General features: G+C 31.9%; 1 protein-coding gene across 1 annotated transcript; it reads left to right on the top strand.

The window, feature by feature from the left end:
- Positions 1–23,458: 23,458 nt before the first annotated feature.
- TECRL (trans-2,3-enoyl-CoA reductase like) lies at positions 23,459–121,376 on the top strand (the record flags this gene model as incomplete). Its single annotated transcript, XM_082602039.1, has 12 exons — positions 23,459–23,692; positions 50,057–50,108; positions 77,018–77,062; positions 82,135–82,238; positions 89,332–89,447; positions 93,758–93,863; positions 95,111–95,183; positions 101,008–101,051; positions 111,470–111,527; positions 119,695–119,780; positions 120,320–120,365; positions 121,249–121,376. 12 exons carry the CDS (start codon positions 23,459–23,461, stop codon positions 121,374–121,376), a joined length of 1,092 nt encoding a protein of 363 aa, XP_082458165.1.
- Positions 121,377–144,179: the final 22,803 nt, after the last annotated feature.

The following is a 144,179-nucleotide window of genomic DNA, read 5'->3' as shown; positions in this document are numbered from 1 at the left end:
AAAAAGTGGCATTATTTTAAAGGTACAGAGGATGAGAAAGGGTCACTAAAGCCTGCAGAAATAGATTTTATATAGGACCACATCTAGCATGTCTGTGGAAATTAATAATTAAGAACAGTCAGTCAAGGCACTTCCCCACTCCTGTGCATCACCACTACCAATGGATGTCGTTGCCCTTGCTAGACACCTTTGAATATTACAGTTTCCTCTCTCTTTTCAATGGAGTCATTCAATCAAGGAACTAAGTTGTTGGCAAGAAAGACTACTTACATAAGCCTAGGCTACCAATATCTTGTCGGGCATAAAATGAAAATAAGAAGGACATTCCCCTTTCAGATTACCATGTCCAAGGGGCATAATGAGAATTCCCAAAACTTGTAAGAGGATTCAAATGTCCTAAGGGCAAGAAATTACAAATGTCAGTACCCCTATTTATTAAACAGACTAAAAATATGGACAGTGAATAATAAAAAAAGAATAAAAGAGGAAGTAGGAGGAAGTCAAATCTTGTGGTATTTTGACTCAAGTATTTTAAATTAAGTTTGTTTGTTCTAATTAAAAGCACTTTAAATCAATATTGAGATGCACTTTTGCTCATAAAATTTACAGCAATTAAAAATAGCAATATTAGTAGTTTAGAGTGTGAAGGCAAATAGTTACATGCACTGTTCAAATGCATAAATTAGTAAAAATCACACTGGAAAATTATTTGACAGTAGGTAGAAAAATATTTAAAATGTACACATATTTTTATATACATTTTATGTTCAGGGACTTATAAATAAAAGAGTAGAAATATTCACAATATTTACCTATAAATACGACCTCCTGATAGTCTCTGCCCCTCTCCTAACATATCTCCTTCTGCAGTCTTAGTTGTTTATAACAAATCTACCAGCAACTCCCGTTTGTGTCTTGTTCCAGATTTTGATCTGGGGACCAAATTATCCCCACTACTGCCTCTCCAGTGTATGTCCATCATCTTTGGCCTAGAACATTAAAGCAACCTCCTAACTGGTCTCACTGTTTCTGTTGTCCACTCTTTAGTCTATCCTCAACAAAGTAGTCAAAATGATACTCTTAATTCAGGTCATACCACTTCTCTCCTCAGAATCCCCAAAGACCTCTCATTTCTTTCCCAGTAAAAGGTAGATCCTCACCACGACCCCTAAAATCCAGCATGACCTGACCCTCTGGTACCATCTGATGTCATCCCATGCTCTCCAATGTCTCTTTCAATCCAGCATTCTGGCTTCCTACTCATGGCATGTTGCCACATTGAGACTTTGTACTTGCTGTTTTCTCTTCCTAGCATGATCTTCCAGATATCTGTATGACTGGTTTCTTATTCATATGTTAATCAAAACACTTTCTCAGAGAAACCTTTCCTGGACATGCTAATATTTCACACAGCAAGCCCTAATAATCTGTATCCACCTTTCCCACTTCATATGTTTTTTTCCTCAACATTCATCACATTTTAAAAAAATACTATATACTTACTACTATGTTATTTAATGCTTGTTTTCACCAAGTAGATTGCAAGGTTTCTGCAGACAAAGATTTTTCTACATTTATTTCACTATCATATCCTAATAACTGAGCATAAGAATAGAGAGATGGGAACAACTTAAATATTTGAAAGCTAGATGATTGTTTAAATTGGTTTATATATATAATACCATAGAGTCACCAAACTTATGTTGTAGAAGAATATTAATTATCTTGAGAAATAGTCTATGAAACTCATTTATATTAAATTTTCTATGTATATTTTTTATATTTTAGTAAAACAAAATCAAAATAGTTGCTTATACTAAGATGTTATCATTTCTTGGAGTTGTGTTTAAAAGTGTTTTTTTGTAACTTTTCATATACCACAAATTTGCTAAAATGAACCTGAACTATAATTGTAAATAAAAATTCACACTATTTTCAAAAAAGCTAAACCAGGGCTTCCCTGGTGGCGCAGTGGTTGAGAATCTGCCTGCCAATGCAGGGGACACGGGTTCGAGCCCTGGTCTGGGAGGATCCCACATGCCGCGGAGCAACTAGGCCTGTGAGCCACAGCTACTGAGCCTGCGCATCTGGAGCCTGTGCTCCGCAACAAGAGAGGCCGCGATAGTGAGAGGCCCGCGCACCGCGATGAAGAGTGGCCCCCGCTTGCCACAACCAGAGAAAACCCTCGCACAGAAACGAAGACCCAACACAGCAAAAATAAATCAATAAAGGATTTCATTTCTAAAAAAAAAAAAAAAAAAGCTAAACCTAAAGTGAATTATTGAAGACAAAATGACCAAGACATACATAATTGAATGACACCAATTCTCACACTCTGTTAACCTAGTGACTCCAAAGGATGATAAGTAAAAAGAAATTCCCAGACAGATATATTTTAGTGAAATCAGAACCAAAGATAAAGAGGGTATCTTTAGAGCATCCTGAAAGGGAAAAAGAGAAGTTGGATGGGATAGATAGATTACTTAGAAAAAAATGAAAATAGAGGTCCAGTTGATATCTTAGTAGTAACAATGGTTGCATAAACAACAAAATAATATCTTCAAACAACTGATATTAATTGCACACTTAATGAAACTCTCTCTTGAGAAGAAAAGGGGGAAATATTTCCAGATATACAGTATCATACTGGGTTAGTTCCAACAGAGCATGTCTGTAGAATACTGAAGGATGAGATTCAAGGAAAAAGAAAAATCATCTAAGAAATCTGAGGGAAAAAAATGGTAATCAAAGGAAATAGTAAATGTTTGGAAAATCTAGACAATCATTATTTACAGCAATACTGCATAATAATACCAAATATATGGGATAAATAAATCAATATAAAATAAACATGCTGAATAAAAATAGCATGTGTTAATCACACAAAATAATCTAAAGTTCATTATTTCACTTCAGAACTGAGAAAATCTATCAAATAGGATTCACATTCTTAAGTTGAATGTGAGTACCAAAATTTTCAGATAAACCATTAACGAATATAAATATGTGTAAAATTCTCCCAAAAAACGGAATAGGAAAAAATAGTGTAACAAAAAGGAAAACAAAGAATGCATTAGAAAACAATCTAAGAAAGTGGTTAAAGACAGAATAGGCAAGAAACATAAAAAAATAGAAATGAATCCATATTCATCATATTGCATATGAGAAATATATGATAAATGTAAATGGTCTTAATACTCCAGTTAAAGAAAACTATTATCAGAGTTGATTTTGAAAATCAGATTTCAGTTTCCTTGTTCAAAATACAATACAACAGTCTGTGGCAGGCTAATCCTTACACTGAGAACAATAACTAAAACAATTTAAAATATAAAAGTGATTTGTTCAGTCCAGGAAGAGGACTACTGCTAGTGGAAAAAGAAAACAACAGAGCTTTTGGTGGTTGCATGGGGCTGCAGTGACAAATTTGGACACTTGAGAGTCCTGAACAAACAATGGGTCAAAGAAGACATCAAAAGAGAAATCAAAGAGTGTCTCGAGACAAGCAAAAATAGAAATGCAACAGCCCAAAACTTTTAGGATGCAGTAACAGCAGTTCTATGAGTGAAGCTTATGGCAATAAATGTCTATGTTAAGAAAAAAAGAAAGATTTCCAATAAACAAGCTAACTAAGAACTAGAAAAAGGAACAAACTAAGGAAACAGAAAAAGAACAAACTAAGCCCAAAGTTAGTAGAATGAAGAAATAACAAAGATGAGCAAAAATAAATGAAATTGAAAGTAGAAAGGCAATAGAAAAACATCAACAAACTGAGTTTCTTTTTTTGAAAAGTTAAACAAAATTGTCAAGATTTTAGCTAGACTAAGAAAACCAATGAGCAAACACTGAAATAAATAAATCAGAAATGAAAGAGGAGACATTATAACTGATACAACAGATATATGAAGAATCACAAGAGATTACTATGAATAATTATATACCAACTAACCTAGAAGAAAGAAATTCCTGGAAACATATAACCCTCCAATAATGAGTCATGATAAAATAGAAAATCTGAACAGACAAGTAAAGAGATCGAAGTAGCACTAGAAAAATTTCCAAAAAAAAAAGTCCAGAAACAAATAGCTTCACTGGAAAATTCTACCAAACTTTTAAAGAAAAATTAATGTCAATCCTTCTCAAATTCTTCCAAAGAATTAAATAGAGCAGAACTTTTCTCAACTTATTTTACAAGGCCAGCATTTCCTTGATATCAAAGTCAGATGAGGACACTACAAGAAAAGAAAACTATAGGCCAATATTTCTGATGAATATAGATGGAAAAGTCCTCAATCTGGTCTGAGATTCTGGCCCCTCTAAAGTCTTTGTGTTTTTCCAAATCCCTACCTCTCTTCTTAGCAGCCCCCAGGAGATTAGAATATGTCAAGTCCAGTCAGTGACCCAAAGGTGGGGAAATTTCCACATTCCCATTCACATTCCCAGAGGACTTCTAATAGCCTGCACTGTCAGCTCCCAGATAGGGGCTGATTGGAAGCCTTTCAGGCAGCAGCTGTGAAAGCTGGGATGTTCTATAGGCAGTCTAGCTCTTCTCAGGCAGAAACTGGGAACTGGTTATTCTGTCTACTAGCTGTTTGCTGAGCCAGAGGGAATAACCACTGGGGTGCTTGTGCATCCATATAAAACTGCCCTTTGTCTTTGTCTTCTGGTGGACTTGAAATTGTAGAACTCCATCAGCTCCTAGAACTAGGTGATTTAGGAGCCAGTCTCTTGAGTGGCAGCCTTAGAAATTGGGGCACAAGATGGTGGATACTTTCTTCTGGGAAGAAACTGGAGACTGTTTTATTGTTGGAGAAAGCTGGGAGGAGAAGACAGGGCAAGTGCCAAAAGCCTTTTCAAGCTCCCAGAGGATCCCAGTCAGCTCCCAGATGCAAGCTGATTAGAAGTTTGACCCTCAGCTGGGAAAGTGTGCAGTGAAACCCCATTCAGGGAAAAACTGGGAGCCTTGAGTTTTCACCCGCTCCTTCTGAGCTGGTCAGGGTTGGGTTGGGGGTGAAACAAAGCTGCCTCTTTGTTTCACATGGTCCGGGAGACTTGCAAATGCTGAGCCTCATCAGCTCTCAGAGGTGGGTAATTTGGGAGCCAGTTTCTCAAATAGCAGCCTTAAAAGTTGGGGTGCTAAATGTGCATCTCTGGGAGAAGCTGAGAGTTGAGGGTTCCATCCTGAATAGAAAACTCTGTACCAGGGGCTGTGTTGTATGGTATGAGTGTTTCTCAGATTTCCTACTCTTTTCAGTGTGGGTATTTTCTCAGTCACTGAATGTATAGGAGTCAGTCAATTAATTTTTGTATTTCTCTCAGAGGGAATTTATCCCTGTGTAGTAGTGTATTCAGTGTACCTGTAAGAGGAGAGAAAATCAGAAGTCTCTTATTTCATCATTCTTGCTGACATCTTGTCATCATTTCTTTTTAAAAATGAGTTACAAGTCCTAACCAGCAGAATAAGAAAAAAAGACAATGTAAAGATTCAAAATATTGTTATTTGCAGACAATTCAGAGAAAAAATATAAATCATACAAAATTATTAAAGGTAATAAAATATTAGTTTCTCCAAATTGTAATCACAGTCAAAATCTACACAATTTTCCAAGGAATGTGATAACATATATCTAAAATTAATATAAAAGAGAAAGAATCCAAACATATACAAGATACACCAGCTGAACAACCAAATGGGAGGATTTGTCCTAGTTCATATTATGGCTCCTTACAGTAATAAAAATACTGTAGTAATGGTACAGGAATGGGCAATTTCACCAGTTGCACCAAATAGAGACCCTGGAATCAGATTTATACGGAAACTTCATATAGAGAGAGCTGGTGTTGCAAATTAGCAAGGCAATAGTGGCCCATTAAATCAATGGTGCTGTGTCCGTTTGTTATTCATGTGGGAAAAAATATGAACCCTTCATTATAACATAAATTTTCAGTTCTAATGAATTATGTAGTTATATTTGGAAGGAAAATTTTGAAACTTTTAGAAGAAAATATAGAGGGAAACTTTACCATTTTAGTAAATAGAAAGTTTTCTTAAAGATCCAAAAGCAGTTAGGCAAAGAAAAAAACCAACAAATTATACTACCTTGAAATTAAGAATTTGTGTTTATTAAATACACTACAGAGAGGGAGAAATAACAATTCAAAAATTTGTATATTAAAAATATACATAAGCAATAAAATTTAAATACAGGAACTGTAAAAAGCCTATACAAATTATTTGAATGAGCAAACAATTTAATATATAAATAAATATATAAACAAAAATCTTGAGTTGGCTGTATTGAGCAAGGAAAAGCATATCATCCAAAAATCTACGATGACATGTTTAACCATATGAGTAATCTAGAAAATGGAAATTAAAATTGCAGTCAAAAAACATTTTATACATATTGTGTTGGAAAAAAATGAGGTCGGTGATAATATCAAGTGCAGAAAAGCTTGTAGGGTAATGGAAATTTTATGCACTCTACTGAAAGTTTATGCAACAACTTTGGAAAACAATTTTTATTTCCCAATACAATGGAACATGTATGCACATGTACCTCTGGGTGTACAGCACAGCTAATGTGTGTACTAAAGTCATGTTCTTACATTTTTGTTGCAGAATTGTTTGCAAAATAAAAAATTGCAAACAAAAACCCTGACAAACATATAATAAAAATATTATGTACAATCACAATTAAATAAATTTTACTATATGCCAAAACATGGAACGATATGATCTGACCATGTCATGTCTAATGATTGGTGACTATATTCTTCTATTAGAATCCCCTCTCACTGCATGCATGAATATATCTAAGTTTCAAAGAAAGTATATTTGGGAGAAAATGCAAATCACAGAAGAATGAGCACTGCTTATAGAGATATCAAAAATTTGTTCTCAAAACCCCAAACAATACTATGCTTTTTAGGAATAAATAATCCAAAATTAAGGAAAGGGTTAACTGAAAGAGAAACCAAGACGCTTTTGTGGAGGGGCATAAAAAGAACTTTAAATATTATTTTTTAATTCTATGCCATGATACTTCAGTTTTGTTTTATTAATAGACTTTAAACTTTAAAGCTATATTATGTGGAGCATTTTGTATTCACAATACATTTCAGAAATAAAATGATTGAAACTCAAATGTACAATCACGTTTATGTATATTTTCTTTTATATAGACACAGTACCCACTACACTTATATAAACATGCACAAACACAAAGCTTGGAGCCTGTTAGGGTTAAAGTTTTAATATATGTCTCCGTCATACAAGGAAACCTCCATTTTGCTTATAAATATTTTCGCTTCTCTTCATATTTTCTCCTGAACAAACTTTTGGGTTGAAATACTTTGTATCAGACAGTCATTTAAATTTTCCTCAGAAGACTTGGAGTCAAGCCCAGATGTGCCCTTTTTATAAATTTGTCAAATTGCTTAACCACCAGTTAAGGCTTTGCTACCCAGTTCTATTTAATGAAGACTAAAAAACCTTTAAAAACACACACACACAAAAAAAAACCCTATCACACATGATTGTTTTGAGGAGCAGCTAAGATTATTAGAAAGTGTATGAGTGGCATTACACAAAATGTGATAATTTATTTGTTGTTTGTTTTCCAAAATCAACCTGTATGCTTTTCTGAAGTACAAACTGAAATAGTATTAATGTAATTTGAATCAAGAATATAGTTAATTCTTCTCTGTCCTTCTATAATAAAAGCAAACATTATCTCATAGCAAATTACTTATTTGCTAAATTAATGATGACACAATTCAAATAACTCAGTGTGCCAGGAGCTATTCCACACAATGGAGTTTTCAACATCCAACATGACCTGCCACAAACAGTATAAGATTATGACTAATGATAGTGCCAGAGAACTATTAAAAATGTCAATTTATTTGTTTCATGTTGGCATTGGATCTTCAATTAAAGTATGTAATTGTTAAGTAGAAAATCAAACAAAATTATTTTTCAGTTTTTCAAAAATATACATTCAGTGAAATGAATGTACAATCAAATATAATGATTAAACTGTATTTTAAAATGAGCTTAGTTTTTTCTTAATCAGATTTGAACTAGAAGAGTAAGATCCTATAACTTTGAAGTGTCTTTCCTTAAATCTCTTCAGACATAGAATTTACAAATTTATTACAAACAGTATAAATGGATATTAATTGCTTTAGTAACCTAAAGAGCATATCTTAAAAATTAGCCAGACTTTATAACAAGTTGAAATGAAAAGTGGTATAGAATGAATATGTGAGTCTGAGCAGCATGCATGTGTGATAAATATGTTGTTTTACTGATGTAAAACTTTAACACTTTATGTAATGTAACACTAGTATGGACCATAATCCCATTACAGGCTGAGCACATAAGGGAAAGCAACATTTAAGAGAAAACCCCAAATCTGAATCTACTGAAGCAGCCATCAGTACACATTAGTTTTTACCCTAAAAATATATTGTCGCTCTGCAAAAGGTAAGCCGTCTTCTTTTTAGTGCTGTGGGAAAAGTTTCATATCCCCATGTGTTCCTTATTATGCCAGGTAGTGTATTTATTTTCCGTTCTCTATTGATTCTAAATTTTCAAGTCAATATTCTATTCAATATTATTCTTTATCAGAGTAACTGGATTAATAGATCATTTAGTTTTGCCAAACTAGTAAGCATCGATGTGGACAATATGAAATACTGAATGACACAGGTTGATTTTTATGAGAAAAATGTATATTTAGAAATTTGACAAAAAATACTTTGTATAATTATGATGTGGATTGGGGGAAATGAGAGGTTGTGAGATAATGCATTAAATAAAATATACATAACTTTGTTTAAAGAACAATTTCATGATTACTAAAAACATTTTTTAAAGAATTGTGACATATAAGCACTTTTAAAAGATTTAAACTGTTGCTGAACACATTAGTTAGCCAGTGTTTGTGTCTGTTCTCAAAACTGGGATGGTCTACATCCACACTTTTTCTCAATTACTACATGGAAAATTCAAGATTTCTATTTAGATTGGCAGCTAAGAAATATTACTTATTCTATAGTATACTTGCATAATGTAGTCTACCTGAAGAAACAAGAAAAGAAATCCTGGAAATTCTTTTAAGAAAAGCTTCTGGTGTAAACATTTTTCTAAATGCAGAAGCAAATACATGTATATTTACATATACATACATTATTGTGTATCTTGTCCATTTTGGTTTTGAGAGCTACAAAACTACTAAATCTTAAGATTACTTTCAGTTACAATGATCTACAGTACATTTAGACTGTCTGCTTTGTTTCATGTTTAACTTATTCAAGATACATTTAATAAATATTTTTCTTATACCTACTATATGCCTGACAATTATTCTTGGTGTTGAACATACAATGGTAAACAAATAGATTACTTTCTACTCTGTGGAGCTTATATTCTAGTGGAAGTAGGAGGAGGATGTTTAAAATACATTCTTAATGTGTCAAATGATGATATGTGCTCAGAAGAAATGAAGGAGGATAAGGACCCAGGCTTGTGGCCAATAGAGACAGAATGGTTAAGAACATCCTCTTTAAAATTATGATATTTAAGCAGAGACCTGGAAAAAAAATTTTAAGTGGTCTTCAAAATTCTCTGAGTAATTGGACTCCAAGGAGAGTGAAGACAAGTTGCAAATCTCAGGGGAGAGATGTTTGATGTTTTCCAGAAACAGCTGAACCAGAGTGATGGAGCAGAGTGAGCAAAGAGAACAGTGGGAAAGACAAGAGATTGGGGCTCCAGCAGTACAAGACTCTGCAGTGTACATTATCTTTGTGTTTACTTTTTAAGGAGATGATAAGATAGATTTGGTTTACTCAGGGCTTGGCTTTTGAGAAACAAGATTAGAAGAAGGAATAGGAGCTTGAAGCCTATTGCCATATTCAAAATGAGAGATGATGATGTCTTGAGCGATATGACGTCTTCACAGCATTTTCTGTGAAGGTTGTGAAAATGCTCAGACTCCAGTTATTTTTAAACAATAAACTCAACAGCATTTGCTGTTGGACTGGCTATGGGCTGTGAGAAAGGAGAGAGAGAAGGTTGATACATGAATGCTAGTCAGAAGAATTAGAATTGACATTTACTGAAATGTAAATGACTGCAAGGAAAATGTTTCTTGGAGGAAATCAAGATTTTCAAATTTTGTTTTGTTTTTAGATATGCCATACTTGAGATGTCTCTTAGGTTATTTATCCACATGAGATATAAGTAAGTAATTGGACATGGGAGTGTGGTGTTTATGGTACAGACCAGAGCTGGAGCTGTGATTTTTTCCCCCATGCATAGGCTGCATTTATAAGTATATGACTTCCTGAGAATCCATTGCTCACTATTCCACTTTCTTCATGCCTTTGCTCAAATACCACCTACCCAACTTTTCTTAACACTGATTTATTTTTCTCCTTAATATTTACCACCTTCTACTACACTGTATAATTTGCTGTATATTACAGGTCTCTCTACCCAACAGAATGTGCACTCCAGGAGGCACGCTGCTTGTTTAGTTTGTTCATTGATATATCTCTACCAGTTGAAGCAGGCCATCAAAAAGATGTGACCACCAATTGACCTGTGAGCTGGACCTGAGCAATTGGAGGCTCCCCACCCCCTCCCTGTCCTTTGAATATGCTTTCAGCTTGCCTTCCCTGCTCCCAGAAGCTGCTCCAAGCATGCAGCCTTGAAATAGAAATGTGAAGCTATCCGTACTGGTATGTGACTGTGACTGAACCCAGTTAGGCTCTAAATAAACTTTTAAGGTTCTGGTGGGCAGGTGAAGAAATCTACTTGTCTTTTGGCTGCCCAAGACAAACCTCATAAGTAAATTCCCTTGCTCTTTAAAAGTTACCCCTGCCAATCTGGAGTGGCTACCTTTTTCTTAGGATTCTCCCTACCCTCTGTGTAAGGGGGCCAGTTTCAGACAATACCCAGAAAGATCTGAGGAGTTTTTGAAGTAACACTATCACCTAGCATAGTGTCTGGAACATAGCAGGTGTTAAGTGAATATTTTGTTGATTAAAGAAAAAGCCATAAAACAGGATAGTATTATTTAGAGAGTGATTGTTATGTGGAGAAAGCAAGAGTTTTTGGACTAACTCAAGGGAAGAACAGCAGCATTTAGGGGTTCAGGAGGAATTCTAGAAAGAAATCCTTGGGAGACCATGCAAGTGATAAAGAAAGAATGAGGGGAGATGGAGTCTCAGAGGTCAAAGAATGAAAATGTTTTAGAGATTGTGACTTACTCGGTTAAATACTGCAGACTGGTTTGAAAATTGAAGACAGAATTGAAAATTTGATTTGTAAGAAGAGGAAAGGAAATGGGACAAGGATTTCAGATAAAATTTGTAAGGGTTTCTATATAGAGAGGAACATAGAAATAAAGGGGAGCTAGATGGAAGAAGACATGGAGTAAAGAGAAGTTGCTTATTTTTTAATATCAGTGATATTATGACATTTATAAGCTAATATTAATGATACTGTAAGAAGAATTAAAAATGATGATACAGAAAACAAAGGACTAATTGCTGGAACAATGTTCTTAACCAGCAAAAGGAAATGGGAATTTGTGTACAATTGGAGGCTCTGTCCTTAGGTGGAAGAAGGTCAGTCTTGCAATATGAGTGTAAAGAAATAGGAATATATGGGCACAGAGGCAGGTTTATTGACAGATGTGGAACTTGTCTTACCACTGCTTATATTTTCTTATTGGTATGTGAAGAAAATTCAACAGCTGAGAGAGAGAAGAGTGGGGTAAAAATATTAGAAGAATAAGAAAAACGAGAAAGTTCCAGACACTCAGATATGTCCAGTTAAATACAGTTGGGTCGGGAGTGGGTGGCAAAATGTACGGATTAGTCCTTTCCAAACAGAGTCTTACTATACATATTGGGCAGACGAGAAATGATTTTATAACACATAATCTTCTGTTAACTTTTATTATTAAGAACTCATTTTATACATAGTTTGATATATATGAATATTATCACATTTACATATATACACATATGCATTTTCCTTTTTCATTAGCATTTAACATTCAAAAATTTTAGTTTAATTTTCAGTAATTTATTCAGTTTAAGTGCTTTTAAGGTCGACAGGCATAATAATAAGATTTATTAACAAGAAAGTTAATAGACATAATACTTGTTTGTTACATAAACTTGAATAGATGTAAAATAATGTTAACAGACACATACTTGTTTATAGAAAGATTTTAAATTGTGTTATATCAATCAGGAGTGAAATAATAAGCACATTAATATTCATCACTTAGCTGATGACCTATGTGATATTTAGAGCCAACTTTAGAGTGTTTATAAAATCATCCTGCAGATTTACTATTTACAGACAGAAGAAAAGAGTCAAGAGAAATAACTCTAAATTAGAAGAAAAACAATTTATGGCATTTTTCACAGTTCCTGGTATAAGGTATTGGTGCAATGTAAATTTCATAGTCATTTTATGGTAATTATTCATTTCTATAATTTATTCTAAAGTGCCCTTTATGTGTAGACTCCACTAAAATATAAATGATGTAATGTCATAACAGTGAAACTCATTGCTCTGAAAACAAGTCAGGATACAAAGCTACTAATACACTTACTAGGAGGTTAAAAATTGCAAGATGCCATGGATACCTGGAGGAAAACTCCAGATCCCTACTATTTTTTTTCCATTTAATCTCATTGCAAATGAGAAATACGTTTTAAATTAAAAGCTTATATAGCCTTATATATTTATTCTTCATCTCTTTTGAGTCATATAGTTTGAGCCTTTTTCATTTATACCAGAAGTACTTCTTATTTTTAAGTAGTTACAAGGTTAAAGAGTAACAATAATAATATAAAGAACATCCTTAACCAAGATTTACCATTTTTTGACTTGTATAAATACATTTTATTTTCCTAAAACTATTTGAGATTTAGTTCCAAACATCAAGGCACTTTCTTTCTAAATAATTCAGCATTTATTTCCCAAGTACACTTTTTTACATAATTATGTTAAAAATTATTCAACTTAGAACATTAACTATTTTTACAAAGATACTATTTAATATACAGTTCAATGTGTCTTCATTTATCTCAGATTCATCCTTTATAGCATTACACTAATTTCTACCTTATCCTGCATCCAATTGAGAAGTAAATATTAATTAGTTTTCATGTTTCTTTAGTCTTTCTTCATCTGAAACAGCTATTTAGTAATTATTTTACATTGTAATTTTGAGGAATTTAGTTCAGATGTCTTATTTATTTTTATCTGATATTTCCTTATGATTAAAGTGAACAATTATTTACCAAAAGGATACTGCAGAGTTAATATAGTCTTCTCAGTATGTCATATCAGGATATACAAGATATCAGTTTATGGTATTTTGTTGATGTTAATATAGATCACTTATGGTGATGGCTCCCAGATTTCTTCAATGAAACATTACCACTTTCCCTCTTTAATCTGTGATTATTTGATAGACACGTTGAAACTATGTAAATATCATGTTTTATTGTCCATTGAATATTCTTGCCAGAAAAATTTTAATATGATGATAGCAAAATGGTGTTTTTGTGGTTCTCTTATTACTTGATATTCTACTGTAAAGAATTGCCATTCTTCACTATTTATGTAATTGCATAGACAAATAAGAGAGGAGATACAATAAAAATCCTGAATTTTATATCTTTCTGATATATGATATTTCTTAATTCATCTATTGTCAGTACATTCTACCAGGAGACAGAAATGGCAGAGTTTGAGTATGACTCTTCTGTTTTCTTTTCTTTATTTATTTATTTTATTTTTTTTACTGGAGTATAGTTGATTTACAATATTGTGTTAGTTTCTGCTGTACAGCAAAGTGAATCAGCTATACATATACATATATCCCCTCTTTTTTGGATTTCCTTCCTACTTAGGTCACCACAGAGCATTGAGTAGAGTTCCCTGTGCTATACAGTTAGTTCTCATTAGTTATCTATTTTACACATAGTAGTGTATATATGTCAATCCCAATCTCCCAATCCATCCCACCTCCTCCTTCCCCCCTTGGTATCCATACATTTGTTCTCTACAGAGTATGACTATTCTTGACTAGATGTTTCTTTGCTAATATAATCAAAGGAATATTCTGGTCCCACATATAATCTAACCCAATATTGATATTCACTGTACTTATTAACATAAAACTATATCTTACCCATTGTTTTATACCATCTTAAGCATAATTTTTATATTGCCATTCATTTGTACATTCATTAATTTTTTAGCACCTTCCATACTACACACTAGGTATTGTGCTGTATTCTTTCAAAAAAGGGTTAAGATAAATACTGATATTTAAAGAAAATACAATTCCTTTAGATAAACTGCATAACATACCAAATCAAAAGACAAAATAACATGGTTCTGAGTATAGTGCAGTTTAATTTCCTTATATAGTAAACAGAAGGATCCTGTGATGGCCTATTTTAGTCCTTAAGAAAATTGTGTAACTCTAGGTATCACTATGGCCCAAGTAAATTCCAGAATGGCTAGCATGTAGGAATGGCAGGAAAATTGACTCATGGGGCAAATTTAGAGTGAACGGAAGTCAGAGAAGCATAAGCCTATATATATGTCAAGGGACATTATGTTTGTTATTTTGTTAAGAGCAAGCTCCCCAAAGAGCAGCACCAATTGTTCTAAGATATCACACACAAACACACACACACACACACATGCATTTGTAAGCACAGATATACTCACACATAGATGATATTGTGTGTTTGCCCTTGCAAAATGTGTGTTTATCATTTTGCAGCCACATTTATATTTTGATAGTGTATACATGTAGCTTGTTGAATGACTTTAACTATGCAATGACAAATAATAGATCCCTACATATGTATTTAGCTCTGTATGTGTATGTATGTGGCCATAAAAGGTGATGCTGGAAAGTGATTAAGAACTTGGACTGGTTTGTGACTATGACATTTTTTGACCATTCACTTTGGTGAAGTTACTTAAATTCTCTGTGCCTCTTTCTGCATCTATAATAAAAACTATATTATACAGTTGCTATGTGGATAAGCACTGAGTATATTGCCTGAACCATAATAAGCCTCACATGGTCACTGACTATTATTCTGTGAATACCAAATACTTCACTACAAGCATAACTTCTGCTGTTTTCTAAATAGATTAAACTATGCAAATCTTGTGACATAAAATGTATAAAAATGAAAACAACATTACAACCCCAGAGAATCACCAGACAAGATAATGTTTCAAATAGTGCTATTAAACCTCTCTCCTTCAAGGTGAAAATGCACCTCAAACATCTCAGGTCATGCTACTTAAATTATTTGAAATGTGCATGAAAAACCTAAATAAAAATAATATTACTGACTTTTAAATTATGAGGATGAAGAGTTAATACCCTCACTCTGTTTGTACTGTCTCATTCTTATCTTTCTGATGTTTTTTAAGTTTTCTTGAATATCTATGAAACCAAAAAATGTGCTGGACTCAATCCCCCAAGCCCAATGAAGAAAGAAGCTGTACATAATAAAAAATGAACACAGTGAGTTCTTATTTCTCAAATGGAAAACTTTTTGTTTGACCATGATTTCCTCACAACTTACCAAAGTAGAGATAAAACTGCCTAGAAAGTGTATGCATTTGTTTCTAAATATATAGACCCCGAGTATTTGGATTTTTTTTCAAGTTTTTCTTTCAACATTGAGAAAGGAACTCTATAGTCCACACAGTTCATGGCAACAAATCCCTTACAGAGGAGGAACAGGCATGGCCTCAGCTCCCAAAATAAAGGGCAGCACTTGCCAACACACATCAAAGAACAACTGCAATCGCGTGGCAGACTCTGGGAAGGGCAAGCCTGAATGTCTGGAAACTCTCCAGGGATGAATCAGAGAACACAGGAGAGGGCATATCCAACTGCCTTAATGAAAACATAATGTGCAATCAAGGAAAAATGAAGAAGGCAGAGCTGAACTAAAGACTGAGATTAAATGGTTTGTGGTGAGTTTGTAATTTATGTAAATGGCCCAAAGAAAACATTTTGGTAAATACTGAACTCAAAATTTAAAAAAAAAATAGAGACAAGTTAAATAGAAATACATGGTCTGCTTGAAACTGAATATGAAGTACGTTCCACCTCCTTTTTACTTTTACTTTTCTACAGATATTTTAATTTTACAAGAAATTTGAACCTTGTACACACAAGATGAGACTATGTTTCACTCAATTTAAAAAAATGATTAAATCTCCGTTCAATTGCTTCACTTTTCAGGAAACCATTTAGTTTCACCATAGTCTTAGTGAAATACAGAGACTTCCATTCCAGTCTAATTTATTAATTACTAATAATGTATAGGATTTCATGGTTCATTTTCACAAACATTATTTTAATGGTACAATAACCTTGTGAGGGAAAGACTACTAAGCAGATCTTATTTCTATTTGTTTTTTTTATTACAGCTGATTTTAAACAGGAAACAAACTTTTAAATATTACTTGGATATTATAGTTAGAAGGATCATTAGATATCATTCTGAGCATGCGTTCATTTTATGAATGATACAACCAGTATTAAGAGAGGTTTCCCAGTTTATCCAGAATCACACAGCAGACATTGGCAGAGTTAGACCAAGAATCTACAGCTCTGAATTTAACTCGAGTTCTTTCCCCTACGTTTCAGCTACAGTCTTTTTTAGTAGAACAACTATTATTTATCTACAATCTGAATTAATTTATTCATCATTATTTCTTATTGATTACTGTTTTAGATCAACTATCCTAATCTGTTGGTCAAAAATGTAAAACTGAAGCTTTGTCATGGTAAGAACACCTGTTTTTCTCTCTTAATCCTTTCCTTTATTACAAGTAATTTATTTCATATAACCAAAATAAATACTCAATTATTATATAAAATGTTTCAATCATTATCTATTAGTTCAAATGTTAACATCAGTGGTTTTAACCACTTAGTAGTTTCAGGACTTTAATAAGTTTGTGTAATAAATCAGGATATAAAATATTCTTTTGGGAAAACTCATATCCTCTGGAGACTCAGAAAATAATTTATTTTCATATTACTGAAGTTCTTTCTATCTGCCTTTAGCCTGCCTATTCAGAGCCCATTTCATAGTTCATTGGTATCACTAAAATTGAGAAAATTAGAGAAAAAATAAGACTATATAAACTTTATAGAGGAAGAGGATGATAAATATATTTGCAGATATTTTAAGGAGTCAATTGAACTAGGTTAGAAATCTGTCGGCCCATCAGTGTGGTAATTATGAGTAAATTTCACTTTCCAGTGACTGTAACCATTTAGATTTAGAAAAGTAGAGAAGAGGAATAATCTGAATGCTTGAGTAGGGTGATTGGAAAGAAAAGCATAGATCTGATTTTGGGAGGTATAAATCTGATTTTGGAGACCAAAACTGAGAATGCATGTTGTATGTGTATATTGAATGCCCTCCATTTTTCAGAAACTTCTCTATTTACTTTATATGCATTGTCTGACTATATATCATAAGAGTCTTGTGAAATGCATAATGTTATCAAAATGTGACTGATAATGGAAAGCTTGATATCACATAGTTATTTAACTATTACAAGGAACTTCTTGAACCCATACTATTTCCACTAAAAATGTTATTTGCTAGACACATATTACTTGCTTATATATTTGCCTAAGTCCAAGTATAATATGACTTGATATTTATTTTAATATTCTGCTCCCACCTTAACTTCCTAAAATCTAATTCTTTGTACCTTATATATAAAATTTTCTTATAAACATTGACCAAAAAATATCCATGACAAGTGTTTGGTCTTTTGCTTCCTATTTCTTTCTCTTTCACCCAGCTAACTCCAGGTTTAGTGTCTTTGAGGATTTACTCAGGAGACAGTACAGATTAAAGACATAGGTCTTATCATGAAGTTCTTTCTATTATCAAAGGAGTCCAGTGACTACCTTATTGTGATGTCATTGATTAGTAGCTCAACTTAAAGGGGAAAATTTATTCACATGATGATTTATTCGTTCAACAAACAATGTTGAGTACTTAGTATATGCCAGGAATTATACTATGCCTTGAAGATAGAGTGATGGACAAAATTAGATCTGATTTTTGCCTCATGAATTTTATGCTGTGGTGGTTAAATATCACAAATATGTTTGGGTAATTACAATTTCCATTACTTGACTAAAGTATCAACAAAAAATGTAAATACAGAGAAATGAACTACTCTCTAGAAAAATGGCTGAGAACAATTTATCCAATGATGGGCATAATGTCCTTTCTTTTTACATCTTTGCCATTGATTCAGAGCAAAAGTGTATCAATTCTGTAAATTCCCAATATTATAATTTTATAAGAATATTCATTGTTAACATGGAGATGTTCAAATTTAAGAGACTATGAGTTAGAAAATCCACAATGCAATTTTGGAAATACATGGAGTATCTATCATAAAAACTGAACTAAGAAACAGAAGACCCTCAATATTGAAGAAGAAGAACAAAGTCAGATGGCCAACATTACCAGGCATTAAGACTTATTATGAAGTTACCATAATAAGGATGATGTGGTGTTGGCAAAAGAATAGACAGATAGATCAGTGGAACAGAATAGACAGCCTAGAAATAGACCCACACAAGTATAATCAAGCAATTATAGGCAGGCCAATGGAGAAAGGATAGTCTTTCCAACAAATGGTACTGGAACAGCTCGAAACCCACATGCAAAAAGAAAATGAATCTATTCACAGACCTTATATCTTTCACATACATTAACTCAAAATGGATCATAGACATAAATGTAAAATGCAAAACAATAGAATTTATAGAAAACAACACACCAAAAGCCCTGTCCATGAATGAGAAAAAGTGGTAAGTTGGACTTCATTAAAATTTAAAACCCTTGCTCTGCAAAAGATACTCTTCAGAGAATTAGAAAACAAGACAAACAGGTAGAATGTATGTGGAAAACAATATATGATAAAGGACTTATATCCAAAATACAAAGAAACTCTCAAAAATCAACAGTAGGGAAAAAAAAAAAGCAATTACAATATGGACAAGATATCTGGACAGACACCTCACCAAAGTTGTACAGATGGCAAATAAGCATAAGAAAAGATGCTCTACATCATTTGTCATTAGAGAATTGAATATTTAAACAATGAGATACCACAACACACCTATTAGAATGGCCAAATTCCAGCAACAGTGATAATACCAAACACTGTAGAGGATGTGGTGCAACAGGAACTCTCATTCACTCCTGGTAGGTATGCAAAATGGTACAACCATTTTGGAAGGCAGTCTGACAGTTTCATACAAAGCTAAACATAGGCTTACCATTCAATTAAGCAATCACACTCTTACTTCTTTACCCAAATAAATTGAAATTATACTCATACATAAACCTGAACACAAATGTTCATGGCAACAACGAAGATGTCCTTCAATAGATGAATGAATAAGTAAACTGTGGTACATTCATATAATGGGGTATTATTCAGTGATTTTTAAAAAGCTCTAATTTTAAATGCATATTGTTAAGTGAAAGAAGCCAGTCTGAAAACCTTACATACTGTATGATTCCAACTAACGATATTCTGGAAAAGGCAAAACTACAAAGACAGTAAAAATATCAGTGTTTGCCATGAATTCAGGAGGAGTGCAGAGAGGGATGGAAAGGTAGAGCACAGGACATTCTCAGGTCAGTGAAACTATTCTGTATGATATTATCATGGTGGATACATGAATTTATCCATTTGTCAAAAGTCATAGAACTTTAGTTTAGTTTAGTCCTAAAACACCAAGACTAAACTCTAAAATAAAGTATGGACTTTAATTCATAAATATCTATCAATACTGGTTCATCAATTGTAACGAATATTTCACACTAACACAAGGTATTAATAATAGGATGCATAGTGTATTGGGAGGGAAGAGAATAAATATATGGGAACTCTGCACTTTTTTTTTTTTTTTTTTTTTGCGCGGGCCTCTCACTGTTTTGGCCTCTCCCGCTGCGGAGCACAGGCTCGGGACGCACAGGCCCAGCCGCTCCGCGGTATGTGGGATCTTCCTGGACCAGGGCACGAACCCACGTCCCCTGCATCGGCAGGCGGACTCTCAACCACTGCGCCACCAGGGAAGCCCAACTCTGCACTTTTAATTGCCCAATTTTTGTTTGAACTAAAACTGCTCTAAAAATGTCTATTAATTATTTTAAATGATCTCATAAGAAGTAGCACTTCAAATGGAAAATAAATTGAAATTATATGCTTTCTGTCAAAAAGAAATGAAAAATATGAGGATAAAGAAAAATGATATTGTAAGCCCCCCTCTTCACACATTACTGTAAGTAAATGCAAATGGAATAAAGATTCCTGTTTTATACTGCATTGTTTTATAATAGTTTTCTATTATAAATATATTTAAACTGCAATCTAGTTTAAAGTGGTATGCCAGGTCTAGTATTAAACAAATAGTAATTCATGGTATTAATTTCATTATGATGTATTTAGCAATAATCTTAAAAGAACACCTTAGCATATATAAAACATTTTATTTTTAAAGCTACTTCAAAATACTAAATGAAACAATAAATAGCATAATATCTGAAATGTTTTTTATTCTCTTCCAAAATTTTTTACTTATGTGACCAGCATAGACAAAAATCTACAATTTTCTCCTTTTAAATAATGCCATTTTGCACCCATTTTTTCCCCATTCCTTTTTTTTTTGCATGTGTCAGTATATGTTTACTTCATATCTTTTACTTTAGAATAATTTTACAAAAACATTGAAAAGAAGGTTTTTGTGTAGTTTTTACTCAGTTTCCCCTACCTTAACATCTTGCATAACCTTGGTCAAAACTCAGAAATTAATATTGGTATAATACTATTAATTAAACTTCAGATGTTATTCTTATTTTACTGGATTTTCTATTCACTTATTTTCTCTTCCAGAAACCAATCAGGATACCACACTGCATTTTTATTCATGTCTTTACATAGTCTCTTTTGATCTGCCACAGTATCTCAATTTTTCCTCATTTTTTATATTCTTGACAGTTTGAGAAAATATTAGGTATTTTTGTAGAACATCCCTCAGTTTGTGTTTGTCTGATATTTTCTCATGGTTAGACTGAGGTAATGAACTTTTGGAAGGATACCCCAGAAGTGAAGTGCCCTCATCTCATGATATCAGTTGGTACATGATATCAGCATGACTCTTCATGGTGATATTAGACTTGGCCTCTAGGTTAAAATGCTGTTTGCCTGCCAGGTTTTTCCACCATAAAGCTTCTATTTTCCACTTCCATTCATTGTGTTACTCAAATGAAACCCACATTCAAGGGGAGATTTTTATAATTTGCAATTCTTGTATATGAAAATTTCACCCCTTGTCTCAATTTATTTATCTATTATTTATCAATCACTTATTTATAACAGTATGGACTCACAGATATTTACACTGTTCTTTGAGTTAGAATATATTATCATCAGTATTTATGTTCTTACTTGAATTATTCTAGTGTTGGCAATGGGAGCTCTTGCAGTTTGGCACCTGTGTCCTTCAACTATTCTCTCTTTTTTTTTTTTTTAATAGAAACTATCTCTGAAGATTATATTATATGGGTTGCACAGTTATGTTACCTTGCTATAATGTGCTAGTAGTTTACCTCAGCATGCAATTAATTTACATCATTCTGCCTACACCGTTAAGATACATTTATTGATCAATTATTTATTAGTTGATTATTTGTTTAATACATATGTATTAGGCACCTGCTGTGTGCCAGACACTGTTCTGAGCACTGTGGACAGATTAGGGGATGAGATCAGAGATATAAAAAAATGCTGATGATGCAGAGCCTTGTATATCTCTTCAGATAAATTTGGTTTTTTCGTTACATAAAATAGGAATCACCAAACAGTGTGTTAAGCAGATAATTGCATTACCTGTTTTAATATAAGGATTGATCACTAGCTGCTGCCTTAAAAAGAGACTATAAATTGAACAATATTGACAAAGGGAGACCAGTTTGGAAAAGCAATACAGGTGAGACTGATGCTTTGAAGTTAACTATGGAGATGGTGACAAGATTGTGTTCTGGATTTCTGATGGATTAGATCTGAGGTGTGGGAGAAAGGGAAATGTTAAGGGTAACCCCAAGTTTAAAGTCCTGAACAACTGGTGTGATAAAATTGACAATGTGTGTGTGTGTGTGCACAAATATATATACACATACATCCCTGTCTTCTATTTTTAATAATAAATATTGAGTGTGCTGGTGGTCTAGAGTATGAAAATGATAACTGAACAATGTGTAAGTGAATCTCCAGCACATAATGTGTAGTCCAAATTTTTAAAACTACATCACTTTATTTAATTATAAAAGTAAAGATTAGTTTCATGTAGATATTTATATTTCCCCATCTACTATTGTAGCCATTTTCCTTCTCATGTTTTCATTGAAAATAACATCCCAGAATATTTTCCTGTAATATTCCTTTGAATCAGTGACACTATAGTTTGGATTTTTGTCAGTTCTTCCTTCACCAGATTTACAGGTCTCAGAGTACCTGGAATCTTTCACAAACCCTTCTTTCCAGTTTGTTTATCACTTTTCAGTGTTCATTCTGAGATTATTTGAATTTGCTATAACCTAGTTTTGTGATAAATGTGATGTTTAGTACTGATTTTGTATATAAACTTAATGATCTCCTTATGATATAATATGCATAAAAATGTTAAAATAAGGTTTACTTCCTTTTCGTTAAATTATAAAGTTCCTCTCTATATATTCCAATCTCATAGATGATTTGCCATTTTTCTACTCCCTGTATGGAATGAAGAACTTGTCTGTTTTCTATCAGATGTATATGTGTGTATTCAAAACATGGCACAAATATTTATCCTAGGCAGCATTTACCAAAAAATGTGGTTATGTAATAATGTACTAGGTATTTTAAAATCTAACTATAAGATAGCAATAAACTAATTTTAAATACATCTACATGTGAATGTGTTAACAATAATATATATGTTTAAAGAGAAGTGTGTCCAGAATTCAGAGATAAAACTCTTGTATTCTTTTCTTACTTTGGAATTTCAGATACTACTGGCCATATTAAGAAGCAGAGATAAAAGGAGAAAGCTAGAAATAATTCGAATGCTGGTCAAGTAATCTACATTGCAGCAATTCACAATAGTGTGTTATATATAGAAAGAGATCAGTCATTGTTTTCAAGCCTGCTAAATAAAACTGAACTCTTGGAATTGCATGCCACTTGACCTTTCCAGGTTTCACCAGCAGTATTTAACTTGTTTGAAGGGAACACACTTGCAAGTGTCTCCCGTTGACAAGACAGATCCTCCTGGTAGTTCACACAATGTTCAAAAGGCACAAGTTCCTTGCTTCAGCACGCAAGAGAGAATTAATTTCCCCAGGAGCTACACGGTCCATACTGAAGAATGACCTGAGAAATTTTCACTCTTTGTCGCAATTTATACTCTCAGCAGGCCCTCTAAAATCAACTCCAGCAGTTAAACATTCAAAAACTACTCACTTTGAGATTGAAATACTTGATGCTCAAACCAGAAAGCAGATATGTATTGTGGACAAGGTGAGTTTCATTTATTTATTTAAACTTCTCTTTTTTGCCCCAAAGATTATTGATCACTTGCTTAATGCTGATAAGACAATACCAAAATGTATCTCTGGATTTTAATATTAATTTTAAGATGAGTGGGATGGATACTTCATAATATACTTTAAAGTACACTTTATATACTTTGTTTCAGTAGAAAATATTCACTGAATTTTCATACTCAATTTAAATGGTAGCCAATAATTATTAGGTTTTGGTTTTCCTCCTAACATTGGCCATTGGCAGGAGGTAAAATTTTAGTGCTCACCTTCTCAGCCTACATGACAAAATGTCTTTCTCTTCATGCACTTCCTTGCATATTCAAATTTTCATAGAGTCTTAATAGTGTTTGTAGAAAACATCAAGCAAAAGGCCCCAAAGTTATTAAAAGTAATATTTAGCATATGTGATAAAATCTAGTCATTTGAAAATTATTTATAATTGATTTAACTGTCTTGAAATATAACCATTTCACTTTTTATGAAAAGTTAACTCATTTCAAAACTACAGTGTTTAAGTTCCTAAAAAGAATGTCTTGCTTAATATGCTATTCCTCTATATTCATATCACATATCAATGTTTCACTAAGGAAAGATAAGATATATACTTCCTAGGTTACAAAATTTAAAAAAACAAATATATGTGTGTATTGTAGATATACATGTGTATGTACAATATTCCAGTCATTTTCAGTTTTTCTAAAGTTTGAAAAAGCATTAGTATTTCAATTTATTATGAGAAAGATTGACATTTTTAATAAGACATATCTTTATTTTGCTTTACAGACAGGTTGAATAAGTTTTTTTCTGTTCTAAAATTAAAATTCAATCACTGATTCCATTTATCTATGCTCTAGCTGTGTTTCTAGATAAGAGGAAAAGAGAAGAAATTGTTTACTTGCTTTTAATTGCCAAGAAGATAATATATACTTTCTTATTTAGTAATTATAACACTATGACCAGCCTATTACTCATGTAATATTAACTTTTATTTACATATGAAAATGAAAAATACAGACCTTTTACAAGTTCATGCAGGTCGTATGTGGAAAATATGAAATTCAAAACCACTTCTTTGTAACTCTAAATCATATTCTTTTCTATAGTACCACTGGGGTCAGGTATAAATGATAAATATGAATTATGTATAATAGACCTTTAAATTACAAACTTCAGGCATGTTACCATTTAAGTATCTCAGTAAAATGTATTTTTTATATTATACAGGAATAAGGCAATTTTTTTAATTGAAGTATAGTTGATTTACAATGTTGTGTTAGTTTCAGGTGTACAGCAATGTGAATCAGTTATACATATACATATATCCACTCTTTTTTATTTAGATTATTTTCCCATATAGGCCATTACAGAGTATTGAATAGAGTTCCCTGTGCTACAAGGCAGGTTCTTATTAGTTATCTATTTTATAAATAGTAGTGTGTATATGTCAATTCCAATCTCCCTATTTATCCCCCCCCCCTTATCCCCTAGTAGCCATAAGTTTATTTTCTACATCTGGAGAATTTTAAAAATAAAATTATCATCCAGAGGTTGTTGATATTTGCAGTTTCTCACTACTGAAAATTTAAAACTTACAAGGAAAATACAATGAAATGAAGGGGAATAAAACAATAAGTGGAATAGATATTATACTGGTCAAGGATTTCCAAAGACCAAAATTCTAAAATGTGGCTGGTTGTGTCTTTTCTGATATGTGTATAAATGTTGACACAAAATCTACTTTAAAGTAATGAGAAAATGTTGGGCTACTAATTATTTTCCTAGTACATTTAACATTTCTGTTTTTGAGATTTTATTTGAAGCTAAGACATGGAGCTTTACATTTTTAGGTATTAATTAAACTGCACAAAATTTAAGCATGCAGAAAGTCATCATTCTTTCGAGGTAAGGATTTGGTTACACTTGAAGAGTCCTGGTACTTGCATCTCTAGTGGCAAACCTTTAGGGAAACTCAGTAGGCTAACTAGAGGATTAATTTTGGACTCCTCACAGCCTTTATTGCACAATCAACACCATCTGATGTGCAACTTACTGCATCCAAATCTCTGACTTGTCAGCAGCACAAATTTTGTTTTGTCTTGTTTTAGCTTTGTAATTTGGTAAACTATCTCATAATAATGGCAAGACATTTAAAAGAAAAAAAATATCTGGATTAGTTTACTTTTTTTTTTTTGCTTAATGATTGTAAACATGAGAAACATTTTGTTTGTTGTCCAATATATTGTTTTGTTCTTGGACAAATTAACAGCTATATTAAGAGTAAGGTCATGTTAATTGCCTCTCATTAGACTTGGTTCTACCCAGTATACAAAAGAAGTGTTGCTTATAACTTAGTCCCTGTCTTTCAGTAACTATAATGTTATAATGTAGTCAAAGTTGAAGGTCATATATTTTGGAACTAAGTATACCTGGACTGAATCCCTGCTACATCAGTCATATTTATCAAAGGCTTGGGAAAGTCGCTGAATTGCTGATCCCCAGGACTCTTATTTAGAACATAGGTTAATAAAATCTATTTTGTAAGCCTATAGTTAAGAGTAAGATATGTAACACATTTAGCATAGTGTCTTGAACGTAATAGGGAAAATAATTTTTTTAATTTAATAATCACTTGGAAAGAGAAATTTAATTTGCATACTAATCCAAGAAAAAATAAGTGATGAAACTCGTGATACTGGCACAGTCTGTAAATTTGACTTCTTGACAATTACCTATTGACATGATCTGGTATAATACTTATGTTAGATATGAATTTTCAAATATGAGTAGGATGTATGTATTTTAGTAATATATGCTGATCTCAGAAATTTTGTTTTCATCTACATATTATAACTTTAACTTCAGAATGGACAAAGTATTTACTCAAGATATTTATAAGATAAAAACATTAAATGAATTCCTTGGATTAAAGAAAACATATTGAATCATGTTCTTTTACTTACACACACACACAAACACACACCCCAAAGAACCACAAATCCTTCTATTGCTTTCATTATATTCTCCAGCTTCTATCCCATTTCTCTCCTTACTTTCATTGCGTTCATGTTGTCTGTACACATTTTCCTCTTCTCATTCTATACTGAACCCACTGTATTCAGGCATTTGCCTCTATCATTCTCAGAATATGAACTTGCTGAGGTCACCAAGGGGCAGTAATAAATACCTTGCTAAATCCAAAGGTCAGTTCTCATGCTTCACGTACTTAGTATATGGGCAACATTTGCCACTGCTAAACACATCCTTCTACTGAAAACATGTTTGCTCTTTGAGTTCCAGAATAACACACACATTTTTTTTAAAAACCCACATCATTGGCTTCTCCCTTTTCTCTTGCTGCTTCTTCATTATCTGACTTCTTACGTGTGGACTGTCACCAACTCAGTCATCAGGACTTTCCCACATCTTTAGTCATTTACTTTATGGAGTCCTATAGCTTTAAATATCATCTGCATATTGATGACTCATAAATATAAAACTACAACTTATTCTTTTCCCCTGAAATACAAATCCATTTATCTATGTATGTATCTATCTGTGTATTTATCTATGTATCTGTGTATTCATCCATCTATCTATCCATCTACTTGTATGTTTACTAGGCATTTCAAACTTGGTGTATCTAAAACTGAGCGCTTGGTCTTCCCAAAAAAATTTTCCACAGGGTTTTCCAAATCAACAAGTAACAACTACATCTTTCAAATAGCTCAAACCAAACACTTAGAGGCACCATGACTCATCTCTTAATCTCACAACCCACATACAATCCATCTTCATGGTGATACTTTCAAATATATCCAGACTGAAAAATTTTCACCACCTCTAATGCCCACATTCCTAAATCTCCTCTGCTCTGTCCTTAGCGCATTCAATATATTCTCTACATAGCAACCAGAACTAGCCTGTTAAAATCATGTCAGATAATATCATTCCCTACTCAGAACTAGTCAGTGTCTTCCTTTAGGTCTTTACTTACCTGTCACTTTTTCCTTGGGGCTCTTCCTTACTACCTGTGTAAAATTGCAAAATCTGCCAGTATCCTCTATGACTCTTCTCTGTTCTACTTCTTTACTAACACTTATCACTATTTAACATACTGCTTATTTTCCTTTTTTTCATTTTGGTTATTATTTGGCCTAACCCTATTATGCCAGTTTCACAAAATCAGGGCTTTGGGTATTTTCACTCCTGTATTTCCAACATTTAAAACAGTGCTTGGCCCAAAGAAAGTGTTTAACCAATATTTACTGAATAAATCGATGCCTGTTCAAGGGATATATGGATTTGACAATGCACTCATGTTTAGCAGCGACAGTTTTTGGATGGAGGAGTATGATATTTGAAAGTACTTTTTACTATTTTCTAAATCTAATTATCCATCAAATAAATGTAAATATATTCACAGAAAAGGACATTTAATTAAATCATTCCACTGAATGCCCAAATTCCTCTTGGCTTGCTCCCAACAAAAATGTATAGAATTCAACTTTGTACTGTGTATAATTTACTAACAAATATTAATGTTCTGATTACAAAGGCTAACAAGCCCTTCATAAAGAAGGAAATGCAGATGGGAATATTTAACTGATGTAGTTATTTCCCATGAATAATTAAAATAATATAACTATAAAGAATGATGAAAATGGAGAGCAGATTTTTTTAAATATTGTTAAATATCACCTTAATTATTTTTTGGAACATCAAAAATGTATATGAAAAATACATTTTAAAAATTTAACAGTGTAAAATGGAATAATTTCCAGTTGCTAACTATTCCTGTCTCACTTCTACTTTTTAAAATGTCAGAAGCTTATCTAGTGACAAGTGGATGATTCAAGAGCAAGGAAAGAACTCTAAAATGTTAGGGTTGATAAACATTTCCAATATCATCACATTCTTTTTTCGTTAACCTTTTCTTCAAGGAACTTGACCTCAAGAGCTCTCTATCACCTATATATTCTAAGTAAAAATTCTCAAAAGTTTTTTAAAGGCTTCTTATGAATAAAATAAAGTACTCAATAATTCTCCTATCCTTTTAATGATAAAAATACCAATGTTCACCAGAAACCTGTAGAGAGAATAATAGGGTAGTGAGATTTCATAAAAACTGTACTTTTAATACTTCAGTTAGAAAATTTGAGAATTCTTAATGTCTGAGTTTGCCACTTTTAATATTTCACCTTGTGCATGTGAGTTAGCATATTTATGCCTTAATTTGCTCATCTGTAAAATGAGAATAGCACCTGCCTTAAAATGGCCTAATGGCAGTTTTCAGAATTTCATGTATAAGCAAGTAACAATATCTTCTTTCTCTTCCATTACTCCTCTTCTTCTTCCTTCTAATCTGTTTTTTATTCCTCTTTTCCCCCTCTATTTTGTTACTCTCTTCTTCCCATTCCTGTCCCCTTTTTTCTCCTCTCCATCCCCATCCCCGTCATCCTATTTCTTATGATGCAGCATGATATAATTGAAATTTATGGCCTTTGGATTTACATAGACTACAATTTTAATATGTCTGGCCTGCTTTTTCTTTTTCCTTGGATATGGCCCAATACCTCTGCCCCTTATTATCTTTTAGAAAAAGATAGAATAAATCTTTTATAGAATAAAAGGATTTAGATATTATTATTCTTCCCCTGTGTAGATGCAGAAAAGGTGGCACAGAGACTTGAAAAGAAGAACTTTGTGTGTGTTAGAACCAAGCTTTGAACCTGGCTAATACACATTCTGTGCCTTGCTCTTAACTATTATACACTATAATGTGAAAGATTAATGACCTCCATTAGCCAAAATTCTCATGTTCTATTTAATTTCATGATTAGGGCATCTGACTTCCAATACAATGTGTTTCAGGACAGAGGTAGGAAGGATCTTAAGCATTCTATTTTATATATATACATATAAAATAGCATTATTTAATACTCAAACTTAGAAATTAAAAATATTTTAAATTCCTTTTAATAATAAAGACAAAATGTGCTCAAATTTTTACATCATTAAAAATTAAGAAATTAAAATAAATAGTTCCTCCCAAAAGAGGTAATTAATGTAATCATTTTCTATGAACCCAGAGTATCCCCAATGTGAACCTCTCTTTTATATATACTTGAGAATTTCATAATACAGCATGTGGTTCTAATTTCAAAAAAAACAGTGTTTAATATTATCTGCTCTGACTTATATTTCTCTCAGAAAAGGTAGACCTATTATATATATTTGGTCACGATATATAGTCCAAATATATAATATGATGAGAGACAATGTGGTCAAATTGTTTATGCTCTGAAGTCAGATATATTTGTGTCTGTATTTGAGCTTTGCAAATCATTAATATCTTATCACCTTAACATAATACTTAACTACTCTGAGTCTTGGTTTTCCAAGTAGGGTAAATCACAAATCAAAGTAGGGTAAATATCTATCTTCCAGGAGTATCTAAGGATTTTATATTTATATGCAAAATGTAGCACCTTGTCTGCCACATGGTTATTTTTCTGCTAATGAACATTGTATTTTAGATAGTGGCAATATATTTTAAAATATGATTATTCCATTAAAGTGGGAAGATAACTGAATTGATACTTTTCTGTTATGACTATAAAAATTTAGGCATTTTAAAATGATAGTTATTATTATCCCTTTCTGAAATGATTAGGAAGCATTAGAATTAGAAAGCATAGTCACAGGGACCCATCTTTGTAGCATCAGTTTCTAGAATTCTATAACCAACTCTCATACTCCAAATAATATGCATTGGTTACTTATACTATGTTATACCATGAAAGATACCAATGGATAGACAAACATTGCATGTCAATTTAATAGTAAAGAAAAAAATAAATATACTCTAGCAAACTATTCATGAGTGTAATTTATAAAACTAATATATAATATTACATATAAACAACTAAATTATGTCTATATTTTTCTATTTTCCAATTGTATCACCATCTAAGAAAACTGTTTTTGTTTACAGTTAAGCTAAGAAGATGTACTTGCATCTTACTTTCTGCTGTAAAATCTATGTAAAGCTATGTTATTTGCATGGCTACATGATATGAGCTCAAAGGTTTGGAGGCAATCATTGTTTGAAGTGATATTACCCTTAAAAAGTTTACAATTGACTATTATCAAGTACCTACAAGAATATTTTGCAGGGGCATAATCCTAGAACAGCACCTGCCTTCCATTTCTCTCTTCCCCTCCTTCCTACTTTCCTTTATCCCTGTTTTTCTTCATATATGTTGAAGAATACCAGCCTTCCAGTTGGTAGGCCCTTTAATAGACACTAGGAACATCAGCATAGAAACCAATCCAAACCACACAAAATCTTTTCCCTCTTCTTCCAATGTTCACCATACTGTAATGGATAATTACATGTAAATAGTCCAACACAAGATAATATAACCTAAGCTAAAGTAGAGATAAGAACAAGGTGCTGAGCACAGATGGATGATTTTTTTTTCTTCTATTGAAGAAAGCGGCTTTAGAAATCTCTTCCAGTTATAAGGAGTCCCAGCACACTGAAGGATCATCCTGGGGATGGCTCTAACAGTAAAGGGAAATCTCCTAAAGTAGAAATTATCTCCTCTAAATGCCTTAACATCCTCGGCCTTTCAGGCTTTAACTGAAAGCATATTGCTATAAGCACACCTCTGGATAATTTAGGAAGGAAGGCAAAGATGAACTCCCTACCTACTTAAGAACTTCAAATGTGCACACTTTTCAGGCTCTATACCATTAGTATACTATATTTTATTAGTGATTTTTTAAACTGACAGTCATTAAATAATTTTCAATCCCTGTTGATCTACTGGGATTCAACTAAGTAAACTGAACCCACCAGTCTGTCACCATATAAAGCCTATGAATGTCACACACATTTTTCTTATGAGAAGTTACTTCTCTTTTACACAGATTTATTTTGAACTGCCTACTACATCTAGCTAACATATATTTTATATCAGAATTGATCTTACTCTTAAACCAAGGAATGCTGTATTTCTGCCTTCTTATAAACTCATCATTCTAACATCATATTGTAAAAAGACCAAATTAATTATTACCTCTCCTTTTTTTCTTATTGCAGTTTGTTTTCTCATTACACATTTTTACTGCCTTCCAAATAACCATGTAATATTACTTCATGTTGGGTGTCTCTGAATTGTAATTATTGGTTATTTGATTTTTTAAAAAAATTAAAATGTAATGTAGTTAGTAATATCTTTTTGCAAGACATTTGATGAATTACTGCCTAACTGAGCCCCTTACTTGTCAGTACTGATCTGTGTGCCAGTAAATATATATTTATTATCTGCTTCTCATAAACTTTATTTAATAAAATCCTGTAATAGTCTGAATTTAATTTAATCGTAACTTTAACATAGAATCCTGAGGCAATCATTCAGATATAGGCTACTACATTTTTATAGATAGAAAAGTTTCAAAAAGCTCTCACTCTAAAATCCCTGAGAAACTACTTTTATCTAAAGAGCTATTTTATGTAGAATTCTTTTAACTTTTGACATGATAAGAACACAAACAGCAAGAATAGCCACAAATGCTGAGGTGTTGATTGCTAAAATAAAACTGGCTTTATTTCAAACTGGGAAGAAAGAAATCAAATAGGTTTTTTTGTAATTATAAATAAATAGATCCATAAATTTACTTGTTTGCTTTTACTTTTCAATTGGCATTTCTGGCATTGTATAGACATAATGTCTTCCTAGGCATTTGTTGATAATAGAATTCAATAACTTAATGCTCCATGTCATAGTTTAAGTATGTAAGTACAATTTGGCTAAAATACCTAATTTTCTAGTTAACTGATATTGAGGCTATTCTGTATTATACTAGAAAAAAATCTGGACTCAAAGGTTAGCTTTGCTTCTGTACAGAAACAGACTCATTTCCTCTTTGCCTGATTATGGCTCTTCAATTTACACATACTACTTATCACTAAAATGATGTATAATGCGTATGTGATGGGATGTGCAGTTTTTCCATATCTTTTTATTGCCTCAAAGTTATTCATTTGGGAGGTTGAAGAGGCCAACAATCAGCAAATGACTGCAACATGATCAAAGTGTCCCCATCAATAGAGAATTCACCTATGAATATAATTATTTAATGAACTGATGGAGAAAGCCTCACCTTAGCCAGTTTATCAAGCTGCTGACTCTCTAGAAGCTCTCCTTGTTTTTACTACATGCAATCAATCAGTAAATCACTTCATTCTATACACAATATATCTCCTTACTGAACTGTACCCATCCTAGTTTAAATTACCATCATCAATAACATACAGACTGATCTACACTCTACATGATTCTTCACTGAACACCCACAGTATATGTAGCAAAACAGAGTAAATATATTATATATACTAAAAATATACTATTTCTATCAGATGTAGTTACAGCCCACAGAGTTTCCACAATATTGCTAGGTGAAATAGAATTTGGCATTTGTTATTGCAGGTGAAATAGTTTTGTTATTGCATTATCACTTTGTCACCTAGAGTCTGTTCAATTTACAGAAGCCAGAAAACATACGTCCAGAGGTAGAATTCCTTACCTGTAAAATACTTCTTATTCTTGTGTTGTGGTGCATTTAATGAAAACATTTTACATTTAAAACTGTCATTTGGGACTACGAATTCTGTGCTTGCCTTTTCTACATTTAAGCCTGTGAAATGAGTGTACTCTAGAAGCCTATGCCCTGCATAACTATTGAAGACTAATTTTTCTAGTTTCAAAAGAAACTAATAGTTTCAAAAAAAATGTTAACTGTACAACAATGAGGAGAATGATAACGTTACCGTGCCTAATAGCTACCACTTCTGGACCATGAGGAACAGAGACTAAACTGCCTGGCATATGCAGTGGGGAAGGAATTTTGATTATTATTCGCTATCATGATTTTGTGGACATTATATATAAGATCACACTGGTGATAGAGGTAACTTTGTAATTCATGTAACAAAATAGTTGATCTTATATTTAGTTCATAGCTGATGAGCTGACTATATTTTATTTCTGTCATGTGCCTAGGAAACTAATGTATTTCTTGGTCAATGATGGAAAGCCTATGTCTTATGTAAAGCAGGGAAAATGAATTATATTTCATATTCTGTCTCCCCAACCTGAAAAAAACTAAATTTTCTGGCCTCCCTCTCTTCTCTCCTCCCTCCCTCTCTCTTCTCTCTCTCTCTCTCTCTCTCTCTCTAGCATGTATAAAATAATGTTTGAAATATATATGCAACATTATATCTATATACCTATATCTATCTATCATGAGAGTAAAATAACATGCATTGTGTATTCTTACTTAAGACACACAGAGAAACAATGGAAATAGTGCCTGGTCTTCTAGAATATTCTAGATAATAAAATTTTAATCATTTGGGCACTGACTTTAGAAGCATTAAAAGCATTTTTGGTTTCTCAACATCCATGGGTAGGAAGTGGGCTCTAGGAGAGCAGGTACCTTGTCTTTTAGTTCATAGGTCTCTGAGTTGCATAAGTATATAATCCCTCACATCGTTCAGACATCTTGGACATTGAGATTGATACCATAATTGAAAATAATTTTTCATTGCTTCTGTGAGGACATGGTGTTGTATTTTGAGTAAATGATAGGGATGAGTAAAGGATACTCATGAGTAAAGGATAGGGGACCAACTATTTGATCAGAAGGTAAATATTAAACTCTGGTAAATATTAGTATTGTTTATTAAGATTTTTTCTTGTTCTCACACAGAAACATGGTAGAATTAAACTTCCAACCTCTTCAAAGTAACGGATTTTGTTCTGTGAAATGAGAGTGAAAGAAATGTATTTATTTCCTGAGGGAAGCTTTGAAAGCCTAATCTAATTTCACTACCATTTTTCCCCCTAAATTTTGCCTTGGAAACAAGCAATTTTCCATATGTTGTCTGCTATGTCAATATAGATCCCAGACTAAGGAAAATGCAGAGTAGTTGCATCAGTCAACCTGTGGTATACATGTAGTGCATGTGAAAACATAGCATATGTTGTTTCAAACCAATGAGATTTGCAACACAACCTAAACTATTCTGACAGGTGCATTCAATGAACTTTGAATTAAAGATGAGATTCATGATTTTGTCATTTCAATATTAGCGATCCTTTCATCATTAGAAAAATATAACAAAGAGAAAGAGAGAGAGGAAAAACAGTTATACATATATATATATGTGTGTGTGTGTATATATATATGTGTGTGTGTGTGTAATGTTTCCTCTTCCATTTAAAAGTGTAGGATTACAGTAAGGCAGGACTACTCAAACTAAAACTTCTTCATGGTAAAGAAAACTATCAATAAAATGTAAAGAAAACCTATGAAATGGGAGAAAAATTTGCAAACCATATATCCAATGAGGGGTTAATATCCAAAATATATAAGAAATTCATATACCGCAATAGCAAAAGAATAAATAACCCAACTTTAAAATAAATTAAGGATCTAAATAGACTTTTTTTTCCAAAGACATACAGATGGCCAACAGGTACATGAAAAGATTTCAAAATCACCAGTCATCAGGAAAATGAAAATCAAAACCACAATATCACCTCAAACCTGTTACAATGGCTATCATCACAACAACAAGAGATAATATGTGTTGGCCAGGATGTGAAGAAAAGGGAACCCTTGTGCACTAGTTGGTGGGAATGCAAATTGGCACAGACACTATGGAAAATAGTATGGATATTCCTCAAGAACTCAAAAATAGAACTACCATATAATCCAATAACAGAACTTTTGTGTATATATCCAATGGAAGTGAAGTCATTATCTCAGAGATATCTGTACTCCCATGATTATAGCAGTATTATTTACTGAAGCCAAGTATTATTTACAAAACAGTATTATTTACAAAGTATTATTTCCAGTATTATGGAAACAACCTAAGTGTCTATCTACAGATGAATGGATAAAGAAAATATGTATATATATTGTGTATATATATATTCATTGTATATATATTCAATGAAATATTATTCAGCCTTTAAAAAGAAGGAAATTCTGTCATTTGCAACAATATGAATGAAACTAAAGGGCACTATGCTAAGAGAAATGTCAGACAGAGAAAAATAAATACTGCATAGTATCACTTATATGTGGATTTTGTTTTTAAGTTAAACTCACAGAATCAGAGAGTAGAAAAGTGATTGCTGTTGGCTGGGGGGTGGAGGAGACAAAGAGAGGTTGTTAAAAGGGCATGAAATTTCAGTTATAAGATGAATAAGGCCAGAAGATCTATTGTATAACATGATGACTATAGCTGATACCACTGTATTGTATAATTGAAATTTGCTGAGAGTACAGCTTAAATATTCTCACCAAAACCAAAAAAGTAAATATGTATGGTGATGGATGTGTTAATTGACTCACTGGGGGAGTCCTTTAATAATGTATATGTATATCAAGTCATCATGTTGGACATTTTAAGTATCTTATCATTTAATTTTTAATTTTACCTCAATAAAGTGAAACAAATTTTAAATAAAATATTTTAATAAATACATACAGAAAACTGTAAAGCAGGTTAATAAAATATCTTATTATACAAAGAAGATAATTCAATAAATTGACTATATTAGATACTCCACCTATTCACTGGATATTAATTTCTTCAATGAATGTTTAATGAGTACTTAGTGTATTTCTAGTAGGAGATATTGAATAAAATAGGCAGCAGAAGGGGGATGATTCTAAATATAGAAGGTTGGATCAATAGAACTCTGAAATTTCTCAGATAATGAAGTTGAAAATTCATGGTTTATAAAAAAGATTCTAATTTGAAAAACTCTTTGAATATTAGTGTCATTAATAGAATAGAAACAGTTCTTGGCTTAACCTACATAGCATTCAGTTCTGGATGTTTAAATTTGTGATCACTGTCAGATATCCATGTAAATGTATTAAATATCCAGTTGTATATATAAGTGTGCAGCTATGAAAACAAGTTAGTGCTGGAGATATACACCTGAGGGTATGAAAATACATGGCATTCAAAGTCAAGAGAATGCATTAGATCAGCTTTACAGATAAAGCATGTCTTATTTTTACCCAGGATGTAATGTAAAATGATGTAATGAAGGTACTGAAGCTTCATGGTTCACTTAATCATCAAACATTTTTTAGATTTTCAGGCATATTAAATAATAAATTTTTCATTGTTCTAAGATGAAATATACTCAGAATTTGTTTAAATGTTGATGAATTTGTCCATGAACATGCAATACACAGTGAAATTTGAAAAGTAATGCAATCACTTTCAGTGGCTGGCACTCTGTAGTAGCATTTATGAGGGCAGTGAGCCAGTGATGCAAAAATAATTGTAGCATCTATCTTTGTGGTTTGATGTCAAACAATTAATAATATAAACTTTCTAAAGTTGGTTTTCCTCCCTAATTATTTTTGCTTGAAACTCATTTCACGTTCTCTACATTATAAAAACTGTAACATAAATCTTGAAGTAACTAAAAAGAAGTTTATGACCATCACTTCAAAATTTGGAGTGATCTCTGATGTTTTGACAGTCATTTTAAATCTATCAAGGTTATAAGATATGGAGTCCTTCCACATCAATAGGTTTAATCTAGTTATCTAAAAAAATTCCCACGAATTTTTTAACAAGTAAAATTTATTTTATAAAACAAGTAAGAGTGACTTTCAGTCTAGATTAAGCAATGACTCCAAATAATCAATGATGGAAAATAACAAAGGTTTACTTCTCACTCGTGACATGCCAGTGTGGATGAGCTGTGGCTGTGCTCTGAGCTCTCTGTTCTGTAACCAGGTTGAAGAAGTAGCTCTTGTCATTGTCATTATCATGTCAGTTTCCAAGTAGAGTGAACAGAGAGAAAGCATCTTAGTTTCGGCTGCTATAAAAAGTGACATAGACGGGGTGGCTTTTAAACAACAGAAATTTACTTCTCAGTTCTGGAGGCTCGAAGTCCAAGATCAGGGTGCCAGCATGGTCAGGTTCTGGTTAGGATTCCCTTTTGGGTTGCAGACTTCCATTCTCTTATTTTATTTAGAAGACTAAACGCTCTCTGGAGTTTCTTTCATAAGGGTACTAACTCCATGATGAAAGCTCCACCCTCATGACATAATTACCTCCCAAAGACCCCCAGCTCCTAATAACATAACATTGTGGTTTAGGATTTCAGCATTTGGATTTTGGGACACACAAACATTCAGTCCATGGCAGTTGGTGAGCCACACTCTGGCTTGTAAAGCTTCTGCTTGGACATTAAACATTTGTTTTCCTCTCATATTTCACTGGTCAATCTGTGGCAGAGCTGAGTTCAACATGGTAGAGATACCAATTATTCCCTCTAAAAGGCCTGCCCTGGGAAGGACAACAAGTATTTTGAGCAATTATAAATCTACCAGAGTAAGCAGACTCTTTGCAATGAAGTTATTTATTCCAAAATTCATATTCCAAACTTCATTCACTTTAATCATACATGGAGACCCAATTTCTCATTCACATTCTACTCACTGGGCTTCCCTGGTGGCACAGTGGTTGAGAGTCCGCCTGCCAATGCAGGGGACACAGGTTCGTGCCCCAGTCCGGGAAGATCCCACATGCTGCGGAGTGGCGGGGCCCGTGAGCCATGGCTGCTGAGCCTGCGCGTCTGGAGCCTCTCACAACAGTGAGAGGCCTGCATACCGCAAAAAAAAAAAAAAAAAAAAAAAATTCTACTCACTGATTTACTTAGTTGAAACAATATTGGATGCCTGGTTTATAAGCAAAAAAGAGAAGTTACACTGTAGCAAGAGAATGAAGGGAAAAGTTAAGAAATGAGAGCCAGCTTCCAGAACATGTACTTGTCATGGCAGAATTCAGTAGCTCCCAGATGGTCATATGAAAGCTCATAATGCCTTTTAGGACCTAAGGCTTGAAACTGACATTGCCTCATCTGTCCACATTCCATTGTACAAAGCAAGCCAAAGAGCCAAGTCCAACACAACCAGCATCACTTTCTAGAGAAGTGAAAATGAATAGAACAAATATTTGCTAAAATAACTAATATGCCACAGATATTCAGTTTCTAAGAACCATTAAAATTATCCTTCTTTTGGTAGGGCAAGAAAATTATTCAAAGTGGATGGATTTAAATATTTGATGCATAAAGAGGTAGGTAAAATCCTACATTTCTAGAAAACTGGCCACTCATAATAACTCTTTTCCCAAGAGATACTATGAATATTAAACTGTGGATTTCCTTGAATCACCAGGAGGAAAAAAACCTCACGTTTTAAGATCTTATGCAGTATAAAATTTTGGTTATATTTTTTGTTACTGTTTTTTGTTTTGTGTTGTTTTGGTTTTTGATGAAATTCAGTTTAACTTCATTGTGCATCTTTCAAAAGCAAATACTAGGTATCTTGAATATTAAGGTTAAATATTTATGGAGTCATGAATAGTTTCAGATTTATTATAAAACAAAACATATGACATATTTCACAGTGGTACCATGTTAGTTTCATTTTTGCATATAGAATTTGACATCTGAGTGTATTTTTTAAAAGTTAATTGACATATCTCTTTAACATCATCAGTAGAAAAAAGCCAAAAATTAATTACACAACAGAGTTAACATCGCAGGTGATTTACAAACCTGATGTACATTTTCAAAAAGTAAACATCACCCTTCTGAATATGTTTGTAATCTGTACAATGAAATGATTGAGGGATAAATTTCTTTTCCTTGTCCTCCTTACATGATTAATGTTTTTAATAGTTCTTTACCACTTGAGAGAAAATACTCAAAAACTTAGCAACTTAAAATAAAGGCCATCTATTTATCTCATTATTCTGTTATTTGGTGATTTAGCTTATAGTTGTTCAGGAGATCTGCTGATGTCTGCTGGGCTCAAGCCCGCTGCCAGGTAGCTGGGTGATTGATCAGGGAGTGAGCTCTAGGAAAGTGTGCAACAGGGCCATGTGACTGTCATCACTGGGGAAGCTAACTCGAGCTTCTTTATGTGAGGGTGTTAGCAGAAATAATAGAAATACATGGCCAGTCGAGTCTTAGATTCATGACTTGCACAGCCTCACTTTCAACACATGCTCTTGGTTAAATCAAATCATAAGGCTAGCTTAAATATAACGTCCAGGGAAATAAACTCTACTTCTTGATGGGAGGATCTGCAAAATATTGTGGCCAATTTTACAATCACCACAATAGTATAGAATAACATATACTTTTATTACTAATAAATAGTATATACACATGTACATATATACAAAACAGATTGATAGATACTACTAATACTAAGTCCATTATTACTTATCAGTTTCATTGATATTTTCACTATATTTGAGCCTTTATTCAAAATACATTTCATGGCACTTATAATTGAAGCATTCATAAACATCACCTTTTCCATTTACAACTAAAAGCAAAGCAACTTTGGTAAATGTTCTTGTCATTGTCACTGCAAATCAATAAATAGAAACCAATTATGTTTTAAGCAATAATTTTTCAATGGACTATAAATACTTGCTTCTTCCAAGACTTTTTATTCTATTATCATTAGGCAATTATATCATTTAAATATGGCCCTGAAACATTTTAAAAACTGCAATTAAGAAAATTCAAACTAGATTTAAAATATATCACATGGGCTTTTTATTTCCCCTTTATCTGCATTATATTTTGATGAACAGTATTATTGATGTAGAATTTTTTTACTTATGGAAAAATCACCTTTTTCAAAGAAATGAATACAAATTAATTTGGATTATGCATAGATACATTAAGCCTCTTCCCTATGATTATGAAGCTGAATGATTAATCAATAGGTAGTAGAATATCATTCATTTGTTAACTATTTTCTTCATATAGTTAACTTTCATGTAATAATATGTGTGACTATTTGGAAAGGAATATGATTGTCATCTGATCACTACAGGTTTTGTTTTTTTATTTTTAACATAACAAAAGACACCTTTATTACTCTTATCACTTAGGAAGTTCCAAGGGTTTTAGGAGCCAGAAACAAGAGGAAGACAAAATGTATATTTCTTAATATAAATCACAATTTCACACAAACCAAAAGAGTTTATAAGAACACTTGAAATAACCCCCACTGCTACACACACCTTTTATACCTTCTTAGTGGCAATTTCACTGACACAAAGACCTACTTCATGACATATAAAAATAAGAAGCAAAGCTAGATATACACTACACCTCATGACCAATGTTTGAGCCTCCTATATTACTTAGAAATTATCCAGATATCTAAAATTATACTTACCATTCATACTAGATTTTAAAGTTAACTAAGGGTCTTGGGAATTATATTTAAGCTGACATATTACAGAATTTAATTACTGTTGCTATCAAAAAGTTTGTCAGAATTATACTTCAGTTTAAATAAACATATAATTTTTTTCTTACTAGTTATCTATTTTATACATAGTAGTGTATCTGTGTCAATCCCAGTCTCCCAATTCATCACACCACCACCACCACCACCACCGCTTTCCACCCTTGGTGTCCATATGTTTGTTCTCTACATCTGTGTTCTATTTCTGCCCTGCAAACTGGTTCATCTGTACAATTTTTCTAGGTTCCACATATATGTGTTAATATACAATATTTGTTTTTCTCTTTCTGACAAACGTCACTCTGTATGACAGTCTCTAGATCCATCCACATTTCTACAAATGACCCAATTTCATTCCTTTTTATGGCTGAGTAATATTCCATTGTATATATGTATGACATCTTCTTTATCCATTCATCTGTCGATGGGCATTTAAGTTGTTTCCATGTTCTGGCTATTGTAAATGATGCTTCAATGACCATTGTGGTACATAACTCTTTTTGAATTATGCTTTTTGCAGGGTATATGCCCACTAGTGGGATTGCTGGGTCATATGGTAGCTCTATGTTTAGTTTTTTAAGGAACCTCCATGCTGTTCTCCATAGTGGCTGTATCAATTTACATTCCCACCAACAGTGCAAGAGGGTTCCCTTTTCTCCACACTCTCTCTAGCATTTGTTTATTGTAGATTTTCTGATGATGCCCATTCTAACTGGTTTGAGATGATACCTACCTAATTGTAGTTTTGATTTGCATTTCTCTAATAATTAGTGATGTTGAGCAGCTTTTAATGAGCTTCTTGGCCATCTGTATGTCTTTTTTGGAGAAATGTCTATTTAGGTCTTCTGCCCATTTTTGGATTAGGTTGTTTGTTTTTTAATATTGAGCTGCATGAGCTATTTATATATTCTGGAGATTAATCCTTTGTTTATTGATTCATTAGCAAAAATTTTCTCCCATTCAGAGAGTTGCCTTTTCATCTTGTTTGCAGTTTCCTTTGTTTCATAAGAGCTTTTAAGTTTTATTAGGTCCCATTTGTTTATTTTTGTTTTTATTTCCATTTCTCTAGGAGGTGGATCAAAAAGCTCTTGCTGTGATTTATGTCAAAGAGTGTTCTTCCTATGTTTTCCTCTAAGAGCTGTATAGTGTCCAGTCTTACATTTAGGTCTTTAATCCATTTTGAGTTTATTTTTGTGTACAGTGTTAGGGAGTGTTCTAATTTCCTTCTTTTATATGTAGCTGTCCAGTTCTCTCAGCACCATGTATTGAAGAGACTGTCTTTTCTCCATTGCATATCCTTGCCTCCTTTGTCATAGATTAGTTGACCATAGGTGCATGGGTTTATCTCTGAACTTTCTATCCTGTTCCATTTATCTATATTTCTGTTTCTGTGTCAGTACCATATTGTCTTGATTACTGTAGCACTGTAGTATAGTTTGAAGTCAGGGAGTCTGATTCCTCCAGCTCCGTTTTCTTCCCTCAAGAGTGCTTTGGCTATTTGGGGTCTTTTGTGTTTCCATACAAATTTTAAGATATTTTGTTCTACTTCTGTAAAGAATGCCACTGGTAATTTGATAGAGATTGCACTGAATCTGTAGATTGCTTTGGGTAGCATAGTCATTTTCATAATATTGATTCTTCAAATCCAAGAAAATGGTATATCTTCCCATGTGTTTGCATCATCTTTGATTTCTTTCATCAGTGTCTTATACTTTTCTGAGTACAAGTCTTTTACCTCCTTAGGTAGGTATATTCCTGGGTATTTTATTCTTTTTGTTGCAATGGTTAATGGGAGTGTTTCCTTAATTTCTCTTTCAGATTTTTCATCATTAGTGTATAGGAATGCAAGAGATTTCTGTGCATTAATTTTGTATCCTGCAACTTTACCAAGTTCATTGATTAGCTCTAGTAGTTTTCTGGTGACATCTTTAGAATTCTCTATGTATAGTATCATGTCATCCAGAAACAAGAAAGGACACTACATAATGATCAAGGGATCAATTCAAGAAGAAGACATAACAATTATAAATATATATGCACCCATAATAAGAGCACCTCAATACATAAGGCAACTCCTAACAGCTATAAAAGAGGAAATCGACAGTAACACAATAATAGTGAAGGGCTTTGACACCTTACTTACACCAATGGACAGATCATCCAGACAGAAAATTAATAAGGAAACACAAGCTTTAAATGACAAAGTAGACCAGATAGATTTAATTGATATTTATAGCACATTCCATCCAAAAACAGCAGATTACACTTTCTTCTAAAGTCCACACGAAACAGTCTCCAGGATAGATTACATCCTGGGTCACAAATCAAGCCTCGGTAAATGTAATAAAATTGAAATCATATCAATCATCTTTTCTGACCACAATGCTATGAAATTAGAAACCAGTTACAGGGGAAAATATGTAAAAAACACAAAAACGTGGAGACTAAACAATACATTACTAAATAACCAAGAGATCATTGAAGAAATCAAAGAGGAAATCAAAAAATACCTAGAGACAAATTACAATGAAAACGTGATGATCCAAAACCTATGGGATGCAGCAAAAGCAGTTCTAAGAGGGAAGTTTATAGCTATACATGCCTACCTCAGGAAACAAGAAAAATCTCAAATAAACAATCTAATCTTACACCTAAAGGAACTAGAGAAAGAAGAACAAACAAAACCCGAAGTTAGTAGAACGAAAGAAATCATAAAGATCACAGCTGAAATAAATGAAATAGAAACAAAGAAAACAGTAGGGAAGATCCATACAACTAAAAGCTGGTTCTTTGAGTAGATAAACAAAATTGATAATCCTTTAGCCAGACTCATCAAGAAAGAGAGGGAGAGGACTCCAATCAATAAAATTGGAAATGAAAAAGGAGACATTACAATGGACACCACAGAAATATAAAGCATCATAAGAGACTACTACAAGCAACTCTATGCCAATAAAATGGACAACCTGGAAGAAATGGACATATTCTTAGAAAGGTATAACCTTCCAAGACTGAACCAAGAAGAAATAGAAAATATGAACAGCCCAATCACAAGTAGTGAAATTGAAGCTGTGATTAAAAATCTTCCAACAAACAAAAGTCCAGGACCAGATGACTTGACAGGCAAATCTATCAAACCTTTTGAGAAGTGCTAACACCCATCCCTCTCAAACTCTTCCCAAACTCATTCTATGAGGCCACCATCACCCTGATACAAAAAAACAGACAAAGATACTACAAAAAAAGAAAATTACAGACCAATATCACTGATGAATATAGATTCAAAAATGGTCAACAAAATACTAGCAAACAGAATCCAACAACCATGAAAAGGATCATACACCATGACCATGATCAAGTGGGATTTATCCCAGGGATGCAAGGATTCTTCAGTGTACACAACTCAATCAATGTGATACACCATATTAAGAAACTGAAGAATAAAAACCATATGATCATCTCAATAGATGCAGAAAAACTTTTGACAAAACTCAACACCAATTTATAATAAAAACTCTCCAGAAAGTGGGCATAGAGGGAACCTACGTCAAAATAATAAAGGCTATATATGACAAACCCACAGCAAACATCATTCTCAGTGGTGAAAAACTGAAAGCATTTCCTCTAAGATCAGGAACAAGACAAGGATGTCCACTCTTGCCACTCTAATTTAACATAATTTTGGAAGTCCTAGTCACGGCAATCAGAGAAGAAAAAGAAATAAAAGGAATACAATTGGAAGAGAAAAAGTAAAACTTATCATAGTGTTTTTAACAGATTGTTTTCTTCATGATTCCTTATTAGTTTGCCCATAGGTAATACTATTTTATTTGAAATAGTCCTTCAGTATTTATACAGAAACCACTTCATTTAAATAGGATTTGAGCTTCCTTATTTCAGTAATATCATGTTAAGTCTAAACTTTCCTGAATGCAAGGATTATTTTCTTGACCTCACAAACCTGCAATAGGAAAGCATAATCAAAGTAATCTAAGAATTAATCATACACATTAATTTCACCAGGCTTTCTTTTATTCTTAAATATATGCTTTTAATTATGTGGTCTTCATGATCCTCTCTAGTCCTAAAATATTCTTGCCTAATTTATAAATCATACATCCTAAAAAATATTCTGGAAAGACTATTCACCATGGAAAATTGTGTGTTCTATAAAACCAGAATTATTTTCTACTTTAATAAAACATATTTCTTTTTTTCTTTATTTTGATAGGGTATCAAACTCTAGTTGCAATGTTAAATTTTCTTTCATATTTTCCATATGTTAGAATTTCAAGTTATAAGACAGAAAACAAGTGTATAGAAATAACTATTTATTCAATACATAGTATATAAAGACTACCATTTTCATATTGAATAGAAATGAAATGGTTTTGCAATAAATACTATAAATAAATATTCTAGTCACTAAAGGACATTTAATTTTATTGAAGGATTATAAAAATTAAATATTAGCTTTAGAGTGGTTACTGAGATTTTATTTATGCCTGCAATGGTGAAATAATATAACTATACAAAAATTATAGATAATAAAATTGATATTCAGTCATATTTTTCACCATATTTTCCCTCTACTCATATTTATAATATTTATATGATATATATGTATATATAATAAGAAAATAAATAATATCTAGGCTATACTCCCAAATAAAATTTATATTTATACATAATTTACTGGGGAGTAAAGTGTTTATTTAAAAGCTTATTATTCAAGGTAGTGGGAAGCAGATGCATAGCACAGGGAGATCAGCTCCGTGCTTTGTGACAACCTAGAGGGGTTGGATAGGGAGGGTGGGAGGCAGAAGGAAGAGGGAGGGTATATGGGGATATATGTATACATATAGCTGATTCACTGTGTTATACAGAAGAAACTAACACAACATTGTAAAGCAACTATTCTCCAATAAAGATGTTTTAAAAATTAAAGAAATAAAATAAAATCAGTATCATCAGGGTAATGTTATATTAAAACAATGTGCAAACACATTTTTTCTAGTTATGAAACTTGAGGATAATAATAAAGGGTCTTTTTTATTTTTTTAAAGCATATTATTTCAGAAGAATATAGTTTTGAAAATTTCTATGGTGAAATTTTTAAAGAATTTATTAATGTTTATTTTCTTTTTGAATTAAAAATGAATTGACCAAATGTGTTATTGCAACATATAAAGAACCATTTGTTATGATACTAAAAATTGAAAAATATGTGTATATACGTACATATATTATTTTGACATAACAAAAACTCATTTTAAATAATCTTGTGTAATATGTAAAGAAATAAAATTGATAGGCTAAAAAACAATTATCGAATTTCTTAAATAGTAAATGAAATCCAGTTAAATTTAAAATGTTTAAACCTTATTAAAACTGATATTTCTGCATATCTATAGTATCATGTCAATTTCATTCATAGCAAAAATTCTTGATATTCTATAAAATACCAAATATGTTCTGAATTTATAAGAATGCTTTCATATAGATTGCTTATTTGTATCTTAGTTACAATCTGAAGGTTATTCACTAGTAAAATAATATATTTTTACTCAGAAAACTTCCTGTCCATTCTGAGTAATGTATATGCACCTATATATTCTATGTGTCTTTTTGTTTTATGTATACTATATATTCTCTCTGTCTTTAGTAAACACATTTTTTTACAAAGTTCATTAACAATTTTTGGTTTGCACTTTGCAATTACCCTGTCAAACAAATTTCAAGTTGTTATTTTTCCTTACCATTTAATGTTCATTTTTCTAAGAAGGATAAACAGTATTCTGGAGATATCTGCTCATTTTAAAGAGTTCCTGGGAAAGTGGCTAAAATATAGTTTTAAAAATTAGTAATAGTGCAAAAAAAAAGTTTTTTTGTGAAATACTGCAGTATCTTCACAGGGGGACAATTCAAGCAAATCCTAAATTTCACTTGAATGTGAAAAGCTTTTTCTAAGTCCATCAACTTAAGTGTTGAATAAAGTAATGATGACCCGAAATTCAACGATGATCAGTTGAAATTCAGAGGTAAATTTCTGTTTCAAACATCATTTACCTTGTGTAATTAACATTTTAAGATTAATTTCCTCTAATTAGAAGGGAACATTAATGAAGAGAATTTCAGAATTTCAGATGATGGAATACTTATTTCTTCCATCTGCACAATTAATTGTGATTTATAAAAGTGAATACATTATTGTAATGATAGCTTGTCCTTTTTAAGAGGTAAAACTGGCTAAAAAGTAGTAGTTATTATGAATAAACTTCTTGATGAAGCTACAGAGTCATCAATTTAGTAATCAGAAAGTCCTATATGCTAATTATCATCTTTTCCTCTCTGTGCTCTGAGTACAGCTAAAGTACTGAAAGAGTCAATCAAGCATAGTCTTGTGGCTAATAGAGCAATGCTGTCTGAATCATTTAATGGTTAATTATATTCTTTTCTGCTGTATTTGACTAAAATTGCTCCAGAAAGGTCAGTTCTCAAAGATTTATGCAAAATCAACATTTTAACAAGTGAAAGTCCAATGTAATTTAAAAAAATAAAAAATAAATTTAAAACTTTGTGAGAAAGCTTTTAATAAAAACCCACTTCCCACATGTAGGTATATTCAGGAGAACATAATCTTAGTCTTGAAAGTTTGTAAATTCAGAAAAAAATATGTATATGTCAATTAGAAGATTGTCATTTAATGTATGCTGGTTTGGGAAAAAAACATGCAGCTTTTCCATAATAATCTACTTGTGAAACACTTCATATCAGATCAAGGAGCTTCTGTTTTCATGTGACTTTGCATTCACAGCTTTATTTTTGACTTCAACAAAAGTAACTTAACACTTCCTTATATGCAATATGGTGTGCTACATGTTGAAACACAAACTGCAATACACCAGATCATTGTTTTCAAGGACCTGATAGATTGTTGGAACCGCCAGCCCATAAGCACAAGATTATGTGCCCTTATAAAGCGGAAGCTGAGCATATAGCAAATCCTAACAGAGGAGTTGTTAATCATGAAAATTATTATTTTTTTAAATTAGATGGCCCTTGAAAAGACTGATGGACCGGTATTTGTTACTCTAGAGATAGCACGTGGATTTTAGGCATCCCTGTCAGGGGATACAACATATAATAGTGCTTCGTGATTAAGTAACAGTGAGATAAAGCAATGAACATTGTTAAAACAAATCATCCCCTTTTAAAGATATAATTCAAATATCAAATGCAATAATCAAAATTAAAATGAAATATGACATGTTCAAGCAAATAAAGACACAGACCTACTTGAGAATGGACTTGAGGATATGGGGAGGGGGAAGGGTAAGCTGTGAAAAAGCGAGAGAGAAGCATGGACATATATACACTACCAAACGTAAGGTAGATAGCTAGTGGGAAGCAGCTGCATAGCACAGGGAGATCAGATCGATGCCTTGTGACTGCCTGGAGGGGTGGGATAGGGAGGGTGGGAGGGAGGGAGACGCAAGAGGGAAGGGATATGGGAACAGATGTATATGTATAACTGACGCACTTTGCTATAAATCAGAAACTAACAAACCATTGTGAAGCAATTATACTCCAATAAATTTGTAAAACAAAAACAAAAACAACTTTTTCAAATATTTCCTAACATCTTCCAGAAAAGGACAGTGCTATGGACAATTTAAAATTTTTAGTAACAGAATCATTTAGGGTTCTTTTGTTATTTAAAGTATAACATAAATGGAAATTAATATCATTTTCAGTGCCCAACTCTTAGAACTTTCTTGTTAGTAAACTATATACATAGAAAAAATAAGAAAAAAATTTGGAATGGTGTATCACACACTTGGTTATGGGAGGGAGTGGAATATAGTAAAAGAAATGTATGCATCATCATGCTTTTGATATATAATACAATATTAAATATAATATAATAATGTTAATAAGAACTGCCTGGAGTACTATTATGTGGCATCCTTTTATGTATTTTTTTTCATTTTGTCCTCCAAAATAGCCATAAGAAGATTTTTAGTGCAGCAAAACATTAAATAATGTATGCAATATTCTATACATGTTTAGAGAAAGGAAATAAATTTGACTTGCATGATCATGAAAATGTCTTTGATGTAGACTTTGAAAGATTGTTGGGGTTTTCATAAGCCAGTGAAGAATCAGAGGCAGAGGGGAATTTCAGTTGGCAAGTTTGATATGAACAAAATTAGAAAGTCAAAAAGTACTGTGATGGCTTGAGGTGTTTGGATAAATCTCTTATCCTCATGAATTTTCCTATTTAGATGAAGAAACATTTTTCCTTTATACACTTTTCTAACATTAGAAAGAGGTAATTTCAGTAGATTAGGATCAAATAACAATAATATATTTAGAGATTCAAAAAAAATAGGTATCTAACATAGATTTTTGATGGACCTATTATATTTTTGGATGGAAGCTTTAAAAACATAACTAACTACAGGGCTTAGATAGGATATATATATTTTTTTCTTATAATATTTTGAAGTAAACATTTCCCTCTTTTGTCCATGTAAATCAATTTTATATCCCTGGCCTCCTCTGATAAACTCTTTTACTATATATTTTTTCTCTTTTTACATTTACTCATACTTTTAATTGATGGTCTCATCAATTTGGAAACCAGAAATTTAATAATATGGGGAGAGAAAATTCAAAAGTATATTTTGAGATAAAAATTTGGATGAACTCACATAATTTCACTATTATTATTATATACAAATATAAAACTTTGGAAAAAGCTATATTGCTGAAATTTTTCAAGGTTGTCAAAGCAGTAGTGCCTAAAGAGCTAAAGAAAACAAGCTGGCTATTTTGTACTTATTTTACATTTTGAATATATTAATTATGTTTTTTTCTTAAACAAATATGTAGCAAACAAATGAACACTTTTTCCTTATAATTCTATTTTACTTTTCAGGTGACACAAAAATCTACTATTCATGACGTGAAACAAAAATTTCACAAAGCATGTAAGTTTTATACACAATTTTGAATTTATATTACAGTCTTTTTTTTCTCAAATTGGTTAAGATTTACCTGTAAGGATAAGTTCAATATTATGATGGAAAGAGTGTGTGGAAATCATATTTTTACATGGAACTCAGAAATAATACTATGCTAAACACTTCTTCATTGTGAACATTTTCATATCTAACTTTCTAATTCACATTTTAATCTTCAACACTCTTTCAGTTTTTTATTGCACTTTTTTCATACTAAAAAGAAACTTCCTATATGTGAAAGGCATTAAACAATACAAGATATTTCTTTACACTTAAGCAAATATAGAGCAAAATTTTTACTTCAGTATTTATACTGGTCAAATATCTTCCACATAGGAATTCTACAAAAAAATGCATTTAAATTGTTATTTAATTTTATTAGTAGCTAAATTTAAGAGATCTCATTAAGAGATCTCCTATTACTATTTATTGGGAAATAACTATATGAGATTTCTTTAATTTTTATTTCTACAACTTTTCAATTAGTTTAGCTATAATTGTTAACATAGTGCTAATGTCTATAATTATTAGGTAACAATTTTTAAGAAACAATTTTTAGAGCAGTTTTAGATTCACAGAAAAATTATGCAGAAAACACAGAGTTCCCATATACACCTGCCCCACAGGGGTACAGCATTCTACACCACAAACATACAGAGTCGTACATTTTTACACCCCCAAACCTACACTGAAACATCATTATTACCCAAAGTCCACAGTTTACATTAGGATTCACTTTTGGTGTTGTACATACTGTGGATTTTGCTAAGGAGCATTTTCAATACTTTTGGATTTAGTTGAACAACATTTCTTTTCTGAAAATAGTTAAAGCTCACAATTTAATACATCAAATTGTTTAACAATAGTTGAGAGTAAAATTGGTAGAACTGTTTTATTATTTTCATTATTTTCTTTCAGGAAAAATGTAGACTATTTGCTGAATACTTTTGTGTATATGACATTATGCTAGGCATAATGAATAATCAAATGAAGATAGAAGACATCTTATTAGCCTTCAAAAAATTGCTCATGAAGAAGATTCTATATATATATATATATATATATATATATATATATATATATATATATATATATATAAGAATATAAAAATAAAACCCAAGTAGTCAATGTATATAAAATTTATAAATATTTGGGGAAAGTTCTCTTTAGAATTTTTAATAAGAATATAAAGCAGATACAGGATGAAATAGAAGTATTTGAAATATGCTTAGCCAGTTTAAAATTCTTGAGGCAGGTGAGTTCTGATATTTTGCCATAAAAACACGTAGGATTTGGATATGGAGAAGAGAACCAGAAATGCATTATAGTAGAGAAAAAAAGAATAAAACAAGTGAAGTGCAGACATCTGTTGTGGATTAATTCTCTAACTTTTAGCTTGGTAATTAAATTCTCTGTATATTTATGCCAATATTTTCTAAATTATTGAAAACTCAAAATTTGTATCTTAGTACATAATATATGTGAAAGATGTTACCCTGGTTATTTCAAGTATTTCCAGTTTATTTACATTCTAAATGCATTTGTTTTGTTAAGCTAGCAATTGAATTTCCATCCTTTGAAAGACTTAGTAATTTTATATAGTAAAGTTTCAGAAAGTTTAGATTGTAGTAATAAGTGCAAAGACATTTAAAAAAGACTTTTTTGCTATAAAGCAGAAAGATACAACAAAATTATTTCATTTAAGTTAATAATGACAATGTAAGAATATATTATTTCTATCACTGTCTGGAAAAAAGAAAGTTAATCAAAAGCTAATGTATGTTTAGAAAGAATGTGCAGTCACCTTTATGTGTGACATTATGACTATTTTTATGTTAGTTTGTATCTACATATAGACATAATTATACAGTGACTTAAAATTTTAGAGCCAGTTCTACATTTATGTGGTCTAGAGCCTTTTCTAGTATTTAGAAAAGTGAGGTGTAGTAGCTTGTGAAAAATCCTAGTAACATCCAGTTTCAAAACTGGACAGTTGAAAATATGACGATAATATGGTTAGTTTTAATACCTGTATCAAGACTTAAGGATTTCTTGACCCCTATTATTTTATTCATTTTTTGAAGCACAGTTCTAAACTTTATCAGCTTTAAATAAATTGTAACTTTTTCTACTTTTTCAAAATTATCTTTACTTTAAAAGTATACCCATCACTTAAAGAAAAATAATATTCAGAAGATCTTGTATTTATTATAGTGTATTTCAAAAACATATTGGTCTTCAGGTTTTACAAAGTACAGAAACACAAAAACACTTTTTTCTGTATCACATTACAGAGAAATATCTAGAAGTGAATTAAATTGGACATTATGCTTAATACATTTGCCAAATGGTGAAAGGAAATAAAAATATATTGCTAAATCTAACAATATGTGACAGTTATATAATGGTAAAAAAATTATGTGTTGATTTCCTTAATGTTTCATGTTTTTAGTTTTTAGATTGACCAATATTGAATACTTTATTCAAATTCATAAATTATTTTAACAATAAAAATATATATGTAGTTTTATATCTACAGTTGTTTTATAACTACAGTTCTGTAACAGTGAGGTTTTTACAGTTACTTCTTTACTTTTTGACACCAAATAATTTTTTATTAAGATGTTTTGGATGATGTTTATTTTTAGGCCCTGGAGTTATAATAGGAATTGTTAATCTTGTAAAGAAAAAAAAATTATATATATATATAATTATATATATATAATTATATATAATTATATATATATTATATATATATAATTATAGTTATATATATATATAACTCTTATCAGAAGACTAGGTTTCCTGAGGGGAAAATTCTCACTACATGTCGTTTATCTCTATCCTTTCTTCTCTTAGGTGTTCTGACTGAACTTGATTTCTTGTCTTCCTCCTATTTCTCTGGCTTGTGTCAGTGTAACATTTTTCTTAGCTCTATTTTAGAACTTTCTTTAGGGTGACTTTTCTTGTCCTATAAAATGACTATCTTATGCTCTTCTAAGGCTCATAATTTTTCAGTTCTGCTTTGTTATGAGTCATATTTTAGATTACCTTGGTGACACCATAGCAATCAGACTGGTGAAGAGGTAGAAAGGGGAGGAAACTACAGTCATAATATTAGCTGTTAAGGCAAAAGGGAAAGAACAATGGTTTTCATGAAAAAAGAGATAAAATTATGAATTATATATATGCATACACACACAAATATATACTTTTGCCTATTTCTCCTCTTCTTATTTCATGTACCAAAATGGTAAAAAGCCCTCAGCTGCAAATCCTCCACTAGTCTTTCTTTATCTCCACCTATTTATTCATTAACACTTGTAATTATCATTCTTGTTTGTATCTTGAAGTCTCTCCTGGAGAGCTTCACTGATTTGCATACTCATGTCTCTATACACCACACTCTAGTTATTCTCATCTTCTCACAAAGGTCTCACAGAAGAATTAAACCTTGCTTTGAAAACTGAGATGAAGAATAAAGAATTATACAAGTCCAGGTGACACTCTGCCTAAAACTATGTGAATCTTTTTTAAGATTTAAAGAGACTTAAAAAAAAAACTTCCCGTGGGTTTCCCTGGTAGCGCAGTGGTTGAGAGTCCGCCTGCCAATGCAGGGGACATGGGTTCGTGCCCCGGTCCGGGAAGATCCCACATGCCTCGGAGCGGCTAGGCCCGTGAGCCATGGCCACTGAGCCTGCGCATCCAGAGCCTGTGCTCTGCAACGTGAGAGGCCACAACAATGAGAGGCCATCATACCTCAAAAAAAAAAAAAAACAAAAAAACAAAAAAAACCTTCCTGTATGTATACTATTACATATGCTAGTTGAGTAGGATTATTCTATTTCATGTTACTCAATTCAACACCTACTCCATATATTCTTTATTCCAAAAGTAATTTACTCCTCCCTTGGGATATAATATAACTTTAATAGAATCATAATTGTTATTATTTTTGGAAAATAATAGAACTCACAAAGAGCCACAACCGTGTATTTATTTATTTATTTATTTATTTATTTCAAATTCACTATATGTTTATTATGAAAGTAACTACAAAGATTACTTTTATTTTAAAGTTGTAACATATTTTAGCTTTGTTTCTTTTTTTGGAATTTTATTTTATTTATTTTTTTATACAGTAAGTTCTTATTAATTATCCATTTTATACATATTAGTGTATATATGTCAATCCCAATCTCTCAATTCATCATACCACCACCACCACCACCACCACTGCTTTACCCCCTTGGTGTCCATACGTTTGTTCTCTACATCTGTGTCTCAATTTCTGCCCTACAAACCGGTTCATCTGTACCATTTTTCTAGGTTCCACAAATATGCATTAATATACAATATTTGTTTTTCTCTTTCTGACTTACTTCACTTTGTATGGCAATCTCTAGATCCATCCACATCTCTACAAATGATCCAATTATGTTCCTCTTTATGGCTGAGTAATAGTCCATTGTATATATGTACCACATCTTCTTTATCCATTTGTCTGTTGATGGGCATTTAGGTTGCTTCCATGACCTGGCTATTGTAAATAGTGCTGCAAGGAACATTGGGGTGCACATGTCTTTTTGAAATATGGTATTTATTAATTTAAATCTGTAATGATGTACTCTACTTCGTGGATTAATTAACAAACAAAATGTTTGCCAGAATAACAAATAAATTCCAGTAAACAAATTCTGCCTGAATGTTACAAGTTATTTTGTTATGCTTTATCATACTCAAAATTATTTAAATTCCTACAGTCTATATCTCCATAGAAGAGGGATGAATGTGCTAGTTGGCATTGATAAAATTATTTTATTTTAATAATACTAATTTAAAGAATTCTCAAAGCAAAGGCCTAGTGAATATATGCTTTTGGAACTGTGTCCTTGTTGAAAACCAAAGAATCTCTAACAGAAATCGGAAAAATACCATTGCTGTACAAAACTATATTTATAGAGATAGTTTTCAAATAAATTTTTTTAAAACAATTTTCTTCTAATTTTTTTAAACTGCTATAGGTTTTGTAGTTCAAATGGTTTGCAATCACAAGATAAGTTGCCCCAAAAAGCATTCCAATATCATGCAGAATATCTAAAAAGTAGACACCAAGCAGTTATTATGAATGTCCACTTTTATGATTGTTTAGTGGAGGTAAATACCCTCATTATATAACTAAAACCATAGTTTTAAAGGTGGTTGAGATATAAATTCCAATGAATATTTCAAGAATATTGAATGAGATTCAATCTTTTTGTGGTAACAGATCATATAACATTTACTAAATAACTTCAAAGTTATATCAAAACCTATTTTCAAAGTTTATATCAAAGCTTATACATAATTGACAAAACTAATTATGAGATTCTGACTCATGTAAGCATATGTACCAAACACCTGATGAATTGTTTCTAGATAATTCACCATAAATATTTTGGATCCTTATTTGAAACAAAGTTTTATTACTTTTTTATTTAGACATTTTTAAGTAGTAAATGCTTTTTAGTGTTTCTAGTTCATATTTATTATCAAAATATATTAGGATGCTGTGATATTGTGATTTATAATTAAAAATATATATATATATATTTGTTCTTTATCCCCTTTTTCTGGCACAGAGCTCCAAAAATCCTTGGAATTTCCTAAGTGATAACAGCAGTAAAGGTGTTTTTTGTCATGTTAATTAGGTGAATTTCGGACCACACCAAAAAATGGGGGCTGATTGTCAAGCTATAATTAGAGAGTTGGAACTTTCAGAGGGGTTGGAAATTGAATCAATTGTCAATGGACTGTGATTTACTCAATCATGCCCATGTAATGAAGCTTCCATAAAACCCCCAAAGGAGGGGTTCAGAGAGGTTGGTGAACAGGTGGAGATTTAGAGAGGAAGCCTGGACACTCTGTGATTTTTTCCCCACTCCTTGCCCTTTGCATCTCTTCCATCTGGCTGTTCCTGAGTTACATCCTTTTATAAGAAACCCATCATATTGTTAAGTACAATGTTTCTCTGAGTTCTGTGAGCTGCACTAGCAAATTAATTGAGCCCAAGGAGGGGGTCGTGAGAACCTCTGAAGCCTCTGAAGTTGGTCAGAAGCACAGGTTATAACCTGGACTTGCAACTGGCATCTGAAGTGCGGGGGGAGGGGGAGGGAATTTTTGTAGGATTGAACATTTAGCCTGTGGAACCTGATGCTATCTCCAGGTAGATAGCATTAAAATTGAATCAAATTGTAGGATACCAGGGTGGTGTCCTGAGCATTGTTTGTTGGTGTAGGGGGGAACTCTACCTTACTACACACTTGTTGCAGTTGGGTGCAGAATCCAAAATAGATGTTTAAAAATTAAAGAAAGCCATCAGAAATAATACCAGAATGAAATTAGAATAGCAATCTATGGAATTTTTCCATTCACAGAGTTTATATGGACTAGCAACATATTTGTCAAAATTGATAAACACTTGTATAAGCCAATTGGAGGAAACCATGAAGAAGGAAAAGGAAAGCTCTTTTCTTGTGACATTTGTCTTGTGGTTTATAATTCTAGCCAACATCAAAGTTCAACACTTGCTATGAAATACTATGCCTTATAGTATCTTTGCATGTCAAGGTCTAGCTACCTTGCATTAACATTTATAATAATAAAAATAAATATAGTTAGTTTTTATCAAATACTCACTTTGTGACATGAATCCCTTAAGATATTCCCATGTAGCAAATTTTTAAAAATATTCACAACGCCTCTATGATCATCTAGTAGTATTATAATTTTCATTTTACAGATAAAAGTCTTTAAAAAAATTATTAGGTAACCTACCCAAGGTCATATAGCTAAGTGGCTGAGCTGGAATTTAAACTCAGGGACTATGACTCTATATCCTGTAGTCTAACCACTAACCTCCATTGTCTCTGTTTTACTGAGACATATATTTGTTAATTACTTCAGGCAGAAATCCAAACAATATCTATTTATTTTACATGGGAAAGGCTATTGTTAATCCCCATTGGCAAGTAGGGAACTAGGTAGAAAGTTAGTTTTAGAAATTATGTAATAAATAATAGTGCTATCAGTCTAAGCATAGTTCTCAATTTGTTACAATAACTGAAATCCCTGCCTAATGTCATATGGCACCATAAGACCAACTATTAAATTAAAAACATCTATTAATATGAATAAAAGGAAAGCATGCAAATATGGCTTAAAATTGGTAATGGAATTTTCTACTGTGAAACTAATCTAAGAATTAGTAGTATATAAACTGAGGTGAAAAAAAAAGAACTACATTCAGCTGAAGTGTAATTTGTACACTGACTGTAAGTCATAAAATTCATTTCTGAAAGAAAAATAATTTTGCCCATGACTTGCATGGTATCTATTAGTTGACAACATCATAAGAAGTTTCAATGATATTTGTAATCTATTGGACCACTTGTCTCTGCAGCTGTCAAAAAGAGCTCTGGGAAAAAAAGCAAGAGAAGGAACAATGGAATTAGCAGTCCAGTTGTAGATTCAGCCACATGAAGGGATATATAATTGATTGTGATAGTATAAATGCATATACATCTCTGTCAAAAGGTCAGGGGGAAATAAACAGTGCTAAATTTGAAAGGCTCAAGGAAAGTAACTCCAAAAAAAGATAACACAGTAGAAGGATTTATCACATATAGGATAAAATAATGAGCATTCTCCAGGCAATCTGAAAGGAGCCTCCAGGACAAGGCTGTAGAATTCCCTGATCTCTCAACAAAAGAAGCTAGAAAAATGATAAATGCCACCAAAGAAAGAAGTGCCAGAACGCTTTTCTTAAAAAAGCCCTATACTGCTAATTCAGGAAGCAGCTAATATTCTTTCTCTAGTAGTTTCCTCAGCGAAAGGAATTATGGGCCTTGTCAATAATCTAGATAGAGAAATGAAGTAATTTGGCGGCTTATTTATTTTTTGGTAAGAGTCAAGGTTACATTTTGTGAAAGCTATGGGAATTAAATGGTTATCTGTCTTCTAGAAATTTAATCACTAATAGAACCCTTTTACAAGTGGGCAGCAATATCACCAGTTTTTTCATATTACATGTAGATTTCAAGACTGAGATAAGTTAATAATACCTGTCAATGCTGATATTCTGGTCTTTGAAGAAATGTTAACAAATGTGCCACTGGACAAAGAGAAACTGGGTTATAAGGGCCCCCATAAACTGAAAATAACAAAAGATATCCATCAGTTAGCTGTATTCTTGATGACCTTCAGAAAAAAAATATTTCAGGAAAAGAGAGTGAAATTTCATGAATCATATTTCACTCATTTTAAAATTTGACAGAATTTTCAAAATATCTCTTCTTCAGCATATTGTATACTATTGTATTATTTACAATTTTATGTCACACACTTTTCTTTTTCTTCAGTTTTAGAGAAAGAATCATTATAATTTTGAAGCCAGTGTATATGGTAATTTACAAAATTTTATTTCACAGATGTTTTCTGTTTCCACATGATTACCTCACAACATAATAGTTTAAATTGTTTGTTTTAAATTTTATACTTAAAAAACACTTTTTTTGCTACTTGAGTAACAAAAGATAATTATTTCATTCAATATAATTCATCAGATACTTATTAAGCAAGTTAAAAATTCAGGAACTATGCTATACTACTAAAAAGGTGAATATTCATAGTCAAGCCATCAGGACTTTCTAGCATGCAGAAACATGCATGTGTGCATGCACACACACACACACACACACAAATTGAATAACCCCCTAATATTGATTAATACTCAATGTATTAGTTAGAAATTTCAAAAATTTTACCTTACATTAATGTTAATCAATATTATTGTTTATCCACAGATCCTCTCTTGATCCTCAAAAGTAGTTGACAGGCTATTTCCACCTTTCTTTTTCTTAAGCAAATTTCAAAATAGTTCAACAACTTACAAGTTAATAAAGAGAAATGTCAAATCTTTTTTAAAAAGTGATGCTAGATGAAGATAGCTTCTCTAATCTTGAAATTTCAGGAAAATCAAAATTTATTTGCTCTTAAGATTGACATATTGAGATAAAAAATAAAACAAATAAATAATGTGTAATCCATCAACTTATTAAGAGCTGCAAACATACTGAAACAATATCTTGAGAAGAAACTCTATTTCAGATCTAATTATGCTATGTGATATGTACTATAAATCACAAAGTATAAAAATATGTTGTTCAAAACATATTTTTATGATATGTTTTATGTTTTCTATTTTGAAAATCAACTAATGATGTAAAGAATAGTGCAATTTTGTTGTCTCTAAGTCTTCGTAACTGACTTACAGGCCCTTGCCATATGTACATCTCTTGAATTTCCTACTTTAGCCAGTGATTTCTTTGGGGTTTCAATCTAAACCACAGTATAAACCACTGGCATATATTAATATCCCAGGTATTGAAAATGGACCTCTTCTCACTGTGGCTACTTTAAAATACTAGTCAAATTTACACTGCTGTAATCTTAATGTCATTGGATACTCACATAAGTGTTGAGAATTCTGTTTATATATGTGACAGGATTGTTTGCAGAATCTTAGGAGATCAAACAGCTAAGGGATGGCCATTCTGCCAGTCAAGGTTCAAGTAATAAAACTGTCATAACTAATAACAATTCAAAAAGTGCATGAGGTGTGATCCTCTGTAAATTGTTCTGTCTTTCATTATGATGCAGCATTTAAGCCTGTGTATTGCTTGCAGTGTCAGGGTTATTTTGATTCATCTTTCATGACATGCTGATGTTTCCTGAGTCTGATATTATGAAATATTTTATTTTATAATCCCCAAGCACCAAAATGGTTGGGTTAGCAATATTTGATCTTGAGCAAGTACCTATATTATAGATGCACCAACTATTAGAAGAGTTAGTCTATCAACAGCAAATTATTGATTCCCAATTCATATTTGAAAGTGAGACTGTGTGAGAACATTTAAATTTCAGAGATCATTTTTCTTTTCTTTCTTTTTCTAAACTTTGTTTTGTTTTGTTTTTGACAACTACTGTTTCTTATTAAATTGTATTAATTAGCAGCATTATGGAAATAATGTATGATAAGTAATGTAAAAAAGCAAGGGAGCCTATTAAGACATAGCTTGAAGCAGCATTAGTCTTCTCTCTTCCCTGGGATTTTTTTCCTTAAGGAAATGTTCCAAAAGACTGGGAATGCATCACAGTGGAATTCTATGTAAACAATCTAAAAACAAGTACATGAGCTTTTAAAATGTGTTATTAATAATGTTTCATTATTGTAAGAAAATGTCATAAAGTGGTTTATTTATTCGTATACATTTTCTCATCTATCTAGTTGGTTAAAAACAATTTCATTTTCCACATTCCACAAAACAGCTCATTTTCAAATAGTTACTCAGATCCTGTTATAAATCTCTTGAAAATATAAATAATCACAGTGTTAAATTTAGATGTGCTAAATTATAGGATAATATTCTCTATAATCTCAAAAGATTGTAGTGTGCCAATGTCTGATTTTCATGTGTTAGTTTTTTGCTTAATTTGTATATCCTTTGTTGGCAAAACAACAGATTCAATGAATAAGATTATTTTTGGAAGATAATAATTGCTTCACTTTTTGCTATAATAAAATGATGAATATACAAGATAAATTTCAAAAATATGAAAATTTAAAAGAATAAAGCATTATCCACCTATTATTAACATTTTCACTAATATGATGCTGATATCTCTCTGTGTCTATATACATAATTTCACGTATTTTACACATTGTTCTCTAATAGCTTTCTCTGTCAGCATATTTTCTAGATAAATTTTTGTGTAAATAGTTTATGATCTACATGGTCAATATTACTGGAGATATACTTTTGCTTGGATGAGCAATACACATTCTCTGGATACATACCTAACTGTTTCCATAATAAAGCAATATTATGTTTGTTTATTCAGCAATATTTGTTGAATGTTGAAAAATATTTATTGAACATTTACCATGTACTATGCATTGATGTATTCATTATTGATGTAATACATTATTCATTATGTATTCATGTTTGTGAACTTTAGTCATACTTGTAAAAATAATAAGCTCATTTGAAATCCTAATTTTGTATTGCAAAATTTACCCTCCTAATTTACAGACTGAAAACAATACTTCAGAATATCTTTTTTCCCTTTTCTCAATAAACCTGGATATTCACAGATATCAATTTTTAGTAATTAAGGATTGGAAAAACAATTTCATTTAGTATTAGATTCCATGTATTGGATCACTAGAGAAATTTTTCATACTCTTGTTTGTGATTTACATGTATTTTTTCAGGATATTGCCCATTCAAAGTCTTTACCCACATTTTTGTTTATTTAGATATTTTTATTGCCTTAATAATATATGTCTTTATGAATTGGTGTACAGGCCACAGTCACTGTTTTTTATTTTCTTCTGGAAAAAAATAAATCTTATAAATCTAAATTTGTCAATTACATATTTCATATTGTCTGTTTTGTGTAGCTTAGAATTATTTTTTCATCCTCCAAACTTTAAAAATGTTATTGATGTTTTATTTTCACACTTGTAAGTTATGGTTTTGTTTTTTACATAAAATATTTTTGGTATCTGGAATATATCCTGGTATAAAGAATGGATATAGGATTCTCACCATTTCAATTGTGTTTGTCATTTTTAAAAGTTTAGCTTCTACTCACATATTATTAATAAATTTATATAGCTATTTTCTCTCATATAGATATTTTATATATTTTCTTTCTTAAATGTCTAAATCTTAGATATTTAAATCTTAGAGAATTAATTCTACTTTAAAAATGTTCCCATGGTCATTTATTTTGTATCATGATTTCTCTGTTCTTTCATTCATAATTCTCAGAAGATAGCTTCTTGACATCCCTTTCATTTATTCTTAGGGTTCTATAAATTTGAATTCTAAACATTTTCAGGGGCATAATGTTTTACAAAATTATAATCCCAATATTTATATAAATCAGTAATATTTAATTTTTAATAGTTACCAAATATCACCCTGAAGAGCACTCTTATCTTTTCACCATATAGTTTATTTTATTTTTTTTTAATAAATTTATTTATTTTTGGCTGCATTGGGTCTTCATTGCTGCACACAGGCTTTCTCTAGTTGTGGCAAGCAGGGGCCACTCTTTGCCGCAGTGCAGGGGCCTCTCAATTGCAGTGGCTTCTCCTGGTGCGGAGCACAGGCTCTAGGAGCACGGGCTTCAGTAGCCACAGCAAGCAGGCTCATCAGTTGTAGCTTGCGGGCTCCAGAGCACTGGCTCAGCAGTTGTGGTGCACAGGCTCAGTTGCTCTGCAGCATGTGGGATCTTCCTGGACTAGGGCTCAAACCAATGTCCCCTGCATTGGCAGGCAGATTCCCAACCACTGTGCCACCAGGGAAGCCCTCACCATATATATTAATGAGTACTAGTTCTCTATTGAAATGAGTTAGAGTAAACTGTCAAATAAAGCCACATTGAAACAGCTTTTATTCATAGTACCATCTAAATGATTATAGGGTAGCATTATGTGGTATTATATAAGTATTCTGTGCATTTTAGTATACAGAACTTAAGGGGTGTGTGTGTGTGTGTGTGTGTGTGTATGATTAGATGTTAGGGCAAGATATATCATCAATTGAACATATTGTTAAAATATTTACCTTTTCCACCATAGAGCTGGGAAAGTATAGAGATGTTCTAAAGTCTTTCAGAAAATTATCAAATGCATTTGTATGAATTAAGCAATCTTTCCTGGCTAACTTACTTAGTATAGACAAAAGATTTTCAGAAACCCCAAATAATGTATATATAATACAAATATATTATGATTAACACATTACTACTTGTTATATCTATATGTTCTTAACAAGAGAATATCTTAATTCCCTATTACAGTATCACTTGAGTCTGAAAGCCTATCTTGGTCATTTCTGAGCTGTACCTAAATAATGTAGGAGAGTCAAAAGTAAAATAATTTAATCTAAAAAGAATATTTTAGATAGACATATCTATAGTATAATTTGAGGTTGACTGTATGTTCATCAAGTAAAATTCCTATATTTTGTCATAATCCACAGTACATCATTCATCTAGTTAGTTTTTAAAATTTAAGTCATTAAATTTTCTTTCACATAAAACTTCACCTTCTGTAAGATTCATGTTATTCTAGTTTACTACCTTTCATTCCTCTTTGTTTTGTACTTACCTACATAACCTTTCTCTATTTTCTTTGATGGCTCTAAAATCTGACTAAAATTTCACCTTCATTTGAAGTTCTGGCATTTCACTGAAAATTACATCTAAAATAATAACCATCCAGAATGCTAGTCCCAGAACTCCTTGATTTTCTGCTATTTTCACTTCCACTCTGCTTTAGCTACTTACCCCCTTATCAATACCATGAGATTTGTCATTAGTTAGAAGTTAATTTCAATATTTCAAACTCTGAACAAATCTCTTGACCATCTATTATTCTAAACATTTCGCTCTTCTGCTTCAGGACTTCCAGTTTCTGGAACTCAGGGAGATACATAGTCTCTAGAACACCACCTGTCTTTGGATTTATCATCTAGCTTAACACTGATTTTTTTTTTTTGTACTTTATCTAAACTGCTCTATTTCTGGTTGATCCATATCAAATTCTTAGCTCCACTGTGCAAAATCCTCTCTCCATATCCTTTAAATAAATGAGATTTATTCCTTTAATCTCATTCTCCCTATATCTTCAAATGCTTCCTCTTTATTCTTTTATCAAGAGTATCTGATGAAGCAACTGACAAAGGATTAATCTCCAAAATTTACAAGCAGCTCATGCAGCTCAATATCAAAAAAACAAACAACCCAATTCAAAAATGGGCAGAAGACCTAAATAGACATTTCTCCAAAGAAGATATACAGATTGCCAGCAAACACATGAAAGAATGCTCAACATCACTAATCATTAGAGAAATGCAAATCAAAACTACAATGAGATATCATCTCACACTGGTCAGAATGGCCATCATCAAAAAATCTAGAAACAATGAATGCTGGAGAGGGTGTGGAGAAAAGGGAACACTCTTGCACTGTTGGTGGGAATGTAAATTGATACAGCCACTATGGAGAACAGTATGGAGGTTCCTTAAAAAACTACAAATAGAACTACCATATGACCCAGCAATCCCACTACTGGGCATATACCCTGAGAAAATCATAATTCAAAAAGAGTCATGTACCAATATGTTCGTTGCAGCTCTATTTACAATAGCCAGGACATGGAAGCAACCTAAGTGTCTATCAACAGATGAATGGATAAAGAAGATGTGGCACATATATACAATGGAATATTACTCAGCCATATAAAGGAATGAAACTGAGTTATTTGTAGTGAGGTTGATGGACCTAGAGACTGTCATTCAGAGTGAAGTAAGTCAGAAAGAGAAAAACAAATACCGTATGCTAACACATATATATGGAATCTAAAAAAACAAACAAAAAAATGGTCATGAAGAACCTAGGGGCAATACGGGAATAAAGATGCCAACCTACTAGAGAATGGACTTGAGGATATGGGGAGGGGGAAGGGTAAGGTGTGACAAAGTGAGAGAGTGGCATGGACATATATACACTAGCAAATGTAAAATAGAGAGCTAGTGGGAAGCAGCTGCATAGCACAGGAAGATCAGCTCGGTGCTTTGTCCCACCCTAGAGGGGTGGGATAGGGAGGGTGGGAGGGAGGGAGATGCAAGAGGGAAGATATATGGGAACATATGTATATGTATAACTGATTCACTTTGTTATAAAGCAGAAACTAACACACCATTGTAAAGCAATTATACTCCAATAAAGATGTTAAAAAAAAGAATATCTGTATAAAATAGATAACTAATAAGAACTTGCTGTATAAAATAAATAAATAAATAAAATTAAAAAAATAATAAATAAAAAAGAATATCTCAACTTACAAACCACTTCTAGCAATACCATCACTCCTTCTTCTGTCCATCACTTAGCACTCACTTCAAAATAGTTTTCTTTGTCAGCATGCCAAAGACCTGTCTAAGGTCACTGGCAGTTTCTGTTTTGCTGTGGCAGTGGATCATTTTTGGTCACGTATAACTTGAACTCTCAGTTACATTTGACCTAATACACCATTCTTCTCTTTGACTGTCTTCTTTTGTTTGTTTGATTTTAACTCTCTGCCCATTTGATTTTAAGATATTATATTTGACTTTTGTCATCTCTAACTTCTTGTTCCCAGACTCCTTTGAGGACTGCTCTTCATTTTTTAGCCTCTTAAATATTCATTACTTCTCAGATTCTATCTTCAACAATTTCCCCTTTTAATTCTACATTTCTTTCTCTTATGTTCTCAATAATTCCCATGGCTTAGAAAATATCACTAATGAATAAATGAAATCAAAACTGTCTCCTTCTTAGAACTTTCAACTGTATATTAAACAGCCAATCTGGCATCTCAATATCTTGTACATATTGCAGACACCTAAGAGCAATTCATTAGAATTTTGACACACACACCTGGGGGAATAGACTCAATCTGGAAACATTCAAGGTTTTTTCCAAGTCCTAACAATTGGTGAAAACTGAAAAGAAGTAATCTTTGGGACAATATATAATAAAATGTACTTCATATTAAATCATCTTGTGATATAAAAATGTCATTTAAAAAGTCCTAGGGTTTATTGACATGGAAGATTTTCACCTTATGAACTGTTTATCTGCCTTAGCTGAAAATTGTGCTTGGATTTCTCAGTAATTGTAGTAGTTTGATAATGAGAAGTCATATATATCCTAAGCATTTTGTTTATATTTGAAGCTATTGGGTTTGGGGAATGACAAATTAATGTAAACTTTCCTAATTCCAAAAAAGGTGAAATATCTCAATTATAAGAGCAACTATTTGTGTTTGTTTGTATATAGGTATGGCTGTGTAGGCATGTGTATATAAAGCCATATTACAAGTATATTTATTAAAATTCTTAGATTGTGTTCAGAAATTGCAATGCGATTTTCTGAAAGGGGCCTCTGATTAATAAATAAATGACTACTACTGAAAAAATTACGAATTTCATACCATTGGTATATTTGAAATCTGCAAATCACCGTAATTCTCATAACCAGTTTAAGTATTTGTAATTTTTAATCTAGATGCCTGTGTAGACACCTGTTGGATACATTTTCTCATATACTGACCTGCTCTAGTATCTTGTCCTTACTACCTAACTACCTCCAGCATCAGGTTCAAGCTTCTTATGGCCCAGAAGATTCTCATAATGTCCTCATACTCTGCGTGTATGTGTGTATGTTTATCTAGGTGGTGACAAAGAAAAATCTATTTAATGTATAATTTGAGGTGTGGGGTGAGGAATGTTTCCTTGGTTTTGTCCCTGTTGAAGAGCAACTGTGTTTGGACTGTGACGTTATTCATACTCCATTATTTATTTGCTCTATTTGTTTCTGTAACTCTAGGGAGTTCGTATATGATTGGTAAATAGGAGAATTATATTAGCATAGTGTGAAATTTTCAATTGTTCATACACATTTTTTATGAGCATGATCACTTTGCACCACTGAGAAACAGTAACTTACTGCAAAGTAAATAACATGAACATATGAAGAAGATGTAGGCAAATAGACACTGTATCATAGTATTTATTTCTTACCTGGCTAAATTTGCCCATGCACTCTGTCTTGGAAATGATTACGATATATTTCCCCCTTATCTTTGTTAATTTCAGCAGTCACAAATCTTTCTTACACACATCACATCTTTCAATTAGTTGTTAAGAGTTTTTGGTTATTTGCATGCATTATATCATTTAAGTCTCAAAACATCCCTAAGAGTTAGACAACTTTGTTACCCCTCCTCTATTTGTTTTCAAAAAATTTTGCTTAACATACGAGAAAAATAGGATTCAGAAAGGTAACTTGCTCAAGATAAATAAGACAACTAGTAGATTATAGTCTCAGGGTTTAAACCCAGTCAATGTCCACAGACTTTGCAATTAACTAGTAACAAGGCAATGATTCATTATACAGGGAAAAGGATTTATTATAAATAACTAATATTACATTTTATTAAAACTATGGTGCATATCTTCTACCAATTATTCTTCAATAAGAGGCCATGTGTTTATTCGAATCTTATAAATTCACACATTCCTCTGTGCCAGGTAATCTTCTAATTTCTCTATATAGTGGTAATATAAATGACTATAGCTACCTATCCTCATGATGTTGCACAACAGTAAGGAGGAATGTATACTAAGCATCTTAATAGCTACATAAAATCATTTCAGATAGAAAGATCAAAAAGCAAGGTAATGGGAAAAAGTAACGGGGAAGTAGTACTGGGGTCTGCTCATTCTGATAGTATCAGGGAAACCAAGGCAGTGATAGCATCAGAGGAAAACCATTCAAAAACTCAGATTCAGACACAGAGAATGGAATAGTTGAATATAACAAGGTTTAGCATTTTGTAAGTAGCGAAGTAGTTAAGATCATTGATTAGGTGTGATTACAATTATGGATACTAGAATTGAGCCTAGAGAAAAACTTAAATGTGGGAGAAATAAAAAACTTATCATAGTGAAAATAGTAAGATAATTGTTGGGAAGTCCTTGGAGAATCAAAAATTATCTGAGCTAGAAATACTAAATTAAATAGGAAGGAATGGTAGTGATGATGAGGAAGTAGGATGTTGGAAATATGTGTTTTGGAGGCAATGCATTTATTGGTGAGCATGAGACTCTGGGAAAGAGTGAGAGAGTAGACAGAGAATATTTGGATGAGTAGATCAAGGAACTAAAGGACAGGGAATTTAAGTGATATTAAAATCACCTACAATGGTACAATGGTAAATGAATAGTGGTAGAGAGGTTGCTCTGAGTTAAGTCCTCAGTGACTTAGATGGAAATACCTGTGGATCATAGATGGCAACAAGAAGAAATAATGTCTGTTGATAGGAATTACCAAAGGAGAATGGAGAAAAAATGTTTTGGATTTAATAGCAAGGAGGATTCCTAATATACTTTAAGGCACACAATTGGGTTTGGCATAAAGAATAAATACCAGTTGAAGAATATGCAGAAAAGTTTTAAAGTAAGAAGATTGAGGGATTTTTTGAGTGGAAGTTGTTGATTTAAAAGTTGTTGCTGATGACAGACTATAAATGCCCTGAAGTACATTGGAGGAGTCTGAGAAAACATGGAGAGACGGACAGTTAGGTCTGATTAGTTGTTGTACAAAGCCAAATTGGGAGAAGTATCACTCTGATGTTGGATGCTCTGAGACATCTGAACAACTAAATGATATCTAAAGTAAATGGGAGTATAGGTATAGGCATGATGATCAATCCTGGTGGTTCCTTAGAAGTATGGTGGGTAATTACGTGAATAAACTGGTTATAAACTTAAACCAGGGAAGACAAAGAAATAGTTCAGTTGTGCTCTGTATGCTCTTCTTCCTGTCCCACATTTTCTTGTTTTGTGTCCTGTATTTTACTGTGAAATTGGCTTGTTACTTTATGTCTCTTGCTTTCATACTCTTTATTTTATAATTCTGAATATTTGTTTATGCAGCTTTTAAATATTTTTAGAACAATGTCTGTTTTCCTACAGAAGGCTTGCTTTGTGGTTGCTGATTATACAGCATTATAACACTTTGTCTTTCTTATTTGTGAACTTTGTAATAGCAAACTCTCTAGCAGATGCATTTTCTTTTCAAGGTCAGCAAAATTATACACATTGGTTGATGCTGGTTTGAGTGTTAAAACTTGTTGTTGTTGTTATTGGGTATAAGATAGGAAACTGTCCTCTTATTTTTCAGATACATAAACACTATCACACATATTTTTACTGGTTTCCTTGATTCCACTTTAGTGTTTTCACTTAATTGCATAGGTGGCATTTATAAGACTGCAAAGAAATGGTGTACAGGGAATAAAATGGTTCATTTATTTCTAGTGAAGTACTATAAGGAAGGAATCATTTCTCACAAATAAAACAACTGATTCAACAATATTAAATCACCAGAAAGTATTTTAGTACATCAAGGAAGGGTTTTGTATGATACTTGGTGTTTATTTCCAATGAAAAAAGAAAGAGAATTCATGTGTTTGCCCTTTTGTTCAGGCTTTTAGCCTTTTACTGTTTGGAAAGAGTATAAAAGTACTACTAAAGCAATGTAGCTAAAGTGATAATTCAACGTATGCAGGACATTCTGTAATGCTACCATGTTTTGTATTTAGCATTCCATGGCCTGGTCAATATTTCCTGTCCCTTAATTTTGTTTTGTACACATGAGAACTTCCCATTGGAGCAGGGCTTTTGCTGGACAGGAAAGGAGAAAGTTGTGTACATCTCTGGATGCCAGAATAAGGAAAATAGTTGGCCATTATTAAGAAAAAGTTTAGATTTCCAGATGTATAAAATTTTACTAATAAAACTGCTCAAAAATTTTTAAAAACCTTTTATCAAAATCTGAGATTAACTATTATTTTTTACATCTTTCTTAAATTTTATAAGGTATTCAGAATGCTTAAATCCAAAGAATACTTTCCACTTTGTACATTATTGCTGTCCAGTATTTTGTTTTTGTATATGAATGTAAATTATTATTTATCATTATTAATTTATATATTCAAATTATATAGATATTCTGCTAACTTATATAAAACATCTACTTATGTGCTAGTTTCTTTGCTCAATATTGTTTAGTTTATCTCAACTCAGTCCTAGAATTAATTTCTTTTTCTCAAAGTTGATCCTTTGGATGTTCATCTACTAACAGACAACAAGGGTCTATTGATGGTAAGATTTGTCAGTCTAACTAATAATGTTACTATTTTATATTTCCTTTTAAAAAGTACTCCATTCGGAAGCTATTTGGACAATATCTCTTGTTGCCATCATTTTGAAATCTGTTCTCAGTCTAATTGCCCTTCATGAAATTTGAAAATATCAAAAAATGTGAGGTAATTAAAGACTCTGGATAAAATTGTATGTCTCCAGAGATTAATTTTGCTTCTTCAGGCAGTAGGGCTGGACTTTGGAACTTACAGATCCCTTGAATCCAAACAAGTATTAAGATGATTCAAAATTCAGCTTCATTCCTTGTGAGAACTTGTGTTTCTGATTTGTCCTTATTTTGTGATACCGGTTGAAAAAGTGGGCTTTTACTAGGACTTCTCCTTCTTGATTGAGAATAAAATCTGCTTTTCTGTTTTCTCAGGCTTGTGAGTCTGTGGAAAGCCTTGCTCAGCTGTCTCTTTCAATATAAGCAGATATCCTGAGAGGAATGAGTCTTCAGTTGCTGGGCTCAGCTTTCTTGGATTCCCTTTCTCCCAGATATTAGCTTCATAATACTTCATTTTTATTATTAACTCTATGGAGATTTTGATAAAATATTTTGCCATACTTTCTTAGTTGTCCTCAATAGGAAGAATTGGGTAGAACATATAGTTTACTATTGTAGTTAATGGAATTCTTTGCATATGCTTAAGGATGAATAATGTATGGAATATCATTCAATTTTCTATTTCTTTTAATGTTTTTTTATATTCTCTTATTCCTTTTAATTTTCTACTTTTTGAGTAATTTCTTCTGGTTCATCTTCCAATTGAAAAATTCTCTCTTCTGCCTCGTCTTATTGACTATACAATCATTCCATTACATTTTTATTACTATAAAATTAACTGTTTTCTATAAATTTTATTTGGTATTTTATCAAATAAAACTCTAAATGTTTATAGTGGCATATTCTTTTCTCATGTTTTTGATTCTTTATTTTACATCTTTACTCATTTTTTAATAAATTTAGGTGATTAAGTTTATGAGACACTTTACATATCTGATGCTCTCTGGACTTAATCTTGGTCTTTGATCATTTATTGTATTATATGCTGCATATAAATAAAATAAAAGTCTCAGTTAAGGCTTAGAACAATCAAGGGATTGAGGAATAAGAGTGGCTACATATATTCATTTTCCTTTCCTTCACTTATTGTTTTCCTTTTACTACTCTTTGACATGCTATTTACTGATTTAAAAGAATCAGAAAAAAAAGAAAACCATGGTATATTAGAAAGTTTAGTAAATTGAGAATTGAGAGTCTTGGGTGCTAGACCAGACTTAACCATTAAATCATTAATTTAATTTAGGCAAATAATTTCATCATACTTGGCCTTATCTTTTTCATTGTTATGATTAAGAGTAGATATATTTTGAAGAATTTTACAGTATGAATATTCTATGATGAAAAATTTTATGTCTGCTTATTATACATAAAAGCATTATGCATGTTATGTGTAGTAGTTTATGCTTATTATGCCAATTATTTTTCTTAATTTAATTTACCTTAAGCAAGGATTAAAAATATATATTATTAGGATGATTGACAAAACCTGATGCAAAGTTTCAGGTATTCATTTTTAATAATACAGAATTATTAATAAATGCTTTTTTGAGAATTGATATGTATCTTAAAAGTTTTTCTGTCCACCTCCCCACCAAATAGAGGAGTTTATGCTACATTATCTTTATATATTCGCATTACACATATCTATGAGAGGAAACCAGTGGCTAACCACTTTCAGTGAAATTCTTACCTTGCACAAATACTCTTTCTTCCAGTTAACCCTAAAGGTGTTTTTAATAGTCCTTGTCTTTATTCTGCTTAATAATTTTTCAGTATTTAAAAATTACTTTCATTTTCCCCTAAATCTTTTTCTTTAGATAAAATATATACAATGTTTCAGAATCACCTCATGAAAAGCAGCATTTCAAGACCAATCATCATGCTTGATGTTTTCAACAAATGGCCTCTTGCCTGTTATCTTTTCTTCAAAGTGTTGTGTATAGATGTATGTTCAAAACTCAGATCTGGTGTCATAGAATTTAAGCACAGGAGACTACTAACATCACTCTTCTGGAAAATTAATTTCTTTATTTTACCTCATGCTTATAGTTCCTTTAATTTATTTCTCATTACACTCTGGTTTTATTTGCTTGCCCTACAAGATTATCCTGAAATGGGATGCCATTGGAAATGCACTTAGCAGCTACTGGTTCACAATTGTTTTTCAATTACACTTGCAGTTATTTAGTTCATTTCAGGAAGTCATTTTAGATTAAATCAAGTTGATTTCATAAGTTTTAGAGATTTTTTAAAAAATGTTTCTTTCCTACAGGATTTTAATGGCCTTCTAATTATGTTTACTTTAGCATTTATAGTATTACTCTCATTTCCTGTGGTAAGAAAAAAGTCTACTGAAGGTGAAATGCAGTGTTCTATGCTCAGAAATTTACCATCAAAAACCTCTTCATCAACTATTGATGATATCTTTCCTTTATTAATTTTCATATAGAGAATGTCATTAAGAGATTTTGCATTATATTAACTTTTAGTACATATTCACATTATGCCAGACTTTATTATTCCAGATAGAATTGTAAATGTTTCCTTTGTATTAATGTCTTGTTATTCATCCATTCATATAACTATTTTTCCATTTTTTATATTTTTAACCTTAAAATGAATCTGCATTATATATATATATATATATATATATATATACACACACACATAGTCCTTTTATATGTACTTGTATTTGAAAAAAGTAAATATATATAATATATAACATATTTATATTACATATAAACACATTAATTATATATAGTTCACTTTTCAAATGGGTTATTGAAAATAACAATTAATACCCTTTAAATTTATGATGCTACATTTTGAGGCTTTATTACCTAAAGGTTTTGTTGACATGTCACATATTTATTTTTCTGAACATTTCAAATGTATTTCCTAATATCCTGTATATATCAATTATTTAGAAAATATGGGCCTTCTTTGCTTCTTCCTCTCTGGAACTGTCATCTCCCAGATTAACTCTGACTGCAACACTTGTATCTAGTGGTAGGTCACAGTGAACAATCCAGACAAATTCACTCGTTTTCTCCTACATGCAGTTATGGAATTTTGAGACACTGAACTGAGCTGCATAGAAACTTGTACAACATTGTTTTATCTTACTTCTGCTAAACTCTTGATCACAGCCAGCTCTGAATAGCATACTCTTAAGAACTGTATTCTGTTTCTCTTTACTCTTCATCCTATCTCACTGCACTAGCCACAAAGCACCCAAGATGTAAACAACAAAAATAAATCACTGCTTTCTTTCCCCAAATGTCTCTGTGGTCCACTATGAATATTCCACCACATTAATTAAGTGGTTTCTTTAATTAATCCTTAACTGCTCTCAGAATTTCTCCCTTCTAGTAAGACTGGTGATCAAGGAAATGGTAGAGGTTAGGGGGCAAGTTTTACCTAGAGTCTTATGTAAGAGAGTCAAGTTCTAGGTCATGAAGGATACTAATTATTTCTGAAAAGTTCCTCCAGTACATTTTCTTCTAAATTTCTCCTCTCTCAGTATTAATATGACACATATGTTTCATTTAAGTATTCAATACTATGTGTAATCAAGAACTATCAAGAATAATTTTAATACCTTTTAAACTATACCACACTAAATAATTTAATCTATCCATACTTTAGTCTGTATGTTGTAACTACTAATTGGCTCTATATTTTCATATATACAAAGATAGAACACATGTCATCAGTGAGTCAAGAATAAAATATTTCTCTATTGCTGACTTTTATCATTTCTAAAATTGAATATCTGGAAATATGAATGGTGCATTTCAGTTAAAATTTATACTGTTGATCAATATTCTATAAGAGGAATTCCAATCATAATAAAAATGACGGCAGTCAACATGTTCTTAGGTTAAAAGAAAGTAAGGACAGGCATCTGGCATATGTACTTGAGTGTATGTAGCTTATAACATATTTTAGATGATTTATTTCCAATATAATTATATTATTGCCCTCTTGCTTTATGTTTCAAAATTTTAAAACAAATCTTTTTGAAGAAAGAAAATGTTCAAACTTTTAAAATCTATTTTATTTATCTTACAGGATTTAATTCAATCACTGATGCCAATTTTTATGAAAAAGCTCTATAATACAGAGCTTTAGGAAATGTATTTTATTTTATAATAAAAATACTATATATATACATATATATTAGATCCATATGATTCAGAATAAAGAATGAACATTAATCTTATAAAAACACAAATGTATCTCTACAATTTAAGTTATTGAAGTGAAAGTTCAAGAAACAATACTGAACCCGTCTATCCAGAGTTTATTCTAATATATGACATCCCGGCCATGGCAATCCATTTCTGCTTTATCCTATTCTATTCTATTCCTTTATATAATGTTGAGAATAACATTAATTATATTTTTCAACTTACTAATGGGTCAAAACCAGCAGTTTAGAAAACCCTATCTTATTAAAATAAATATATTTGAATTACATGCAGACATTACTTATTAGGATGTTACTACATAGTGATATGAACACTTCCATTCATCAAGGATAGAACGCAAAGTCATGGCTAGAATATGACAGGAGTTACACAAGTCAAGTTCAACATCTTAAGTAATTTAAGATACTGGCAGATGCATTAGATCTACTACATAGTCATAATTCAGCTGTGAGCCAGCTGTCCAAGTTCAAATGTACTCAGCATTATTAATAATATTCTAGACCATTCATATATGCTAAAAAACCTTGTACAACATGGGTCTTTTATCCTTTATAAACTGTCTTTTTCTCTGCTGTTCTTCCAGCCTATTCCATCTCACCCCAACAATCACAGAGCACTTCAGAAAATGTATGTTTTGCTCTTTGAAAAGACTGAAACTAATCTATAGCTTTAATAGGCAGTTATTAATTCTCTTTCACTAGGACACAGTGTTCAAAGATCACAACCATTAAGTGCCAGGTTTATTTCATAAGTAGATTTATAGTTTATCCTTGTGGAGAGAGTTGGAAGGACATGGTTTTCCCTGAAGGTGTTTAGAGCTTCTAACTCCTCTGACTGATCATTGTGGATTCAGCCAGTATTGATTCATCTAGTTCATAGACAGATCTATTTGCCTAGAATGATAGAGTAAGTTTTGCATTGGCATTTCCACCATTAAAGGCATCAAAAAGTGCTATTGAAAATGATGTCTTACATGAATATTGTTAAAATGGACAGAACTTGACAGCTTATGCACACCAATCATAAGTGCTCAATGACTATTTGTCAAATATAAATGGAATGTCATAAGTTTTGTCTTTTCTTCAATATCCATAATTGGAAACAATTAAAACTGTAGACATCTCTTTGCATTTGTTTCCATCATGCTTCTTTGGCAGCAGATTTTCAATATGAATAATAAATGTAGCTATTTATAAATACTTTTAAACAGATAATGTTAACATGCATTTCAGAACAACAAATGGCTATATAAATAATAACAATTATTAGTAAATACAAAACAAAAATAAAGTCTCTTTACCTACATATTTTCTAATTAAAAACAGTCAAAGGTCAGAGTTAAATGTTTGTGTCTTCCTCATTTGCCTCGCTATTACTAAATTTTGTTTAGATATAATCCTAAATAGCTTTTAACTTGTGATTACAAGTTTTGACTTGTGACTTTTTTGTCCATGAGAACTTGTATGTATAGTTGTCTTTTTGCAGTAAATTTAGAAAGAATTGATCCCAATAGTCTAGTTATGTCATGTTATCATTAATTACTCTGACACTTTAGAAAGTAATGTTTTGAGAATGAAATAACAACTGTGGAATATTCTTTTGATGATATTCTTCTTTCAATTTATTTTTTATTAACTGAATGTGCTTAAAATTGTACTTCAAAGTTAAGAATTAAATTTTCAATAGAGACTTTAAAATAGTAACATAGAATTCATTTTAAGAGAAAATAATTATATTCTGGTAATTGTGAACCAACTTTTTTTTATGGCAGTGTGTAATAAAGGTATTTTGATTTTCTTAACCAGATAGAATTTTTAGTAATCTATGTATTACTAATAGTAGTATAAGTAAAAGATACTAAAGTGATGATTCTGCTATAATTAATATGCCCATAATACTAAAAGTCAATGGTATATATTATTCTGATAGAGTGCCTTACTCCTGATAGAGAAAATAATTCACTTTCACATGCTAATGTTAAATAAATCTTAAATGAAGTCAGAGTTCTCCAGTTTTAAATGAAGATGTTTAAGATTATTTTTTGAAGAGTAATTTTCAAAAAGCACACAAGTCATAGGTCACTTATTTTAGAGCATGTCCACAAATTGAATGCAACTATTTAAAAAGTCCTCAGATCAAAAAGCAGAAAACCACCACCCCTAAAGCTCCCATCATGCTTTCTTCCAGAACTATCCACAGTGCTTCTCAGCACCCTGCAAAGGGTAACCACTATCTCCATTTCTGGCACTGGATGATCATTTTTATTCACTTCCTGAGATCTAATCTGTCTTCCAATGGAAACTATTGCTTTTTAAATGTGTTTAGGGCTTCCTGGTGGCACAGTGGTTAAGAATCCGCCTGCCAGTGCAGGGGGCACGGTTCGAGCCCTGGTCCGGGAAGATCCCACATGCCGCAGAGCCCGTGCACTACAACTACTGAGACTGCTCTCTAGAGCCTGCAAGCCACAACTACTGAGCCCACGTACCACAACTACTGAAGCCTGCGTGCCTAGAGCCTGTGCTCTGCAAGAGAAGTCAATGCAATTAGAAGCCTGCACACCTCAACAAAGAGTTGCCCGCTCTCACCACAACTAGAGAAAGCCCCTAAGAAGTAATGAAGACCCAATGCAGCCATAAATAAATAAATAAATAAATACATTTAAAAAATAAATAAATAAAACGTGTTTACACCTCTGCTTACAATTAAATGTTATTTTTCATTGAATAGGTCCAAAGTGGTACCCTTCTCGAGTGGGCCTGCAGCTAGAACGTGGTAAGAACCAATTTCACGAATCTGTTTATTTAGAGTCCCTTTCCTGTCTCAATAGATAATATTTATTTATCACTTACTAAATGGCAGGTATTATAGTAAATACTTTAAATATATTATCTCATTTGATCCTCCCAAAAAGGTAGTGTTCCCCTTTTATAGGCGAGGAATTTTAGCCTCACAGAAATAAATTTCACACATTCACTGTCAGTGTGTATTGGAGACAGGATTTGAACTAACATCTATCTCAAAAGCTTTTACTGCTATATTCCTGCAATCTACTGCTTCCTAATATATTCTCAGGGATACAGCTTAGCTCTGTTTCCTTTTTTTTTTTTTTCCTATTTAAAAGCAGACTAAGGGAGGTAAGGAGGAACAGAATGAATGAATTATAGGGAAAAGTATTGTATCCATTAATAACCCTCAAGTATTTCAAATTTTCAAACCTTATTCTCCATTCAGAAAATTTATAAATATACACACTAAAGCGAATACTGCTTAGAATCATTGTTTTTGACATTGCATAAACTTGACCTTAAATTTGGACTTGTTGAAAGCTGTGGGTAGAATGTAAATTTGGGAGGGATACTCAGTTCAGGTCCATGACAGTAAATCTACAAGAGGCATCTATTAAGGAATTTCAATATCTAAATTTTTCCATTCAATCGTGAACTGCATTTTATTTTTCTGCAGTTTTTGCTTTTCCTAATATTCAGGGTATCATTTCTTAGACATCACATTCACTTAAGGACAAATGATGATTTTCTTGGATTTCTCTAAGATATTCTGTTGTTTTCATTGTTATCTTAAATATTCCATCTTTCTATGAGACTTCTATGTTGAAAACATAGGAATCCACATAATTCTTAAAAGTCACACTTTCTTAAGGCCTCACATTTTTCCAAACTTAATTGTTCAAGACAAATTCCCATCTGGCTAGAGTGTAAAAGAGAATCATTGTCTTGTTTATTTTTGCCTCTGCAGGGCATAGTATGTGCCAGGCACATAAATACCTTTCAACACACGGATACTGAAATAACATAAAATGAAATAGTGGTTTTGTTTTCTGAACTTGACTCTTATGTAAAGAAAACTGAGAATGCCACAGGCGTCAATGTCAAATGTAACTTCAATTTGAAGGACACTATATTGGACTGGGGGATTTCTGTTACTTCACCCTTTCTGGTGAATGTGACTTTTTACTTTCCCCTCACTTATATACCTGGTTGAGTGTTCCAGGGTGTGATCTGAATAAAGTATAACCCTCCAAGTGTTCTTTGATAAGAATATGATGGCATATTTTTAAAAATGAATCAATTCATTTAGCAATACAAGCAGGACATGGTGCAAAGAAGACGTTATTTACAGTAATGCAGAATTTTAAACCTGCCTCTTCTACTTATCTTTAGAGTCTTCTTTTATAAAGTAGAGCTAATAAAGAACCTAACTTATGTTTTTTGTGGGGGGGGTGGGGAGGTTTGTAAATATTAAGTAAGATTAAGTTTATAAAATGCTATAATGAGTTGTACGTGGTAGATGCTTCATTGAACATAGTTGTAACTACTAATATTAAGGAAAAAGACTTAATACAAAAACAAAGCAAGGCATGAATATTTACATTATAGTTGCTGCCAGAATATATTTGCCAGAATGATTGCACTATAAGTAATGACGCCATGTGAATTTAGAGTCCTTTACAGTTTCCTGACACAAAAGACTGCTAAAACACAAATAAAAGAGTAAGCAATTGATTTTATGTGAAAAATAGCAAAGGTTTATTTAGCTCAGTGTTTCTGCTGAGCTGGGCTGGACTTGGCTTTGCTTGGTTAATCTCACTCAAATAGCTACAGTCAACTGGTGGATTGTTGAAGACTGACCTTTTTAAGATGGCCACAACTACAGTCAAGCCTCTCTGCTCTATGATTCATCAGAATATTCTGGGCTTGTTATCATGGTGGCGTCAGAGGTGCAAATAAATGAGTACAAGAACTCAAGAATTCATGAGATTCAGGCTTAGAACTGGGATATGATCCCTTGTCCCACATTCTATTTGTCAAAGCAATACACTAGGCTAGCCTATATTCAAGGGGTGGGAAAATAGACACCAACTCTTAATAGAAGGAACTAAAAGTCATATTGCAAATGGTGTTTTGGTAATGGTGAATAATTGCAGTCATTATTGCAATAAATCTGTCATACAAACTGGTAACTAAAATGTGCTCTCTCTTATTACTGCAATTAATATACTTCATAATGTCCTGGAAGTACAGGGTTGAATTTCTAATTCTTAGAACCATTAGATTTGTCCAATAGAAAGTTGAAGCATGGGTAAAGTTGGTCCTTCTCTTCCCATCCCTGACTCCAACCATCCATACCCCATTATACAACAGCCTTGACAAACCTGTAAGGTTAGAAGTATGCACCTTAGTGTCTGGCCCATTCTTGGGAGAAAATGACCCCAAAAGATGCATCACTTGAGTTAATTCAGGCAGAAAATTCAGTGCTCTTAAATGGTCAAAGTATCATGTAGATGGATGGGCTTCCATTAGGCATGGTCTCCTGGGCCCACATATTCCTCTCCCACTGGAAAATTTAAGCCAGCAATTGTACAGTGACTCTTCCTAGTGAGACAGGCTGGAGCCTGGGATCCTTTGCTGCAGTGCTGCAATGCTTGCACCTGGACACACCTCTCCTCAAGCAACAAAATACAAATAAACTGTATGGGACTACAAATAAATTCATGTATGTGCAGTTGGGACAAATTCTGGACGGAAGATACAAAGAGACCAAAAAACCCACCTGCTACTTTTGAAGAGCCTGGAACAAACGCGAGGGGGTCGGGAGCAAGAGCAGGGTACTGCGCATGACCCCTGCACACAACACCACCTAAGAGGTGGGCAAAACACCTGAGCCACCCCTCTGGCCCTATCTCTGGACACACCCCTACTCTCACTCCATATAAGGAACAAGTACGCCCCCGCCTCAGGGAGCAGGCAAGCAAGGAAATCTTTTGTTTGTTCTCTCTTCCCCCTGCTGTAGCAGGCGTCCCAATAAAACCTCACCTGAATTTCTTGTCTGATCAATTTCTACCGATTAAGGAGGCCAGAACCCTGGTCGGTAAAACTAGTATCAATATATTGAAGCTCTGTATCCCTCTTTCTGACTCCTTCATACAGATTTAAAGAATTTGTTATTAACTCAGGCCCACCTAGATGACCTCTTTTGAAGTCATATATCATAACCTAATCAAGGAAGTGATAGCCTATTATATTCATGTTGTATTTATCAAAATTAATATATAACAATTTTATATTTTTATCTTACATTAAAATACCTATAATTGTAATTGTAAATCTATGCTTTGAATTTTGAAAATTATCTAATGATAGTCATAAATTAACATCGTACTCTTTCTTTCAATAATAGAGAATAAATGAAACCTGTACACGACTGAAGATAATATAAATCACAAATAGATTAGCATAAGCTATAATATAAATAAAAACAACAACAGGGGCTTCCCTGGTGGCGCAGTCGTTGAGAGTCCGCCTGCAGATGCAGGGGACATGGGTTCGTGCCCCGGTCCGGGAGGATCCCACATGCCGTGGAGCGGCTAGGCCTGTGAGCCATGGCCGCTGAGCCTGTGCGTCCGGAGCCTGCGCTCTGCAAGGGGAGAGGCCACAACAGTGAGAGGCCCGCGTACCGCAAAAAAAAAAAAAAAAAAAACAGCAACACTAATAGCATTATACTTGTGAGATACATCCATGTTGGTACATATGGCTCTAATCTACTCATTTTTCTTTCTGTACAGTATACTGTACAGAATATTAAAAAAATAAAAATAAATTATCTTAAAAAATGAAAAAAATAAAACAAAATATAGTTATCCATATCTCATTTATGAACACAAGATTTTTTTACAATGTTTTGCTATTACAAACAGTGCTAAAAAGGACATCTTTGTACATATTCTTCAGGACACACTTGCCAGACTTACCTAGTGTTTATTTTTAAGAACAGAACATTTCCCTTACACATCTTCTGACATGTTCTGTTTACTTTCCTCCTATTTAATGAGAATTCCTTCTCAGTAACCTTTGCAATATATATGTCTTCTTACTTCAAAAGCCTGGAGTGCTAGAAATCTCAGTCTTAGTTTCCATCTTTTCTTTTCAAACTGAATGCATAAATAATCTCATCATGCCCCATGGCTTTTACTGTTAATGACTTTTAAATAATCTACAGAGCTACCCAACTGCCTACTTGACAGTTCCCACTTGCAGGTCTAATAGATATCACACACTAAATACACCCTAACCGAAATTTTCATTTTCACCCAATATCCTGCTCTTTCCTCAATCTTCTTCATGACAGTTAATGAGATTACAATGCACTTAAGTGCTCAGGTCAAAAATATAAGCACTGCCTGTATCTCACTGAATCCTTTTTTCTCTCAAGTTGAACCTGCTCTAAATTCAAAATATGTCTGGGATTGATGAAATTTTAACATTTCCATCAGTGCCATGTTAATCCAAACAAACCTCATACCCTGATTGACGAATTTTTTTTCCTCCTAAGTAATCTTGCTCCCTTTCTTCCCAGTTACCACACAGCACCCATAACCATCTTTTAAAAAGGTGAATCATGCCTATATCCAGGTGCTTTGCAATGACTTTTAAAATCATTCTACTCCAAATAAGTTATCTTATAATAAAATAATTTATAGAACAGTTGATATGTATATCTACTGGCACACAAAATTATACTTTAAAAATACCTTGTATCATAGTTGATTATGATATCACCTAATATTACATTTTCTCAGAACACAATATGATAGTAGCTAGTGGTAGTCTGTACTTTGTTTAAATAGCATTGGGAAACCACTGTGTATTTGAAAATTTGCCAGATATATTTTATAAAATGGGTTTATTCACGTTATCTTACTTTAAAGATTTACTGTAAATTGCAATTTCTATGTAAAATTCATCCTTAGCTTTCACTGGTTTCACATTAAAATTATTTATCATTATGCTTTGAAATTGTATTAAAATGATATTTCCTTGTTGTTTAAGGTGGGCCCTTTTTGAAGGACTACATAACCATTCAAAGTGTTGCATCTTCCTCCATTGTCACACTTTATTTTACAGACCTAGGTCAACAAGTCAGTTGGACTACAGTAAGTATCGATTTGAAATGCAATAAACATGTCCCACATTTTGACATAATTTGTTGACATAGAGGACATTTTCTGTCAAATAATTTCATAGTGAAACAAAATATTGCACTAAAGGTATTTTAAAATTTCCATTCTTACTATGATCAGTGGCCAAATTTCCATTCAAGATTTGGAGAGATGAAAATACATGGTTGAAAGAAGGAGGATAAATCCCTTTTTAAATGTCTATCTATCTTATGACCGATGGCTTTCTGCTTTCCCTATGCTTTGTCAGTTACATAGTGTTTCTTCAACTTTTCCTTCTAAGAGCCTCGGGATAATGAAGACCCATTTGTTTGGAAAGAGTGGAGAGAGAATATTCAATAAAAAATATTCCAAGTCAGTGGGGAGGACATTTTAAAGACTGAGAGTGAAGTAGTAAGACTTCTTTGTGTTCTCAGAGGTGGGGCATTCTTCTGACTTTCTTGAAGGAGGTGTTTTCAAAGTGGTGGCAACTGAATCCAATAACATTAGAAGAATGAAGACCATATTAAAAAACAGGAGGACTAAGAAACATAAAATACTTGACACTACTTCACAAGTATTGACGTATTCATGAGTAATGGAATAGATGGATGGAATACCTTCAGTAGAAATAAGCTATGAATCTACGTGATATTTAGTGACAGGCAGTTAAGGAGTTAATCTGATAAATAATTTTGACTAGTGCAATCATTCTATTATTCAATTAAATTAAACCTATTTTTATATTGTTCAACCTTTTAAAGTTTTTTTTTTCTGATTACATTCTATTTCATATTTGTGATATGGTTACTTTTTAAATATTTTCTATTCAAAATGGCTTTCTTTTGCCAGCAGAGTGCTTTGAGTTTTCCCTTTATAGTTAAACAATCAATTTTTTAAATTATTACAGACACAGGATAATTTATACATTGTTACTTAATTCTCAAATGGAGAAATTCCAGTTTACATTCATTAATCAAAATGTTGTCACATGCTTTACTTTTCCAGCAATTTCTCCTTTAACATACATTATCTTCCTGTATTTAGATAATTATTTTAGTGTGTTTGGTTAAATGGTTCCTTTAGTTTCCAAGATTTTCTGAGCCTTTGAGTACTAATTTGTTGCACTAAAAACTGAGTTTATAGTATTCTGAACCCTTGTGAAGTATATCATAATGTTGACAAAACAACATACTAATACATGCATCATATAAGCAAAGGGCTTAATGTTTAAATGTGATATCTACAGACCTTTGCTAAAAGAGACTTTAGACTAGCAGATTTTGATTTTTGAAGGTTAAAATATTCACAGTCTTTGTCCACATTTATGATGAAAAGGGAATTCTGTCTACAGAAGTAGTATCAGAGTGAGTGACAATAACTGTGAGTTCATAAGAAATTCCAGCTGCAGCATTTGGATAAGCACTGAGGAGAAAAAGTGCTAAGGTAGAATTCTATGACAATTGTACTAGAAAATTATAGCTTATTTGGGAAGAAAGTCATTTAGGTGACAAAGAGAACTCTGAAAATAGGCTGGCTATTTTAAAATCAACCCTATGGTTCCCACACTCTTTTGCTCCAAATGAATCAGTCCTATTAAATGCTAAAAATATACACATTATATTGCAATCACACCCACTTTATATCAACCAAATTATACAATAAAAGCAATATTTTACCACACATAACATTGTTGCACATTCATAAAATATTAAAATGTACTCCTATAATAAAAGAATTATCATAAGTATTCTTTTTGTGAGAAATAATCTCTTTAATTTAGCGAAGTCAAAATTAAGATTTTAATAATATTTTTCATGAAATAAGTGTTTGTTACAGAATATTGAGAAAATTCTTGCCTCATGGAACTTATTGGAAGACTTAGGAGAAAGGTTTATTATAATAATATAATAATCCCCATCATACAAATCCTATTAACTAAAGATCTTATTCAGTTTTCACCATTTTTATATTCATTCATGTGTGTATATAGTCCTATGCAATTTATCTCTTGCATAGATTCATGTATCCACCACCAAAATCAGATACGGAATTATTCATTCCCACAAAGGAACTCCCTCATATTACCCCTCTGTATTCACACACTCTTTTTCCTGTCCTGGGGCAACAACCAATCTGTTTTTCAACTCTATATTTCTGTCATGTGGCAATTGCTATATAAACAGAATCAAATATTTTTTGATTGATGTTTATTTGTCTCTAAGCATAGTGCCCTTGGGATCCATCCTGGCTGTTGCATGTATATCAATACTTAGCTTCATTTTATTGGTGAGTGATATTCAGTTGTATGTATGTAACAGGGTTTGTTTAATTATTCACCCATTGACAGACATTTGACTGGTTGTCAGTATTTTGCTGTTACAAATAAAGCTACTACCTATCTGAGTGTAGGTGTTGGTATGAACATAGTTTTTTATTTCTCTGGGACCACTGTTGAGTTTTAAGAGTAACTTTTATATTCTACATACAAGTCCTTTGTCTGATACATGGTTTGCAAATATTTTCTCTCAGTTTTAACTAGTCTTTTCACCCTATTAACAGGACTTTTGTTGTTGTACAAAAAGTTTTCAATTTTAATGCAACCTAATTTAGTAATGTTTTCTTTTAAGGATCTTGCCTTCACTATCATATGTAAGAAACTTTTGCCTAGCTTTAGGCCCAGGAGTTTTTCTTTTATGAGTTCTTCTAATAGTTTAATATTTTATGTTTTAATCATAGTTTTTTATTCTAAAGAATTATCTATTTTTAATTGTCAAACTTAATGTTTATTTTTAATTTGCCTCATGTGTCCTATAATCTACTTTTTGATTTTTTTTTCTTACTCCATATGGATTAATTGTCATACTATCTTTTCTATTAGCCTCTCTGGTATTTTGGTTGTTATATCTTATCTTTCACTAACTCTAGTGATTACCCAAGAGATTACAATGTGCATCTTTAAAATATTAAATACTAATAAAAATTGTTTGTTTATTAATGTGAAAATACTTCACAGAGAGTTGAATACCTTTAAGGTATTTAGGCTCCTCTTGACTTTTCTATTACTGTGATATATTTTAATTATATACTTTAAAGTTAAAATCTACTACTATAATATCACATGGCCAATCTTTATTTAGATTTATCCTTTTTACTGCAATTTCATTTTTCCTTCTAATACTGAGCTTACAACTGGTACCATTATCCTTCTTCCTTAAAAACACTTTTAATGCTTTAATCTGGTTCTGTCCTTGATGAGTTCTCTCAATTATTGATCATCTTAAAATGTATTTATTGAACTTATTTAACTTCTATTCTTAGAGAATACTTTTGCAGAAAAAAATACATGTTGGCAATTATTTTTGTCTTTATTTCACAAAATTGCATTATTTTGACTTCTGACTCCCATTGTTTTTGTTGAAAAGTCTACTGTACTCCTTAAGTCTTTTCCCTGGCTTATTTAAAATTCTACTTTTGTTTGATTATCAGAAGTTTGATTATGGTGTACATAGTTATGATTGTGGTTTTATATTTATCCTGCTTTGGGTTTATGTGTTATCTGAGTCTATGGTTTGATATATATTTAATTTGAAAAATTAGCATAATCTTGTCATCTTTTGATTCTCTATTATTCTCTTTATATTCTCCTTCTGGGATTCATATTACATTTTCATACTTTTCTTTCCAGAGTTTTCAAATATCTGCCTAAATTCTCAACCTTTTATTTTTCTTTGAACATTAAAAGATTGTTTTCTAAATCTAACTGATAATTCTGTTATGTGAATCTTTAGTTCTCCTGTTTTCAATGTCCTTCGGTTATGGTCACAATATCTTCACTCCTTGTATACCTTCATATTTCTGACTTAGTGTGGGAAAATTTATGTGACTAAATTTAAAGATAACTTGAGGCCTAAGATGATGTTATTGTCTTTCAAAGATAATCTATCATTCTGCACATGGACTAATGGCACTATTGTGTACAGGTCATCTCATTCCAATTCATGATTGAAATGATTTCAGACTGAGCTTCAGTATCTATGAAGACAGATCTATTTCTGCCTCATCTTCACTCCTAATTTGTAACTCTTCTAGATCCCGGCCCAAATCCTGGAGATTTTACAGAGCCACCTCTGTCTTTGAAAGATACCAAGCAATAATTTTTGTACTTCCATTCTCAAGCACCCTCAAAAGATTTGGTCTTTTTATCAGGCTGTTACCAAGCTTCATATCCCAGGTCAATCACTACTCTGGAGCTCCATTTAAAACATCTTGACCTTCTAATTCTTCAGTGACTCAGTAGCTCTTTGGAGCCTGAAAAACATTTCAATCAATTTTTCTTGCTGATCTCATTAGGATGGTTTGTTTGAATAACATGGGAATATGTTTGAATAACATGGGAATATAATTCTCTGTTATATGTTATGCATATAATAGTTAATTTTTCTTTAAAAAAATTCTAGTATCATATTAGCTTCAATAGTATTCACTGAGTAAAAAGTGATATTACTACTGGGAAATGTTTTTGTAATTTTACTTAGTAGCTCTCCTATCTTTGGAAAATTAAGGTTGGCACTACTTTATTTTTGTCAGCAATTTCCAACAACTGTGAAATGTGCAATTTATTTTGACTGTCAATTGCTATTTCAGAAAATAATTAAAGCCAACACCACCCTAATAATGACAGGACTAAAAAAAAAAAATAAAGGAGAATGAAATACATTAAGTGCAGTCTGAGTACAAGGGTCTTAATCAGTTCACAACATTTGCAGCTGAATGTTACAATTTATATTCTCTAAACAGCTTATTGCCTTCTTCCTTTTCAATTTAGACATACACCAATTTGAATATTCCACAGAAGCTCCAAAAATCCCAATTACATAGCTTGCCTAGTAGAAATAATGGATTTTACATTTAAAGCAACACCTAGTTTAAAACAGAGAACTTTCTATAAGGAGAAGCATGAAAATAACTTGATGTCAGAAATAAATTGGAATTTAAAAGTAGTATATATCTTCAAAGTAAAAAGAAAGTGCATCTGCTTATTTTGAATATAGAATCTCTATTAAACTTTTGGATTATGGAGTTCCCAGTCTTTGTAAATTCACCTGCTTTGCTTAGGCTGTATACCTGTAAATACATATGTTTGTATGTTTATTTTGGCTTTAGTCTTGTTTTTACTCTCTTTTTTTGGTAGAAGAAGAGCAATTCCTGTTTCAGAAGTCTGTTTTATTAATATTTCTCTACATGGCTCTTGTTTTTCTTTACTCTAAATCTATTTTCTGATTACTTCCTAAATGTAATCAAACATCTCTATTCCTTCTATCTGCACCCAAATAGACATTTTGCTTGAAAGATGCATTGTCTAAAAGTTATTTCTTACTATCCTCCAGTTTTTTCAGGTCCGGATGTATCCTTCATACTTTGGTACTCTTTTAACCCCCATGTTTCAGCATGAACAATATTTGTGATAAAATGCTGGGTCTTCTACAACATATTATTGTAAGTTAGCAGGCTCCCCTGATTTTTTTAGGAGATGATGGAGATAAGATTGTAGTTTAATTTTCTCTGATCCAAAAAAGTTTCATATTTGTGATAACATTTTTACTAACTTAATAAAGAGTGACATTTGGTCACTCATACAACATTTTTCATTTTTGACATATTACAATAGAACTTGCTCAAAATTGACTTGACTAGGTCAGAGGCATTGAAATAGATATTTTAAACTTTTTGTTGTAATAAAACAATCACTATCCTAATTATTCTAGAGTATTATTAACTAGATTCTATTATCAGACATTCAAAAGTGGTAAATATTTTTATTCCATATCTGAATAATCAGGAATGTTGTATGCCATAAACTAATATAGTCTCTTCTCTAAGTAAAAATGTCACTTTAATACTGAATTTATCAGATGTTGCACTGTTCTTATCCTCATATAAACGTCGTTCTTGCATCATGAGATAATAAATATCATTTTTAAAAAGTATAACTGAAGAAACCTGCATGTATAAATAGCTATTTATACATGTGTATATATACATATATATGTAATTATATATGTATGTGAATAAATCATATATTTTAACCATGTAGCTACACAAAATTAACACCAGAGATAAGAGCATAATTAATAATCAATGTGATCACCTGTATTTTTGAGCAAAATATGTACAACTTCAAGTTTCCTACCTTAGAAAAATGATGAAAATTGGCAAAGACAAAGCAAAGTAGTAATGGCAGTCGAATTTATCATTGTTATGTTTGTATTCTTTCTCTTCTCTTTGAACACCCGTAGGGGAAATTATTTTTGCTTTTTTGTCTGAAATTTTCAGAATGTGACTTTAACCTGGTTTTAGCATCAAAATAAAACCAAATAATTGACAGTCACCAGATTCAGAAAACTATTAGAAAACAAGTCAATTATCTTTCTGCAATCACAAGGTCTCATTTTCAATTATCTTTCCAATTTTTATGGTTGTCTCTCTGTGGATTGCGTATCTCTCTCCACATACATGGTTGCCACTTAGCTCCAGAATTCAGAAGTCAATCTTATAAAACTACTCACTCAGACTCATTAGAATTAATCTAAAATTTCCAAAAGAGAGAAGTAAATTATTTCAATCTGAATAAGTGTCAAATCAATTGAGTTCAAAATGACATGGCCATAAAAAGATTAAAAGAAAGAAAGAGAAACTATTTCCCATTCCATTCAATGACAAAGACAGTTAACACAAAAGATTCATTTGTATGGGGCTGGAGAGACATGAGAAATGCATTTATGATTGTGTGATTAAATAAAAATTCCTGTGTACTATTTATGAAGAAATCATTATGTTCAATATTTTTAGTTAAATTAACCATTTATGATTGTCCTTTTCCTTAACACTTGGATACTTCTTCCAAGGAAGACTTCTTGCTATTTGCGATAGCACTTAATTTAGTTCTTTTTCAAGAATAGATGCTCACCTGTCCATTTCACAATTTATGTAGCAGGCTAAGTCTGTGGACATGTTTATTATGGTCCTAAGTAAATCTTAATCATATCTATAAAATGTACTGTTAATCTAAATCACCTTCTTTTTTTAGGTATTTTTGGCTGAATACACAGGACCTCTGCTAATATATCTCCTCTTTTATTTGAGGATTCCATATATATATGACATGAAAGAAAGCTCTAGAAGATTACGTCACCCAGTGGTACAGTAAGTAATACATATACATGGAACATATAGATTAAGGAGGAGACAAACTAGTACACAGATATTATGCTAATAAATACTTTTTGTAAATGCAATTATAGTGGATTCAGTTTTAGGGTAATATATTTTAGATAACAAGAAGTAATGTATGCATGCCAACTTTTAAGTTTATAAACAGGAACTATTACTTAATATACTTAACACTTTAAGTATACCTTAAAACAGAGGTAATTTCAGTTAATTATGATCACAATCAACAAGAGAAAAGCTTAATATTAAAAAGTTGAGAGGCCATATATAGGACTCAAAATATTAATACTTCTCTAAAAACATGGGCAACATTGCATAGAAAAGAAATAATGACTGAACTAATAAACTGGAAGAAAAAGGTTTTAAAAATTACAAAATCAAATTTTACTTTTAACCAGGACAGTTATCAAAGCAGAATATATAGCTATAGTTCTTCACGTATTGTGGAAATAGTCTCCCTCTCTCTCTCTCTCTCTCTCTCTTCATATCAAATAACAAATTAAAGAGAATGAATAATCATTCAAGATGCTATGTTGACATGTAGAGTTACCAATTTGTTAAAAAAAAAAAAAAGGAACCTGGGCAAATGACTAAACTCTAAGTGAATTAAGAAGCAAAATTCAGGTCATAAGGATGCTAGAAGACAGAGAATAATTTGACTCCTGGATTTCTCATCTCAGATTTGTCTTTCCTTCACTCTTAATTCTGTACTCCAGCCACAATTACCACCTTTCTTGTCCTGATACTTACCATGCCCTTAGACACCATCCCTCTTCCTCCATCCTTCCTCCATTGCCTCCCTCTTCTTTATTTTTTTCAAACTTCAAATAGAGCACAATATTACTTAGTATTAGCCATTCCTATTCCTTCAATGAGAAATACGTTACTAAAATGTTTTTCCTTTATACAATTTATTACTTTAGAATTATATATTTACATAGTCATTTGTGTCTTTCCCTCTATAGAGTTTAATTTCTATAATGGGTGTCTTTTGGTGTTCAGTCAATTTTGCTGCTTAACACATTACCTGATTTATAAAAAATACTCAATAGTAATGTTCTGAATGAATAAATACATGAACCAGTTACATGAAAATTTATTTTACATTAGGCACTTTTAGAGTATAAAAACAGAGGAACCTGATCTGGATGTGAGTTCTGAGACGGGCTTTTCTACGAAAGTTATATTTGAACATTTTTCTTTGTTTTCTGAAGGGACGTGTCAGATTTTAACTAGTAAATCTGAGGAATCTTCATATGGAAATTATCTGTGGTACATAGCAGTTTGATGCTTTGTAGGAGCAGACAGAAAGCTAGTAGAGCACAGGCACAGAGAAGCAAGGGGAGATTGGATCTCAGGGATCATAGTCAGGTCAGTATCTGACAATTTGCTCAGGGCCTTTTGGAATGTTAAAGTCTACCTTTCTTTTTCTTAAGTTAAGAGAATGTCCAATTCATTTAGAAAGAGTCTGGGGTGGAGTGTTCATAAGAGAATGTAATTGCCCTCATTTTTTAGATCAAACATATATATGTGTACCAGATATATATCACAGCATGAAAAAAGAACACTTTTTTTTTTCTCAGCAGCATTCTCAAAGGAATTGACAGATACTTGGTTATTATTCTTAAACACAAACACAGAATGTTTTATAACATCTCAGTGATAAATGTATCTGTTCCACATTCTTCCTAAGGAGCAAATATGTGAAGTTTATATTAAATCATTCAGAGGAGATACACACAAACACACAAACTACTTTTGAAATTTAAATGTCTAGTAGAGGTCAGGTCATCCCTCATATACCACACTCCATCTAAAAAAACTCTAAAATCTTCTATTTGTTGCCTTTCCTGAGCCCTTCTCAAGTCCTGGAATCCTTCCACTGTGCCCTCTGCAATTCAAAATCCACTGTTAGCAAAATTTCTTATATTGTCAACCTTTTATCTGAATATTGCCTTCATATTCTTCCTCAACAGAAACCTGGTACACTGCCTCCCTTGCAGCTCTATAAAGTGTCTTCTTTCACAGCCCTCATACCTTGAAACTTACTTGATGAAACATAAGATATTTTCAAATATTATATTTGGGAAAAAGAGACCCAAGCCTATTTATGGATGTTCAATTAGTTTAGCACTGGAAAGAGAAAGAGTTGATGTTTGAAGGGAAGTCAACCATAATTAAATAGAAAGAATATTTTGGAATGAAATCAGACTTGGTAAGTGCAAAGTCCAATAATGTGCAAAGTGGTATATATCCAGATATTAAGTCATAGCTAGCTGCTATGCTAATATCTATGCCCTAATGGTATAATATAAATTAAATATGTGAACTAATTTAATCATAGTTTAAATTAAAATTTCTCATTTAGTGCTCTGCTACATTGCTGGGCATAAGATAATTTTTCTGCTTTCTTACAAAATGGAAAATTCTACTACTCAAGTATTTATATAAATATTCTGAAAAAGAACCAAGTTAAGAGAGATGCTGATTCTCTTACCAGTCCTTTGAACCCACATGCAACCTCTTATATCAGGATGTTTGTTTTTGCTTCTCTTACTGTCTAGAAAGCTCTGTCCCCAAATATCTACACTTTGTTTTCTCACTTCTTTCAGGATTTGTCTATTGTTCTTAGATATACACATCACACAGAACATGTCTCTCCCATAATAGGTGCACAATTATATTTTTATGAATTAATGAATAATGATATATTCCCTAATGATTTAGCCAGGTTGGTTTGTTTTTGTTTGATTATTTGTTTTCCCTAAAGTCATTCTTATTAATACCAGAAATCATTAATTCATTGTGTTTAATATAAACTTACAGTGTAGACTCAATGTTTGATTTTACATCTTGTAAATGAAATGCTTATTTTTATGCTTAACCTTTATACATTTAAGTATACAGTCTTTGATCCTTATTGATTTTCTTGAAAAACAATTATAGTTTTTGAAGTTTTCCAGGTTTATTTATAATGAAATAGGTGCATATTTTAATAAAAATATATTTTAAATATAAACAAGAAAACATGCTTCTATAAATCATATTTGACATTTACTTTTTAAATATTAGTTATACAAATGACAAGAAGAGGTGATATGTTAGAATAGTAACAAAAACAAAGCAACACAAAATACTGCAATATGTTAGGCAGTCAAAGACCAAACATAAAACAAACTAAACAAAACAAAAGCTGCATTGACTCCATAGGAAAGGAAATTTGAACTTTTTCAGTCTATGGTACTTGCTAAAGGACAATCAAACAATGAAAAAAGTATTTTGAATATTATAAAATGTCAAATGCACTGTAAGTATGTTTTGAATACTTTTAAAGTTGTAAATTTTCTGCTTCAATCTTAAGGCATATTGATATGAGCATATTTACAATTATTATATTTATATATATATATTCCTTGGGCAGATGTGAACATACAGTTTATGACTGTTATTATGAAATATCTTGAGACTCATCAGAAGTAAATTTATAGAAACTGTTGTTACAGTACTTTTATTATTAAATAAATTTAGAAATTTTCTATAATAAAAATATCAAAAGAACTTGTGTTTTGGTTACCAGAAACAATATTTCCTGATAAATTGAAAGTTGTAGCATACAAGTGAACCTATTTACAAAACAGAAATAAAGTCACAGATGTAGAAAACAAACTTATGATTACCAAGGGGGAAAAGTGGGGGAAGGATAAATTGAAAGATTGGCATTGACATATACACACTACTATGTATAAAATAGATAACAAATAAGAACCTACTGTATAGCACAGGGAACTCTATTCAATACTCTATAATGATCTATATGGGAAAAGAATCTAAAAAAGAGTGAATATATGTATATGTGTATTTGATTCACTTTGCTATACAGCAGAAACTAACACAACATTGTAAATCAACTATACTCCAGGAAAAATTAATTTTAAAAAAGATGTAACTTCAAAAATAAGAAAAAGGGACTTCCCTGGCAGTCCAATGGTTAAGACTTTGCCTTCCAACATAAGGGATGTGGGTTCAATCCCTGGTCAATCCCTGGTCAGGGAGATCCCACATGCCTCGAGGCCAAAAAACCAAAACATAAAGCAGAAGCAATATTGTAACAAATTCAATAAAGACTTTAAAAATGGTCAACATAAAAAAACAAGAAAATAAAAAAAAAAGAAAAAGAAAGTTGTAGTAAACTAAAAAAAAAAAAAATTAAAATATCTTATGTATAAAGTGACCCAGATTTTTGGAAGGGAATTTAATGTGTTTGTGTTTTATTTTCTTTCTAGCTTGGCCTGCTTCTGTCATTGTATACATTATATCCGATACCTTTTGGAAACCTTATTTGTTCACAAGGTTTCTGCAGGACATACACCTTTGAAAAATTTGATAAAGGTGGGAACTGATATATTTTGTAATTTTAATTGTTATTGAGAAATTTTATGTATTGGATCATCTACATCATCATTAAATCATGTTTATTTCTCTCAAGCTTAGATTTTTCTATTCAGTTTTATCAGCATATCTTAAACATTCTGCTCCTGAAATGCCCTTTCCTGAGCGATCTATTTCATTGGAGCTGCCCTCAACCAATAACATCACATAAAATATTTGGCATGACCTTACATTACAAGTTACATACTTTTAGGCACCTTTAAGTTTGGAAATACTTAGCACTGAATTCAGATTAAGTGCCACTTGAAGAGGAAGAATTTCATATATAAACCCTCTTATAAATATACATTTGTGTGATTAAAATGATGATGCTACACCCTATATTTGTGATTGGTGTCAGTGTAATGCCAATATCTTTGCTCTTCCCCCAAATGGTAAATACAAACATTATTAACCATCAATTAACTATCAAGAAAATGGGAAATGTTCTGGAACATTGAAATGGAAATGTACGTTAGATAACATGGTGCAATTCAGTTTTTCAATTCAAATTAAAATTTATTTTAATTTTTTTCCAATTTAAAATTTAGTTTCAGAATGAATTATTTCTTCACTAAAATATTCCTGAGTTTTAGCAAATATCTGTTTTCTTAGAATTTCAACAAGCAGACATTCCATTGTTGTCATTATAATGAAACAGTAAACTCTAGAACTTTTACAAACCTCAAAAAATCATTTAGACTAGTTTCTCTTTTGAGAGAAGGTATTAAAATTCGTCATGTAAGATCAGCATCATAGCCTAGTACACCTAAAACCAGGCCATTTCCCTCTATAATCAATCAAGAAGCATTACTACTAATGATTAAATAATTCATTCTTTTATTCATTTACTGTTGGAAAATAGTTATTTATTATTTTTATAACTTCACTCCTATTTACTACTTGCTAGACAAAGCTATTCTTGAAAAATCTTCATAAAATACATCATTACATTTCTCTATATCCTAAATCCTCATTTATATTAACAAGTGTTGAGCAAAGAAATGCATTTTCTTAGTGACATCAAATAGGTAATTTTAAAATACTACTTGACTGAATGAAGAAGCATTTCATTTAACTAGCTTAGAAAATTTTTTATACCAAAATGCTGCAGTGTGACATATAAATGTATGGGGTGACTTCAAATGATGTGATATATATTATATATATATATATATTCCCTAACTTTTATTTTGTTTTATTTGTAGAGTTGTGCCTTTTATTGGGGATTCACTTCTTGGATTGCCTACTACATTAATCACCCATGGTATACACCACCATGTATGTAGAATTTATTCTTCTATACCCATACTAAATTGCCAACATCAAAACTCTGTTCTAAACTACATAGAAATGATGAACGACATGGCACATATAAAGGAATAAGAAAATAATGAAAAAATGTCAATTTTAAATTGCTTTCATAATACTCCATTAAATTTTTATGTAGGCTTAAAAGACCAAATTTGACTGACATATTTTGATTTAATTTCTTTCCATAGAAACTCTAGCAAAAAATGTAAGTTGATTATAAGCCTTCAAAATGACAGATAGTAAAATGAAAGAGTAAAGATGAAAAAGAAACATGCCATACAATCACATAATCATGTACAACCATCAGGATTTTTAAAATAAATAAATTATTCTTTTAAATATAACTTCAAAAGAAAAAAAACATAGAGGCTTTTTTTCCTGCGACATATTGTTCCCTATTTATAACTTTATTAAATGTCTTGTCCCTTGACTCAGATGAAGCAATTTAGCGAACTGCACACTGGAACCAAATCTAAATCCTCAGTTCCTAATCTTGGGGGAAACATACCTGTCCTGATCAAAGAATTCCATTTCTTTTATCTTCTGTGGACCTTTCTCTTCTCAGCTTTTATTGCAGCTCACAAGGCACACACAGCAGAGCCCTAGTGTTATGTGTTGACATTTCATATTTAACTGAGAGTTATTCTTTGTGGTCTATTTCTAGTTTATAAAGTTTGAAAATAAATGGATATAAATGATGTATTCAAGCTTTATTTTAGATTTTATAAAATAACATAAAACTTAAAGTCATTAAAATAAATTAATATCTTTTCTTGAAGCAATGACACAGAGAATTATATTATTCAGGGTTTTTGCCAAAATCAGCAAATCTAATTCAGCAATCACAGTAAATGATTGCAATGTTCAGAACTTTAACTCTTCTAAATACTAACAAATTAACTATGAATACTGAAGGAGAAAATTCCCTGATCTCACAAAACTCTAACTGATTTTTAAAAATATTTTAACAGAAGATGTGCCTTCTAACTTTAGAACATGAACAGAAAAATTTTTAAAAATATTTTTTATCCATAGTATGTTTAAAAAGAGGAGCCTCTGAAAAATGCTACATTCATATATTGATACAAAATAATAGAGGTTAACTGTGTTAATATATGCAAAATATTTATGGAACACATTGTTTGTCAAGAACTGTAAAATTGCTATTTCTTTTGTAATTGGAAACAATATTATTATGTAAGTGTTAATATTCCCCACTATATATTAGGAAAATAAGGCTCTGAAAGTTTAATTTTACTGTGCTTAAGACTCTTAAATGAATATGATGTAAGGAGGACTCAAATAATGTGAAAATATATAGAGCATTACAATACCTATTCCAAGTGGAGAGTGAATATCATGTACAGGTACTGCATGCTTTGCATGGCTCTGATATGCATGGATTTCAGTTTTTATGGTTTATTTAAATAATACCAGCCCCTAAAACCATGCTTCAAATTCAGTTACCACATATGCTAATTGCAATTGCACAAAGTACAAACTTTGCAGCTAGCTCTTTAGTCCACATATCACTCTATAAATAACGGATGCACATCATGGTCAGTGACATCTGATGGTGGTTGATAACTGCACATCTCTTATTCAGTTCACTCACAACCAGCAAATAACTGGAACAATTGTGGAGTCTGGGAAGTCCAAGATCAAGGTGCTGGCAGATTGGGTTCCCTGGTGGGGGCTCTCTTCCTGACTTGCAGATTGCTCCCTTCTCACTGTGTGCTCACATAGTGGAGAGAGAGAAAGCAAGCTCTCTGGCATCTCTTCTATTAAGGACACTAATTCCCATCAAAAGGACCCTAACCTCATGACCTCATCTAAACTTAATTACTTCCCAAAAGCTCCATCTCTAAACACCATTATATTGAAGGTTGTGGTTTTGACATCTAAATGTTGGGAGGCACCATTCAGTCTATAGCAATAGTGGGGGGGGGGCGCTAGGATAATTAGCCCACATTGCGGGCAAATAATGGGATCTAATTTGTCATGTGATTATGACATTTGTTAGATTTTATTTTTTCCTTAGAATTTCACTTTTCTGCATAAATGCTACAAAAAGTTTGATCCTTGCATTCATTATCTCTAAGATTTTTAAAGATTGTTCTTCCCCTTTTATAACTCTTTGATTAGAATTTATAGATTAAAAATTTTGATTATATATTAGGTTGTAAAAATCCAATGCTGTTCCTTCAAAGTAGAACTAGTACAAACTACACTATCTTTACTTTTTAAATTAATTTTATTGAAGTATAGTTGATTTACAATGTTGTGTTAGTTTCTGCTGTGCAGCAAAGTGAATCAGTTATACATATACCTGTATCCACACTTTTTTAGATTCTATTCCCTTATAGGTCATTACAGAGTATTGAGTAGAATTCCCTGTGCTATACAGTATGTTCTTATTAGTTATGTATTTTACATATAGTAGTGTATATATGTCAATCCCAATCTCCCAATTTATCCCTCCCCCCATTCCCCCTAGGTAACCATAAGTATGTTTTCTACATCTGTGACTCTACTTATGTTTTGTAAATAGGCTTATATGTGGAATCCAAAAAAAAAGGTACAAACTTCATTATCTTTAGATGAGATGAACTAAACCTGAAAACATAGATAAGTACAAAAAAATTTTAAACAAAAATTTTAAAACTAGATACTTAAAAACCTATTCCTAAATAACTATTGAATCTAAAAGTAAAAATGCTAATATTACAGAAAAGACAATGACAAAGTGACAAAAGAGTAAACAGTACACATCAAAGCTTTTTTAGCCAAGTAGTTATAATCTTATTAAATAATCTTTTTAAGGAAAATGAAACAAACATACTAATTAAACAAGTTAAAAATTCCTTTATATTAAAACACTGTACTCAAACTATATGCTGCATTAAGTTCAGGTATTAAGAGTTGTAGAATAGTTGAGCCAATTTTTAAATTATTTCCCTTGAAAATTTTCTTTAAAACCTGAATGCTTACAATGTAATCTTCCTTCATTTCATCCTCACAATTAGAAGAAAGAAAGAAACAGTGGTTGTATTTTTTATGCGTGCTTAATTTTTTCATCATATTTTTCTGTGCTTTCACTTTGTATATGTTCGTTTGACTTACATACTCAAGTGTTTAATTCAGGATATCTTGTCCTTACTACAGATATGATAATTAATTTTCTGTTATTTTTATGTTGTCATAATTTACATTGTGCTTTGCCCTTTACATCAACTGGGTTTTTTTTCCACCTCTTTCTGTATTCTCTGCAATAACAGTTTCACATTTTTTATAGCCCTATTCTCAACAGATCTGACTGCACAAAATAAATAGCATCTGCACATTTACACACACAAAGTACTTAAATGAAAAACAACATATGGTATGCATTTCCAACGCATATACCATTAGGGAGGTCACTTTACATACTTGAACAATATTTAAAATAAATAAGAAAAATATATTATCATAATTGGACTGCCCAATGGCAGGAATATTCCATTAACCATAAACTGGAATGCATATGTTCAGGAAGTTTAATACAAAAATATTTAGTATCAAAAACAGTCAAGGAAAAATGACCTATATTTTTGCCTATCGAAATGTGAAATATTATACAAATTATAAAAACATTATAGAAAGTTTTAATGCTTTCTAATATTTTTTCTCGAAAGTTTGTTTCAAATTATATTATTTGTAACTTTTTTTGGAAATAAATATAAAAATACTTTAAAATTACACTCTTTGGCCCAATACCTTTTTATCACATCATTATTTTTTCTCACTAAAAAATGAAAAAGGCATATCTTCACAGTCTTGATGCATGAAATGTTCTGAACCCTCTCATCCCTGTGTTAATATCTATTCATTTTTTTAGATAAAAGTTCAGTCATGTACTCAAAGTTCTCCCTGATCTCCCTGATTACAACAAATCTTTCTTTTTAGCTCTTATATTAAATATTGCATAGATCCTTCTAAGTAACACATTAAAGTTGCATGCTTCCATTTGTTAGCATGTGATGAGTATTTGTTTCCTTGTCAGAAAATAATTTCTATTAAGATAAGGGTTGCATTTGTGTTTATTTATAATTACTTTATCCACAGTCACACAGTCTGCCATATAAATTTCTAAAAACTAGTGTTGAATTAGTGAAGTTTAGCCTAGTAGTAGATACAAATGTTTAAAAATAATGGTCCCTAGAGATGAATACAAACTAATTATTATGATTTAGCTAGGAAAAATGTTTAATTATATGGCAAAATGTGTATAACATAATATTGAGGGAATAAGTGATTATAAAATAATTCTATCAAATATGGTAAAAGTGTATAACAAATATGTATATCTCCAAAGGGAAAAATCTGAATATTAACTGGTTTTCCATGGATGAATTTTGTTTTCCCTTTACACTTTTATCTCTTTCAAAAATATCTCCATTAATATATTTTATTTTATAATAATATATATGCACTTTATAAAAACGAAACTTCCAATACATGTACATGTTTTACATATATCCATGCATAAATACTTATAAAATTTAACTATATTACCCTCTTAAATTTCTAGCCCAAGGAAATAGAACTTAAATAAAAGATTTATATGGAAAAATGTTTGAAACAGTACTGTCTATTATTTATAAAATTAAAATCATTCTAATTATGCAGCAATTGGATAATATTTAATGTTTTAAGACTAGTCACATTATACACTGTGACGTAGTTTCTATCATACCTTTGACCACAAATATTTAATAATATCGTAAAAGTCTTTAAATATATTCTTACATAAAAAACCCAAGATTCAAAATGAGTAATTACATTAATTTTTATTTGTGGATGTGTTTATATAAATAAATGCAATTTACATAAAAGTAGAAGAAATGCAACTGTTAATACAGATAATGAGCTTATTAGATAATTTTATTTTTCATTTTTTTATTTTTATTTTTATTTTTTATTTTTTGCGGTATGTGGGCTTCTCACTGCTGTGGCCTCTCCCATTGTGGAGCACAGGGTCCGGACGCACAGGCTCAGTGGCCATGGCTCACGGGCCCAGCCACTCCACGGCATGTGGGATCCTCCCGGACCGGGGCACGAACCCGCGTCCCCTGCATCGGCAGGCGGACTCTCAACTGCTGCGTCACCAGGGAAGCCCTCATTATTTTTGTATATTCCAAATCCTCCACTATAAACAAGGTGAATTTAGAACTCTCTTTCAAATTCCATTTTGTTCATTACTCTTTATATGATTTGGCATGTTATATAAAGTATAAATTTTTACTGTAAGGTGAGAACAATAATATTTGCTTCATGTGTTTGTTTTTATGATGAAAATATATAAAACACTTAAAATATTGCCTCTTGCAAAACATCAATGCAAAAATAAAAATTACTATTATTAGTATTTTCTTTTTATTGTTGAACATTAAAAAAGAAGAGATATTGAGTGCAATTACACACTAGGTCATACTAATATGCTTTTAAAATGACAAACAAGGTAAATTAAATCTGCTTTCAAAGAGTTTAATAATAAAAATTATAAATAGACTCCATTTATATTCTAAATATCATTACATCACTGGAAGAAAAGTATACATAGAAAGCAAAATATTGTCATCTCTTTAGATTGCAAAAGTATCATTCCAAAAGGTCAGAGAGTACATATCACATATCACATAGTACTTTTTATTAGAGGGTAGTGATATCCAATAAGCCTTTCCTGAATTATATCTATAGTTTGCCAATCCAGAAAATGAGTGTTTACATAACATCTTCTTCTGCTTTCTAGCATTTGGAAACAGGCAAGTCACAGTATCTGCTATCACTTTTCTGGTATGTATTATTTATATAATTTGCTATTCATGCTCTAATTGTGACATTATTAAGCATTAAAATAGATTGCATTTAAGGATTTGTCATGTAGAAAATATGATTTATTTTTATATTATATGCATAATGGCATTACATTAAATAAATCAAATAACTTCCCATAGTCAAGTCATTAGCTCTCTAAATCTTTTCATCAAAATGTTCTACTCATCTATAAAGGATGATTAGAATTATTTGAAATATAGTAAAATGTTGGGGAAAAATTAAACTTAGTAATTCTTCCAATTGTCTGCACATTTACCAACTTACAAACTGCTAAGAGCAGAACGTTTTACAAGTCTACCTGATGATTATGCAGAAAACTTTGGCATAATTGTTAAGTAATTCTGAATGAAAACAAAGTCTACTTTTGTGAATGAAACAGGGCTCTATACTATTTGTCCTCAGTCCAATTCTTTAGATCATTCTATTTAATTTCACATATGCATTGTCTGAATCTGATACAGATCAATCTGACTACAAAATAGTCTTTATTATTTCTGAAATGAATTATTTTATTAGATATATATTTAGCTCCACATGCCATATAGCTCCATGATTTCATTCTTTAGTCGTGTTTTCCCTCATTCTTGCCCTTGATAGATTAACTCTCATTATTCCTGTCGCTGATACATTGATAAACACCCATGATTCACATACATGACAAGATCCTTTGTGAAGTCTGTATTGAACAACTTATACACCACCATTTCATACAAGGAACAAATTATACACTACACTTCGTAAAAAGCTCTCATATGAACCTCTATGTGTATGTGTGTGTATATATGCATAGATATATATGTATATAGAATTAATAATTTAGTTAATAACATCCACTACTGTGTTGGCTGTGAGAGGGGCAGGTTATGCTTTTATCTTTTTAGCACCTAGTATTTTACAAGTGTAATCACCACTTGCTTGAATAAATTACAAATTATTTTATTTAGAATTTTAAAGCAAATTGTTTGTAAATATATCACTGCCTTTTACTTTTCCATGTGTGTATATTGTTTATAGTCAGCAATCTTGCAATTCATTTATTTTGATGGCTTCATTGTTAACCTATGTGGAACCAAGTCTAATGTTCTCTGTGTATTAACTACTCAGTAAATGTGAGCAAATGGAAGAATAAATTGATGAGTGAACAAAATAATAACCACACACTTGCTATTTATTCAGATATGTATTTAGATTAATATCTGATTGTTTTATTTTTCCTCCTTATCTCCTACTTTTTTTGGCAACTCATTTACTGTAATTTATTTCATTGTAAATATTTACACAGCTCCCATTTTATATAATACTCTGATTTCTTCCCTTTTCTCAAATGTGATATGGTTATAAATCCATGGCTCTGGTGTGAAAGAAAAATTTTAACTTCTTAAAACACTATATGTCATAATAGTTATAATATTTTTCTTAAAAAGTGAAAAGAGACATAATTGGAAATAATCAAAATTCTAATAGTTTGCTATGTACACTTTCCCCTAAAGATTTTTAAAAACTCTGTCCTTTTTATTAACATAGTAATTTACTAATTCTTCCTCCTTATACATGCCTTTATTAGTCAGTGCTATTTTATACATTATCAACTGGAAAACATTTATTAAATGATAACAAGAAGAATTAGGCAAATAGGAAAACTTTATCACAGTTGCTGTCTTATTTGAGCCAAGGCACCAAACTACACAAATACCAATTAATAGTAGCATAGACTATGTCCAATACAGACATACTAGGTAAATGTAATAACTTTAATTCCACATTTCAAAGCAACATAAGTTCCACTGTGACTCTTTTAAAATTGTAAATTGTGATGACAAATATAAAAGGCCTTCTAGCATAACCCTCCCAGACTTCAGACAAGACTACAAAGCTACAGTAATCAAAACAGCATGGTACTGGCACAAAAACAGACATACAGATCAATGGAACAGAACAAAGAGCCCAGAAATAAGCTCCCACACCTACAGTCAATTAATCTTTGACAAAGGAGGCAAGAATGTATAATAGAGAAAAGAAAGTCTCTTTGGCAACTGGTGTTGGGAAAGCTGGACAGCATCATGTAAATCATTGTAGTTAGAACACTCCCTCACACCACACACAAAAATAAACTCAAAATGGCTTTAACACTTAAATATAAGACATGACACCATAAGACTCCTAGAAGAGAACATAGGCAAAAGATTCTCTGACATAATTCATAGCAAAGTTTTCTTAGGTCAGTCTCCCAAGGCAGTAGAAATAAAAGCAAGAATGAAAAAATAGGACCTAATCAAACTTATAGGCTTTTGTACAGCAAAGGAAACTATAAAGAAATGAAAAGACAACCTATGTATTGGGAGAAAGTATTTGCAAACAATGCAACAGACAAGGGCTTAATTTCCAAGATATACAAACAGCTCATACAACTCAATAACAACAACAAAAACAAAAAACAACCCAATCAAAAGATGAGGAGAAGACCTAAATAGACATTTCTCCAAAGAAGACATATGGATGGCCAATAAGCACATGAAAAGATGCTCAACAATGCTAATTATTAAAGAAATGCAAATGAAAACTACAATTATGTATCACCTCACACCACTCAGAATGACAATCATTCAAAAGTCTACAAATAACAAATGTTGAAGAGGGTGTGGAGAAAAGGGAATCCTCCTACACTGTTGGTAGGAATGTAAATTAGTGCAGCCACTATGGAAAACAGTATGGAGGTTCCTTAAAAAACTAAAAATAGAGGTACCATATGATCCAACAATGCCACTCCTGGGCATGTATCTGGAGAAAAATCTGATTTGAAAAGATACATGCACCCAATGTTCACAGTGGCACTATTTACAATAGCTAAGACATGGAAGCAACCTAAGTGTCTATGGACAGGTGAATGGATAACAAAGATGTGGTATATATAATGGAATATCACTCAGTCATTAAAAATAAAATAGTGCCATTTGCAGCAACATGGATGGACCTAGAGATTATCATACTAAGTGAAGTAAGTTAGACAGAGAAAGACAAATATCATATGATATCACTTTTATGTGAAATCTAAAATATGATACAAAATGGAAACAGACTCACAGACATAGAAAACAAACTTATGGTTACAAAAGGGGAGAGTGGGGTGGGGGAAGGGATAAATTAGGAGCTTGGGATTGGCAGATGCAGGCTACTGTGTACAAAATAGATAAACTACAAGGCCCTAATGTATAGCATAGGGAAATATATTCAATATCTTGTAATAAACTATAATGGAAAAGAATAAAAATAAGTAAATAAAATAAAAAGACCTGCTAATCCTGGAACTTCTTAATGTAGGCAAGACACATTGAACTTTTACTAATAAAATATGATAGTAAGATATAAATTTTAGGAAACTGATTCTAATACAGAATATAACAACTAGTGAGTTTATTGAGCTTGTATATAATCACCTAAATTGAAGATTCCTACCATATTTTTATGAACATAACACCCTATAGTTCAAGGTTAAATTTTTCATTCATAATAACTGAAAACATATGTGTGAGTTTCAGGTTTATCACAAATACATATGTGCAAAGAGTTTAGAAAAAATAAGCAAACTGTTTTTAAGTCCAATCTATTACAAATTATTTTATATTAAAATTACCAGTATATAGTAGAATCAATTATATAGAAGAAACAAAGGGGAAATTCGTGGGTCAATCTTGTATAATATAAAATTCAACCAGAAAATGTGTATCTTATTTGCAAGTGCTAATGTTTTTGCTAATAAAATGTTATGTTTGGAAAACTTCATGTTCTTCATTTATTGATCTATACACTCTTTCAACACAGAAGAAGAAAAGTATTATTCACTAAAGTTGGTTTAGCTTCTGTAGAGCCAGATTACCACTTGGTAAGAAGATAATATGTTAGAACTGTGTTGAATATGATTACAGTTAATTCTTAATTATTAATGGATGAATCATCCCTTTTGCAGACTAACCATTAACAATTATAACTTTTTCTTCTACTCCCTCCATCTTCTTTCTACTAATATTCTGAGTTCCCTAATACACTAAACAAAATATGTCAAGCAAAACAAGACACTTCACAATGTGTACATAATATATTCCAAAATTAGGTAATGATTCTTTGTGGAAAATCTTTGATTTTGGTGAGTTTTGACATGTTTAAACTATGTTCTAAGAAGTATTTTATCACCCCTCCTTTTGTATAAATTCTTCTTGACTTTCAACACAATTTACCTCCCTTGAATATATTCTGGTATCACAAAATCTACAAGGAAAAAAATCAAATATGGAAAATCAAATATATGCAACTCTATAAGCACTTTAGAATATCTCTCTACAAAACTTTTAGATGTAATTTTGATTTTCTGCTGCAAATATTGTTGAGACACACTATAATCCAGGCTCTTCATATTTCTATGACCCCCCTAATTATCCTCTGAACCCAACATCACCCACAAAACACCAAAATTACCATTGCAAAACAATATATATTTTACATAAATAATAATCCCGTTTCCTTTATCCACTCTTTCTTTCAACTTTATTTTTGCTCTCCAGAAGCAATTGATTGTCAATTCTTTGTACATTGAGCATTACATCAGAAAAGAAATTTCTTTCTTGCTTTTCTTACTGTCTTCAATAATGTACAAAATGGGAGGAATAGATAATAATGCATAAGACATGGTTTGAAAAGTGGTGACATTAATTTTTCTCCATGGTTTTACCTCTGTGTCCTAATTTTCACAATTAGTTATTCACTCATTTAGGTTGAGTTTGTTTTCTCATTATTAAAATGCAAATACTCTTGGAGAAATAATAAATTAGGCTCTTATCAAGAAGTCACACCTGCTCTTGTAGAATTTAGCTGAAAAGGACATTGTAAATAGCACAATAATTTTTGATTAGGGGAGAGGATTCTGGGAATTATATATCATAGCTTTTAATAAGGGTGGAGGAGAGTGGGGCCCTGCTGTGGAAACCACAGAAACGCTAGTGAAGTGCTTGTGAGTATTTAGTATTTGTGGATGAGATGAATGAGGGGAAAAAAGATGAACCAAAGTTAAATATTTTCAGCAGTTTGCTCAGATTTGGTCATGACAATTTTTTTTGGATCCTCTGCCAACTCTTGAGAGATACCAATAAAATGATTTACATTTACTCTTACTGCAGACTTGAAATCTAGGACTCTTTGTTTTCTCATCATTTTCGCTTCTTCTTAAAGCCCCTGAAATATCTGACATAAATAATAACATAAATAGGAATCAACATTTATACCTAAATTTGAACTCACTTCTTAAATAACTTATTTAGAAAACTAGTTTTAAGAAATTAATGATATAAAATTAATACATATTATATTTTGCTATTTCATTATAATTTGTTATAATTATTGTTGTTTTTCAGCTAAAACTGACTTACTCCTAATTATAGTAGTGATTTAAAATAAAATCAGCAGTTACTATAACCATAAAAATTGTCATCTTGATATATAATTATCAAAAAATATAATTATAAATTATATATAAATATATAATATCAAAGCTAATATAAAAGAATCCCCAAAATAATGACAAGTGTTTTAACAATAATTAACTACATAGTATATATTTATTAAAAAATAATATTTATTTTAAAAATTCTACTCTATTTTAAAATTCTACTGCTATTCTTATACTATATTGTTATGCTATATGTGCACACTCTTATGTTATACAATATTTCATGAAAGCTCTATGGATTAAAAAAATTCAGATATCCCCAAAATTGTAGTAATGAGATGGATCAGAGAAATAAAATAAACTATTTTTAAACATTAAGTCAATTCCAAAATCAGACTTCGAGGTGCAATTTATGAGTGAAAATATCCTCTCCTATAGCAAAGTTTAGGCAATAAAATATTAGTCTCATGCAAAAAATAAATTACTAAAAGAACTAGTAAATTTTATCATTCATATCATATAATAATATAAATATGATGTATGAAATTTTAGTTAAAATCCTTCAGTTTTTCACTTTCAAAAGTATATTGGTTAAAGCAAAGAAAATACAATGGAGCAAAGACAGTCATAAGTGGTGCTGAAATGACTAGACATTCACATGCCAAAAAAAAAAAAATCTAGACCTAGAACTTATACTCAACACAAAAATTGACTCAAAATGGATCACAGACCTAAATGTGAAACACAAAACTATAACATCCTTAGAAGATAACATAGAAGAAAATCTAGATGACTTTAGGTATAGCAATGACTTTTTAGATACAACACCAAAACACAATCCATGAAAGCAACAAGTGGTAAGTTAATTTATTAAAATGTAACACTGGTTTGCAAAGACAATGTCAAGAGAATGAGAAGACAAGCATAGACTGGGAAAATAAGTTGCAAAAGACACGTCTGATGAAATACTGTTATCCAACATATTAAAAAAAAAAAACCTCTTAAAACTCAACAATAAGACAAACAACTTGATTAAAACATTTACCAAGACCTTAACCAATACTTCACAAAAGAAGACATACAGATGGCAAATAAGCATATGAAAAGATGCTCCACATCATTTGTCATCAGGGAAATGAAAATTAAGACAACAACAGGATACCACTATACACCTATAGAATAGCCAAAGTCCAAAACTCTGATGACACCAAATGCTGGTGAGGATGTGGAGCAATGAGAACTATCACTCACCACTGATGCGAATGGCACTGCCATTTTAAAAAGACTGACATTTCTTACAAAATTAAACTTACTCTTACCATGTGATCCAACAATTATGCTTAGTATTACCCAGAGGAGCTGAAAATGTATGTCTATACAAAACCTTGTACAGGGATGTTTATAGCAGCTTTATTTATAATTGGCAAAATTTGGAAGCAGTAAAGATATCCTTCAGTAGGTGAATGGATAAATAAACTGTGGTATATCCAGACAATGGGATGGTATTCAGTGTTAAAAAAAAAAAGAGCTATCAATCCATGAAAAAATCATGGAGAAACCTTAAATGTATATTTAAACCAATCTAAAAAGTTTATATACTGTATGATTCCAACTCTATGATATACTGGAATAGCCAAAGCTCTGGTGACAGTAAAAAAAAAAAAAAAAAAAAAAAATCAGTGGTTTCCAGAAGTTGGAGGGAGAAGGATGAACAGGAGGAATACAGAGGATTTTTAGGGCAGTGACGATACTCTGTATGATACCATAATGACAGATAAATGTCATACATTTGTCCAAACATAGAATGTATAACACCAAGCAAACTGTAATGTAAACTGTGCACATCGGTTGATAATGATGTGTCAATGTAGGTTCATCAAATGTAACAAATGTACCAGTCTGGTGGTGGGTGTTGATAATGAAGGAGGTTATGCATGTATTGGCAGGGAGTCTGTAAGAAATCTCTGTAACTTCTCCTCAATTTTGCTGTGTACTTCACACTGCTCTAAAAAAAATTGTCTTAATGAAAAAAAATCATAGGTTGGTATTCATGTACTTTCTGTTAAACCAATAATTAATATACTGAATATATTTCCTCTGAAACACATGTATATTATCCTTTTAAAAAAATGGAATCACATATAAGTAGGTTTCATAATAAAAGAGTAGAGATTAGGAATTAGAATAAAGTTCTGTAATTTTATGATCATAGTAATATAAATTATCATAAGTTATGACTTAATGAATGCTGAGACAGTATCATATTGGCTTATATTATCAAATAGTATTTCAGTGTATGTGATATACCTTATCCCTTAAAGTAGAAACTAACTCTCCAAAAAGAAAAAAAAAAAAAAAAAGAAACTAACTTCCCAAGATCAGAAGAGTTGATATATTTTACAGGTGAAACTTTTTGTAATTATATATTTAGCCTAGATTTTCCTTATTCTTGAAATATTTATTAAGGTAAAATAAATATAACAAAATTATAATTATTGTTATTATCATTATTATAGAGAAAAAATAGCCAAAACTCAAGCTTTAGAGTGTTAGAAACATTTTAGCAGATTCTGTTTCATATAAATTAGTAAAATGATTATCACATTGCTTAAATGATAAAGTTATAAGATATTAGAACTGCCAATAATTAATAATAATGCATATAAAAATGTAGGGATAACATATGCAGAAAAAAGATAGATTATGGTCATCTAAAAATATTATGAGATCACAGAATAAAGGTTACTTGTTTTTGCTGTGGAAACTAAAAGTATTTTACTTTGATAATATGACAGCCTGACTACTTGATTGATGGCTACAAATTCTATATTAGGGCATTTGTCTGCTGTTGTTTGTTTTTCTATAGACACATCACTTTCACTATTTAAAGCAGAGAATGCTTAACATGATGAAACTTGTTAGGAAGAGCAAGATATATATCTCCCTGCAAGTTGGTCTCTCTGGAACCTTTGTTATGGTCATTGGCCACTGGCACCTTTGCCACAATGCCAACATGCTATGACTGAGGCACAATACAGTCATCTCCCCTTATCTGTGGGGGATACATTCCAAGGCTCTCATTGAATGTCTGAAACCTCATATAGTACTGAACCTTATACATATCATGTATTTTTTCTTAACATACATACCTATGGCTAAGTTTAATTTATAAATTAAGCACAGCAAGAGAATGTCAGAACAGATTATAATGGCCAGAGATTTCATCATGCTGCTTAGGATGGAGGGCAATTTAAAACATATAAATTAATTTCTGTAATTTTCCATTTAATATTTTTGGACCTCAATTGACTGTGGGTAACTGAAACCACAGAAAGTGAAACTGCAGATAAGGGGGAGGGGCTACTGTGCCTAGTAGTAAACAATAAGAATCTTACTGCTGAAATTTTATATATTCTGATCCAATAATATCTTTCAACCTGAAAACAGTGGCACTTAATCAGGAGTATTTTCAGAAAAATCTGTGGAGTACAATGTGATGCATGATATGTCACTTCTAATATATTAACCAAAGTGCTTTGTGGTTTATTAAAAGTTAACATTCCCCACATTGTACATTGTTACATGTTTAGGTGTACTGATTAAAAATAAAATTGTAATCTCAACGAACTGAGAGTACAAAGCGTTCTGAAAGAACTAAAAATGTTTTCATTACATTCTGATTCAAAACATTTTTTAAATGATGATTTTTTCCATTTAAAAGGGTGATTTTTTTCAATTCTGTTAGCTGAAAATTTCATATTTCTTATTTATCCACCGAATGATAACTCTGAAGAAGAGAGTGGACTATTGAATCATTTTTTCAAATGAATGCTAGTGTGAAGCAACAAGTAGTCAATAAAGTTTTTATAAAATCAAGCACAAATGAATATTTAAAAATTTACTTTAAGCCACCCATATGCATCCAGGTACAAGTCTATTAGAATTTTTATCATTTACCATTCTAATGTTCTTTCTCACTTAAAACACTTTACCTAGTGGCTTCTTTTACTTTTAATTGTGGTAAAGAGAAAAATAGCATAACATTTACTATCTTAACCATTTTTAGCGTACAGTTCAGTAGTGTTATGTATATTCATACTGTTGTGCGATAGCAATTTTAAAATCTAGACCATCTTGTTCTTCACAACTAAAGCAATTTTGGTAATATCTGTGGGTTGCTTATATTTTGGATAGCATAACCTGCTATAAATAACGTAGTATTTATATATTGAATACATACTTTGCATTGAATCAGGTAAGGTGTTTATGACAGACAAAGGAAACAGTCCTACTTTCAGAGGCTACATGTTGCAAATTCAAACAGTATTAGCCCAGGAGATATTGTTAACCCTGAAGCTTCTTAGAGGGTCATAATGGTCTACCAAACAGGGACAACTAGTGGAGTGTACATGATTAAGAGGTCAGGTGACAGACAAGCAACAAGTGACTTTGTGGGGCAGTACTGCTTACAATATATTTTCTAAACTGAGCTGAAACAAGCCAGGAACCATACTACTACCCTTGCAGTGGAAGGGCTGCTACTGTGTTAGTAAACCTGGAATATATAAACCTATGCCAAATATATCTTCAGTGATATGGCTTGTCTCTTCATGCTGTGAAAATTTACCTATTGTGACAAATACAAAGCAGATAATCAACAGGACCTGATTAACAAGGCAATTTGTACATAACTATCAAAAGCGATCAAGAATACCTTCAAAATCTCTACCTCAATGTAACTCATTCCTTTGATTCTACATATGTCCACAACAGCTTCTTTCATTGTTAAAATACAAAATTTCTTCTTCTTACAGTTAGAGTAACAGTATATTTTTGGATCTTTAGAATCAATATATTACATGGATATTTGTATATCTAAAAATGTATTTTTAAAAGAGACCCAAGTATATCACACTGAAAAGGTTGAAATGTTTTGCAGATTTGTGAAGCTGGAAATCATTTCATCAATGTACTGTTGGCTCATCCCAATCACACAGGTTAGTCACTTTTTCTAATCTCCTCTAGAGTGAATTATGCTAATTATTATTTTTTAAAGCAATAGTTGGAAACACTTAAGATTAGTATTCCCCAATTATTGCCCTTTTATACCTAAGTTTTCAAAATATTTGAACTATATTATATTCCCTAATTATGGTTTCTCTAAAGTGTGCATGTACAAACACATACACACACACACATAATCTCTCTCTCTCTCTCATTTAAATATATGAAGAAACAAACATGATTAAAAAGAAGTATGAAATCCTTTGATGAATATCCACATTTCTTAGCTTAACTTTCAATTCTTAATCTAATTTGCACAGTATGTTACAATCCTACTGTATTTCAAATGACTTCTTAAACTTTTTCTAATAAAAGTGAATTTTATCTGACAAATTCAATGGCAGTGAAATAGCAATGTTTGGGAGAACATTTTGAGTTTACTGGTTTGCCAAAAGATTTGAAAAAATTTACAGTGTCTATATAATTTATTTTTGGTAAATCAATACTCTCATTCAGGTTAAATTATAGGCAGGGATTCACAATGGCTTACTGTGCATTGTACATAATTTAACCATAATTTCCAACAGCAGTGGTCAACATTTGGATTTCATGTTTTTATCAAACTAGTTGCAAATATAAAGTTGTGTCTGTCTCTTCAAGTTTGTTTTAATATCTACCTGAATTTGTTAACATTTTCTTGTTTTGAACAGTTCTGGCAGGCTGGGGAAATATATGAAACACTTTCCAGAATATTTTTTCCCATAATACATAAAATTACAAAAGAAATGTATTATATTAGAATATTTGTGAACACATAAAAAGCTGTAATATAATATATAATAACATAAATGTTTTGATTCCTACATTACATAACACTTTGATCAGTACCATATTGATGACCATAAATTATATATATGGAAATCTAAAACAACTGTAATATTATTTGAAAATATCTCTGCCTGAAAAAAAATGACAGAATAATGCAAATAATATTGTGTTTTTTTGTCTGCATTTGTATTGAAGTAAATCTTACATTTTATTAAGAGGTTAAATGTCATTTTTATCTAATCCAAATTCATAGATCTACTGATTTCTCTTTGGAAGTATGTGAAGCGCAGATGAAAAACTTCTGATAGTCTCATTTTTTTAAGTATAGAAGCAGAACACAATACAATTTTATAAAAATGCTAACATTGTCAAAGTTATGAATATCACAACTTTTAGTCTTGACCCTGACCTTCTAACAATGTGACTTTGCTCAAGTTTCTTCATCTATCTGGAATACGCAGTCATTATTTGAAAATGAAAATTTTAAATCATAATGTTTGCAAAGTCAAACTTTGGAAATGTTTATGTGAGAAAGACTTTTCTATGTGTGTGTGTATGCTTTTACTCCACCCTTTACATTGCTTTGTATGTTGCTCTTGCCAAGTCAGAAGCCAATCTAATCTTCCCTACTTGATTAAATTGGCTTGGTCTTTTGCTTCTAGACTCAGGATACTTTTATCACTGAAGTCTATTAATTTTGTACAGAGTTTTGTAGGATATGTCTTAGATTTGATAATTCCAGATCAGTTTTCCCAGAGACATGATGTAATCTTCTAGTAGGTTGACTCATGTCTTTTTTTTTAATTCTAGAAAGTTTTCTTGTATTGTAGTTGAAAATTTGGTTACATTGTGGACTGTGAGGAGAGGGTGGGGTTATATTACATACATGTTACATCTGGCTCTATTTTATATATCTATCACTTTCTGGTTTTAGCTTTTTGTTTTTGTTTTTTTTTTCACTGTTTTTGTTCATCTACTTAATATCCCCTATTCTACCGAACATTCTACCCTTAGGCAAACTGAAATATGTACCATATTAGTAATGTGATATTTTTCTTTTTCTACAATTTAATTCTTGAGAAGAATCAATTATTTTTTTTTAGAAGATGTTGGGGGAAGGAGTTTTTATTAATTAATTAATTTATTTTTGCTGTATTGGGTCTTCGTTTCTGTGTGAGGGCTTCCTCTAGTTGTGCCAAGCGGGGGCCACTCTTCATCATGGTGTACGGGCCTCTCACTATCATGGCCTCTCGTTGCGGAGCACAGGCTCCAGACGCGTAGGCTTAGCAATTGTGGCTCACGGGCCTAGTTGCTCCGTAGCATGTGGGATCTTCCCAGACCACGGCTCGAACCCGTGTCTCCTGCAATGGCAGGCAGATTCAACCACTGTGCTACCAGGAAAGCCCTCAACTATTTTTTTGTTCCTGTTTTGTCCATACCTATTTTGAGTTCTGGGATTTCTTAACGGTTATGTTCTTTATTATCTGTAAATGCTTCTGTGCATTAAAATTGTTCTCTGTTTTAATTTTGGGGGGAGTTATTTTTATCAGTTGGAAAAATTCTGGCTTTTTTCATATAGAAGCGTTATGTGAATATTTATCCACTTATGTTCATTTTAAATGTGTAGATTGTCGCTGAAGAGAAATAACAAATGTTTTTAAAGATGGGGTGTTTGAAGTGAAGTCTCTAAAGAATAAAGTGTGCTCTGGAGGGGATGGGGTGTTTCATTGTGTCTTTTGATCCTCTATACACTCCTTTGTTTTCTAAATTCCTTAATTCCCAGAAATACTACCTTCTTTCCCTTCCCCTCTAAGCCTTCAAAGCATTTTCTCCTTTCTTAGAAGCAGTGCCTTCTAATCTGAAAACCTCCAGACTCACTACTCTCAAATCATTTCATTTCAGTTCAATGTATCCAGTGTCCTGATAACCTCAGGTCTCAGACCTTTTCTCAGAGTAAACCCTCTTCTTCTGATCATGGATTCTTGATATCTACATACACAGTGCACTCTTTTTCCTTACATAAAATCCTTATCCAACTCTCAGTTCCTGTGTCAGCTCTAAATGAGTCTCTGTTGCTCTTGGATTTTTATTTCCCCACTTTCATATTAATTGAAGTTTATAGTAATATCTGTACCTTAGATATGCTTCAGGCATGAATTATGGATTGGGGGACCATTTTATATTGACTGTTTAGGCAAGATGTCACAAAATGTGTTCCCCAGAAAACACAATTTGATATAGAACACATTTTTAAAATGCTTATTACAAAGTACTTTAAAAAAGGGAAGAATTGTGCCTAGTAGGAAACTGAGTTGTCATGTCTGAAGGGTGGCCTCAGTCATTTCTCTAGGGTTATCTGAAACTAGGATAACCCTTCTGAGTTACCCTAAGTCGGAATGACTAGAGAAAAGGTAGGTTGGATTTGGGGCTCCCTGGAAATGGGGAAATTATCTAGGATAAGGCAGTTCTCTTCTGTCAAGGCCATCCTTTCAGAGGGTATGTGAAAGTTCTCTGCTACCAGCAGAAATTTAAAAGAGACATATTAGTGGGAAATTACACAGCCTTCACTGCTGCACATGGCCTTGGTCTAACAACTGATTTGCACCATTTTCCTCATCCACAAACTTCTAGATTCCCTTCACTCTCAACGGACACATTTAACATCTCAGGGATTATCTGTGGTATGACATGGATCCTCACTTGAGGGTCCTTATCAGGATATGGATGTGGCCCCTGTCCATGGGTCAAGGGAATACCAGAGATGTCCAAATACTAGAGGCAAAATATACTCTTCTTACCCCACTGTATAATAGCAGGTTTACCTCCTTTTCATGATCAGGATCAATTACTCTGCCAAGAGTAGTGATTCATTCCCCACAACACTGGGGTTTCAGGTTTTAAGATCCTTGTTTCCAAGTGGGGAATTTCCTGTCATGGGACATGGGTAGATTACCATTCAACTGTAAACCTTATCTTATAGATTTAAAGGTGTACTTTGTCCCTAAGTTAGCATTTCAACTGTGCCTTCAACAGATTAGCCAATTAATCCATCAGGTTGGCAACTTTTTGATGATGCTGCATTTGATATGAGAAATTGTTCCTTTGGTTATGGGCCCACTTCTGTACCTCCTTTATGAAAAATGGATTTCTTAAAGTAACAGTGTATTGTGGATGGACCTAGAGTCTCTCATACAGAGTGAAGTAAGTCAGAAAGAAAAAACCAAATACCATATGCTAACACATATATATGGAATTAAAAAAAAATGGTTATGAAGAACCTAGGGGCAGGACAGGAATAAAGATGCAGATGTAGAGAATGGACTTGAGGACACGGGGAGGGGGAAGTGTAAGCTGGGACGAAGTGAGAGAGTGGCATGGACTTATATACACTACCAAATGTAAAATAGATAGCTAGTGGGAAGCAGACGCATAGCACAGGGAGATCAGCTCGGTGCTTTGTGACCACCTAGAACAGTGGGATAGGGAGGGTGGGAGGGAGATGCAAGAAGGAGGAGATATGGGGCTATATGTGTATGTATAGCTCATTCACTTTGTTATAAAGCAGAAACTAACACACCATTGTAAAGCAATTATACTCCAATAAAGATGTTAAAACAAACAAACAAAAAAATTGTGTATTGTGGAAGAGAGTGTTAATTGATCAAATACTGTGTAAATCCTCAGATAATAGGACTCAGGACCCAAAGGAAGGAAAGGGAAATCCATTCACAGATTATGTCTTTTCCTGCAAATATGAATTGCTGCCTCTTTCAAAATAGAAGGTGTTCAATAAATCACCTTGCCATCAGGTTACTACATCATATCTGTGCAGAATGGTGCCTTGTTACGGTCTTACTGGTGTTCTTTATTGGTGGCAGTTTGGACACTTGGTAGCAGCAGTAGTTATATCTGCCCTGGTAAGTGGGAGCTCATGCTATTGAGGCTAAGTATAGCTTCCATCCCTGCCATCATACTCCATTCATGCACCCATACTAGCAATAAGTAATCCATTACAGAAACAGGCTGACAGTGACTGACTAAGTCAAATTTTCTACCTAATTTTTATTGTCTCTTCCATCATTGATGCTCCCTTTGGGGCATTAACATGTGGTACATATATCTTCATATTTCATAGCCACTCATATTCATGGGCAGTCTTGCATTCCTTACTAATTTGTCCATTTGACACTGCCTGCTATTTTATGTATATTGTAGGTTGGATGTATTTTGTTCAACTACAGAGACTCTGCCCAATGGGAGAATTTACCCCTCACTACTGTCTTTTAGGGTGTGACCCCTAAATGTGACTCTATTGCAGCTGCTTTGCATTTTTGGCTTCCTCCCACATGCCAGCCAACTCAGCCCTGAACTAAGCTCAAGGTCTTCCTACTTTTCAGCTGGCCTGAAGGGATACCTCAAGTTTTCATGCATGTGAGTTAGGAGACATGTTGGCTCAACAGTGGTGTGTGACATGTCTGGATGCCTGGTAATGCAGCTTGTTTTTATCCTATTGCCTATTTATGTTTCATTCTGAATATATCACTTCTATCTTACAATGAATTATTACTAGTCTTACCTAACCTTATGACTTGGTACATCTAACAGAACTCAGCTTATAGTGCTCAGTTAGGACCACATGGTCACTTGGTGTCCCTAGAGTAGAGTCTTAATTATACCAGGATTCAAAAGCATTCCAGGACTATCTTGTCAAATAGATATAATTCTGTGCTACAAAGCCATGGCCTGCTCTAGAATACCAAGGTTCAGGATTGTGATTATTCCATTGGGGCTAACCGTAAGTTCCACACATTAACATTTTCCACCACTGATAAATTTAATATGTAGAGTCTACCTGATTATAAGTCCAAGTGCAGGAGTGCTTGCACTAAAACTTGAACCTGCTGCAATTTTCTGCCTTGTGCCCTACTAAACTTTCATGGCTTTTTGTGCCCCATGGTGTGCAGTTCAGAGGAGATTTCCCTGGTGTATAATATGATACCTGCCAAACTAGAAGAGGTCTACAAGGCATTTTGCTTCCTTCTTAATGATACGGGTTTCAAGTTGCCACACATTTTCTCTGTTTTGGAAAGGATGCCCCACAATCATTTGGTCCCTAAATCTTTGTAGTGTTTATTCACAACCCCCCTTCTTTGGACCACACATGTCTTAGTAGGCCACCAACATACTAGCCACTTCTTACTCATTCAGTATGAATAGCATAATGTCATTGATCTAGTGATTTTCAGTGAGATGCACAACCAACCTGGGTCTTCTTCAGTTATTTTATAGCAAAGGGTGGGAGTATTAAACAGTTATAGAAAACAAACAAACAAACAAACTGAAACTCTATGCTATTGCCCATTTTTTAAAAAAGTAAACTATTCTGGCCTCCCTTTCTACTAGAGATGGAAAATACATTTGTCAATTCAGTGGCTATATCCATAGACCCAAGTTTGGGTTAATATGCTTTAGTAAAGATATTATGTCTAGTAATAAACTGCAATGGTGGATAATGTGTGATCAAGTTTCCAGTACTCCACTGTCACCCTCCAAAATACATCTGGCTTCTGCAGGACCTAAAGAAGTGAATTAAATGGAGATATAATGGAGAATATTATACAAGCATACTTTAGATCTTAAATGTAGCACTAATCTCTCATTGGGATGCAGACTGTTTATATTTACAAAAGAATGAGTGCAATTTCAGAGGCTTCCACTTGGATTTCCCTACTGGCTCTTGCCCCAAAGGCCAATAAATCAATGCACAATGGGATTATGCAAACTACAAAGTATGTATATTCCAATTATTCATTCAGTGTCTGGGGAAATAACCCCTATGAAGCAGTGGACTGTGTTTAGCAGTCCTTAAAATGTAGGGATAGTCTACTCTCACTAGTATACAGTTCCCCAGACAGATGACCGTAGATAGTTTAGTGAAGTTACTTTAATGAATGATTGTGAGAATCCTTATATATATATATATACAGTTATTTCCATGTTGCTGTCTTTCTCCTCGGGGTCCCAGACTGTTCTTCCATCAATGAGTTTAGTGTCTTACAACTAGTTTAAGTCCAAAAACTGGGAAAGAAAACTAGGTTTTTCTGTGTCACAAGACACATTGGTTATTTAATCTGCAAACCACATCTGGAAGAAATGTGTGTTTGTGGATTCTGATCATTCCACTACCTCCAGGAATTGAACAGTCATAAACTGGCTTTAACCCAAATTACCTTGTGTGCACATTCTGCACCTGAAAGTCAGTTACTATAATGTGGGTAGGTTCCTCAATTATCTTTCTTTTGACGAATATATGGATGCTACACAAAGGTGTTTACATAAATGTTACCAAGAGAATCTGTACTATTAAATGGCATACATATTTATCCTTATCTTGAAATGAGCAATGCATGAAATCTGCACATTGCCTAATATATTTTTCACTTTGATAGTTCAACAATAGTTACAATTTTGAAAACAACATACTGACATTTCATTATGACTTTAGAATTACAACTAAAAGAGATTACTTGATGTGTTATCTGATTAAATCTTGCTATGGAGAATAAACAGTAATTTTATAATTCATATTTACTTTTAAAATGTCACAGCTCAAAGTTTAACTTGAAATCATTATAAATTTGTTATCCAAAATATTTCTCAAAAAAATTTGAAAGTCAAAAAGTAACTAAGAAAAATCAAGTGACAATATGCTAAGTATAATGAGAGTTGTAAATAACAATCCTGATAACTGAGCAGAAATAATTTATATGGTATTTCTGAATATTAACTATACTGATATTCACTGTAATCCTCTTATGAGCGATTTTCATACTTTTCTGATATAAATGACATAGTTATGAACTTCCCTTTGGATTTTCACTAATTTAATAGAAAGAGGTTTGAAGTATTTAATAATCTCAACCAAAAATATATTCTTTGACACTAAAAGGAGAATAGGAATAGGCATGCAACTGTGAAAACACATTTATGAATCTCAGTATGCAACACTGCTGCTCCACTTTGATAAAGTAATATCTCTATATGTTTGATTTTAAAACTTAAACAATTGATTATTATGGTGGTATTCTGTAATGCTACAGCAACATAGCTGTAGACATGGTCAGAAAATGATAGGGATTCTATTTCAGTCAAAAGGTTATAACATTTGAAACTGGGTCTCTTCTGAGTAATTTGTGAAATAGGTTTCTATAAATATATGATGACATTTCATGTGGTATATAGTTGTTCTAGGGAATTTAGAATTATACAATAAATATGTCATCAAATTTGCAATATGTAACATCATTGACATTTTACTCTCCTTTTTAAAAGGAAATAATGCCTGTTTTCCAAGTCCAAACTATAACCCCTTTACGTGGATGTTTTTCCTGGTTTCATGTCCTAACTACACCTATGAGGTATGCTAGCTATGTATGCAAATAACTGAACTTTATTTGATAATATACTAAATACGTGTTTATGTACTTACATGTGTTATAGATTAATATATATATATGATAATATGTGTATATGTTTTGTCTGTAGATATAGGTATAGCCAGAGATATAGATGATGATATAGATTTCAATTTAAGTTATAGGCATAGGAAACTGGAATAGTTCAACCACAATTTTCCCTGCAGAATATAGAATATATGTGCATATATTTATCTAGATTTAAAGAAAATTTTATAATCATCATACAAAATGTCTTGAGAAGCTTCAGGATTTTATTTTTTATCAAAAATTTTGGAATAATTTCTCATTTTCTTATGAATTTCTTTATGGGATTGTTTAATAACTGTTATATTTAACAATGAAATTATTGTCTTTAGGAAATTTATTTCTACTTAGAATTTTCCTACTGTTTAGTTTTTAAATTACCTATTTAATGTCACAAGTGAACAAATTTCTAGACTGACTATCAATATTTGTTAATTTATGTTTTAATCTAACAGATTGGATCATGGATTAGTTTCACAGTCATGACACAAACATTGCCAGGTGAGATCTATGTTTACTGACATTTAATTGAAGTAGATACACCTTTAGGAGGAGTGGTTTCTGAGAACAGATTGCTATAGTACTAAAATTAGGCAAGTTTGTAAAGGGATTTTTTGCCTTTATTTTTATTTTGGATTTTTTTAGCAGTATTAAAATATATTGGAACATTATTTACTATGCATCTCTATATAACTGTGGCTTAATCCAAGCTAGAAAATGTAGTCCAAATATATTTATTAAGCAACAAGTTTTTGTTAAAAAGAAGTGGTAATAATAATAATACACTTCATTTAAAACTCTCTCTTGTGCAAGTGCACAGACTTGCATGTACTGTGTCTTCAAGTGTTCATATGCATCTGTGAAGGGAAAGCTGGGAGCATGAGTGTGTAATCTTGAATGCTGGTCATTTTAACACACAAGGAAGTTAAATTGTAATGAAATGCATGTACTAAAGGGATATGTGTTATATCCTTTTCATCAATTCTTTGTTCCACTGTACAAAAAATGTGGATTAAAATTAATGTTGCTTGTCGTATGTGTGTATGTGTATGTAGAAGTATTTTATACACATATGAAAAACTATTATTGAGAAATTCTAGGAGATTTTTAAAAATTCCTTATTTGGGAGTATTTTGTGGCAGTGGGATGTAAAAAACAGATTTATTTTGATCTCTATATACTTTTTATGTTTATTCAGCTATGTAATAAATATTGATTGAAGGTGTATGATGCTAGGCAATATACATGAGTAAAGAAAATTGACAGAGAACTATGTAACATGAGAAATATTTTAAGAACTATATATGATACTTTTTCTAATATAGCTTGCTATATCCATAATAAAAATAAGAAATAAAGAACAATTATTTCTTTTTTCTTCTAGTTGGGATTTTTACACTTCTGATGAGTATCCAGATGTCTTTGTGGGCACAAAAGAAACATAAGATTTATCTGAAGAAATTCAGTTCTTATATGCATAGGAAATCAGCAATGATTCCATTTATATTGTAAGAAAAAATAAGTGATCTTATCTCATATACAGAAAGCAGTATATAAACTCACTAAATCAAACTTGATAAAGGATAGTTGCCTATTATGCTCCAGAAATTCACAAACAACAGTATTTTTGCTTGAGTAAAAATACAAAATGGTAGAATCTAGCTGAATTTAGAGTAATAAACTTGAGGTAAATGAAAAGTAGAAATTACTGATATAACTAATGGTAAATAGCATCCAATATGTTTGCAAGGGACTGATCCTTGAATGAGATGTTCTTACTGAATTAAATATTTCATAACTATTTGCTTAAGACCATTTCGAATATCTGAATTCTAAAAAGTAAATATTTTAAAAAGTTGTAACATTTAAATCACTTGAATTTTACATATTATTTTGATAGTAATTTAATTTTTTTCTTTATTGTTCAATGTTATTGAGAAATATCAAATGTCTTATGTCAGTAGTTCAATTTCCTATATTAAAAGTTAAATATTTTTAATTAGCCATGCATCTTATTCATAACATATACATTGTATATCATTCTGAAATTATAACAATCAAAATATTTTCTAGATATTACTTATTAAATCATTGAATATACTATACTGAAATATATGTTTATATTTATACATACATCATGTTTATATATGCATATATATAGAAATATATATATATTTCAAATGGATTATATGTGATGATGAAGAGAGAGTGCATTGGAACTTTGAGATTTAGAGTGGAAAGATTTTTTGCTTTATTTTCATATTTTTAAATTCTTATGTCTTCTCAAAGCCAGTGTGGTATGTGTGTGTATGTAAATATGCATATATATTTTGACAAGAGGAGGGATGATATTACAAAAATTAAATACATATTAGGTAAATATTTTTTAAAATCTTAGTTTATTCATATTTAAATTGGGATTCTTTACATTGGTTAATTTCTAGAGCCTTTCCACTTATCAGATATAAATGTATCTAGATAAACAGATGGATAGATAGATGATAGATGGATATACATATATCAATATATCCTCATTAAAGCATTTAGATATATACATATATGACAAAATATGCTTGGTAAAGGTAGGTCTATATGCATGCATTCTGTGGGTGTTTACTGTTAATATACGTGACCAACTTTCAAGATATAACAAAAGCACCCATTTAAAAGCTTTATCATTCCCAAATGCACAGTATTAATATATCTCATGGGAAGACAACAACAAAGTTTATTTCACTAATATTCATTCAGCAAAATAGCATGGAATCATAATTATTTGTTGATGTAATAGGCTATCCCAAATATGTTTCATTATACTATATACCCGAAAAATGTGACTACTCTCATCTTATAAATAAGATGCAATTATATTATCAAATTCTAAAGTTTTTTGTGTGTATTTTCAACAATTGTGATTTTTATGTCAATGTAAAGATTATGATGATATTAGCAACTCATAGATTCCCTGCTTTCAATAGAGAAAGACAAATAGGTCTTATTTCTAATTTAAGTGAGGTATGTATATGCATGATATCATCATCAAAGTAATACGGGATTGGTCAAAAGAAGTCTTGTAGTGTGGGAAAGGAACAAGTTAAATGCTATGATCAGCCATATCAACTGAGAAACAGTACTAAAATACTGCCACTTAACATTCAAATTTTCATACTCTATTTATTGATAGATTTGTTAAAGGAACTAAATGTCAACTGTAGACAAACAGTAGATGAGAGTAGAAAAGGGAATAAATAATGCAGCCCTTGTTTTTTAGATAGTTTACTTAGTTAAAAGATAACATAATTCTTAAAGATAAAATGAATTGTTAGTAGCATTAATTGAAATTAATTAAAACAAGTATGAAGACAATATTAAAGTTAGTCTTTGTTCTTTTATTCCTTGGGCTACAGGGGATATAAAGGAATGGATATTACCTCAACCTGTATATGTCTGTTAAAAATTATCTGCCCTGGTTGTATTAAATGTCCTGATTCACATGATCAGTCTTCTCTCAGGCCATTTCTCCATGATAATATATTAGAATGCATTTGCTCTCCATTTCTATCACTTTTGCAGAACATACCATTAATAATCAAAAAAACAAAATCCTCAAAAGTTTAAAAACTGAAAATATACCATTACTGGTTGGTATATAAAAATATACTATGAATCTTTCTTCCAGAAAATGCATAGATATATGAATTAATGTCCAATGATATCTTCATAGATTGAGTTATCCATTCATTTACTATGTGTTTAGTAACTCTCTTCTACACATTTATACATGAATCAGTTTAAGGAGTCTTCAGGAGGAAACTACTCAAAGTAGACTGGACCAAGTAGGGAGTGAGTTTTTCACATAAATCTGCCCCCCATCCAAGTAGAACTTATTATATCTTTACTAATAAAGGTCCCATTCCAAACAAATGTTGGAAATAATCTTAAGCAGGAGTGGAAAAATAAAATCACAGGTCACAGATATTAGCTTCTGCCTCCAAATCATTTAATGTAACAATTAGGATGCCTGGCAAGTTATAGTTTTGCATCTTCAATTTAAATTAAATATTAATTTAAATATTAGGATGGTAGCTAATAATGTATTTAAATTTTATGAAAATAAGCATTCAAGATTTAATAAATTAACATTAGAATTTTCTGACAGATACTAGATTTGTGATTACATATAGTATTACAAAGAAGCATCATAGTTAAATTAATTTAGTCATTGATAGTTAATTTTTAAATAATTGTCTAGAATGATATTTTTTCTATCCAAAAATAAAAACTGAAAATAATGCTTTTAAAATACCACATCTTCATCTTTTATACATTTCTTATAAAAGGTGCTACAGAGGGAGAGAAATCAAAAGAAAAACAAAAGTACAAAAGTTGAATCAGCTGCTATACCACCCCGTATTATCACAGCCTCTTGCCTCTCTTCCCCACCCCTTCATCATTTCTCCCTAAAGCTACTACTTTAAAGGTGTTTTGGGGCTTTTTGCATGCGTGTTTTTTTTTTTCTTTTTTAAATTTCTGGCTAAGTTTAAATAAAAATAGACTCAACACATTTTGCCTTTTAGCAAGAGTTTTGTGGAAAATTATTCTCCAACTCATATGCAGACACAGAAATTTTAAGCAATATCATTTCTTAAAAGAGACAACACAAATATGGTAGCATTAATTTTTTAAAAAATAAATGAAATATATTATTTTTTAAATGTGCATGTTCAATTTTATTTCCCTATGAAAATATATTATGCCTAATACTGAGGGGTAATCAAATAATAAAATTCAACATTATAGCTGAATATCTTGTATATTGACCTTTAATCATCTTCCAGTAATTAAATATATTTTCAAGATATTTTAAGTTCAATTTTGAGTAACTATCATTCAATACCTGTTAAATTTTAGCAGTTGTTGTACTTTATTTATAACATTTGTGCTCATAAAATAAAATGACCTGTGAATCAATAATGAGGGTTACTTATATTTTTATTTTAATAAAAAAGAAAACTGTTGTAGTTGATCCTGGATATTAGAGGTGATTACAGCAAATGTTACTTTATAAGTACAATTAAAGGCATTTATGCAGCTTTTCCATAATGATAATAATTAAAAACCGTTTATTTTAAAGGCTGCTTAAAAGTTAATTTTCACCCAGGTGCATATTGAAGCCTATAATTAGCCTTCCTTCAGAGGAGGTTTGATCATGGAAATGTACAAAAGCACTTCCCTACTAAAATGGGATTTTGGCTTTTAACTGTAGTTCTATAATGGTGTTTAAAACAGGTAACAAAAATATGCTCAGAAATATTTTTTTTAAATGAATATAATCATAACAATTTTTTTTTCTTGAGAATATAGATGTATTTTCATATTATTTGACTGAGTAATATGAGGGGCAGGATGAGTCAGATGGTGAGACTGTGAAGTTTCTCTCTAATTGGGTGACCTTTCAACTGACACTTTTAGGGTATCTAGCCAGGTGAATGATTACTGGAAGTATGTTTTAGACAAATAAAACTGATTTATATAAGGCACTGAGACAGGAAAACCTTGGTGTGCTTGAGGACCAGCAAGTCACCCAGTGTAGTTGGAACATACTGAGTTAAGAGAAAGAGTCATTTATCCTGGATTTGGAGAGGTATTGAAAGGACATGTCATGCATGGCTCTTAGACCAGTCTAGATCTATGTTACTTTGATTTATTATTTTAGAATATTCAATTTTGTCATAGAATACAAGAAAACGAGGAGTTGGAGGAGACACATATGAAATTGCATCAAGATAATTTCCAAGAGGATAGTAGAGAATCTATATTTTATTCTAACTGAAAGAAAAAAAATTATTCAGGGCAAATAAATATTATAATGCAATCTGATATGTTTTTTAAAATGTATTATTCCATCTCTTATCTGGACAAATTGTTATGGGTAAAGAGATGACATAGGAGTGCATTTAGAAGAATCCAGTAATATCCAAGAGGAGAAACATTTAGTTGTCATGAATGCTCTGGGTTTTGCTTTTGTTATAAAGAGAAGAAAATTTATGGGATCCCCACCACCATCTATGGTACATTCTAGTTTATAGGGAAGGATTGGAGTGAGGGCAAGATGGGCCTAGATTTCAAGTATTATTTAAGAAGCCCCTTTATTGCCCTGAGTAAGCAGACCAAAAACCACTTCAGTGTCAATAACCCCTCTTCGAAGGGTTAGTAAGAGCTTCCCATGCCCATTCACATACCTACATTTGCCAAAAATGCCCCAGAACAACATTCCTAGTTAGAATATGTAGGACTTTATCAAAGCCTATGAGCCTGCACAAATGTATCTTTCTGAAAAGGCTGAAAGGACACAAAACCTGATTTTTCCAGATACACAAACTGGTCTTGAGGAAGATACCACTCCATACAATTCTGATGAGTCCCCCACACAAACAATTTTATATGCACTGACCAGTCTGAACAATGTAACCATCAAGATAAACTGTCCTGATCTTATTAGCCATATGAAACTGCTACATAAAAAGCTGAACACACTGAGTACATAAAGTGCTACAGCAGGTTCAGAGGTAGAATAAATTCATCAACCTTCATTAAATTTTAAATTCTGAATTTAGATCCAAAGAAATCTCCAGTAATTTTCCCACCCAAATCAATCAGACTTATTACACCCGAAAATTATGATACACAGTTGAACTTTGAACAAGGTGGAGGTTACTCTGCATATAACTTATGGTCAGCTCTCCTTATCTGCAGTTCTTTCATATCCCTGGATTCAACCAAGTACAGACTGTGTAGTACTCTGGTATTTACTATTGAAAATATCCCTGTATATGTGGACCCCATGCAGCCCAAACTCATGTTGTTCAAGGGTCAACTGTATATTCAAATTTAGCACTGTGTGTCAAACACTGTTTTAGTATCAAGAATTTTATCTAGAAACAATTGAGACAGGCATGATAATCTATATATGTATGCATGATAATGTTCAGGCAGACATCAGGTGTGGACTGAACGGATAATGGATCCAACAAATCAATTTATGTTATAGCTAAATAATGGAGTTATATGTAGCCTTTAAATACATATTCTAGGAATTTTAATTGGCATAATTAAATCCTCATATGAAAGATTAAATAAAATAGAATATAAAAATAGGTAAACAATTATCCTTTAGGTATTTTAAAAAAACTAAAATAATAAAAAAATAAACCTAACAAAGAAGACAAAAGAAATTTATTTACATATTACATCATAATATAAAAGCAAGAATACCACAAATGATATCAAAATAGTCACAATGATTTTAGGCTAGGAGGATTAAAAAAACTTTTTCCTGTCTGTTTTATGCTTTCCAGATAGTTTTCCATGAACAAGTATAATTGATTATAAATTTTAAACAACTTTATTAAACACAACAGATTCCTTATGGACTGGTTCCTGCATTTTTTCTCTAGTGTAATCTCCACACATATTTTCTCATACTCTCTACGTTTAAATAATAACTGATCAACATAAAATGTATTGAATTTTTCAAGTGATTTTATACGGCTAAATTTCTGTATATGTTCTTCATTTTATAATATGAACTCTCTTAAAGGTCTTTTTTATTTTACTTTATATTAAAATTCACCTTTGTACATAAAATATGTAGCAAAAAGTATACATTATTCTAAGTATAATTTTTCAAACTGCATATAGTCAGATTATTTCAGAAACAGAATGTACCAGCATCCCAGAAGCCTCCCTTCTTTCTACCTTGTAGTTACTAACCTCCCCATAAGTAAAACTAGTATGACTTCTAATATAGATTAATTTTACAATTGCTGTAATTTATTCTTGTTTTTTTTCTTTTTTACTAAAAACATGCAAGATTAATATTGTTCATGTAGTTTTGCACACAGTTTTCTAATTTTGTGACATCCTCATCCCTTTCAATATCTTCATCAGAACCCTATGACACTGGTACCCTGATCCCAGCCTTTAGAACTGGCAGAAATATTTTTCCCCATAAGGTACTCAGTCTATGGTGTTTTGTTATAGCAGCCCAAAGTAAATAAGACACTGAAATTCTTATTTCCCAGCCATAATACATATAGTTACCCCTTCCCATAACAAATGAGAACAGGTAAAAACAGAGATTCTTTTAGTTTTGAGGTGACATTTCTTTGATGGTAGGTCATAATCACCTGCAGTCTGGATAAGATGCAAAAACAAACAAACAGACAAACAAAAAACAATGTGGAGTATTGTTTATATTAAGTAGAGAACTGTAACAACCTCTCTCTTCTTGGCATCTCTTTTCCAGCTCAAACATCTATATTCTTATTTCCCTAATTATTTATTCAATACACACCTATATTTACTACTATTTCCATCATCTAATTAGCATATCTTTATTTAATTATTCAGAGTTTTCCAGTTTCACAAGAATAATTATTGTTTCCTCTTGGGGCTCTGCCATCTCCATCATCTCAAAACACAGAGCTGTACCCACCCACTTGAGTAAATCGTCTTCTCATTCTTCCATTTCCCACAAAAATCTAACATAATCACAACTTTCTTTATTCATAATTTATTTTTCAAACAGGTAGAAAAAACATATATGCATAATTTATATATAATAAAGTAATCCTTTGTGAAATATATACCTCTATAATTTATATATATTTCACAAAGAAAAAACACATCTATATATTAACATGTATTATGATAAAATCAAAATAACATGACAATTTATTGACAATCGGGAACTACATATTTTCATTTAATGTGCTCCAAATCTTCACAGTATTACTGAAGACATTGAATTTTGAGAGGGTATACATCAGTGATTTACCAACAGGGTGTTTTTCTCCCACAGGAAATATTTTACAACATTTGGGACATTTTTGATTGCCATGACTGGGAGGTTACTACTGGCACCTAGAGAGTAGAAGCCAGAGGTCCTGCTAAGCATTCTACAATACACAAGATACACCTCCTCCAACACCCCCCCACATATGTACAATAAAGGATTACCCAGTTAAAAATGGTAATAGTATTGACATTGAGAATCTCAGATATATAGGATAGGTAACTTGTCCACAATTACACTGTCTGTAATTAGTAGAGCTGAAATCAACTTTTTCATAGACTCTATGTACATATATATATATATATATATACATACATACATATATATTATAAGTCACCTACAGAAGGAAGAACAAACAAAACCTAAAGTTAGTAGAAGAAAAGAAATAAAGATCAGAGCAGAAATAAATGAAATAGAGACAAAGAAAACAATAGCAAAGATCAATGAAACTAAAAGCTGGTTCTTTGAAAAGACAAAATTGATAAACCTTTAACCAGATTCATCAAGAAAAAAATGGAGAGGACTCAAATCAATAAAATTAGAAGTGAAAAAGGAGAAGTTACAATGACACTACAGAAATACAAAGTATCATAAGAGACTACTACCAACAGCTCTATGCCAATAAAATGGACAACCACAAGGAAATGGACAAATTCTTAGAAAGGTATAATCTCCCAAGACTGAACCAGAAAGAAATAGAAAATATGAGCAGACCAATCATAAGTACTGAAATTGAAACTGTGATTAAAACACTTCCAAGAAACAAAAGTCCAGAACCACATGGCTTCACAGGCAAATTCTATTAAACCTTTAGAGAAGAGCTAACACCTATCCTTCTGAAACTGTTCCAAAAAATTGCAGAGGAAGGAAAACTCCCAAACTCATTCCATGAGGCCACCATCACCCTGATACCAAAACTAGACAAAGATACCACAAAAAAAGAAAATTACAGGCCAATATAACTGATGAACAAAACTGCAAAATTCCTCAGCAAAGTACTAGCAATCCAAATACAACAGTACATTAAGAGGATCATACACCGTGATCAAGTGGGATTTAACCCAGGGATGCAAGGATTTTTCAATATCTGAGAATCAATAAGTGTGATACACCAGATCAACAAATTGAAGACTAAAAACCATATGATCATCTCAATAGCTACAGAAAAAGCTTTTGACAAAATTCAACACCCATTTATGATAAAAACGCTCCAGAAAGTGGGCATAGAGGGACTTACCTCAACATAATAAATGCCATATACGACAAAACTGCAGCTAACATACTCAACGGTAAAAAGCTTGCATTTCCTCTAAGATCAGGAACAAGATAAGGACGTCCACTCTTGCCACTTATATTCACATAGTTTTGGAAGTCCTAGCTATGGCAATCAGAGAAGAAAAAGAAATAAAAGGAATCCAAATGGGAAAAGAAGAAGTTAAACTGTCACAGTTTGGGGATGACATGATACTACACATTGAATATCCTAAAGAAGCTACCAGAAAACTACTAGAGCTCATCAATGAATTTGGTAAAGTTGCAGGTTGAAAAATTAATACACAGAAATCAGTTGCATTTCTCTACACTAACAATGAAAGATCAGAAACAGAAATTCAAGACAATATATTAGTTCAAAATGTATCTCAAAAGTTATTTCCTAAAAGTATATAAATTGTTCTTCTCCTTATATTATTTTGTGTTTATTAACTTTCACACTCTGTGGCATTTTTGAAACTACTCCTAGTTGATATACATTTTTTTCAACAAAATGGATAGAGTGAGTTACATCAAATGGTAATCTGGACATATCTCTCCTATTTAAAGCCATTAAGTGGTTCTCCATTAATACTAAAATTAAGACCAAGTTGGTTGCTTTGTGGGTTTTTTGTTTCTTTCTTTTACTTTTTTTTTGTTTTATTGAGCTATAATTGGCATGTCACATTGTGTAAGGTTAAGATATACAACATGGTGATCGGACATACATATATATTGCAAAATGATTATCACAGAAAGGTTAGTTAATACATATATCACCTCACTTAAGCTTTTTAAAATTGGTTTTCTGTTTGTTTTTTGTGGTGAGGACATTTAAGATCTACTCTCTTAGCAAGTTTTAAGTATACAAGCAAGCTGGTTACATTGGTACACAGGTCTCTCCATAATCAGGCCATAACTATCTCAATTCCTACTCAGCCAGAACAATCATTTATAGTTACTCAATCATAATATCCTATTTTCAATATGTCTGCTTTCATTCATGCATTGTCCCTGCTTATAATACACTTGATCTCATCCCAAGTTTTTCTAATACCCAAGATCCAGCTCAAGGTTTATGGTCTCTAGAAATTCTTTTCCAAATCTTTTCTTCTCCAGTAAGTTTTATATTTTCCTTCTCTCTTCCCCTAATATCATGTGCATATCTATTTATTTGCTTTGTATTTAAAGTCATGGAGCTAAAAATAGGTAGACAAGGCTTCAGATTGTGTCCTCATATATATTAAATATATGATATTTTATAAGGCGGATTTTTAAGTCTCAGTAAAATGAGGACAAATAACAAACTAAATAACTTTGGCAAAGACATTGTAAATATAGTCCAAAAAGAAATAATAGAGAACATAAGTCAGTGATATAAACAATTTTCTGGAATCAAAATAGTAGGATACTTTTTCTCATTCACTATCTGTCTAAATGTAGATAATCTGCCTCTGTATAACTTAGTTTCTTCCACAAGACACAGACATGCTAATTTACTCAAATAAATTTATCTTATAACTATCTTGTAGGCCTTATCAGGGTATGGTTTTGATATAAAGCTACTATAAAATATTATATACTATAGGAATTATGATTTGAAAATTTAAATACTAAATCTAATTCACAGCAAATTAGTGTTTAAATTAGTATTAAATACTAAAAATCTATTTAGCATTTACTAAAGTTAGTCTTTAAATACTATAAAGATGATAATTTGGAAATTATAAACTAGTAAACTGGTCCTAACTGTCCTGATAATAATTACAGGGTATATGAGAAAAAGAATGTAATCGTTATAGATTTTAAAATAGTCTTCTATTACTACTTAATAGTCATGAAAAACCACGTCACAAATTGCATTTAGAATTCAAGGGGGAAAAAGATATCTGTATCCACAAATTTTTCATTTGGAAAATCTCTCCAAACTACTTAATTCATAAGCATCAGCAATAGGCACATCAAGTGCATTTGGTGATTTTCTATGTTGGTACCACTGTGCAGTTTCACTTTGACTTTTCACTTCATGAGCGAAAAGTTATTTTACATACCTATAACCTATGTTATTCTCAAGAGTACTTTCCAGTTTTTATAAATTATCCTGCTAAGCTGATTCTTAACCCAGTACCTGAAGTCATCCCACAACAGCAGCAGATCATGATTACAATCTACCTTCTCATTTCTGCATACTCTAAGCCCTTGTATCAACTGGAACTTTTCCACATTATTCACCAGTGTATTCTCTGTTGGTCCAGAAAATCTGTTTATTGATTCATTTGTGCACCTTCAGCATTTGAATACTTATAATCTCCCTAAATAAACTAACCTCATTACTACCCAACAAAGTTTCATCAAGAGAAAAGATGAAAGCAAATAACTCTTTTAGCTATTTTGCTATTTAACATATTTTATTTTAAATAGCAGTTTCTCCAACTGATTCTCCACACCTGTGATTAATTGGAGGAGAATAGGTACATATATACTTTTAAATGTTAAGGCCCTGATTATAATTACTTGTCACTATTTATTAAGCACTTACAACTTAATTAACATGTGGGTTTAAGTTAAATTTAAATGTAAGTGAAAATAACGTTCTGCCTTCGGGTAGTACTAACTTCTGAGCCAACCGAACAATATTGGGCCGAATTTTAATATTCAAAATGTCCCTTGAAGGTGTTTGTCCAGTCTGACTTTTAACAGCCTTCATCTCCATTACAATTAACTCTGTGTGTGTGTGTGTGTGTGTGTGAGAGAGAGAGAAAGAGAGAGAGAGAGAGAGAGAGAGAGTGAGAGAGTGTGTGTGTGTACACACACACATGTGTGTTTATCCAGAAAGGGGAAAATTTTTATTTCATAAAGCTATGAAATCATATTTAAAGATGAACTGAATTGACAGCTTCTCTATGAAACTTTCCATAACCTGACACTTTCTTTTTCTCTTCTCTTCTGGCAGGTTCTGGTTGTTGTTTCTTTTGGGCACCCAAATATGCTTACTATACTCTGTTATGCTCAAATATACTATATTAGAGCAGGTTATTTATCTTATATCATATTATATGTACTTATTATCTTCCTGCATTAATAGATAGTATACTCTCTGCTTTTCTTAAAGTCAAGAATCAAGCTTTAATCATCTGTGCATCTGCAGTGATGAGTAATTATTCAAGAATATTATAGAGGTTTCAATCTAGAGATGACACACTTATAAAAGCTCAATTTTAGGGTTCTTTCTTTCCCTTTCTTTTTCTCTCTCCGTTGGAAATGGTTGAATCTAGAGTTCTTAATGTGAAATCGGTTTTTGTTCTACGATAGTATGATTCAGATGACATCTTTTCTGGCAACTGCTACATGGGGAAAAGCTCAGTTTTAGAAGACTGACAATTGGACTATCATTCAGTAAGTATTTAGAGAAAATGATCACTTTTGTCTACTTGAACTCAGTTCATGTAAGAACACCATGTCTGTACACGTGCAACAGGCTACTGGGAAATGCAAAGCAAAGCAAGCAGCTTTATGTTCTAAGAACTATAAAACATACAGCACGTGAGAAAAAATGTTTTTAATTTTCTCATTCCTAGAGTAGGTATAGTGAATGATCACACTGCTTCTACACTATTATTTATGAGTAGTGCATTATAAAAGATGATGACAAGACATTTACCCCTGAGATGCACTGGGAATGTTATTTTTCAGGAATATTTTGAAAATGTAATTACAATTTTATTTCTCTTGTTGACATATACAATCTAAAGACAATAACACACGAAAAATTATAGCATCAAAAGAAATGAAAGTAGACAAAGGAGAACAGTCATTTAGGATTTTTTTGATAGATTAAATAAACTAATGGCCTGGGGATATACTAGACAGAATACTAAAATTTGCCAAAATACTATTAAATGTTTGTGGTATTGAATGGAAATTCTAGGCAGCATTAAATAAAAATTAAACTTCAATTAAACATTTACCTTCAGAAATCAGTGATGTGGAATGGAAAGGTTAAATAAATCTATGGATAGATGTTTCTAGTCTACCAGAGATTAAAATAACATATTTCATTTTGGGCGCTTTATTTGAATTGTGTATTTTTCTGAGTCTTTTTAAGTCTTCCATTTCATAGAAGTGTAAGTGTAGTTGATTATTTTTTTTCCTCCCAAAGGATGATGGTATAAATGTAAAGGTAGATTTCACACATGTCTTTATTGGCAAAATATGTTCATTAGAAACTATATAGTCTCAGATTGATTAGTTCTCTTTTTAGTCCACTGAATAACATGGTTTCTCTGAAGTACAGAAGACTATTTTAAAAATCAAGAGAACATTTTTAAGAGACAAATGGAAATGTCTTTGGTCATATGAATTATGAAATACATTTGAAAAGGCAGTACCATTTCACATAAATTTAATTCAAAAATATAGTGAAAAACCTGAATATAAACATCCAAAAAGTTCAATGAACTCCATGCAGGATGACCTCAAAGAGGTTCAAACCAAGACATGTTATAATCAAATTGTGGAAAGACAAAGACAGAGAATCTTGAAAGCAACAAGAGAGAAGTGATTCATCACATACAAAGGAGCCTCAGTAGTTTTCTTACCGGAAACATTGAAAGCCAGAAGACAGTGGGTGATATATTTAAGTGCTACAAGAAAAATCTTCCAAGAAAGAATCTCATATCTGGTAAAAATATCCTTCAAAAATGAGGGAGAAATTAAGACATTCCCAGATAAACAAAGCTGAGGAAGTTTGTTATTGCTAGGCTTATTCTGAAAGAAGTTCTAAAGGGATTCTTACAGGTTGTAATAAAAGGATACCAGACAGTAACTAGAAAGCCATTTGAAGAAATAAATATTTCAGTAAAGGAAAATACATGGGCGATTATAAAAGCTAGCGTTGTTGTAACAATGGTTTATGGCTCCATTTTTTGTTTTCTACATGATATGAGACTAATACCTTGTAAAGTTATTGGTCTAAAAGCTAGTATTATTGTAACTTTGGTTTATAACTCCTTGTTTTGTTTTCTAAATAATTTAAGAGACTAATGCATTAAAAATGATTACTTTATGATTTTGGACACACAATGTGCAAAGATGTAATTTTGTGATGTCAATAAGTGAAAAGAGTAGGGACAGAGCTGTAAATGAGCAGAGTTTTTGTGTGTTACTGAAATTAAGCTGGTATAAATTCAAATTAGAGTGTTATAATGTTAGGATGATAAATGTAATCCCCATGGTAACCAAAAATATAGTTATAGAATATACACAAAAGGAAATTAGAAGGGAATTAAAACGTTTCACTAGAAAAAATCAGCTGAACATAAAAGAGACAGTAATGCAGGAAATGAGGGACAAAAATGTTAGAAGGCATATAGAAAAAAAATAGCAAAATGACAAAATTAAGCCCTTCCTTATCAGTAAGTAATTTAAATATACATTGATTAAACTTTCCAACAAAAGAATTATATTGGTAGGATGGATTAAAAAAAATTACATGAGCCAACTATATGCTATCTACAAGAGTCTCACTTTAGAACCAAAGACATAAATAGGTAGAAAGGGAAACATTGGAAAAATATATTCATTGCTGGCATGGCTATACTAATATAAGACAAAATATACTTTAAATCAAAAATTTTACTAGAGACAAAAAAGACATCATCTATTAATAAAAGTTTCAATATATTGAGAAGACATAGCAATTATAAACACCTATGTCCCTAATAATAAACCATCAAATTATATGAAGCAAAAAGTTACAGAATTAAAGGGAGATATTGACATTTCTACAATAATAAAGATTTCAATATCACATTTTAAATAATGAGTAGAGCAACCAGCAAGCAAATAGAGTACTTGAACAATGCAACCAACTAGATCTAACAGACATATACGGGATACTCTACATGTTGAGCAGGAAGTTCCAAACTACCAATCACAAGTGAGGATTCCCATGGTGTGGAAGATGGCAAAAGTCATAATGCCAACCTCCAGAAGTAGGTGCTTGCAGACATAGGTCCATGGCATATTTTACAGGTTTGGAATCTCCAAGAAAGACTCAACTCACAAGTCACTGGTGGAGCAATGTTTTACTTACAGAAAGGAAAAGAAATAAAACAATTCAGTGTTTGTAGTGTGTGCAGGTCTCCCACTAGCCAGCAGGCCCTCCCCATAGCTGATTCAGGGTGATGGACAGCATGTACCCCTCTTGTGATGCAGGTGAAAATACCATTCCCTTCCTGGAGGGACAGATATATTGGTGAGACTGGCCAAAAGCCATATAATGCACACCCTTAAGCAATACAAAGAAGTTCACTGTGTCCCTAGAAAATGGCAAAGGTTTCCCCTAAGATGGACGAAGAACCTGTTGCCAAGCAGCAAATAAGCGCTCAGCTTTCATATAGTGGAATGTTCCAAATATGGTGTGTTTTTTGTTTGTTTTGTTTTGTTTTACATATAGGTAGGGATTACAATATGTACAACTAACCTTTACAATCTATTTAGAGTTGTTTTATTATTTCAAACAAAATATATAACACTTACAAGTCATATAAGTCCCTTTGTTCCCCCCTTTATGTTATTGGTGTCATATATATTTTATCTACATAAATGAAAACCCCACAAATGTTCTAATTTTGTGTTAAACAGTAATATATATTTTAAATTATTTAAAAGAAGAACATTAGTCCTTTATATGTATCCAGATATTCACCATTTCTCTTGTTTTCTTTTCAGTTTGGTGTGTAGAATGTCATGTAATTTTTTGAAAATATTTTTGCTTTTAAGTTGTTCTTTTTTTCTACCTCCCATGATTCTGGTGATATATCTACTGTAATTCATATTATTGTTACCATATGTAATATTTTATTTTTCTCTGCCTGATTTCAGAATTTTTAAAAATTTTCAGCAGCTTGTTTATAATGTCTTTGTATTTTTATATTTGTTCATTTCTTGTTTATTGAGCATTTGCCTTTTACCAGATTTGGGAGTTGGTGGATGTCATACATTCTTCTTCTCTGGGAAGTCTCTGCTGAAGGCTACTATGACATGAATGTTAGATCATTTGACATTGTTTCATATGTCCTTGAGTCTTGATTCATTTTTTAAAAAAATATCTTTATTCTCCATTCTTCAGATTGAGCAATGCTCATTGATCTATCTTTCCAACTACTCTCTCTTTCATCAGTTCTCTATTTTGCCATTTGACCCATCTAGTAAATTATTTGTTAAATTTGAAGAATTTGTTGTTCAAATCTTAAAATTCCATTTAGTTATTTTTTATAGTTTACATTTCTCTGCTGAAAATTTAATGTCTTTTCATCATTTCAAGGCTGTATATGTTTTATTACTATCACATCCAAAATCTTATTGAAATTAAAATAGTCAAAAAGGACAATGGTTATTATAATATGTATATTTTTATTTTGCCATCCATCAATTTTGCTAATTTATCTAAGATCCCCATGGATACCAAAATCTTCTGATGTTGAAGTCCCTTAGAGTCGGCCCTCCATATCCACGAGTTACACATCTGCAGATACAGAGTGCCCACTGTATAAAATTTGGGCCTCATCAGTCTCCTAAGTAGAGCTACATAGAAAATTCATGGTTTTGTAATTAATAATTTCACACACACATAAATATTTGCATTTGAGATTCTATATGTTCAAATCTTACATTTATGAGTGCTTTCTAATCCTATTTAATTTTGAGATAATTTTAACAGAAGAATACTTTTTTCATATTTCCAGTTTGGGGGTAAATTTCTAAAATCTCTAAAGATAACATACTAGATTTTCAAGTTTTTTCAACATTGCATGGAAAGTGAATGTTTAATTTACACAGTTTGTGTTTCAGATTTGATTTTTATTTGGAGAAGAAAGGATGGGCCTGCCAAGAAGAAAGGTATTTGAGAATTTAAAGAAAACTCAATTAAAACTCTTCTTAAATTGGAATGTAGCAGTCATTTTTGTCTTCCCCAAACATGCTCAGTTGCAGAAGAACGTTAATTGACATCTTCCAAGTTGACCTCTAGATGGGATTTTAAGTGTCCTCATTGTTATCAGCACATGGAATCATTAAAGTAAACATATCTTTGATTTCTTATTTATAAAAATGGGAATTAAGATACTAAATTATTAGATTAAGTGAAACACTATATGCATAATGCACCTGTCACATAATAGGAACTCAATAATACTAGTTACTTCTCCATTCATCCCCACTTAAGTCTGACAATTGATAAATTTCCAGAGCCTTAGCCAAGTAAGTTTTAATCTCTTCCCTTAACCTCCACACTCTGTTTCTAAATCAGGTAATAAGCATCATCTTTATTCATGATTTATGTTCATTTTATTTTGGTCTTAAGTCCTGCCTGAATGCACAGCCTACTTGTTGTTACAGAAAGTATTTATTGAACTCAGAGTGCTTGGGACCTTCAGTTCACATATCCAAAGATTGATTATGTATTAAGTTAACCAAAAGGAGTGTCTAGAAGGTACACTACAATGCAGCACATAATAAATATCTCTATAGCCTCAAAATGTCAATGTTCATGTTCTTGTATTCCTCTGCCAAGAGAACTTAGTAAGCCACACAACTAAGTCCACTGGGTTGAATGAAAAGGTTTGCTGTCTGCACAGGAAAGTTTTGAAAATAAATATTTTTATGTCAAAAATATTTGTACTTCAAGTTGGTTTTTTCTTATATGAAAAGAATCAAGGCAATTTAGCCAGGATTTGAAGGGTGTTGTGCTTTAGATTATAATACTTTCTACTTCCTATCTAATCATTAGATTCTCAATCACAGGTAACCCTTGAAACTAGAGAAAATCACTGAAATGGAAGGCAGAATTTTTATTTCAGTTAAGTAATATTGTCCTTTAATAAGACAAGTGTTACATCTCTATTTTCTCATAAATAGAGACTTTTGAACTAAATCAGTTATTTTAAAATATCAAGTATTTTTTCCTAACAAGATCTTATGATACTCTTGGTAATTTGAACAAAATTATGTAATCATAAAGAAAATTTTCATGGTTTTCTACTTAAAAACTCTTAAATCAGATATCTAAATATTATTATAAATTAATTAACATATTTTCCGGGTTCCCTGAAAATGCACAAAATAGAGGATTGCATCTCATAATAGAAAGCAAAAGCACCTAAAAATCTAACTCATTCATTTATTTTTTCGAAGGCTTCTTTATAATGGTAGCTCCTCCACAAAAATATCAATTTAATCTTCTCTGTTTCTCACGTTCTAGATCTGCCATTTTTCTTCAATAAATAAATCTGATTTTAAATGTAAATATGTTTAGATGTTCAATTTATATACTCATTTATATGATTAATGTGTATACCTTCCACCTCACAAAATTAAACCATACTTCACAAAGTTCCTAAAAAGACTAATATTAACACAAAAAATCTTGTAATTTTTCTAGTAAAGGTAATCTAAAAGCACATTCTAACTGACCATAAATGACTGCACTGAGAAATATCTGGTAGTTATTTTTATCTCTTACATTTATAATTATTTTCCCTGGGTGTTTTGTATTTTTTGTATTTCTTAATCTTAATTGCTCATGTTTATTTTTAAATGATGTGTGATGAAGGCAACTTTCTCATTAGCATCCTTGAACTTACTTTTAAAATACTGACAAGGGCTTCCCTGGTGGCGCAGTGGTTGAGAGTCCGCCTGCCGATGCAGGGGACGTGGGTTCGTGCCCCGGTCCGGGAGAATCCCACATGCTGCAGAGCTGCTGGGCCTGTGAGCCATGGCCGCTGAGCCTGCGCGTTTGGAGCCTGTGCTCCGCAACGGGAGAGGCCACAACAGTGAGAGGCCCACGTACTGCAAAAAAAAAAAAAAAAAAAAAAAGAAAAAAAAAAGAAAAAGAAAATATTGACAGTTGTAGCTGAATATCATGTTTCTAAATATAAGCAATTATTTGTATCATTTCACTGAAATAGGAGGGGTCAATTCTTCTGGTATGATCATACAAGCAAAAAGATAAAGCTTCCAGAACTAAAATATCTATACATTTTTATACTGGATAAATAGCCAAGTGTTAAATATAGTTGAAAAATAAGAGAAGTTGTGTTATTCTTTTTCAGCAGACTCTCAGTTTAGAAGCATTTCCATATTTATTTCAATTCAGAATATTCATGTCTCTGATACACCTCCACCGGGGTCTATTTCTCCTCTTGCTCTATGGCAGTGAACAGTGGATCATCCCACCAATTATAATATTTAGCAAGTATTGTTCTTAGGTCAATCCAATAAGCCTGGAGGAATAGATGGGTTACCTGCCTCATTAGCATTAGACACTATACCGTAGTGTTTTCACTGTACATTACTGAGTCAAGTACACAGGTCCAGATTCTGCTCAATTAAATTTACCTAGTAGCTGAAGTGAAAATATCTGAGTAGCTGATGGCTGAAATTGACCTTAGGTGTTTAATATCTTGATTCCACTGAGAGGGTATCACCGATACTCATTACATCCTTTTCAATCCATTATCCTGATCAATGCAGTACTGTTTTCATGGTTCCTTTGCTAGATTTTTCTTGAAACTGAAATCACAGCAGTTTCAAGCTAAAAGAGATTTTACAAATAATAAAACTAAAGAATCAGGAAGGTTAAATGTCTTCCTTTTAAGTCATTCTTCTGAAACTGGTTTCTATTTTATTTTTAACTTGAATGTTATGTAAGGATAATTAGAAATATGCCCTATTTGCTAGCTCTCTTCTAGCCTAACCCAGACCGATTTTTTAGATGAACATGCTCCAACGACATGATTTTAAAATCATTTAAAAATTCATTGAAGGAGAAAGCCTAAACAACAAAATCAAGCAACCAATAAAAACTTGTTTGGGACTTTACAAGTGGTATATAGTAGAAAACAGTTGGTTCCCTTTTCACAGACCCAAGCCTGATTATATCAAAACCTTGAAAGAAGTTCTTATAGCTCTCCTATATCATAGGGCCACATGTCATTATTAGAAGCACAGTGAAAAATTCTGGTTTACAATATATTTGTCACATAATGTTAGTTATTGATTGATTTCAGCAACAGGCACTGATTCTGCTGTCATTTCTTTTGTCTTAGGCAATGCCTTTTTGTGTGTAATATGAAAATTGTCTTTAAGTGTTAATTTAAAGGCTTTAAATCTAGAAGCAGAATTATTTTTAGAGTCTAAGTTTTCACAATAAAGTTAAAACATATGTTATATTTTTTTATCCTAATGTCATAGCAATCATCTTCCTGTTAATGACCATTTTGGTTCATGGTTCCATTTTTTAATCTACTAATATCTATAGACTTTTTTTTCACCAGAAAAAAATCACATGCACAAGCATGCATACAATTTAAGGGGATTTAAGGACACCAAAATATGTCCATGTATCTCAGTTAAAAATACCTGCCTGAATTAAAATCAAAGATGAAAATATCATCATTTACTTGGGAAAAAGGATGACATTCACTTTAAATGCCTAAAATTTAAGCTCAGTGTAAACTGAACAATCAACAGCTATAGTTGACTGATAGTGCTTTAAAATTTCTAATAACGTCATTTCACATAGGGGAAAAAACAAATCTTCTTAACCAGTCACTGTTCAAAGTAAAAACATAGTGACATAAATATTCAATAATATTTGAACTTTTGTGTACAATTAAGAATAGATTTTTAAACTTGAAATGTAATTCTTCTCTCAGAGAAGCATGTCATATTACTCAAAATTCACATTAGTAATATTTGCAGGTGAATATTTTTATCATTTGAGTGACAAAAATGTGTGTGGATTTAACACAACTAATGATTTACTTTAAGAAGTTCAGTTATGGAGATTGGGATTGAGACATATACACTAATATGTATAAAATAGATACCTAATAAGAAAAAATATATATATATATATAAAAGAGAAAAAAAGAAGTTCAGTTATGGTATAAGAAAGAAACAGCTGGCTGTCAGAAATGTTTACTGTGACTTTAACAGACAACAGCAGCTACAGAATGTAGAGTCTTAATGAAGGAGAGGCTCTAAACTGCCTGTGGATAGAATTACAAACGTTTTAGGAATGTCACAGTAATTTGTTTTCTTCTGAGGGTAACCAAATAAATCTGAGATTTCATTGCCTAAAAGAGGTAAAGTCCACAAGTTGTGAATGTTAACAAGTTCTTCAGGCTCTTTAAACTAGTGTTTCATTTATTATTTCTATTTTTCGCTCTTTAGGTGTTATATTATTAGCAAGGAGCAAAGGGAATAAATCCTCACATTTGCTTTACAAGCTGAAGTTCAGTATTGTGGGGCTTAATCAATTTAAATTTCATGTACCACTATTTCCCTTGACATTTTACCATGGGGGATCCCACACATTTACCAGGTTTCCATAACAAATATGAGAGGATATTTGGAGCATAAAATGAGCTGATACACAAGAGATTGTGAGAGTTCAAGTCTATGTAATTTGTCAACTGATATGTGGAATTAGACTTTAAATGGAAATGAGCTGTACATTTCAAAATTCAAAGTGTAATAACTAAGATATTTAGTGTCAGAAGAAAAATGCATGTGTGATAGAAATTAGGGAGTAATGAATGGTTAAGGCAGGAACATGTAATAAAATATGGTTTGCACATAGCAGTTTTGTAAGTTAATTAAGTAGAATCCAAAGTAGAATAGATTCTCAGATTCTTCTTAGTTGTTTCAACCTGATTCCATAGACCATGTTCAGCAAACTATGGTCTGTGGACCAAGTCTGGCCTGTTAACAGTTGTTTTGTAAATAAAGTTTTATTGGAACATAGGACAATCATTTTTTATGTATTGTCTATGGCTGTCTTAACACTGCACCTGCAGAGTTGAGTAGTTGTAACAGAGATTATAAGGCCTACAAACTCTAAAATATTATCTCATCCTTTGCAAAAAAACGTTGCCAACCCCACTCTAGATGTATGAAAATTCTTGAAGGTTAAATATACGTTGTTTGCTTTGCAAATTTTTTATGTTCAAGATCTCTTATCCAATGATGTAGCTCTAATATAAGCTAGAGAATTTTAAAAAAGGTTTATATTTCCCAAAGACATTTTTGTATATAATAGGTGATAAATTCATGGTTGTATTAATCAGTGTTTAATTAGGACATAACTATTTAAAATGCTATAGGGCTAAGGAGTTTACTGTAGAAATTAGGACTTACACAAATGTGAGTGAAATTGTCTAAATGAAATAAGAAAGATGGGAATTGGTAATAAGGTACAATCACTGTCAATAACAGCCTGAGTCACGGAAACAGTTGGGCAGATTCAAGCTTTAAGGGAAATCCTGGAAGTCACACATGTCTAGCTGTCAAAGTGAAACCACGAAGGGATATCTGGTGGAGATACCTGTGGAATTTGCTATTTTTCAACTTCAGTGAAGGGTTTGGCAGCTGTCTTGGGTCCACAATTGGCTGCTGGGGCCAGTAGTCTGAAAGATCACTTGGATTCTGGAGTCCTCTAGGCACCTCTATGTCTAGCTCTGACCCGCTCCTAAGGTCTTTGGAAACTAATGCTTCTTTATTTCCAACTTTTAATTCTTATTCATTTTCCTGTTTTGGTCAACTCTAACTTAGAAATATATATGAAAGAGGAATAGGGAAAATATAGTTTCCAGTTTTAACTAAGTTGTCAACTATTTATTATGCTCACAGATTCTGTGAGCCAGAAATTCGGACAGGACACAGCAGGGAAGACTTCTCTCTGCTCTACTTGGCATGTATTATTGCAGTTTGAAGTCCAGGACATGGAATCATCTCAAAGCATATTCATTTACAAGTCTGGTGGTTGGTGCTGGGAAAACTCAAAGAGCTAAGGGCCAGTAAGGCTGAAGCTCCTTGGGCATATTTATTTTATGTGGTGCCTACATGTGACCTCTTTAGCATAGAGACTTCAAAGTATTTTGACTTTTTTGCATGTCCACTCAGGTCTCCCATGGCACCTATCATTAGAGAGTGAGAAGTCATGTGGAAGGTCTATGCTTTTTATGACCAAGCCTTAGACTTGACAGCATCATTCCAATATCCTTTAACAAATGAATAGTCCCAAGTTTCTGTTGAGATTCAAGGGAAGCAAATGAAGACCACACCTCCCTTTGTTGGAAGAAGAGTCAGTCATATTGTTGGAAGAGCACATATTTCTTCAACCAGCTTTAGAAAATAAAATC

The sequence above is a fragment of the Mesoplodon mirus genome (genome assembly GCF_964341445.2).
Source record: "Mesoplodon mirus genome assembly, chromosome: 2".
Lineage (NCBI taxonomy): Eukaryota > Metazoa > Chordata > Mammalia > Artiodactyla > Ziphiidae > Mesoplodon > Mesoplodon mirus.
This window is presented reverse-complemented; position numbering and strand designations above follow the sequence as displayed.